General features: G+C 37.1%; 5 protein-coding genes across 10 annotated transcripts; 4 read left to right on the top strand and 1 right to left on the bottom strand.

Moving 5' to 3' along the window:
* The first annotated feature begins 46610 nt into the window (after positions 1 to 46610).
* Positions 46611 to 50267, top strand: LOC107772423 (UDP-D-apiose/UDP-D-xylose synthase 2). 2 transcript variants are annotated; one of them, XM_016591924.2, is made up of 10 exons: positions 46612 to 47085; positions 47805 to 47897; positions 48030 to 48137; positions 48752 to 48866; positions 48946 to 49079; positions 49174 to 49275; positions 49356 to 49448; positions 49579 to 49714; positions 49799 to 49932; positions 50087 to 50267. In XM_016591924.2, the coding sequence occupies exons 1-9, from the start codon at positions 46819 to 46821 to the stop codon at positions 49909 to 49911; spliced, it is 1161 nt and encodes a 386-aa protein (XP_016447410.1). In that variant the 5' UTR covers positions 46612 to 46818; the 3' UTR covers positions 49912 to 49932; positions 50087 to 50267. The 2 variants fall into 2 exon arrangements, with proteins under 2 accessions (XP_016447409.1, XP_016447410.1); XM_016591923.2 differs by having other exon boundaries at positions 46611 to 47085; positions 49799 to 50267.
* A 23651-nt stretch (positions 50268 to 73918) lies between these two features.
* Positions 73919 to 80309, top strand: LOC107831560 (BTB/POZ domain-containing protein At3g44820). Its single transcript, XM_016659340.2, has 4 exons — positions 73919 to 74890; positions 75634 to 75703; positions 77516 to 78727; positions 79206 to 80309. Exons 1-4 carry the CDS (start codon positions 74841 to 74843, stop codon positions 79770 to 79772), a joined length of 1899 nt encoding a protein of 632 aa, XP_016514826.2. The 5' UTR covers positions 73919 to 74840; the 3' UTR covers positions 79773 to 80309.
* A 331-nt stretch (positions 80310 to 80640) lies between these two features.
* Positions 80641 to 87321, top strand: LOC107831559 (protein RETICULATA-RELATED 1, chloroplastic). Its single transcript, XM_016659339.2, has 7 exons — positions 80641 to 81239; positions 81622 to 81720; positions 82502 to 82722; positions 84757 to 84826; positions 85051 to 85130; positions 85824 to 85888; positions 86854 to 87321. The coding sequence occupies exons 1-7, from the start codon at positions 80823 to 80825 to the stop codon at positions 87045 to 87047; spliced, it is 1146 nt and encodes a 381-aa protein (XP_016514825.1). The 5' UTR covers positions 80641 to 80822; the 3' UTR covers positions 87048 to 87321.
* A 3932-nt stretch (positions 87322 to 91253) lies between these two features.
* LOC107768030 (AP-2 complex subunit alpha-1-like) lies at positions 91254 to 113651 on the top strand. Of its 4 annotated transcripts, none has more exons than XM_075221979.1 (27): positions 91254 to 91684; positions 101490 to 101621; positions 102095 to 102220; positions 102322 to 102384; positions 102490 to 102587; positions 102668 to 102875; positions 103133 to 103204; positions 103339 to 103431; positions 103854 to 103955; positions 106191 to 106288; positions 106668 to 106749; positions 106880 to 106968; positions 107446 to 107551; positions 107636 to 107701; positions 108643 to 108749; positions 108898 to 109002; positions 109123 to 109243; positions 109439 to 109618; positions 109715 to 109951; positions 110405 to 110485; positions 110572 to 110736; positions 110826 to 110912; positions 111141 to 111266; positions 111446 to 111526; positions 111623 to 111694; positions 112911 to 112990; positions 113083 to 113651. In XM_075221979.1, exons 1-27 carry the CDS (start codon positions 91553 to 91555, stop codon positions 113231 to 113233), a joined length of 3060 nt encoding a protein of 1019 aa, XP_075078080.1. In that variant the 5' UTR covers positions 91254 to 91552; the 3' UTR covers positions 113234 to 113651. The 4 variants fall into 4 exon arrangements, with proteins under 4 accessions (XP_075078080.1, XP_075078081.1, XP_075078079.1 ...); XM_075221980.1 differs by having other exon boundaries at positions 91322 to 91684; positions 102095 to 102233; XM_075221978.1 differs by lacking the exon at positions 91254 to 91684 and adding an exon at positions 94477 to 94934.
* Positions 113652 to 115664: 2013 nt separating this feature from the next.
* Positions 115665 to 127063, bottom strand: LOC107768037 (DDT domain-containing protein PTM-like). 2 transcript variants are annotated; one of them, XM_016587145.2, is made up of 10 exons: positions 126811 to 127063; positions 125646 to 126550; positions 124664 to 125347; positions 123312 to 124500; positions 118833 to 119124; positions 118520 to 118644; positions 117937 to 118394; positions 117827 to 117855; positions 117254 to 117724; positions 115665 to 117149 (listed from the first exon to the last, which is right to left on the bottom strand). In XM_016587145.2, the coding sequence occupies exons 2-10, from the start codon at positions 126455 to 126457 to the stop codon at positions 116113 to 116115; spliced, it is 5097 nt and encodes a 1698-aa protein (XP_016442631.2). In that variant the 5' UTR covers positions 126458 to 126550; positions 126811 to 127063; the 3' UTR covers positions 115665 to 116112. The 2 variants fall into 2 exon arrangements, with proteins under 2 accessions (XP_016442631.2, XP_016442639.2); XM_016587153.2 differs by having other exon boundaries at positions 125646 to 126514; positions 126811 to 126935.
* Positions 127064 to 144179: the final 17116 nt, after the last annotated feature.

Raw genomic sequence — 144179 nt, 5'->3', positions numbered from 1 at the left:
GCTATAACCCCGTATTTTAGTCATTTATTGCACTCTAATTCACTGTACTTTACTTGTGTTGAGCTTTAATTTGTAGTATTTTTGTACTTATTGTGTGTTTTATGTCTTGTAGGAGTGATTTCGAGTTTTGTAGATATTTCGGAGCTAATGCGAGCAATTTAGAGCATTGAAGTCTAAGTAGAAGCCCAAGCAATTAAGCCGGGATCACGTTCGGGGGTCGAAAACCAAGTTTGGATGTCAAACAATGAGAAAACGAATTCAATCTGAGAAAATTGCACTACCGGGGCGCTAGTGCAAAAAGTGGTCAGAAATGATTTTTTGGCACGTTCTGAAATTTTCTACATGCGCGCCACATGGGGCGGCGCGGGGTGCGGTGCGGTAGCACAAATATGTTAGAGTGACTTCTTATTTCGGCTAAGAAAGGGTAGTTTCATCCGGGATTATTTTGGGGACGGCTTAAATATACCAAAAAATACTATTTTCGGGACTTTTGACACATTTTCGACCTAAGGAGGCTAAGGAGGCTTGGGAAAACACACAAGCACAAGGATTTCATCATTCCTTCCTCACTCAAGATCCGAGTTTGGATTGAATTTATATTTTCCTATACTTTAGTTATATTTGTGAAGAACTTCTCCATGTCTATGGAATAGTTCCTTTTGGGTTATGATGGATTTGGTGTATTGATGATTGTTTGTGGATTATAACTCTATTTTTATGTATTTGAATCGTTTTGGAAGATTTAATTGTTGCATCTATATTTATTAGTTCATGTAATCGAGAGAGGCATAACTTGTTATACCTTTGCATTATATTGTTGGTTGAGTTCATAGATTCTTCAAAGTAATCGAAAGAGGCTAGTTGAATCATTGATTAAATCTAGTTAGGAGAATAATCGAAAGAGGTTTTCCTAAAGACCAATCCACTATGCATTCTTGCATATTTTCATAGTCCTTAGGTTGGTTCATCTCGTGAGGTTAAGACTTAATCGAGAGAGGAGTTTCTGCTGAACGTTTGAACTAATAATAGAGTGAATTCGAGAGACTCGCTTGAACATTGAAAGTGAATTACCTAGAGTTAGATCCCAAATAATTATCTTGCACTTATCCTGTCAAGACCCTATCTTCTCCCACTGATAACCTTAATTGCTTACTCCTTGTCTCGATAGTCATTAATCAATAGCACTGTTTTAAAAGGCATTTTCGGGGTGAGCCCTGGGGCGAGGCGTACCAAAAATGCCCCAGAGCGAAGGTGTAGGACGAAAATCTCAAGAGGCGTACGCCCGGGCGTTCGGGGTGTTTGAGGCACGTTTTTTTAGTAAGGAGTAAGCCCCTGAGACCTTTTCAAATTAAAACAAAATTTGTTGAATAAGTCATTCATATAATACCCAAATTCTCAAAAGTCAGTTTGGTAATTACTCAAAAGGTTTAAAAGCAACTCAAAAGTATTAAATGTAAAAATCAAGACCTTTTTTATTGATTGAAACCCTAATTCAAGGTCTTTCCCAATTCTTTATCTTGTTCGCTAGTCTGGTAATATCTCCCGAAAGCAACGAATATTTAATTTTTTTACAAATACAAAGAGAACTTCATTCTCCTTCATAGAATGTAAGTTCAAAGTTCAAATTGCAGGTTAATCATCCTTTTTGTTTCTCCATGTAGAAAACTTTATTCTTTTAGACTTAAGTTACTTGTGCTTAGAAGTAGCGTATAACACACACTCACACACACACACACACACACACACACACACACACACACACACACACACACACACACACACACACACACACACACACACACACACACACACACACACACACACACACACACACACACACACACATATATATATATATATATATATATATATATATATATATATATATATATATATATATATATATATATTTTTCTTTAATTTTTATGCAATTTTACCTGTTTATGAATATTTATTGTAATTATATTATTTTATAAAATATTAAAAATTAAATACCTATGGGGCTTACGCCCCGTGCCTCAGGGCTTACGCCTCGCTGAGGCATATATAAAACGCCTCGCCTTATGCCCACGCCTTTTAAAACACTGGTCAATAGCCTTAGATTCTTAGTTATGTTTTGCGCTCGTCAATCGCCGGAGCACCTCTCTCGGGACTTTGTCATATGCTTTCTCTAGGTCAATAAACACCATGTGCAAGTCCTTCTTCATCTCGCTATACCGCTCCACCAATCTCCTCACAATGTAAATGGCTTCCATAGTTGAATGCTCCAGCATGAAAGCGAATTGGTTCTCAGAAATGGACACACTGATCCTCACCCTCATTTCAACCACCCTCTCCTAAACTTTCATAGTTTGGCTTAGCAACTTAACCCCTCTATAATTATTGCAACTTTGGATATCGCCCTTGTTTTTATACAGAGGAATCATCGTACTTCACCTTCATCCATCGGGCATCTTCTTCGTCCTAAAAATGACATTGAACATCTTAGTGAGCCACTCCAAACATGCCCTACTCGCATTCTTCCAACATTCCACAGGTATTTTATCTGGCCTAGTAGCTCTACCCCTGTGCATCTTACGCATAGCCCCCTCGACCTCCTCTACTCTTATGCGCCTACAATACTCGAAATTCCGGCGCATCTCAGAGTGCTCTAAGTCGCCCATCACAATGTCCCTATCACTCTCTTCGTTCAGGAGTTTATGAAAATATGTCTGCCACCTTCGTCTAATCTGAGCCTCTTCCAACAAAACTCTACCTTCTTCCTCTCTAATACACTTAACTTGATCCATATCACGGGCCTTCCTCTCTCTATCTCAATGAAAATATTAAGAATGGAGAGTTTTTATATATTAGTATCATACATTGGATAAGCACGAGCTTAGTCAATTAAAATCAGACTGTGCTACTAGATGCTATGATCGAAAACAAATTAGGGGCTATAGAATAATATCGTAAGTCGTAATAACATACATTTCAGTGGTCAATCTTTGTGAAATGGACTTAAAAGGAATGTCATATAAGATAAAATTGAGTACCAATTTATATGTACACATGTCGACGTAGTACATTCTAATTAGTTAATTAGAATTAGGATTGTGTTGCTTGCTCCTATTGAAAACAAAGGAATTAATAACACCAATACGATTAAATTTGCGTTAGAAAGGTTGATCCCTCTCTAATGACACCATAAAGGCCGGACCAAACTTCCGTTTGCTTTTATAGAATAATAATAGGTGAATGACATAGTTACCCACAAAAATAAAACTATTTATTTTTATCTTCTTTTTTTTTCTACTCATTAAATTAATTATATTTTCTACCCATAGTAGTTTTTGTGGGGAATTTTCTCTTTTTTCTCCAATTTTTTATTTATTTCTATGCTCCTTTTCTTTTCTCCTTTTCTTTTTTTTCGTTTTCTTCTTATTTTTTTCTTTTTTCTCTTTTATTCATTTATTTTTGCCCAAATCGTATTATTGTTATTTTTACCAAAACTTATTTCACACTCAAATTTGACTCCTTCTTTATTTTTTTTCTTTTTATTTTTCCTTTTACAATTTCACGTGATTGCCATGCAATTCTTGATCTCCTTCCCTACAAATATCAGTACACACTCTACCATTAGCATTAACACAACCAGTTATGGAGTCAAGAAAACATAATCTACGGCCACCAAATCTCCATATATACTAGTTAGAATAGAAATGATAATAAAATATTGGAAAATGCAATAAAAATATAAGTAGCAAAAAAGATTTGTAGTACCATATGATACCAATATGGTATACATGTATACCAATAGAGTATATGATTGCTCTAGAATATTGCTACAACTATCTGCAACTATACTACTGTACCAAAACATTAAAGGATGCAATAAAAGTATGAGAAAATTACATGCACACATTGCAAGCTAAATATTCTCAAAGCAACTTGCTTATTCTGTATACTAACATGGTATATAGTTGTATGGGGCCGTTCTAACAATTGCCTATAGCTATAAAAATTATTACATAATACACATAATCTATGTCCATCGACACAAAAAAAAGCACTGCAAATCATGTTCATATAAATAACTTCATAATAGAATTTACTTTAAAATGCAGCTAAAACAACCAAAAAATATTCAAACTACCATATGATACCAATATGGCACATAACTATACCAACATGGTATATAATTTTACTTGTTAATTCCCGGCAATTATATGACTATACTACTATTACATAACACACATGCATATAGAGAAAAATAAAAAATAGTGTACCACATATTAATATAATAAAGTATTTCAAGATATTGTACTATATTACTATTATTAAAAGAAAATCAAATAGTATACCAATTAAATGCAGCTAATACAACCAAAAAAGGATTCAACTAGCATATGATACCAATATAGTATATAGCTATACTAATAGAGTATATAGTTGTACGGGGTCGTTCTAACAACTGCATATAACTATAAAAACTATTACATAATACACAAAATCTATGTCCATAGGTACAAGAAAATCCTACACAGCAAAACATGATCATATAAATTATTTCAGAATAAAATTCACTTAAAAATGCAGCCAAAACAATCAAAAAATATTCCAACTACCATATGATACCAATATGACATATAATTATACCAATAGGATATACAGTTCTACCAATTAATTCCAGACAACTATATATGACTATACTACTATTACATAATACATATGCATAAAGAGAAAAATCAAAAAATAGTGTATCACATATTAATATAAACTTGTATGATACCAAACTGGTATATATGTATACCATTTTGGTATATAGTATAAATTCGTCTCCTTCGCTAGTTCAACTTAATTTCAACCAAAATTTCACTAACTCTACTACAAAATCTCCATCAAATTGTCCCAAGTTTTAGCGATAACCTCTAATCAACATTTCAAAGAAACCCCAAGCAAATCATATCTGAACAACTACAAACTCAACAAACTCATTATATGAGTTTCAAGTTTCAAAGTCCTTCAATAATGAATTTGATTTTTTTTCTAATAATAGATCTCCAAATATCCAACTTTACCCAAATCTTTCGATCAACTCTCTTAAACAAACCTCAATAAAAACTGTATCAAATATTAATAAATTATCGAAAACCCATTTGTGCTCTTCAAGTTTTCGCAACCCCCAATAACATTGTTTTGAACTCTCTTCTTTTATATCTTCTTAAATCAGTATGTAACTTTAGCTTTTAAATTTTCAGATTACAACTTTTAGATCTATTCAGATAATAAATTAATTAATCCAAAATATTATAGCAAATAGCAGCAACAAAGAAAAGGAGAAGTTGATAAAACAAGCGGCTTTTAGAGTAATGTAAGAAATAACACGTAGAAGAACAAAATATCATCTAACTTAATCATGCTAACCTGAGTTAAATTAGTAGAATCTCCTTTCTCATGTGACATCTTTAGCACATTGGTAAGTAGTTTGAAGTTCAGATTAGGAGGAACGAACCAAGAGGTTTCATAGATAATCGGGTAATTATTTTTAAAAAAATGGGTATAAATAAAAATAACTTTACTATGGGTAGGAAACGGGTAATAATTTTGGTTTTTTTTGAGCATTTAGCACAGTTTTCTCAATAATAATATCGTCAAAATGTGAATTTAAGTGGTCAATCTTTACGAAATGGACTTAAAAATTGCGTCATGTCAAATAAGTGGTTCGAAAAAAGTGAAATTATTTTCCTAGCGAAAATGGTATTTAAAAATTAGATTTGTGTTTGGACATGAATATAATTTTAGGTTGTTTTTGAATTTTTGTGAGTAATCTGAGTGAGAATTTTGAAAAACAGCTTTATGGAATTTTTTGAATTTTTAAAAAATTTCAAAATTCATCTTCAAGTGAAAATTGAAAATTTTCTGGCCAAATACTGATTTCGGAAAAAGGCCAAAATTTTTCATGACCAAACGGACTCTAAAATGTATCAATTTATATGTACACATGTAGACATAATACCTTCTAAGTTCTAACTTAGTTAATAGGTCCTGCACCCCCACCCCCCACCCCCTCATAGCCCAGCTACCCACAAGTTGGGGTTGTAGGGGGCACGGGGTTTAAGGAGATGGAGATAGCATGATGACAATTCTTGGTTTTGTGCTCTTTGCAAAAAAATATAGCAGGGATTTTCTGATTTCAGCAGAGGACTGTGGTAGAAAAAATGGTGGTCATCACTGAGATAAGGTATGAACAGTGCATTTGTGACCAAAATGAGATTTGGAAGCTAACGGTCGGAATAAGACTAAAGCTTTTACTGTATACAGTTTCAGTTTAAGACTCTGAAAGTGGCAAATCAAAGCACCATGTGTTAAATTTATGGAGAGAATACTGCTACTCCATGTCATTCGTTAGACATCTTTAATTTTCTTATCTTGTTTTTCACATTTTCTTGTTTTAAGTAGAGAGCTTTGGATTCTCAGTAGTCTGTCATCGAATCAATAGCTTATTTTAGCTACTCTGTTCGTACATAAATATTTATACATATTTAAGAAATTTTTTAATAAATATAAAATTTAAGTAAAAATTATTGAATTCATGTAAACTCGCAAGCAACGCTCTAGCTAGCTCCTCTGCGTCCAAGCTTACAACAGCAAGTGTTAAATTCCTCTTTTCTTTCCCACTACAAGAAATGACTCCTCTAAATATCACAAAAATAGAGTGATTTTGTGGAGATTCAAAAAGATTCCGCAAAAATTGATAGTTTTGATGGCGATTCAGTTACCAAGATAACATCTGTAGTAGTTAAGGGCGGTAAAAGCTTACTAGCACCTGGTGTTTATACCAAAATTATATCAATTTATTTTGGCTAACTTATTTAATTAAGTGAAAATATATACTCACTAATTAGCTAATTATGTAAAGTTAAAGAAATCTATGTGCAACCACATATGGTGAACATATTAATTTGATATAAATATCGAGTGCGGATAATTTTTATCGGCTATACGTAACCCACTTTAAATTCTACCTTGTACCATGCTGCCCTTGCCAAATCACTCCCCGTCAACAAATGTTGGAGACTTTCAACTTGAGGTTGTATACAACAATTAATAGCACCAAATGTTGGAGACTTTCACTTCCCATAAACTTCTTTAGTTCTCTTTGTCAAGTTTTCCTAAACTTTTCATGATATGCCCGTCTTTTCAGTTTTGCTTTTCCGTTTTCCTTATCACTTGATGCAGCCCCCCTTGCCTATAACGAACAGAGTTGCAACGAAATGGTTATTCAAATTAGGAAAAAGGTCCAAATATATAGCTAACATTTGCGATTAGTTTTACATTTATCCTTCGCTTATCTATCCATTTCATTAAGGCTTTCACTGTTATTTTTCATCTCAAATATACCCTTCTCATTAATGGTTTTCCACCTTGAAAAATTGATCTGATTTAGTTGATATAATGAAAGTCGCATGAGGTTATATTTTGACCTTTTCAATTGTTCATGAATCATGAGTAGACAAGAGGAAGTTGTTTAGATGGTCAGTACCTCCCCCTACAATCCAAGAGTCATGGGTTCGAGTCACTAAAGAAGTAAATAACTCCAACAAAGGGGAGAGGATTAAAAAAAATCATGAGATATGCACTTTTTCAATTGTTTTATGGCATGTTTCAAATTATTACAAATATTATATATATAAACCAATTTGATAGTTGCGTAGGGTAAAATATGCTATGCTACGTGGCCGCCCAAAAGAGGAAAACGTGGAACCTAGGACGGGGGATAGCCAAAACCGAAGGCAACGGTTTCGTCTATCACCGGAAAGAATAACGCTCATAAGGAAGCAATAAATACTCTTCACCCGGTAGCATTTAATTGAGAATATTTCACAATATTAAGTATGTTGCCCGTTATAAGGAATTTGACATTTATGCTCACTGTTACATCTTCGTCAATAGACCTCATAATTGACATTAAAGAAAGGCACGGTCCTAAGACCTCCTTTCCTAGACGTAGCTAGAAATAGTGAGCTATGTTATCATTGTAAGGACACGAATTTTCTGCCAAACTAATACTACAATCTACTCAAAGCTCTAATCAATTTTACCTTCTTATTTTCTGCTATTGTTTTTATTACTATTGTGCCCGGAAGCTTCACTATCAGAGTCTTTATTTCTGTCATTCCGTCTTTCTATCAAGGCTAAGTGTTATATATTTCTTCAATTATCATATTATTTCAAGATCGAATTAATTCACTTGTCTAGATATCACGTATTAATTTAATTGTACCATTTTACGGGTAAACAGTTTGGCGCCCACCGTGGGGCTTAGACAGTCGTGCAATTAAGTTTATCCTTGCCTTTTTTTACTAACGTGTTTTGATTATTTTGTCTTAGAAGAAATCATAAAAAATAGCAGATAACGGTGTTAACAACACGCACAATCCCGAGGTTCAAGGGATCAACATCATTTCGAGGACTCAATCAGTGGCACCCATGACGAGGGGAATGACGCCACGCCGGTGCATGACAGGCAATATCCTCTACATGTTCGGGAGACAACCCCTGATGATGCTGAGGAAGAACATGTCGTTGACGCGGTAATGGTCCTACAAGAACGACAGGCGATCATTCTAGGCCACCTCACGCGACAGGATAAGATTATGATGGAGTTGAAGCAGGCGCTGTAGGGAGCTTCGAATAATGCGAATAGATGAGATCCGGTTCCTCCCGGCGCTCCCGCGAATCAAACAACGCAAAAGGTCGACAACAACACCCCGAGAGGCGAAGTCGGTTCTGATGGGGCTGGGGGAGCGGATCCGGTCCCAAAAACGAAAACAATCCCTTCAAGAATGAACTCATACGATTTATGAGGGAAGTGAACGCCCGCATGGACCAAATCTCGGGTGCATCACCGGTGCTGAAAGATCCGGACTCAAAGAAGTATACTCATTGCCATACAAGCCAAGTGCGACACCAGAATTAATCCCGAAGCAATTTAAAATGCCTGATATGCCAAAGTATGACGGAACTTCAGACCCTTAGGAGCATATTACCACTTATACAACGGCGGTGAAGGGAAATGATTTAGCTCCTCATGAAATTGAATCAGTTTTGCTGAAGAAATGTCGAGAGACTCGCACGATGGGAGCCTTGACATGGTATTCACCGTTACCCAAGCATTCCATAGACTCCTTTGAGATGCTCGCGGACTCTTTCATCAAGGCTCATGCCGGGACCAGAAAAGTACAGGCCTGAAAGGCCGACATATTCAGGATTGCACAAGAAGAGTCCGAGTTGCTACGGGAGCTCGTTATCCAATTCTAGAAGGAGAGAATGTTGCTCCCGGCTGTCCCGAAAGAATGGGTGGATGAAGCATTCACCAAGGTACTGAATTCGATAAGTTCAGATGCTTCCCGGAAATTGAAGGAATTCCTACTTGAATTTCAAGCAACGACTTGGGCGGATGTCCACAACCGGTATGAATCAAATATAAGGATCGAAGATGATCAGGTTGGCTTTCCATCGTCAACAAAAGGACGGGAAAAGAATAGAGAAAAATCAAAAGATGATTTCAACACGGACGGACGGTCTTCAAGGGGCCAGTTTTTGCCTTACGAACGGACCGAAGGCCGCGGTAGAGGCTTCCGGTCAGCGGACAGGTTTTCCATCGACAAAATGACTGATCACGGTCAGAACAATAGATTTTTGTTGGACAAAGAAGCATTAGGTACGAGGGATGCTTCCTACCCTCGGCTATCCGAATACAATTTCAATGTCAATGTAGTAGAGTTGGTATTAGCTATGAAAAACATCAAAGAAGCACGGTTTTCGAAGCCGATGAGATTTGATCCCAGCTAGAGGGATCCCAACTTATGGTGTGAATACCACGGGACGAATGGCCACCGGACAGGGGACTGCCGACACCTCCGGGAAGAAGTGGCAACACTATTAAAGAATGGTTATCTAAGAGAATTCTTGAGTGACCGAGCTAAGAACAATTATGTTCGTAACTGGGACAACGCGGAACCCTCAAAAGCAAGAGAAGATCCCCCAAGCTAAACGATCAACATGATCTTCGGGGGGAACGAGATCAATGGGGTCACCTTTTCTGCAGCAAAAAAAGACAAAAGTATTAATAACCCATAGCAAAAGGCTCCGGGAAGTTGCCGAAGACGATATAACTTTCACAGAGGAGGACGCAGACGGATTGTTGCTGCCGCACAATGACGCACTGGTAATTTCTTTAAATGTGCTAGATTTTAAGAATAAATGTGTTCTAGTGGATCCAGGAAGTTCGGCCAATATCATACAATGGAGAGTATTGGAGCAAGCTAAACTTACCGAAAGAATCATTCCAGCCACAAAACCCCTCGCCGGATTCAACCTCGCGAGCGTGACAACCCGAGAAGAGATTTTGTTACCCACAAACGCCGAAGGAGTAATGAAAACAATTCTTTTTGAAGTGGTAGATAGTGATATAGGATATAAAATTATTCTGGGAAGGTTGTGGTTGTATGAAATGAAAGTTGTATCATTAACATATCATCAATTGCTGAAGTTTCCACCGCCCGAAGGCGTTAAACAGATACGGGGTGACCAACCGGCGGCAAGGGAGATGAATGCAATTTTGATCTCCAGTAGCAAAGGAAAGGAACACACGACATAACAATTACAGGAACTGGCGCCCGCTCCCGAACTAGATGAAGCTAGCGCGGGAGCAGAAATGTCGGAATTTTATCAGGTGCCGAGATATTTCCAGGTTCCAGAAGAGACGGATGTAACAAAATCCACAGCGGAGGAGCTTGAGCAAGTTTCGTTGTTCGAAGAATTCTTAGAAAGGAAATTCCACTTGGGGACAGGACTGCATCCCGAGCTTAGGTTTGGCTTTATTAAATTTCTTAAATCCAATGCCGATTATTTTGCATGGTCGCATACGGATATGACAGGTATCCCGACGGAGGTAGCCGTACACAAATTAAGTTTGGATCCCAGCGTACCTCCGGTAAGACAAAAGAAGCCCCATATTGCCTAAGCCAGGAATAAATTCATCAAGGAAGAGGTAACTTGCTTACTTAATATCGGTTTGATCCGAGAGGTAAAGTATCCATACTGGCTAGCTAATGTAGTAGTAGTTTCTAAGACGAACAATAAATTTTGCATGTGTGTAGATTATAAAAATTTGAATAAGGCGTACCCGAAAGACCCGTTCCCACTGCCAAACATCGATCAAATGATTGATGTTACAACCGAGCACGAGTTAATGAGTTTTCTCGATGCTTATTCCGGGTACAATCAAATTAATATAAACTCGGAGGATCAGGAAAAGACTTCGTTTTTAATAAATTTCGGTACATATTGCTAAAATGTGATGCCCTTCGGGTTGGAAAACGTCGGAGCCATTTATGAACGGCTCGTGAATAAGATGTTTGAAAAACAAATAGGAAAAACTATGGAAGTTTATATAGATGATATGCTCGTTAAGTCTTTTAATGCAGGTGATCACCTTAAACATCTGCAAGAAATTTTTGACATCCAAAGGAAACATAATATGAAACTTAAACCCGAGAAATGCGCGTTCGGGGTCAGCTTTGGTAAGTTTCTGGATTTCTGGTATCGTAAAGGGGAATTGAGATAAACCCCAATAAGATCAAGGCCATCGAAGACATCCCGGACCAACTGTCAAGTGTGAAGGAAGTCCAAAGGCTCACGAGGAGATTGGCAGCTTTGAGCAGGTTCATTTTCCGGTCATCAGAAAAATGTCACCATTTCTTCACGATGCTCAAAAAGAAAAATAATTTCGAATGGACCCCGAAGTGCCAGCAGGCTTTGAGAGATTTGAAAAAACACTTGTCAAGCCCTGTGTTGCTTTCGAAACCTAAAGAAGGTGAAACATTGTTAGTCTACCTCGCGGTCTCAGAAGTCGCAGTAAGTGCCGTTTTAGTCCGTGAGGACGAAGGTACGCAATCTTCTATTTATTACGTTAGCAAAATTTTAATGGGAGCGGAAACTCGCCCCCATTTAGAGAAACTGGCCTTAGATCTCGTAGTCGCCGCTCGGAAGCTAAGGCCCTACTTTTAATGTCACCCTATAGCCGTGGTGACCACTTTCCTTTTGCGGAACATCTTTCACAAACCCGAGCTCTCGGGTAGATTGGCCAAATGGGCATGGAAATGAGTGAGTTCAACATAGAATATAAACTAAGGATTGCAATTAAGTCACAAGTCTTGGCTGACTTTGTGGCCGATTTCAGTCCGGGATTACTGTCTCTGGAAACCAAAGAGGCGGAAATGGTGTCGGAATCGACATCGGGGGTTTGGAACTTATTTATGGACGGAGCTTCCAACGTAAAAGGGTCTGGGCTTGGTATAGTATTAATCACGCCTTCGGGGGAAACCCTAAGGCAAGCCATTAGAACGGTCCCTTTAACTAACAATGAAGTAGAGTATGAGGCTTTGATTGCAGGGCTCAAATTGGCCCGGGGACTTGATTCCGAGGTCATTGAAATCAAATGTGACTCACAGATGGTGGTAAATCATGTCTACGGGATCTTCGAAACCAAAGGTGAGCGCATGCAACAATATGTGGTAAAGGTCCAAGCTCTGTTGGCGCGATTTCGGGGGTGGTCTATTACTCATATCCCGAGGGAAGATAACACAGAAGCGGACGCATTGGCTAACCTTGGATCATCGACAGAAATAAAGGGATCGGAGTCTGGGACGGTAGTACAACTGATGAACTCGGTCCTAGATACAGATAGCTATTATAAGGTAAATGCGGCTAATTTAGTCTGGGACTGGAGGAAATGAAATCAACGATTATCTCGAGCACGGGAAGTTGCCCGAAGAATCCAAAACGTCCCGGGCTCTGCACGCCAAAGCAGCGCGATATAGCTTCAAGAGAGGCCAACTGTATAGAAATCTTTCCAAGGCCCACTGGCCCGATGCTTGGGGGCATCCGAAGCTAACTATGTTATGTGAGAAGTCCACGAAAGGATATGCGGAAATCATTCTGGCGCAGATTCCTTAGTGCTAATATTGGTAAAGGTAGGATATTATTGGCCCCGCATGAAACAAGATGCCAATGACTTCGTACGAAAGTGTGATAAGTGCCAACGCTACACACCACTGGCATATCAACCGGTAGAACTGTTGCATTCGGTTATGTCCCCATAGTCGTTCATGAAATGGTGGATGGACACCGTCGGACCTTTACCGCCGGCCCCCCAAAAGGTAAGATTTCTTTTGATTTTTAATGACTATTTTTCTAAGTGGGTGGAAGCATGTCCTTATTAGAAGATCGGAGAACGCAAAGTGGTGGATTTCTTGTAGAAAAATATAATTTGAAGGTTCAGAATACCAAAAAAGATAGCATGTGATAATGGGCCACAATTTATCGGTGCAAAAATCACAAAGTTCCTCAAAGATTTAAAAATAAAGAGGATCGCATCTTCACCCTGTCATCCGAGTGCAAATGGTCAAGCGGAGTCAACGAACAAAGTGATTATACAAAGCCTCAAGAAAAGGTTGGAAGCGGCTAAAGGTAATTGGCCCGCGGAATATCCCGATATTTTATGGGCATACTGAACAACGGCCAAATCGAGCATAGGAGAAACTCCCTTTTCCTTTGCGTACGGGGCAGAAGCATTAATCCCGGTAGAAGTAGGGGAACCCACAATGAGATATTTCCAAGCAGATGAAGAATCAAACAATGAAGCAATGTTAGTCAACTTGGAGCTACTCGATGAGCGCAGGGACTTGGCGCATATAAGAATGGCAGTCCAAAAGCAGAGAATGGAGCGGTATTATAATCGAAGAGCCAACCTCTATTATTTCAAAGTCGAAGACTTAGTGCTAAGGAAAGTATCTCAAAGCACCCGGGAGCTAAACGCAGAGAAGCTAGGTCCAACATGGGAAGGCCCCTTCCGGGGTTCAGCTGTCACCGAAAAAGGATCATATGAATTAGAAAACCAAGATGGAGAAAATTTGCCCAACAACTGGAACGTGGCAAACCTCAAAAGATATTATCGCTAATGAACATTACCTGAACTGAAAGTATGTGCTGCACTTTTTTTTCCTTCGTCCAGTTTTTGTCTTAATTGGATTTTTCTGGCAAGGTTTTTAACGAGGCAACAACAGAAATCATACTACGAAGAAAGCTCCAATAGCAACAATAAAAGCTTTAATATAAAGGCACACAAGAAAAGATCCACTCCGGGACGGTTAGATAATATTTAGCTTTATAGCAAAATTCCCATTGGGAAGCTAAGTTTGTTATCAAGCAAAGGTTACCCAACCGTTCACAAGTATAAACCACTAGAGGTTTGTTAGATAGTCCTTCGCTCGATAGTATGAATTTCTGAGAGGAAGTAAAAGTGTGTTACCGAGTTAAGGATTATCTAGCAATTCATTAGTGGGATCCTCGAAGATACAAGGCTTCCAGTGTTCCATTTCGCATTCTTCGCATTTGAACACTTGGGGAAATAATATGAGGATACGGCAACAATGACTTACACATCGACCGGGAAGCGAAAACCAGAAACATAGTTGTATCATCGGAACCGGGGACTGCGCGACCAGCCCTATAGAAACAAGTTGTACAAGTTAGCCACAAGTAATGGCAATTTCTTTTTTTAGCATAACAAATGCTTATGTACTTTTTAAAAATAGAAGGAATAAAATAAAATCCTTTTGTTTTTATCTTGTTTCTTATCTGAACGATGAATTAACTTTGTCATTTGAAAGTTAAACAAGTACTTCAAATGCTAGTGCCGTAATGAACAGGAGACGTCCTCTTCAAGAGCACTGTAAACATAAGAGGGCCCTCTCTTATAAAAACACTCACGTTAAAGGGTTGATTTAGGAAGAACTCATGTCTGGAATCAAAATACTTTCGGAAAAAATACACCCAAGGCTTCACATAATAAGACGCAAATAGTAAAACTTACGCAAAACTCTTATGCAAAAGGAAGAGAATACAAAGATTAAAACTTGCATAAATATTAAAACGAAGGAAAGACTCAAACAATACTTGAGCAAAAAGATGTTTTTATGTATAATAACATGCCAAAATGGCACAGATACAAGAATTAGAAAAATAAAAGAAAAGCTAAACTGCAACATCTCCGGAACCCGGAGGAAGAGAAGTGTTCGCGCCCACAGGCGAAGTGGATAGATCCACCGATGGCTCAACATTTTAGCCCTCGCCAGTTCGGCCTTCAACATCTTCATCTTCCGCTTCCTCTTCAATTCCCGAAGTTTCGGAACCGGAACTGGAAGAACCGGAAGCAGCAGGCTCTGCCGGGAGACCGTTTTTAGTAGCCAACTCAAGCTCACGGGCCTTAACAATTTCAGCATCAAAGTCAATGATACCAGCTTTGGCAATCTCTTGGCTAAGGGTCTCCACTTCTTGCTCGCTTTGCTGCAAATGCGCCTCCAATATAACGGCCTCAGCGGCTTTGGCTTCTAGTTTTGAGAGGTGAGCGACACTTTGCTCTCGCTTTGCCAAAAGCTAATCCCATGCGGAGGTAATTGCTTCCTTCTCACGAATCAACCTCTGAAGACACTCGGAAGCAAGAAAGTTGGCCTACAAAGCAAGAAAGGAAAAATTCAGAATATGTTCAGGAAAAAATAGAAGAAATAACAAAGAAGAAAGGAATGTACCACTGCGGCGTTGTGCATGTCGTTGTTCAACAAACACTCTCCCGAGAGTGCCTGAATCTTTTCCTAATCTTTCTCTGAAGCCAAAGGCTTTAGATAATTAGCAAGCTCCATCGGTCGGGATAGCAAGTTGCATCCGGTAGAGACCGAAAAAGTAACATTCCTCCTTTTTTGTGGATCTTCAGAGGAGGCAGCATAATTTTGCCCCAAATTCCCATAAACTGGAGACTTGGGAAAAGGAACACCTTCTTCGTGGTCAGGTGCGACCACTGGAGATGATGTAGCAGTTGCTGGTGTTGGTGAAGATAGAGATGAAGCTGATGGAGTTGAAGAGTGAGAAGCAATTGCGGCAAACACAGTGTTAGTTGTTGGTTGCTCACCAGCCGAGGACGGTAGGGACCCGATACTCGGCCCCAAAATACCAGAAGTAGAAGTTGGCATTTTCCACCATATCATATTCCCCATAGCACCGAGACATCATCCTCGAATAGTGTAACTAACTCGAAAGGTTGAGCATTCTATTGAGTTGATGAGGATCGTCACCTTTTATGTAGAGAAGCTCCCCCATCACTAGTTTCTCCATCATCGTCGATCATCACATTGTCTATGACCGGCCCAGGAGGAGTACTAGTCACCACAACTACCAAAGACGACTCGGGGGAAACAGTCTTTACCCGCTTATTCTTTTCCCAGGCCGCAGAGGAGCATCTTATTTTTAGTTATTTGTCCTCCGACGGGGGACTCCGTAAAGAAACACTTGTGCCTGAAGTAGGCCCCAAGACACATGTTCGAGTAAGCGCCTCCTGAAGCAGCCTCGACGTATCCACAGGATCAGCCAAAACATCCTCCTTGGGGACAACAACAGAGCCCGCGGGTAGACATGATTTCAGAGAAAATATAGAAGGGGTCAATCAATTTCTTCACATAAAAAACTAAAACAAGGTGAGTTTGAGTTACCATGATTTTTGGCCTTCCACCCGTATTTAATGGCATGTTCTTTCCACGTACGGGTTTCAGGCGTAGTGGCATCCAAGATCTTCTGGACCCACTGGTCCAAGCCTTCAACCATCGATGAGACCCATCGAGTTGTTGAAACAGGCAAAAGATGGAGGATTAATTCAGGTATAGATTAATACCTAATAAAAGAAATATTAAACAAGGAGCTTACGAGTGCGGTTCCATGCTTTTAAAAAGGATAAAGTCGTTGCTGGAATGATGTCATTGGTGGTAACTGCAACAAACCGTTCCATCCACCCACAGTCATTGTCATCATCCACACTAAATAACAGAGCATGGTGGCCACGTTTTCTGAAATTTATCATTCTCCCATGGAAGATTTTGGGGGAATAAAGATTCATCACATGAGCTAAAGATAGCTCCTCTCCCGTCTCTTTGCACAAGCGCCGAAGGCAGGCAATCGTCCTCCACACAGAAGGACTTACTTGTACCAAACATACCTGATAGCGGAGGCAGAACTCTGCAATAACGAAGTCAAGCTCTCCACTCAAAGAGAACGCACCCAAAGTAGATGGATACGTGTAAAAATATGCAAAACCCGCCTTGGGAAGGGTAACTCGCTTCGATAGATCAAGAACAACAATATCCAAATCATGGCAATGGCAGTCTTCCTTCACAACTAGAATACTGGAGGAACGGATAGAAGAAGGATATCTGCCGACAACCCATGTGCGAGGGACAGCCGAAGGGAATTTCTCTTCGAAGTCTTTTGTTGTAACAAAACTTCTAGGAACGATGCAATCCACCATTGGAGGAGCAGCATCCTCAGCTTTGTTCTTGCCCTTTGAAGAGCTAACGTTCTTTGAAGAAGCCATTTGGATGAAAGAAAAGTTTTTTTGTTGAAGGGAGTTAAAGAAAGGTTTTAAAAAATTTGAAAAATTATGGAGTATAAGGGGAGAAGGTTGATGCGTATAAGTAAACGTTTTGGAGGCTAAATTCATGGCCATGATTACCTCGATAATCCGAAAAAGCTGTGTTGAATCGTGGGATGACGCGTGTTCAGGGCATTAAATGCAGAGAGACGTGCGTCTAATCAACCGTCAGAAGCCTTCAGAGGGGATCATAGTAATTCCCGCCAAAAGAGTGTTTCTACCAACTTTCGGTGACACAAAGTTATGTCACCGGAAAGAATAGGGACTATTTGTATAGGGTAAAATATGCTATGCTACGTGGCCGCCCAAAAGAGGGACACGTGGAACCTAAGACGGGGGATAGCCAAAACCGAAGGCAACAACCCTGTCTGTCACCGAAAATAATAACGCTCATAAGGATGCAATAAATACTCTTCGTCCGGTAGTATTTTAATGGAGAATATTCCACAGCATTAAGTACGTTGCATGTTACAGGGAATTTGGTATTTATGTTCACCGTTACATCTTCATCAATAGCCTTCATAATTGACAGTAAAGAAGGGCACGATCCTAGGACCTCCTTTCCTAGATGTAGCTATAAATAGTGAGTTATGTTATCATTGTAAGGACACGAATTTTCTGGCAAACTAATACAACAATCTACTCAAAGTTCTAATTAATTTTACCTTCTTATTTTCTGTTCTTGTTCTTATTACTATTGTGTCCGGAGGCTTCACTACCAGAGTCTTTATTTCTGTCATTTTGTCTTCCTATCAAGGCTAAGTGTTATATATTTCTTCAATTATCTTATTATTTTAGGATAGAATTAATTCACTTGTCTAGAAACCACGTATAAATCCAACTATACCGTTTTACGGGTAAACAATAGTTTAGGAGTAACTTTGGATCTTTTGAAGGATTTTCATGGATCAATGAATAAAAGATGACAAATATAAATAAGATAAATCTAATAATTTTAGGAGTAAAGTTAAACCTTCTCTCTTAAAGAATTAAGAATTTTAAGGATAAATTACATAGGCTCGTTCATTCTTGTTTTTGATATGTGTTTTGTTGTGCGTCACCACTGTTGTCTTACCTGACACTATCAAGTTTGAGTTCAATGGTTTACCATTGAGAAGAAAAGCTTGAACTAAAGAGTAAAGAACGTCATCGTTCCAATTTTCCTATTTTTCTATTTTCCAACATGTAGTAGGCTTCCTCAAAAAGAAGAAAAAGACAGTACAGTTTCAAGAAAATAGGTCATTAGATGACACCCCTCCCTTTATTCTGTTCATTGTTAGGTTACGTGGTTGTGTTTACTTGATATTACTTTTATTTTCGTCCTTCGTACATAAGACAACTTACCCAAGAGAGAGAGAGTAGAAAATTTTGGGTCCACCCTTATTGCTTTAAGGTTCAATAAAGTTATTACTTAACCCTAATATTTTCTATATAAATATATTTACAGTGTACAATAAAACAGATTCGCTGCATTATTTTTCTACGCTTAGTCTTCTCCTAAAGTCAAACTAGGGTTTAGACTGTGGAATAGAGGGTTGCTCCAACACACTGTGATAACTATCACCTACCCGTGATTTCATCCGCGGTTCATCCGCTTCCACTAAGAGTTCTCTATTTATGATTTACGCGTCATCTAACATGTTTAGTTTATCGTGTTTTCCTTCCGAAAGAAACGAGAAAAAAAAATTATACAATGCAAATAAGGTCAAAGACAACAACCGCCCCCAACCCCAAAAGGTTCCTTTGGAAAAAGCACTTTCTCCCTCCTAATTATGGTAATTGTGGTTGATTTGAGGATCTTATGCGGCAGAGCGAACTCTTCTATCGTGTTGTATTTTCTCTAGCGAATCCCCCTGGTCCATGTACTGGAGTGATTCGAGAAGAATAATTAGGCTCATGTTCTACCTTTCTACAATATTTATAGACGAAGTGATTCGTTTCAGATCATTTGTGTATGTAAATTATTGAATTTATTTTGAGTATAGCGACAAAATGACTCAAGATTATTTTAGATTGCATGTTTAATTCTCATGCGTGAACTATAGAGCAACTTATTTCTATAACCATTGTGCACAGGGGCGGAGCTACAGTAGTGAGTGCGGGTTCGGGCGAACCCAGTACCTTTTTCTTGAACCCTGTATTTATATTAAAAGATGTAGTGTCCCTATATAAATATAATATGTCGAACCTATTTCAGAGCCAAAAGATATAGGTTCAATTCTTCGTGAAAGCAACTTAACTATTTTACAATTTTTCCTTTTTAAAAAAGAAAATCCACAAACTTAATTAAGACATACATGCTTCAAAGTCCAAAACGAAGAAGCCCATCAAGACTTAGTAACAAAGAAGCCCATTAGGACTTGGTACTTTGTTTTATTTGTAAGAAATTAAAACATAAATTAAATTGAACCAAAAAAAAATTGCTCCTCTAAATAAAAAAAGACATCAGAGATCACACTAAAATCAAAAATCCAAAGAAATTGTCCGTCCAACTCTGCTCCCTTCTTCTTCCTTCTGGTGAGTGGTGACCTCTGTATATATTATTTCTCCTTTCTTTCTCCTTCTTTTCTGTTTTTTTTTGTCATTGTCACGGTTTCCCTCTTATATTTCATATTTTTGTTAACAATTTATTCAAAAATTTGATTTTTAATCTTTGATTTTAGGGTTGTCCCATATTTTGACCTTTATTCTCTTTGTCAATTTATACTTTTGTGCTTCCCAAAATTTCAAAAGTCGAGTTCCCTACAAGGTGTGTGGTCCTACTTTCTTGTTTTTAGTTTCTTACTTTCTTAGTGAGACCAATATACTTAATAAAATTAGTGACTTTAGAAGTTTTCAGATTAAACTATTGTGTTTGATCGATTGTAGACCTCTTCTTTTATTTTTTTTAAATAAAGTAATTTGTCTAGTGCAATTGAAATAAAGTAATTGGTACTTTTTAAATATGTATTAAATTTCGATACCCGTTCTTTAGTCTGCTTGTTATTGTATATTAGTTTTAGGTCACGATTCTATCTTAAATTTAGAACCCATATACTTCAAATCCTTGCTATGTCTCTGATTGTGCACCCCTACAACAAAAAAATAATTTCACCAAAAAATAAAAAGATAAAGAGAAGAAAACAATCTTGATAATATTTTCCATTTTCTAGTGTGTGTGTGTTTGCTGCAACGTAAAAAAAAATTCCTTTACTAATTTGGAAACCTATTACTAATTCATATTTCGGTGTTTGTTTAGGTACTAAAGTAGCTTAAGTATAGTACTAGACTAGTAGTACAATGCGGCAGGGATATGCGATAGTGCTTGAGTTATGGTTGTGTATAAATGAGCATAGTGTTTGACTTGACGCAGTAATAGCGCATGCTAGCTCTTTTCAATCCTTTTCAATCCTTTATTGGAAAATTGTCATTATGAAGTTTCAAATTTTACGGTTAAAACTTTAGGATATTAAGTTTGACTTATGAAATTTTGAAACTTCATGATAATGAAATACAAAAGCTGAAAAGTGGCTAGGTGGACGGATACCTTATGTTAATACTTCTTGAATGCAATTATATTTTGCTCTAAGGTACAGTTTCGAAGAAAAATTATAGTGTGCAATGTTGTTTAATGTTTTCATTTATGCGATTATTTTACAATGTTTTATTGGCTTACATTGATAAAAACATGAAAATATATACCTAAGAAATATATTTTACACAATGAGATGGACATATTCACTTTTTGTCTATTAAGTACTATTTTCGCTCTTGCTCGTGTCAGTTACTTCATAAAATTCATAAAAAATAGTCGGTAGATGTATAAGATATGTATAATTTATATATATTATGTATATAACTGTGTATAATCAGTATATAATCTATGTGTACCGGCTTAAAAAAATAAACAGTAAATCCAACAGGCTATTTATGTAACGGTTCCTATTCAAATTCAAAGGTCCAATTTGCAAAGCTCAAGGTCCAAGACAATACTATTGGGTATTGGGCCAAAGCCCAACGTAGGCCCACGCCTCTCCTCCTCCCACAAAGATTTTTGCCAAAAATGGAGAAACTGGTAGACTTGACGGGAAAAGAATTGCAAGCACTCGAAAAAATCTTCTCCAAGTAGATCTCATCTCTATTTATGCACTATTCTAATCAAATATAACAATTCCACATTTCAAAAGATTGTACGTGATTGACAATGCACAGCAACTACATAGTTGTATACGGGTAAAACCGAGCCCGCTGCATAACTCGACTTCCCGGTGAGTCAAGCGGAGCATGAACGTGACCATAATGAATTGGAGTCAGAACGAAGAACCCCTCATATCAGGGCTCGGGAAAACACCTACCCTCGGAGATATCAGGGCCATATCCTCGAGGTCCGATTTAACGATTGCGACTTCGGAAAGCATTACCAAGCATTTGCACACAACTAACAAAGGAATGTGATATCCGTGCCTAACCGGATATCACGGTGTGAATCTCCGCTCGTATCAGCAGAAAATCAGCGATCGTCGAAACAGAAGATCTTTATCTTTTTTAGAATTGTACTTAGGGTAAAAAACCCTACTATATAAAGGGGAAAGCTTATTATTCATAGAGGCATTGTAACACGCATATCAAGACAATATACTCTTATTTTCTCTACTATTCAAAGTTCTTATTTTTGTTCATCAGTTCTTTATTAGTGTGAACCCGGGATCGAAGGCAGGCATTTCATTAAGTTCTTACTGAGTCCGGAGTCACTCCCCTTAATTGGTTTGAAAATTTATTACGTCATTTATTTGTTTATCTAACACAATTTATCATTTGTATCGAATTAATCCGCATATCCTTAAAATCACTTATAAATTCAATTGTTATCCGTTTTTAGGGTAAACAGTTTGGCGCTCACTATGGGGCCAAGGATAATAGTAGCAATTTGATACAAATTTCCATAACGTATTATATTTTGCACTTGTTCTTTGAGCTTCTAATTTCAGGTCAAATTAAAAATGTCCAACTCCCAATCTGCCCATTTGAACATTGATGCTGAGTCTGGCAACCACAGCGAGAACAAGAACGTGGTGCCCAACAACGAGGTGCCCCATGTTGACCCCAACGGAATCCCAGTCGCGAATCCGATCGATGCTAACTCACACGTGGCTATCGAAGTAAACTTTCCTATTGATCTCGAAAACAACATTCGCGGGGAAGACCGATCGATAGCCTGGAGTACACATGACGGCGAAGGTGATGGGATCAACTTGCGAGTTATCTTCGAAATGTTACAAGCTCAACAAGCAGCAATAGCCCAGTTACAAAACCAAAGATATGCCCCTAGCAGAGTTAAGCCTAAATCATCCTGGGAAAACGCCCGCAGAAATGAACCGGGCATAGAAAGGCCGGGTGAAGCTGAATCTGGGACCAACCGCGAGATAATAAAGATGCTTGAGGAACTGACAAAATGGATGGAATCGGGAGAAAAGAAAATCGAAGCCAACGACAAAAACATGGAGACCAATAACTCCAGGATCGATCAAATCCCAGGAGCACCACCGATATTGAAGGGCCTAGATTCAAAGAACTTTTTGCAAAAGCCTTTCCCTCCGAGCGCATTTCCGAAGCCGATCCCAAAGAAGTTTCGTATGCCCAAAATTTTGAAGTATAATGGAAAAACTGATCCAAATGAACATGTGACCTCCTACACGTGCGCCATCAAGGGGAAGAACTTGGAAGATGACGAAATTAAATATGTTCTGCTGAAAACATTCGAAGAGACCTTGTCAAAAGGAGCTATGATATGGTATCACAACTTACCCCCTAATTCTATTGAATTATTTGTTACGCTTGCAGATGCCTTTGTAAAAGCGCACGCCATGGCCATCAAGGTCGAGACCAGGAAGTCAGACCTTTTCAAAGTAAAGCAAAGAGATAACGAGATGCTCAGGGAATTCATGTAGAGGTTTCAAATAGAACGGATGGATCTGCCTCCGGTTGCGGACGATTGGGCCGTTAAGGCATTCATCCAAGGACTCAACCCCCAAAGCTCATTGGCTTCGTAGAAGTTGAAACAAAATTTGATAGAATACCCGGCGTTAACTTGGAACCGACATCATGTACCAATCAAAAATTAGGGTCGAAGACGATCAGCTCAGGGCCCCTTCCAGATCCGTTTATCCCGTCATAACTAGTGACAGATCCAAAAGAGTCATCGATTATGAACCAAGATCAAATAAATATCGGTATCAATAATACAATGGAGATCGAATAGGCAATGGGTCCGGACGCAACCCTGCGAGAAGTGAAAGAAGGAATGATCGAGGCCACAATAGTCGGGGAGTCATTAGTAAGAATTGTTTCAACAGGCCACTCGGGGCCCGGGAGGCACCGAAACTATCGGAATATAACTTCAGTGTCGATGTTGCTAGCATCGTATCTGCTATCGAACGCATCAAAGAAACCAAATGGCATTGACCACTGCAATCTGATCCTGCCCAAAGGGACCCCAACCTAATGTGTAAGTATCATTTCACTCACGGCCACAGAACCGAAGACTGCCGATAATTAAGAGAAGAAGTAGCCCGGTTATTCAATAATGGACACCTCCGAGAATTTCTTAGTGATCGAGCCAAAATTCACTTCAGGAATAGGGTCTTCAAGAAGCAAACTGGACAGGAGGAACCTCAATGCATCATTAACATGATTATTGGTAGAGTTGACATCCCCCAAGGGCTAATGCTAAAGCGCACAAAGGTGTCCATTACAAGGGAAAAACGAACTCGAGATTATGTACTGGAGGGAACCGTATCTTTCAACTTCGAGGATGCTGAAGGAATCATGCAACCACATAATGATGCACTGGTAATATCAGTACTTATAAATAAATCTCGAGTTAAGCGTGTGTTAATCGATCCAAGTAGATCGGCCAATATCATCAGATCGAGGGTCTTATTCTCGAGTTCAGATCGGCCAATATCAAGCAGAACTTTCATCGGGGACAAGTCTTGTTCGGACCTACAAAAAATGACTTATTACTACGTTTGCTTTTGTGTTGAGGCATTTGAAATCTTTGCAATTGTAAAAAGGATGCTAAAGATAATAGTGTCATGACCCGCCACATCGTAATGTCATGTATGTGTCATTTGTCATATATTAATGCCATGTGGAAGCTTACATATGAAATAGACTAGCACATGTGGGAAGGTTCTAGAGAAATATGGAGATTTCTCATGGAATATCTTAAAACCCTATGGAATTGCTAGGAAAGTCCTTAGAATATTCTAGAGAAGGGACTTACTTGTAAATAATAAGGGTCTTGTGTATAATTATTATTTACTCACTAGCCCCTATGGAACTAGTATATAAAGAGGGTTATTCATTTGTAACTCATCAAACAAACAATTCAAGTTCTCTCTAATACAAAGCATTATTTAACAATTCTCTTATGTCATTTCTACCATTCTCTCAGTGATCTTGAGTAGTGTAAGGTTGACTTGGCATTGCAAGAACGTGAGCAAGTTGTGCAATATCGTGAGCAAATTGTCAAGTGTCACACGTGTACTTAGTTAACGACTAAGGAAGTGACAACGTGGTATTAGAGCAAGGTTATGACTAAGTGATTGTTAGAAAGAACACACGATATTGTTAGAAGGAAGCTTTGTAGGGGACCATAGTCGGGATTACCAAGGGCGCGGTACTTGCAAAAGGGACAAATGTGAAAGTGTGATGACCCAAAAGGTCATCTTATATTTTAGAACTCGAACTGCACTCTTAAACCTTAAAAATCTCATTTTAGCCTCCTCGATTTATGTGCGCAGTCCGGCAGGTTTTCGAAAAGCTTTTATTTTGAAAACTAATGAAAATAAGAATTTTTGCTTTAAAAGTTGATTTTAGTTGACTTCAGTCAACATTTTTGATAAACTGGTCTGGATCCGTACTTTGATGGTCCTTGTAGGTCTGTATCAAATTATGGGACCTGGGCGTATGCCCGAAATCAAATTCGGTGGTCCCTAGCTTGAGTTATGAATTTTTGATGAAAATTAAAAGTTTGGAAATTATTTGTTTTTAAGAATTGATTGATATTTGGCATTGTTAGTATCGGGTCCGTATTTTAGTTCTGGAACCCGGTACAGGTTCGTTATGATATTTAAGACCTGCCTGTGAAATTTGGTGAGAAATGGAGTTGATTTGACATGATTCGGACGTCCAGTTGAGAGAATAGAAATTTTAAAGTGTTCTTGAGAATTTCATTTGATTTGGCACTAAATTCGTAGTTCTATGTGTTATTTTGGCGATTTGATCACGCGAGCAAGTTCGTATGATATTTTTAGACTTGTGTGCATGTTTGGTTTGGAGCCCAGATATCACGACCCAAAATTCCCACCTTCTGATAACGTCTAACATTTCACTTGCTAGGCAAGCCAACGTTAGAATAATATTAACCATTTTTAAAACAATTTTAAATTTATTACTAACAAGGAAACAAATGCGGAAGTAAAGTTTGAAATATAGTAAAATAATTCATCAAAATAACGGTGTCTAAATACCATCCCAGAATTGGTGTCACACGTGTACGAGCTTCTAGAATAAATACAAATAAAGGTCTGAATAAAATAAAGCGGTCTGAAAATAAACACACAGCTAAAGTACAATAGACGGTGACTTCAAAACTGCGGACGCCATTCAGTTATACCTCAAGTCTCCTCTGAATAGCTGAAATCCGAACAAGTCTACGGTACGCCGTTGGGACCAACTCCAAAATCTGCACAAGAAGTGGAGAGTGTAGTATCAGTACAACCGACCCCATGTACTGGTAAGTGCTGAGCCTAACCTCGACGAAGTAGTTACGAGGCTAAGGCGGTTCACTTACATTAACATGTACGCAGTATTAATAACAACCACAAATAATAGAAATAAATCAGGTAACTCATTTATTATAATTGAAGCCAACGCAACAGTCATAATCAATTATCATTTCCATCAATTCCGTTGCAGTGTGCAACCCGCTCTTACCATATATTCACATTCAATTCTGTTGCAGCGTGCAACCCGCTCTCACAACCTATTCACATTCGGTTCTGTTGCGGCGTGCAACCCGCTCCTCCAATATATTCATTTTAATCAAGTCTGTTATATATTTATTTCAATCAAGTATATATATAGACTTTTTAATAAGTCTGTTGCGGCATGCAACCCGATCTGTTGCGACGTGCAACCCGATCCTCCAATATTCACTTTTCATAAGTCTGTTGCGGTGTACAACCCGATCCTCCAATATTAACTTTTTAATAAGTCTATTGCGGCGTGCAACCCGATCCTCCAATATTAACTTTTTAATAAGTTTGTTGCGGCGTGCAACCCGATCCTCCAATATTTCCATTTCAATCAATGCTTATAGAAAATATTTCCCCAATAAATGCAACAATTAATATAAAATCATAAGACAACAAGCATACAATAATTATAATTTAATCATGAAACAAACAATGACAAATAGCAAATTATTTAAGAGATCAGGGACAAAATAGGCAGTTTAATATTTAATATGTTAAATGTAAAATAACAATTAAAACACATAATTCAAATAACATGTAACAATTAATGCAGGAATTTAAGAATTAATATTTGACAAAGAATAAGATAGAAATAATTATTATAATAATTAATTTATGATTAAAAACAATTTATGATTTTTTTCAAGTAGGCAGGCAAACAATTAATTTGACGATGTATAGACACTCGTCACCTCGCCTATACATCGTTCACATGCAATTCACATAACAAATAATTTAAGGGTTCTATTCACTCAAGTCAAGGTTAACCCCGACACTTACCTCACTTTGTAAATTCCAAATTAATTATTGAACCACAGCTTTGCCTTTTAAATTTGCCTCCGAAAGCTTCAAATCTATTCACAAACAATTCAATATATTCAATACTAATCATAGGAATTAATTCCATATGAATTTATAAATTTTCCGGATAAAAATTCGAAATTCATTAAAATATTCGGCAGTGGGACCCACGTCTCAAATTCCGGAAAACTCGCGAAATCCGAACACCCGTTCCGATACGAGTTCAACCATACCAAATTTGTCCAATTCCGATATCAAATAGACCTTCAAATCTAAATTTCTCGTTTTTGGAAGATTTTAGAAAAATCTGATTTTTCTTCTATAAATTCACGGATTCATTATATAAATGAGTATGAAATCATGAAATATAATCAATATAGGATAAGGAACACTTACCCCAATATTTTTCGTGAAAATCGCCCAAATATTCGCATTAACCGAGCTCAAAATGACCAAAATGAGTAAAAATGTTAGACTCTTTGATATATACACTGCCTAGGTATTTTCGCACCTGCGGTACTTGGGCTCGCACATGCGAGCTCGCTTCTGCGAGAAAAATCTTGCATCTGCGGAAAAGGGCTGCCAGTGTATGTCCGCATCTGCGAACGAATGCTCGCTTCTGCGAGCTCGCACCTGCGGTCAAAAATTCGCAGGTGCGATTATAACAGAAGGCAAAAATACAGATTTTGCTTAAGTCCAATTCTTGATCCGATTTCAATTCGTTTCACTCTCGGGATACTCTGGACCCCGTACGAATATACCAACAAGTCCAATAACATAATACGGACTTACTCGGGGTCTCGTATTACATCAAACAACGCTGAAATTACAATTCACACCCCGATTCAAAACTTTGAGTTTTAAACCATTAAATTTACAAATCTCGTGCCAAAACATATTAAATAAATCCGGAATGACTTCGAATTTGGCACACAAGTTATAAATGACATAACGGAGCTTTTCAAATTTCCATAATCGGATTCCGGCTCCGATATCAAAAAGTCAACCCCACGGTCAAACTTGGAATATTTAACATTTAAATTACTAGATCCGTTAAATGGTCATAACTTGAGCTAGGGACCTCCAAATTAAATTTCGGACATACGCCCAAGTCCCAAATCACAATACGGATCTATCGGAACTGTCAAAATACTAATCCAGGTCTGTTTGCTAAAATTGTTGACCAGAGTCAACTCACTTGAATTTTAAAGCTCTATTTCACATTTTAATTTATTTTTCAGATGAAAACTTTTCGAAAATTTTTACAAAATATGCACGCAAGTCGAGGAATGATAAATGATGCTTTTCGAGGTCATAAAACACAGAATTACTTATTAAATTTAAAGATGACATTTTGGGTCATCACACCCGAGGGCTCGGGTGCGTTTCGGATAGGCCACAGGATGTTTTGGACTTTGAAAATCTGGTATTTTGCTGCATCAGGTGTTCTGGCATGTCCTTCTTCGCATTCGTGAAAGTACTCTCGCGAACGCGAAGAGTAAACTGGGCAGCTGAAGATTTCTTCTTCGTAAACGCGAAGGCTTGGTCGCGAACGCGAAGCGATGGGGGCGTTACCCTTCGCGAACGCGTAGTGTTAGGCATTGGGGAGAGGGAGTTAGCCATTCCTTCATCACGAACGCGAGCAATGCCTCGCGAACACGAAGGCCAGGGGGAGTAACCATCACGAACGTGAGCTGGGTCTCGCGAACGCGAAGGCTTGGCAGCCAGTACCCTTCGCAAATGCGACAGTGCTCTCGCGAACGCGATGATCACTGTCGCCCAGCACTTAACAGAATCCAAAAACGGGATTTTAGCTAAAAAGTCATTTTTCTCAAAAACCTAACTGTGAGAGGCGATTTTTCAAGAGCCATTTCTTCCCCAAAGTGTTGGTAAGTGATTTTAAATCATTTTCTTTCAATTACCCATTACATTGTTTTTGAATTATCAACCTAAAATCTAGAGTTTTCATGGTAGAATTAGGGGTTAGGGTATAAACTAGGGATTTCAGGAAATTTGGGGATTTAGACCTCGATTTGAGGTCGGATTCCAAAACTAATTACATATTCGGGCTCGGGGGTGAATAGATAAATGGATTTTGGTTCGAACCTCGGGTTTTGACCAAGCGGGTCCGGGGTCGATTTTCGACTTTTGGGAGGAAAAATTTGGGAAATCTGTAATTATTCATTAAACTTAATTCCTTTAGCAATGTTTGATATTATTGAGTCATTTTTGAATAGATACGAGTGATTTGGAGGTGAATTCCAAAGAAAAAGTTGTGATTGAGAATTAAGTGGCATTCGGAGCGAGGTAAGTATCGTGTCTAAATTTGGCTTGAGGGAATATGTATTATGTGTTTATTTGCTTCGTGTTTAGTTGTTAAATACGATGTATAGGTGAGGTGACGAGCATATATGCGTCGTTGTCGAGTCATAGCATGCGAGCGAAGTTCTATTCTTGTCTATTTAGTAGCCTCAAATTCTACTATCCATGCTTAGCGGGTTATTTGAAATGTTGGGTGACTTATATCTGGTTTCACTAAGATTTGATAACTTTCGAATATTTATTCAAGGTTGAGGTTACATTATGCTATTGATTATGGGTAAAATACCGGTTTCTTTGTGATACTCATGTATATCCGTTGTTATTGATGTCGTGCATGCATTATTTATATTGTGAGGAAGAGTGTAAAGCACGAAGGGTGATGTCGTGCCGTTCTATTATTTATTTGGTGATGTTGAGAGTAAAAGCACGAAGGGTGATAGCGTGCCATTCTATTTATTTATTTGGTGAGGTTGAGAATAAAAGCACGAAGGGTGATGCTGTGCAGTTTTCCTTGCTTTTTTTATTTGCTCAATTTGTTTAAGGATTTTCGATTTAATTCTGTCTTTTCATTATTCTCACTCTTTATATTGTATTCCCCCCACTGTATATCCCCTTCCTATTATTTTTGCGTTATTTCTTTATTTATTATTGTTGCAACTATCATGATTATACTGTTTAGGTTATATGTGGGTGTCTTGTCCTAGCCTCGCCACTACTTCGCCGAGGTTAGGCTCGACACTTACCAGTATATAGTATCGGTTGTACTGATGGTGCACTCTGCACTTTCTGTGCAGATTTTGATACCGACTCAGGTTGATCGAGATTTTGCTATTGGTCCGCTGTCCGGAGACTCAAGGTAGATCTGTCGGCGTTCACAAACCTTGAAGTCCACATCTACTTTTTATGTCACTGTTATTTTTTTTTCATTCAGACAGTTGTATTTCTTCCAGACTATTACTTGTAGTAAATTCTAGAATGCTCGTGAATTGTGACTCCAGATCCGGGTGGTAGTAATTAATACAGTTTTATAAAATTCCGCACCTCTTATATTTCATCTTAGTTAATTATTGTTATTTACTGAATTGAAATAAGGAATTGGTTTAACGATTTTCTAACGTTGGCTTGTCTAGCAAGTGAAATGTTAGGCGTCATCACGGTCCCGTCGGTGGGAAATTTTGGGTCGTGACAGTTGGTATCATAGCACTAGGTTACATAGGTCTCACGAGTCACGAGCAAACTTAGTAGAGTCTGAAGGATCGGTACGGAGACGTCATTACTTATCTCTCAGAGGCTATGTAGTTTAGGAACAATATCACTTTTTTCATTCCTTATCTGCGGCATTGATTTTTGCTTGAAACCTATATCTCGTATTCCTTTGTATCCACTCGTGTATGACATTGCGCACTTGGTATCAGTTGTGCATCGACGGTTAGTGATGCCGCAGATGAACTACGAGGGAGCCAGAGATGCTCAAACATTGCCTCAACGTGTGATTCCGACTGAAGATGCGGACGTATTAAGAGATCGCCCAGTGAATCACATGGGGGATGCAACGGACCTTGGCATCTGGTTGATAAATACAAGATGTGAAGGTTAATATTGTGGACCATCGGACTTATCGATTTTGTCCAGAAAAATATATATGTGGTACTGAAAGGTTCCCAAAAAATTTACACATGTTTAAGGCCTGAGATTTTGTAGAGGATAAGGTTGGTACTTGCGGTATGTCCGCCTACTTAATAATCTTATACTTCAGTACCAAAGGAGTTAGAGAAACAACTTTAAATTTACAGAAGATCTACTCAGCGTGGACGTCATGGTTGTGGATTTTAGGATGCTTCGGAGGAAGTACAGTGGTTGACGAGATTCTAGACTATGTGGTTTGTGCCAAGATTTTTCTGTATGGAGCTATACTTTTGTGATCGTTGTATATAAATAGGGGTAAGGGTTACCTCTGAGAAGAAACGAAGAGTATGTTAGGAAATGGATCAGCTGAACAGTGTTGAGTCAGCATAACAAAAGAAGAAATTGGCCTTGGGAGAGATAATTCTCCACAGGTATCCGTGGCAAGCCTATAAAGAGGGTAGACCAGCCAATGCAACACCGCCCACCTGGCTCAGTTCTCATAAATGCTTTTGAAAGAGTTTGTTCCCAGACTTTCCGTAATGCGTGGCGCATAGTGTTTGAACGGTAGCGTCAGGTCACCAAGACGGTATCATAATATACCATCAGATTCAATAAGTTAGCCCGTTATATTCCTACTTTGTTTCCTACAGTCAGAGAGCGAGTCCACAGACTCATTGAATGACCCAATTATAATTGTAAATTTTGGTACGACTCGGGAGCTACAAGCTAATACTTTATTTCCGTTAGTAGTAGAAATTGCCAAGATATTAGAACGTGTTCGGGGTGAGGAAAAAGGAAACTAAGGAGACCAAGACGTCTCGAGGTTCTGGGGGATTCAGTGGATTCTACTCTGCGAGTATAAATCATTATAGCGGGGGCTCGGGTAGTCGGCCAACCCAGTCCGCACATCGGATTACCCGAGGTGCTACAGTAAGTTATTTTAATGCGCCACTGACATGAGTTCCTACAAATGGTTATTCCAGTTATCTCGCACAGACTCAATATGAGCAACCAAACCCGCAAATGGGTTGTTATGAATACGGTGATACCAGGCACATCATGAGAAAATTGTTCCAAACTTGGGAGAGAGATATTTCATCAAAGAACTCAGGCTGCGTGACCCATTGCAGTTACCACACCACCCACACGATCAGTTAGGGGTGGAGAACATGCGGGTAGAAAGCATCTTAGAGGTAGAGACCCAACCGTTGTTATAAATATTTTGTGGTATGGTGGAGGTCGTTACATCAGATGGTGTTGTTATAGGTACGACCTCGATTTAAAATAAAGGAATAATTTCCTTAACTTGATTCGGTTCTGAGTATCAAGACGAGTCCTCCTATTGTGCTCCACTTATAAGTGAGCTTCGTAATTCTATAATCTACTTATGTGTCTACTTCTGTGGGGAGGTTTTATGGAGATAACTACACCTATCATTCCATGATGGACTCTAATAAGATCTGTGAGGCTAATAGTGCCTTTCTGATACTTATTTCGGTATATTTTGATGTATTTTTGGATAATTAATTACAAATTATGAATTATATGCCCTACCGGTGTGAAGTTCATTATGTGTTGTGATTTTGTTTAACGAAAGTTATTTAAAAGGAGAAAATAGAAAGTTTCGATTGGCAAGATGTGCATATTACTTGTGATTCAGAACTGAGGCTGAGGTCCTCACATTTTAAAATAAATTGATATATTTAAACTGGGCTATGAGCTGTGGTGGAAGTTATATAAGGACGAGATCCTTGTGATAAAAATTCTTGTGTTTAAATTCTCCCTTGTGAAATTAAATTTGTATGATAGTACTAATAGGGAGTCATGCCTGCTAGGCTTATTTAAAAATATTTGTATAAAATTCTCCGTGCATACTTGCCAAATTCGTGTTGTAATATTGAGTTGTAACCTATGAGATAGGTGCCCGCCCAGGTGGCGTTAGATATGACTAGTTAATTCGGATAAATAATTATGAGGTCTTCATGCCTCGCATCTCGTTATTAGTATCGTGAAGGTTTGAAACGTGATTTTTGTTAACATGAAGTTAATTAATGATTCTGTAATTGATTATGAACAACTATTAAGACCAGATTGACCTAGAAGGGTGCCCCATTTAGATGGTCAAACGAGTGTGAGTTGAGCTTTCAGAAGCTCAAGACTGCTTTGACTACGATGCCAGTGTTGGTATTACCCACATGTTCAGGATCTTATACGGTGTATTGTGATCCATCTCACATTGGGCTTGGTGCGGTATTAATGCAAGATGGCAAGGTAATTGCATATGCATCGCGGCAATTGAAAGTTCACGAGAAGAATTATCTTGTTCATGACTTAGAATTGGCAGCCATTGTTCATGCGCTGAAGATTTGGAGGCATTACCTCTACGGTGTCTCGTGTGAGGTATTTACTGATCATCATAGCCTACAGTATCTGTTAAGACAAAAGGATCTTAATTTGAGGCAGAGAAGATGGTTGGAGTTATTGAACGACTATGATATCACCATTTTGTATCTCCCAGAAAGGCCAATATGGTGGCCGATGCTTTGAGTAGTAATGCTGTGAGTATGGGCAGTCTTGCATATATTCCGGTTGGTGAGAGGCCACTAGCTGCATATGTTGATACTTTGGCTAACCAATTCATGAGGTTAGATGTTTCAGAACCCAGTCGAGTTCTAGCTTGCACAGTCGCTCAGTCTTCTTTATATGAGCGCATCAGAGAGAGGCAGTATGATGATCCTCGTTTACTTGTCCTTAAGGACACGGTGTAGCACGGTGATGCCAAACAGGTTGCTGTAGGGGAAGATAGAGTTCTGCGAATGCATGGTCGTATTTGTGTGCCTAATGTGGATGGGCTTCGTGAATTAATTATTGAAGAGTCACACATTTCCAGGTATTCTATTCATCCAGGTATCGCCAAAATGTATCAAGATTTGCGGCAACATTATTGGTGGAGGAGAATGAAAAAGGATATAGTTGCATATGTAGTTAGGTGTCTGAATTGTCAGCAAGTTAAGTACGAGCATCAGAGACTTGGTAGGTTGCTTCAGAAGTTAGAAATTCCTGAATGGAAATGAGAGCGTATCACTATGGATTTTGTTGTTGGACTCCCACGGACTCAGAGAAAATTTGATACAGTTTGGGGTCATTGTGGATAGGTTGACCAAGTCAGCACATTTCATTCCAGTGGTAGCTACATATTCTTCAGAAAGGTTAGCTGAAATTTACATTAGTGAGATTGTCCGCCTTCACAGGGTGTCCGTGTCTATTATTTCAGATCGAGGTACGCAATTTACCTCACACTTTTGAAGGGCAGTACAACGTGAGTTGGGTACGCGGGTTGAGTTGAGCACATCATTCCATCCTCAGACGGACGGGCAGTTCGAGGGTACTATTCAGATCTTAGAGTATATGCTTTGCGCCTGTGTTATTGACTTTGAAGGTTCTTGGGATCAGTTATTACTGTTAGCGGAGTTTGCCTACAATGATAGCTACCAGTCGAGCATTCAGATGGCTCCATATGAGGCGTTATACGGAAGGCGATGCCATTCGCCAGTTGGCTGGTTTGAACCGGGAGAGGCTCGGTTATTGGGTACCTATTTGGTACAAGATGCATTGGATAAGGTCAAGATTATTCAGGATCGACTTCGCACAGCTCAGTCTAGGCAAAAGAGTTATGCCGACCGTAAAGTTCGTGATATTGTATTCATGGTTGGAGAAAGAATATTGCTTCGGGTATCGCCAATGAAGGGTGTTATGAGATTTGGGAAGAAGGGCAAGTTGAACCCTAAGTATATCAGGCCATTTGAGATCCTCGAGAAAGTGGGGGAGGTAGCTTATAGACTTGCGTTGCCTCCAGGGTTATCCTCAGTTCATCCAGTATTCCATGTGTCTATGTTCCGGAAATATCATGGTGACCCGTCCCACATGTTAGATTTCAGATCTGTCCAGTTGGACAAGGATTTGACTTACGAGGAGGAGCCGGTGGCAATTCTAGCCTGGCAAGTTTGCCAGTTGAGATCAAAAAGTTACCCTTCAGTTCGAGTGCAATGGAGAGGTCAGCCTATTGAGGCAGCTACTTGGGAGTTCGAGTCCGATATGCGGAGTAGATAACCCCACATTTTCACCAGCCCAGGTACTTTTCTATGTCCGTTCGAGGACGAACGGTTATTTTAGAAGTAGAGAATGTAATGACCCAAAAGGTCATCTTATGTTTTAGAACTCGAATCTGCGCTCTTAAGCCTTAAAATCTCATTTCTACCCTCCTCGATTTGCGTGCGCAGTCCGGACAGATTTTCGGAAAGCTTTTATGTTGAAAACTAATGAAAATAAGAATATTTGCCTTAAAAGTTGATTTTAGTTGACTTCGGTCAAAATTTTTGGTAAACGGGACCGGATCCGTGCTTTGACGATCCCGGTAGGTCCGTATCGAATTATGGGACCTGGGTGTATGTCCGGAATCAAATTCGGAGGTCCCTAGCTTGAGTTATGAATTTTTGATGAAAATTAAAAGTTTGAAATTTTTTTTTTTAAGAATTGATTGATATTTGGCATTGTTAGTATCGGGTCCGTATTTTGGTTTCGGAACCCGATACAGGTTCGTTATGATATTTAAGACTTGTCTGTGAAATTTGGTGAGAAACGGAGTTGATTTGACGTGATTCGGACGTCCAGTTGAGAAAATAGAAATTTTAAAGTGTTCTTGAGAATTTTATTTGATTTGGTGCTAAATTCGTAGTTCTATGTGTTATTTTGGCGATATGATCGTGCGAGCAAGTTCGTATGATATTTTTAGACTTGTGTGCATGTTTGGTTTGGAGCCCCGAGGGCTCGGGTGTGTTTTGGATAGGCCACAGGATGTTTTGGACTTTGAAAATCTGGTATTTTGCTGCAGCATATGTTCTGGCATGTCCTTCTTTGCGTTCGCGAAGGTACTCTCGCGAACGCGAAGAGTAAACTGGGCACCTGAAGATTTCTTCTTCGCGAAGCGACTGTGGCGTTACCAATCGCGAACGCGACAAGCCCATCGCGAACGCGTAGTGTTAGGCATTGGGGAGGGGGAGTCAGCCATTCCTTCATCGCGAACGCGAGCAATGCCTCGCGAACGCGAAGGCCAGGGGGGAGTAAACATCACGAACGCGAGCTGGGTCTCACGAACGCGAAGGCTTGGTAGCCAGTACCCTTCGCGAATGCAACAGTTCTCTCGCGAACGCGATGAACACTGTCGCTCAGCACCTAACAGAATCCAAAAACGGGATTTTAGCCAAAAATTTATTTTTCTCAAAAACCAAACTGTGAGAGGCGATTTTTCAAGAGCCATTTCTTCCCCAAAGTGTTGGTAAGTGATTCTAAACCATTTTCTTTCAATTACCCATTACATTTTTTTTGAATTATCAACCTAAAATCTAGAGTTTTCATGGTAGAAATAGGGGTTAGGATAGAAACTAGGGATTTCGGAAAATTTGGGGATTTAGACCTCGATTTGAGGTCGGATTCCAAAACCAATTACATATTCGGGCTCGGGGGTGAATGAGTAAATGGAATTTGGTCCAAACCTCGGGTTTTGACCAAGCGGGCTCGGTCGATTTTTGACTTTTTGGAAGAAAAATTTGGGAAATCTGTAATTATTCATTAAACGTAATTCTTTTAGCAATTTTTGATATTATTAAGTCATTTTTGAATAGATACGAGTGATTTGGAGGTGAATTCCAAAGGAAAAGTTGTGATTGAGAATTAAGTGGCCTTCGGAATGAGGTAAGTGTCGTGTCTAACTTTGGCTTGAGGGAATAGGTATTATGTGTTTATTTGCTTCGTGTTTGGTTGTTAAATACGATATATATAGGTGAGGTGATGAGCATCTATGCGTCGTTGTTGAGTCCTAGCATGCGAGTAAAGTTCTATTCTTGTCTATTTGGTGGCCTTAAATTCTACTATCCATGCTTAGTGGGTTATTTGAAATGTTGGGTGACTTATATCTGGTTTCACTGAGATTTGGTAACTTTCGAATATTTATTCAAGGTTGAGGTTACATTGTGCTATTGATTATGGGTAAAATACTGGTTTCTTTGTGATACTCCTGTCTATCCGTTGTTATTGATGCCGTGCATGCATTATTTATATTGTGAGGAAGAGTGTAAAGTACGAAGGGTGATGTCGTGCATGCATTATTTATATTGTGAGGAAGAGTGTAATGCACGAAGGGTGATGTCGTGCATGGATTATTTATATTGTGAGGAAGAGTGTAAAGCACGAAGGGTGATGCCGTGTCGTTCTATTATTTATTTGGTGATGTTGAGAGTAAAAGCACGAAGGGTGATAGCGTGCCGTTTTATTTATTTATTTGGTGAGGTTGAGAGTAAAAGCACGAAGGGTGATGCTGTGCAGTTTTCCTTGCTTTTTTTATTTGCTCAATTTGTTTAAGTATTTTCGGTTTAATTCTGTCTTTTCATTATTCTCACTATTTATATTGTATTCCCCCCACTGTATGTCCCCTTCCCATTATTTCTGCGTTATTTCTTTATTTACTGTTATTGCCACTAGCATAATTATACTGTTCAGGTTATATGTGAGTGTCTTGTCCTAGCCTCGTCACTACTTCGCCGAGGTTAGGCTCGACACTTACCAGTACATGGGGCCGGTTGTACCTATGCTGCACTCGATACTTTCTGTGCTGATTTTGATATCGGGTCATATTGATCGAAATTTTGCTATTGGTCCGCTGTCCGGAGACTCAAGGTATATCTGCCGGCGTTCACATACCTTGAACTCCCCGTCTACTTTTTATGTCACTATTGTATTCTTTCATTCAGACAGTTGTATTTCTTCGAGACTATTACTTGTAGTAAATTCTAGAATGCTCGTGAATTGTGACTCTAGATCCGGGTGGTAGTAATTAATACATTTTTATAAAATTTTGTACCTCTTATATTTCATCTTAGTTAATTATTGTTATTTACTTAATGGAAATAAGGAATTGGTTTAACGATTTTCTAACGTTGGCTTGCCTAGCAAGTGAAATGTTAGGCGCCATCACGGTCCCGTCGGTGGGAAATTTCGGGTCTTGACAGAAGGTCCCTAACAAAATGAGTATGGCGGAACACGGGACGCACGCGATATGGGTGACTTACTTTGGAAGGACAAGTACTTTGAGGTAGTCAAGGACGATGACAAAGTTGTTAAGCTACGTAACACCTCAATGTACTTGACCGAGGTTGTCGCGTTATGGTGGCGTCGAAAGTATGTTGACCTGTAGAAAAGGGTTATTCAAGATTGAGACGTGTGAGTAGTTCAAGAAAGAGTTGAAGAAGCAATTCTACCCGGTGAATATGGTGTATGAAGCTAGGCGGAAGCTAAAGGAACACTACCTAAATGATGCAAATCTCGTCGTTGTCCGAGGAAGATTCCCTCTTCTACTTCATGGATGGGTTGCAATTGGGCAAAGTAAGAGTTAAGAGGACATCAAGTAGCCAGCATGGATGAGGCCATAGGGGTAGCCGAGTTGCTCGTTGACTTCAAGATGGAGCCTGCCAAGTCCAAAGAAGGCAACGCCGAGAGATGTGGGGGAGATCATGACAAGGACAATGGGAAAGGCATAGCCGGGGTATACAAGAGCAATGGCAATGGGCCATCCCATAATGGGTTGGGGTCCAAGCGAAATGGCAAGGGGCCAGAAAACGGAAGCGAGTACGTGCCTAAGGAAGGGTGCTACTTCTGTAAAGGATCACATCAGGCAAGTGAATGCCCAGATTTGGGGAGGCTTGCAGCAATGATCGGGATTTTTTCTCAAGCACACAAGGGTGACACAAGAGGGACCACCAGTATAGGGGGGATGTGCTTGGAATCTAAGCAGAAAGTAGGGGATTCCAAAGCCAATCTTGGCGCCAAACAAATAGAACATTGTGGTAACAAGAAACGTTGGGTGGACATAGTTGAAAAGGATGGCCAGTTACAAAGTGATGGCATACTATCGGACTTAGGCAAAGCACGAAGCAGAGGGGTCAAGTTTGTCAATAAAGTTGTGACCACGGAGGACAGCCAAATAGGGAGTGGAAGCATGTACCTGATGCTTGAGAAGCTGCTAGACTTGGTCGAGTCATAGGGAGATCCAGGCCAAGTGTAAGGAGAGGCATACGATGGGCGGAGGATCGAGGCCATCGTTGCTAGCCGTCCAAAGTACAAACAGGGCAAGAAGAAAGGTGACCAGTACCTTGTCAAATTGTTCCATAGAGCATCATGGCTAATGGACAAAGATCTCCGGCGACACCAAGGCGAGGTGCATGTGTACGTGTCGATACTTTGTGACGAGGGCGGCACAAAATTGGGTGGGGGAGAGTGTCATGACCCACCGCATCATCATGTCACATAGGTGCCATTTGGCGTATATTAATGCCATGTGGAAGCTTACATATGAAATAGACTAGCACATGTGGGAAGATTCTAGAGAAATATGAAGATTTCTCATGGAAGACCTTAGAACCCTATGGAATTGCTAGAAAAGTCCTTAGAAGATTCTAGCTATGTAGAATATTCAAGAGAAGGGACTTACTTATAAATAATAAGGGTCTTGTGTATAATTATTATTTACTCACTAGCCCCTATGAAACTAGTATATAAAGAGGGTTATTCATTTATAACTCAACAAGCAAACAATACAAGTTCTCTCTAATACAAAGCATTCTTTAACAATTATCTTATGTTCTTTCTACTATTCTCTTAGTGATCTTGAGTGTAGTAAGACTGACTTGGCATAGAAAGACCGTGAGCAAAATGTGTAAGATCGTGAGCAAATTGTAAAGTGCCGCACGTGTACTTAGTTAACGACTAAGGACATGACAATAGACTTGAAAATTGCCAAAAGGGAAAAAACTTTATATACATTCCGGAATGTCTTTACAAATCCAATGAAAACGGTCTCAACAAAATAAATGTACAAGATACAAACACAAATACAAAACATCCTAAGGCATCTACGTCTTCACCAGAACCCACTTCGTCACCAGAGCCGTCAGGGCTTTCGGGTTCTTCGGATCCCTCAGAACTTCCTTCATCTTCAGGTTCAGCTAGCTTCTTGGTCTCGACCTCAAGTCTCTCCGCCTCCTCAATCTCGGCCGACAGGTCAAAGCCTCAGGCATGGATCTCTTCGAGGGTCTCCCTTCAGGATAGCCGTCTCACGTACTCAGCAATAGTCTTCAGGCGAGCCTCAGCTGCTTCGACATTTGCCCTATACTGGGCCACCATCTTTTCAGCATTGGCGGAGGTTATGCGTAGCTCAGACTTTATAGCTTCACATTCTTTACCAAGGGTGTCCAGCTCTGCCAGAGCCGAACTCAATTGCGATCGGAGTTCATCATTCAATTGAGATCGCTTGTCGGCTTTTTCTTTCGCCACCCAGAGTTGAACCTCTACCGATGCAAGTTGTGCCTGGGCGGTTACCTTATCCGAAGTTAGCCAGTCTATTTTGCTCTTCCAACCATCGGCCATGGCTTGGACCTCATTCATTTCAGCTCAGAGTTGGTCGATCCGGTCAATCTTCGGTTGAACCTACGAAGGTTGGCCATGGCTTGGAACTTATTCATTTCAGCACGGAGTTGGTTGATCCTTGTCAATCTTCTGCTGAACCTGCGAGGGTTGGTCGTTAGTCGCCATGGCTAAGTCTTAATTGCTAACTTCAAAAACCTTTACCTTTTTTACCAGATCGGCATGTTCCCGCCTCCGGTTCGAAGCTTTCCTCCGAGCCTCATCCAGCCTGGCCTAAAGGTCCTTGATGGCCCTTTCCTGTTACTCGCTGAGAAGCTGATACATATCTCTTTTCTCGGCAAGCTCATTGACCTCGAGCTCAAGATGGTTAACCTCAGTCTAGTACCAAAGAAAGCTTTCATGATGAAGTACCGAGGCCTGCAAAAGGGTAAAACAAAAAAGACATGAGAAATATTAAGAACTAAGTCAAAGTTCGGAAGAGCGTAATGATGCCTTACCTGATTCAGCGTCTGCTATGCCTCGTTGACAGGCACAACATGTCCACCCCATTTATTTTTGCCTGGTCTTCTTCGGTCACCAGACATCGAAGGTAGCTTGCTACTCCCACGGGAGCAGAATGAATTCGGGCATCCTCCGGGGCAGTGATGATTATCGACCTCTTACAGTTGGGATCCGCACTTGGGGCAGGGAACTAGTTGATTTACTTTGGGCTCGAGTTTATCCCGCCGACTTCTGAAGACGGATCCTTTTTCGGTACTTCTAGGTCTCTCAGCCCGTAAAATTCTTCCAAGACGGACGAGTCCACGCCGTCGAAAAAGGAATAAAGGGGATCGTCCACGCCATGAGTCCATTCGTTAGATTTCTCCTTCCTCGCTTGGGCCTCCTCGAGCATAGACTCGGTGTAAGAGGGTGTCCCCAAGATCTCAATTACACCAGGGACTTCCTTTGGTACAGAGCCGTCATCCTGGGAAGTTTCACCCCGAGGATCCGCGTCGGCTTTCTAAGTTGGAGGGGGGTTGGTCTCGCGATTCTCCCCCTCGGATGCATCCCAATCCCCGGAATAAGTGGTCTCCCTATGAGTTACGAAGACAAATTCATCCTCCGGATCGTCCCTAAGCTGAAGGAGGGAGTCGGAGGCATGCACACGGGAACTGGAGCCCCTTCTGGGCTTACGGAGCACCCACTTCTTCGGTTTCTTCACCTTGGAGCTCGGGGTTTTTCTTTTCCTCATCTTTTTTCCCTCCGTGTCAGGAACAGAGGGATCAACGGGCGAGGGCACATCTTCGTCCCCATCCAAAGGCCAAAGTTCGGTGGTCTTAGGCAAACCTACAATGAATAAGAAAAAGGATTAGTATAATATAAAGCGGAGATGTAATGTTGGCTAATCGTAAAGAGACCTTACCATGAGAACGGGCTTCCCATCGCCCTTTTGAGAGTCCGCGCCATGTGCGCTCGAAGTAGGACATCTGAGTACAGATGCCCATGATCCACTCCTTTGACCGGGGACTGCATTCGGAACCTGGGCAACAATTGCACAGTCACAAACATAAATGAGAATATCGGTTAAAAGAAGAAGAAATTTTGATGAAGGAGTTGCACTTACGAGACACATTCCATTTCTCAAGAAATAGCATGTATTCTAGGGGGATCAAATCCTCGGTCTTCACTCAGACGAAGCGTCCCTGCCAGCCACAGTCTCAGTCTTCGTCGATACTGGAGAAAGGGGTGTCTTGCTGGCCTGGCGTGTGAGCTTGATCAGTCCCCCTTGGAACATCCGGGGATTGTATAATCGAAGCAAGTGGTCGATCTTGAACCGACAAGATTCGGTCTTGTTCACGAAGTAACGGAGGAGGATCACGATCCTCCACATTGACGGATGTATTTTCCCGAGGCACACTTCATACCTCTTGCAAAAATCCAGGACGATCGGGTCCACCGGGCCCAACATGAAGGAATAAGTGTAAACACTTAAGTACCCCTTCATATGGGTAGTAACTTATTAGAGTTATGCTCAATCTTCATATTTCTATCGATGAATAGAACTTTTATCATTAATTTGTTAAAGAATTTTGAAGGTCAACGATATTAATTAGGAAATTCGACACGTGATTTGTATTAGAACTGTTAGGCGAGCCCCGAGCGTTGGGCGTTAGGAGTGTTTAGGGCGCACAGTGGGGCGCTTGGGGTGTAAGCCTCACAGAACTAAACCCCATAAATAAACCCCAGGATGTTTTGCAAGTGCCTCGCCTAGGGGCGAGCCCCGAGCGAATCCGAGAAATGCCTTTTAAAACACTGATTGGTATTAAGAACTTAACTTATTCGATTAATCACAATTTGCGTTGAGTATGTCCATTAAAAAGAGAAATGCTCTCGGCCAGACGTTTAATGCCAACATTATCGAATAAAGACAACTTCAAAATTTAAAAAAGAAAAATGTATATTTACCTCGTCATCGAAATAATTTCATTAAGTATGTGTTTCTTACTATTAGTAGTGAACTGATTAATAGCAGGTATCAAATGTACAGGACCCGCCGGGTTGTCGGTGCTTGGATCATACCTTGCGTAGTGAATCGTGCGAAAGACGCGCTCAATGGTGAGAGTGGGAAACACCAGCTTGCTTGTACTAACTATTTTTGTACATTTTTGGCGTGCACTTTTTGGGTGAAGACTTCGGCGTGATGTGTGTCGGTGCTTCTTACCTCAAAACTTTGTAGCAGTACTTTTCTTTCTTCTTCTTCTTCTTCAGAGCATGTGCGTTATATTTTTACTATTCTCATGCTTTTATTATAAAAATCGAGATTTGTTGCGGTTTATTTTTATATTATATTATAATATATATTATTTTTAACATTACTTCATTACAACAATAAAAAATATTCGAAAAAATAAGACCGATATAAAAAAGATTGACTGTACTAAATTCATTTCATGTTTTGATGTTTTTCTTGTATTCCTCCTCTCTACTTGTTGACGGCACTATAGTTTGTTTTCCTTTTCCTTTTAAAAAATGAGCTAATCAAAACAGACAGATGAAAACAGTTGGAAAAGAAAAAAGAAACTTGGAGTTAAGATCGTGAAAAGCGCGTGTATATGATGAGTGGAACAAAGACGGAGCAAAAAATTGAAATTAATGGATTCAAATTTTATTTATTCTAAGTTATTAAATTTTAAATTAATAATTTATATATACTTAATAAATTTTAAAAATAAATATAAATTTGGATCAAATCTATTTGGTTCGGCCAAAGCTCCGGCTCCGCCCATGATTTGATAGATGTATATTTTTAAGATATGAGCCACGTGATCATGAAAGAGCTGAAGGACAGCTCATGCAATGATAGCTACTCGCATTGCACGGTAAAGAAGAGCGCGTGGGAGAATGAAGCACGTTAAGCTGCTCTTTTTATCTTAAAAACTTCCTCAGTGACCAAAGAAGTAGTCTCTTTCTCGGATCTACTGCTATTACAGGGCAGTAGTAGTTTAGTACTTCGTCCGTTCATTTTTACTTTGTATTATACTAAAAATAAATTTTTATTTTAAATTTTCGTTTTACGCATATTAAAAAAGATAATTTTTTTCATGTTATACTCACCGTATTTATTACATATTTCAAATTATTTTCTCAAATATAATAAAATATACATTAATTAATATGAGTATCATGATAAATTATACACTTCATTTATTATTTCTTAAGGACGTTGAAAAGTCAAAACGTGTAAAGTAAAAGTGAACGGAGGGAGTACTTAATAAATTCTTGATTTATAGCCTGTTTGGACAAGCTGAAAAAATTAATTTATTTTGAGAAGTAGTATTTTTTTCAAAAGAATTTTTTTTAAAAGTATTTTTGGTGAAAAAAAGTTTGTGTTTGACTGATTAATTTGAAAAGCACCTCTAAGCATCAATTTGTGTTTGATCAAACTTTTAAAAAGTGTTTCTATGTGTATTTTTCTCAAAAGTGTTTCTCAAAAAAATGTTTCTAGGAAGAAACTATTTTTTTCTGCTTATACTCAAAAGTATTTTTTTTTTCTTCTAAAAGATTGGCCAAGCATTTCAACTTTAATAAAAAAAAAATTTAACTTAGAAGAATCTTGGCCAATCATGCTATTAGTACTACCTAGTAATATATAACGTGTAACATGAATTGCCAGCACAGAGAAAGTGATTTGCAACAATTAATGCTTTTTATATAACGTGTAAAATAATGCCAACAGAAAATAATACTTTCTGTCGTAGCAAAATCTATAATAATGATGTCAGGGGTCGTTTGGTAGAGTGTAGAAGAATAATGATGAATATGATGTATTAGTAATGCTGATATTAGTTATGCTTGCGTTAGTTATGCTGGTATTAGTTATGCTGACATATTTTTTATTCATTGTTTGGTTTGATGTATTAAAGCATTGCACAATTTCTAAAAAAATTATTCGTTTACAAAATACCCTCATAACCAGTCCATCACTTTATCACTTTAAAAGAAACATACATCGAGGAATGTCTGTATATGAAAAAGGTTTAAAAAAATTATTTGATTTGTCTACCTATATCGTAATATAAAACTTAATATTTATTTATCAAAAATAAAATATGCTAAGCATTTATTTATTTACTAGGGATATAATTTTATTTCTCACTTTCTTGAATTATTTCAAACTTGCATTATATAATAGCATATTTTAATTAAGTATAAATTTTGAAGGACATTTTTGTCTTTGGCTAAGTTAATGCATGTATTAAAACTCATTGCATTGTTAATACCATGATTTCTTATGCATTAGTTACGCATAGGATAACACCAAATATGATGTATAACTAATGAAGGGGTTCAAAAAGTGTACCAAACAAAGTATTACTAATACACAAAGCTAATGCATGTATTATTTTACCTATTGCATCCTACCAAACGATCCCTTAGTGTTTAAGTTATAGACATCATAAAAGGTTTACATTACTAATGTAATTTAATTTGTTTTAATGGTTTAGTTATTATTTATTCTTAGTTACTAATTATTACAATCTACATATGAAATTATATATAATTATAAGTTTTTGAAAATATTTAAAAACATTTAGTGACACGACCTAAGAGAATGTATTTCGTTCTAATGCTCTAAAATAACAGGAATATTTCAAAAGTTTTCATTTATTCTCCATTACTTATGTGGATTAAAATATTATAAATTTTGATAGTAGGAGTCAATGTCCAGTCACAAAACTTCAATGAACAACTTAAAAATAATTAGTCTTAATTGATTTTTTTAGATAATGTTCTGAAATGGGAGGTATAAGTTCATTATTTATTTTTTCCTGAAAGGTATGAGTTCATTGTTACTTCCCTTTTAAAAACTAGACACCATTTTGTTCCATAGGATCATAACTTCAATTGCTACTTTCATTTTTTCATTTTCCTTCCTTTTTAGTGTAGTATAAATTTTAAGAAAATGGAATTTTTTATTATATATAATTTATAATTCAAACTCGTATATCTATTTAACTAAAAGGATAGTTTGATGTATAAAATATTCCGTATTTATATAGGGTCGGAAGAAGGGTTATACCCTTACGTGTATGACGTAGAGAGTTACTCTAAATTGACAATTCGATACATAAAATATTTCTATTTATATGGTCCGAAGAGGGATTACACCTTTAAGTGTATGAGGTAGACAGTTACTCTTTTTCAACTAACTAACCAGTCCCATAATAATCATTCAGAGAGCAAAATCCAATCAGCCTTATCCCCCAAAATAGTATCTTTTACATTGTCCAATCGTGTAGCGCGTAAAGTAAACGTGATGTTCTCGAGCGTAGAAATAACACTGTTTAGAAAATAAATACAGTCGGGCCACAGCCAGAGACTCTGAGAAAGCTCTCCTCCCTCCTTTTTCTTGCTTTAAATATATACCTTTCTTCTCCACCGTCAAAAACCCCATTCATTTCCCCCCAATCCTCCATATCCATTCACGTCAATACAGAGAGAGAAACTGAAAGAACAATCAAAGAATAACTTCAAAAAATTATAGAGAGAGAAATTGAAGTTTTTATAAAAATGGCAGGGAGAGTAGATCTGGACGGTAATCCAATAAAGCCAATTACAATATGTATGATTGGTGCCGGTGGATTTATTGGGTCCCACTTATGCGAGAAACTCATGTCGGAAACTCCTCACAAGGTACTCGCCGTCGACGTTTACAGTGACAAAATTAAGCATTTGCTTGAACCGGCAACTCTCCCTTGGGCCGATCGTATTCAGTTCCACCGTATCAATATTAAGAATGATTCTCGCCTTGAAGGCCTCATCAAGATGGCAGATCTGGTAATTTTCTCGCATTTTCTGATATTTATCTGCGCGTGGTGAATTGTGCCTTAGTGTCAACACTAGGATCTGGTTTTCATCGTTATTGCGAAATTGCCACTGGTAGAAAGTTCATTTATGAAAATAAATGCTGAATCTTGCGTTATTTTGAGGAATCTTATCATTTTTCAGCTTGTTATTTCTATGAGTTGATCTCATTCTCTTTTTGTTTATTGCGCCATTATGACGAGCTTTAAATTCTTATTATAGGTTTTTGGAAATTCCAATTTTACTACGCATTTTTTGGGCTCTATATTGTGAATTGAGACTAGTATTGGATCAAGAGGCGGATGTAGTGCTTTAGTTACATTTCGCTAAATAAGTACAAATAATAGATTTCGAACACAGTAAATCAAATAGTTTGTGGTAGAATTTTGAATTCGAACCCATAACATTCATATCCCAAATCCACTTCTGATTGGATCAGAGTTTGATCATTTGTCGTGATATTGTAGAGAGAATATACAGACATTTCTACCGCAGAACACTTCTTTTTCTACCGAATGCATTTGTTATTATTATTTGGATTTATTTTATTTAACAGCTTTGTCTAATTTTCTGTGGATATTGGTTAATTTATGCAACTGCACATTTTCAGATACTTTTTTCCTGGGATTTTAATGTTGATCTGTGCGAGTGTTTTACTATAACTGACTTTTTTTGCTTTTATTGTGACGTAGACGATAAATCTTGCTGCAATCTGTACTCCAGCAGATTACAACACTCGTCCACTTGATACGATTTACAGCAATTTCATCGATGCTTTGCCAGTGGTATGAATATTGGACTATTTTTAACTTTATTGGGAGATGAAATTGATAGTTTTGATTTTGATGATTGTCAATTGTCGGAAACATTTCACTTTTTTTCAGTTGAAGTTGATAGATGTGAATTGATTAATGCAGGTTAAGTACTGCTCAGAAAATGGAAAGCGTCTCATTCACTTTTCAACTTGTGAAATATATGGGAAAACCATAGGTGCCTTTTTACCAAAAGACAGCCCATTGCGGCAGGTGAGAGTTTGCTTTCACTGTGTTATATTTTCAGTTTATTAATGCAAAACTGATGCTAAACCTTGATCTGTTATTTTCTTTGCGTTTCATGTGTCATATCATGGAAGTTCTTGTTATATTCTTTAAATATCAAATATTTGTGTATGCTGAATTTGGTCTTAATATTGTAAGTAATGTTGTCAGATATAAATAATCTCAATTTACTTTATGTGATTTTTCTTTTCTGGTAAACATGTTTCAATCTAGATGGCAACCTGTAGATATCCTAAAATGTTCTAAACATGGCCTTGTTGCTGTTGTTTCTACATCTTCCTCTCTTCTCCTTTGGTAATTCGAGTTGAAGTCTAGTATAACCAGGATGAAGCCAGCCAACTTTATCCAGTGTAGCACGTCTGACTTTATGTAACTGAAGTAGTCTTGGGCATTTTGTTGTTTGAAGTTACATGGGTTACCTCGTAATTTGAATGGTAATGTAGGAAACTGGATTAGAAATCAATGAATTTTGTTTAATCCACAATGTGTTTAGCTGTGGAATCATGGAGAATTGTCATTATTTACCATTTACTTTTCCATTGTTTGTTGTGGAAATGTTCTAACTCTTTGGCGTTTTGTAGGATCCTTCTTACTATGTGCTTAAGGAAGATGCCTCCCCTTGCATCTTTGGACCAATTGAGAAGCAGAGGTGGTCCTATGCATGTGCAAAGCAATTGATTGAGAGGCTGGTCTATGGTATGTGACATTATGCATTGATGTGGCAGTTTCACAGTTGAATCTCTTATCGTATATATCTCACGTGTTATATTTACAGCTGAGGGTGCTGAGAATGGCTTAGAGTTCACCATTGTGAGGCCCTTTAACTGGATTGGTCCTAGGATGGATTTCATTCCTGGCATTGATGGTCCTAGTGAAGGTGTTCCAAGAGTATTGGCTTGCTTTAGTAATGTATGTATACTTTCCTTTTGGTTGGCCTTAAACCTGTCTCTGATGTTCACTTGTGACCCTTATGATTTCATCATCTCATGTTTCCTATTCTCAGAACCTTTTAAGACGTGAACCTTTGAAACTTGTGGATGGGGGAGAATCACAAAGAACGTTCATTTATATAAAAGATGCTATTGAAGCTGTTCTTCTAATGATCGTAAGTTTGACCTCCTTATCCCTTTCTTTTGTTTACTGAAATACATTAAGATCTATCTTGATTCAAGTATATATCCTCAGGAAAATCCTGCAAGGGCCAATGGTCATATCTTTAACGTTGGTAATCCGAACAATGAAGTTACTGTCAGGCAGCTGGCTGAAATGATGACTCAGGTGAAATAAATGTTCATTTTGTCTTTTCGCTACCCTCTTGTGGTGGCAACTGCTTTGGTCCTAAATCTGATTCAGCATATTGTCCAAATCATGCTGATTTTTCTCAGCTCTTTTCTCTGAATAATACCAGGTCTACTCAAAGGTGAGTGGTGAGTCTTCTATTGAAACACCCACCATTGATGTAAGTTCTAAAGAATTTTATGGCGAGGGGTATGATGACAGTGACAAGAGAATTCCAGACATGACCATAATCAACAGGCAGCTTGGTATTGACCTGTTTCTTCACCCACTGACAATTTAATACTTGTAAAAGTCAAGAATAATCTAACTGTTAAATGTGTGATGACCAGGTTGGAACCCGAAGACATCCCTATGGGACTTGCTTGAATCCACACTCACATACCAACACAGGACATATGCTGAGGCTGTCAAGCAGGCCATGTCTAAAACAACTGCCAATTGATGGTTTGCTACTTGTTGGCAGGTCTTTTTCTCCTCAGTAAAAATCTACATAGTTTGTCTCTCATACACGTAATTTTTTCGTTATTCACGTGTTGCAACATCTAAAGTACCTCTCTTCTGTAAGCAATCATTATTCTATTTTGTGACATCAGATTCATTACAAAATTGTGTCATAGGTTGGTGTATGCCGCTAGAGCCTTGTCTACGACAGTTATTGGGTATTAGACGAAGGAAAAGCTGTCCTGTTCTTTTAATAATTGTTGTCAATTCATATTATTCACTCCTGTGTATGGAAGCATCTTGTATAATTTTGATTGACCTGCTGTTGGGGCTATAAAATTTTCCAATTTATTGCTATTTGTTCATTTGATGTCCCTTCTCTTACGGGCTAAGAACATATGTAACTTGCCAGGAAATTAGATCGAATAGGTGCTATAGATGTTTTGTCATTTGTGTTTGGTTTCAAGTAGTTAATGAAGCGAGAAGCTTATGGTTTCTGGGCTTTCTCCTATTGGACGTGACTATTATTCTAGAATTTAACCTGTTTTTGCACTTTATTACTATGCTCCTGAATTATCGAATACATTAACTATGAACATGCTCCTAGAAACATCCATTTGTAAAATTGCTGAGTCAACCCCTGAGGATGCAGAATTTTACAGATAACTTGGGCAAATGCAGAGTCTCCAAATGAATACATTCGAGGGCGAGTCTTGCTGCAAATGTGTAATGACTTTTGAGGGACAGGGTCGGTGGTTCGAGTAAATATAGCTGCTTTGAAGGTAAGAACTCATAAGAAGGAAGTTGGCGTGGTTGAATAGTTGAGGTGCGTCCAAATTGATCCGGACGTCACCATTGGAAGAAAAAAAAGAGGTTAGGGGTGTACATAGGTCGGGTTGGTTCGGATTTTTTAATTATTAAAGCAAACCAATGGTGTCGGGTTTTTAAATTTATAAACCAAACCAAACCAACAAAGTCGGCTTTTTCGGGTTTTCGGGTTTTTTCCGGTAAAGTCTTAATAGCATAAAATATGTAACTTGTGCACCAAATTTCTTAAGTCCTACTAAAATACAACTATATAATGTATTTTTCAAGAAACTAATACAATAATATGAGATAAGTCATAGCATTATACTAAAATATTCAATAACAAAGATAAAATAATAAAATTACATAAAACAAATATTGCTAATTAATAAGCCATAACGAAAATTAACATAATCTAAAAGTACTATATAGCTCATGCTAAAATAAGGATAGCTAATAAGTGTAAGCACGTAATTTTTGACCCGCGCAACTTTTAAAAGTAGTATTTCAAAAGTATTTACTTATTTTTTATTTTTATAGGATTTTCCAGTAACTTTTAATTTTTATTTTAAAACATAAGTTTAAAAACACAAAAATAGTTTATTCTTATTAACTAAGATTAATTAAATTATTTTGGTAGTATTTTTATTTTTGTTCAACGAGAAAGAATTGAATTTGGACCAAAACAATTTATTGGTGAAGCCCAGTTTCGAACTTGAGCTCACTCCTCCCCTCGGCCCATTTACCCATTCCCTAAACCACAACCCTTTTATAATCCCTAAATTAAACCTAATTCCTCTACTCTTCAACACCACCAAACAGACACACATATCAGAGGAGACCCTCCCCATTTCCAAAAAAACCAGCAGCCACCTCCCTTCTCCATCTTCGCCGCCTGCTGGCGAGCTTAGCCGAAAAACACCCCAAACCACCTCCGAAACTACTCGAGCTTGGTCGATTTTCTTGAGTCGGGTTCGAGTTCGGTGCGACAAATGGGTCTCGCTAGAGCTTTGGTTGATCGCCTGAGGTTTCCGCGATTCGAAAGGCTCCGTCTGAAAGTTATCCGATAATTGAGCTGCTGTAATTTAAAGTTCACAGTCATCAATAAAGGTCCAATTATTTCATGCTCTATCTCTTTAGTATGCTCTTATCTAATGCTTAAATGAAGTTGGAACACTGTTTCATATTTAGTGATAGTGTGTGGATTTTTTTTAATTTTTTTTTTCACGGGGCTCATAATTTATTTTTCGCATCTTTGCTGCTGCTTTAACGTCTAAAAGCTATAAACTTTTCTGTTTCGGCAATCCAACTTAGGTTGTATTTATGTTGATAAGAAGTGCATTACTTCGTTTGGATGAATAATTGTGTGCTTAAGATGGATGTTGTTTAACGCTGAGATTTGCATCATGCACAGAAGTTTAATGTTGTTTGCTAATGATGTGGGAATCAGATTTGAGCAATGTACAAAATGAAGATGTGAATGGGATTTGGTCCTGATTTTTTTTCTCAATTAAATTTTATAGATTTGGTGCTCAATTAAGTTGAACCATGTCAGGCCCAATTGATAATAGCTATAGGTAGCCCAATCCTAGTAAGCGCATTTTGCTGGCCCATTTATACCGTTCTCCACGAATTCATTCCATAACTCCTGAGCCTCACAACAATCTCAAATTTAGAGAATAATTCATAAACATCGTAATTTGCTTTAGACGCGATTAATAAATCATCGTGACTATGGGTACGGTCTCGTGGCATAGTCATGATACATAATCCCAATTTGAGTGTGCGTTTCACGTGACTCGACCATAATTTCAAATAATAATAAAAATAGGCATGTTGTAAATCGCGGGTGCATTTCATGTGGCGCGGTTTGCGACGTGTGTCAAAACGACAAGCGCACGACATCGTGACTTGTTTCAAATAAATTCCATAAATATTAAAAGCGGTTTAGAAGATAAAAATGCACACTAGGTTTTAAAAACATGTATTAAATCAGATAATTAGGCCAATTATTAATAGTTGAGCGACCGTGCTAAAACCACGGAACTCGGGAGTGCCTCACACCTTCTCCCGGGTTAACAAAATTCCTTACCCGGTCTTCTGTGTTCGCAGACCATAAATAAAGTCAAACTTCCTCGATTTGGGATGTAAAATAAACCGGTGACTTGGGACACCATAACTTATTTCAAGTGGCGACTCTGAATTTAATAAATAATCCCATTTAGATTAATGTCACTTTAATTGAAAAAACTCCCTTATCCTTATCCCCCTAGGAAAAAAGGAGGTGTGACAGCTCTGGCGACTCTGCTGGGGATCGAACCCAGAATCTCTGGTTCAGGGTTCAGAATTCGAGCTTAGAATAGCTGTTATGATTGGCTTTCACGATTGTCTGATTTTTACGTGTTTGAGCCTAATGTGCTAAATGCCGCTTTTTTTTTTAACCGCTTTGATATTGTGTGAATTGTATATAAACTGCTACGAAACCTTTCCTCTCTCTGAGTCTTCTAAATCTTCTGGGAAGTGCACGCTGGCGTGACTTCTTTTCTGTTAGTGTCATACCCTAATTTAGAACGAGGATCGGATCAGTTACAAAGCCGGATGGCCTTTTGGTTACCGGTACGTTGCCCCCCTCGGCTCGAGTTGTCCGCTCGGGTAAGCCAGGTCTAGAACAATACACCCAGGATTTAAACTTAGAATAACACAGCCTCATGCCGGATCCCTAGTAGGTACGTTTGCTTGCATCACGTGCATTTGGCTTAGGGGACTCAACACAGGGGTTGGGTCCGTCTAGGACAGGTGTACCCAAAATTAAAGGACCATCCTGATGCATTCTTTACGTGCTACTTGTGCATTAATTTGCTTGGCTTGTATGTTGACCGGCTTCGTGAGTAAGAAAAAAATCCAAAAAAAAAAACCAAGAGTGAGGTAAGACAGAAAAATACCTGGTTTTGATAATTCCGGTATTCAAAAATCCCGTTACTCTGTCGAAATTTCAAAAACAAAGAGAGAATCATTTCAAAACAAATCATATTTTTCTGTGCATCAAAATGACAGAACTACGCGGGTCTGATTCTCACCGGAAGTGAGATACGTAGGCAAACCTCATCGGTTCCGGCCCCCAATTTTCAAAAATCTAAAAATATTTTCCTTTATTTCCTTCTTTAGAAAGTCTTTCTTTGAGACCCCATTTTTAAAAATCCAAAAATATTTCCTTTAATTCCTTCTTTTAGGAGTCTTTTTTTTAAAAGAAAATCCCAAACAAATAAAAGATTAAAAAATAATTTTAAACCAAAAAAAATATTTTATTTGTAGGAGTCTTTCATTAGAAAAGGAAAACAAATAAAATTAAAATCCAAAAAAAAAATATTTTCTACCTTTTTTTTTTAGAAAGTCTTTCTCCCAAAAAAATCCAAAAAAAAAAACAAAAACATCAAAAGCCAAAAAATATTTTTCTTTCTTATATAGAAGTCCTTCTATCGGAAAAAATTAGAAAAAAATAATCAAATTCCAAAAATATTTTCTTTCTTCTTTATAAGTCTTTCTTTCGGAAATTAAAAAGAAAAAAATTAAAATCCAAAAAGAGTTAGTTTATTTACCTTATTTCTGATCCTCCCGAACTACGCACGATCTGATTCATATTCCCACATGATACGTAGGCAACCCACATCAGGTTCGATCGACAAAAAAAATAAATAAATGAAAAAATAAAATAAAAATGATGATGATAATGAGGACCGACTGAGTCCATTCTAACGTGTCTCTTATTTTGAATCATAGAAAAAGTTTGAGGTGGTCGGTTTGTGGTAAGTTGGCAACACAATATCCAAGGGAAAAATGCCATTGACAACTGGCATCGAAGCTGTTACAAGTGCTCAAGAGACTCAGGGTCAGAGGGTTCTACATGAGTCTACTGTGGTTGAGGAAAATAGAGTACTGAAGCAACAAATGACTGAAATGTGTCAAGCATGGGCCAATGGCCAAGGACCGCCTTTTTCTATTCATGGTTTCCCAGAGTTCACATCCATTTCGACTACTACCATTCCGGTCTCATTGCATGATCAATCTTATCCACCTGGGTTGAGTCTTTATCCCAACTGTATGACTACAGCTGGAACTTCTGTTGCGCGCTCCCAAAGTGTGCCATTGACAACCAATCAGACAACCACTACTGTTATGCCCGTCTTCACCTTCCCACAGCCGACAGTGGTACAAAAGAAAACTCATGAGTCACAATTTGCTACCCAGCAAGAACAGTACCATTCTCCTGAGTACCACTCATACCTATTCGATCTTCCTGCAAAGATTGAGAATCCTGCCCGTAAGATGGCACAGGAAGAAATGACCCAAAGAATGAAAAGCTTAGAACAGCAGTTGAAAAATATGCAAGGGTTGGCAGGTAAGAAGAGTGTTGCCTTCAAGGATCTATGTATGTTCCCCGATGTTCGTTTGCCACTTGGTTTCAAGATCCCCAAATTTGAAAAGTATGATGGACACGGCGACCCCATAGCTCACTTGAAAAGGTATTGCAATCAGCTAAGAGGTCCGGGAAGAAATGAAGAATTGCTAATGGCTTATTTTGGGGAAAGCTTGACAGGGGTAGCCTCTAAATGGTTTATTGATCAAGACACCTCTCACTGGCATGTCTGGGATGACATGGCCCGGGCCTTCGTCAAACAATTCCAGTACAATATCGACATCGCCCCAGCCCGCAATTCCCTTTCTAACTTGAAGAAGAAATCGACTAAAAGCTTCAGGGAATATGCCATTAAATGGAGAGAGCAAGCAGCTAGAGTTAAGCCACCCATGGATGACCACTAGCTAATCACTGTCTTCCTTCAGGCTCAAGAGCCAGATTATTTTCAAAACATGATGTCCGCAGTTGGCAAATCCTTCTTGGAAGCAATCAAAATTGGGGAAATGGTTGAGAATGGCCTTAAGACAGGCAAAATTATAAGTCAAGCAGTTCTCAAAGCTGCAACTCAGGCTGTAAAGATTGAATCTGATAATTTTAGTGACACGAATGAGAAGGATGAAGAAACCATGATGACAATAAGGTCGAGAAGAGGTCCTAGGAGAACATCTCGAAGGTATGAGCAGCCTCATCAGGTTTCCGATGATTCCCCTGAGCACTACTATCCACCTCAGAACCCACAATACTCTATTGCTCCATTTCAGTATGTTGTCCAGCCACCAAGACACCCCAGAAGGCGAGCACCAGCACCACAAAATTTTCACCAGCTTTCACAAAATTTTCAAGTGCCCTATAACCCACATCCAAGCAGGGGTATAAAGGGGAACAAAGGTTGAAAGATAATTTTACACCAATAGGAGAGTCCTATGCAAGTATGTTTGAGAAATTAAAGCATTATGACATGATTGCACCTATTCCTCCAAATTATGTGGACCCACGTGCAAGAAGCTTTGATCATTCTAAAAAGTGTGAATACCATTCCAATGCCCAGGGGCACAATGTTGAAAGTTGTTGGGATTTGAAAAGAGAAATAGAAAGGATGATCCAGGAAAAACTGATTGTGATCCAAGATAATGACACCCAGAATATCACGCAGAATCCTTTACATGCACATAATGATGCACACTTTGTGGGGATGATGTGTGGTGATATGGAATATGAGAATCCTCTCGGGAACTTGCCGACTGAAATTGGAGAAGGCCATGGTAATTCTGATGAGCAAATTTGTGGCTAAATGTCAAGCTTAGCAATTGAAAAGTCATTCCCTCCTCACTAGGAAGGAATCTTGGTAGCTTGTTTTGATATTTTTTCTATTATCTGGGTTATTTCAGGGTTGTGATCCAGATTTTTATGTTTTATTGAGTCAAACCCTTCCATCCCTCTATTCTGTTTGTGTGAGTCTTGTCTGTCTGTTCTGTTGTTATTTTCATTATCCGGTTTATTTTAGGGTTGTAACTCGGATTTTAGGTTGTTTGTCTTGTTGTTAAACCCTTCCATCCTTTACTCAATGAAATATAGTTTGTCCTTTATGTCATTCCATGCTTAATTCTTTCGCCGCTAGTTCTAGTGACATGACATACATGCGGACTTTTTGGCTAAATCTTAGAAAATTAATTTAAGCTTGAATTGGATAATTCAGAAAAAGATACTTTTGAGGATGAAAAAGAGTTGAAATACCTTGGAATTAAGCTCGAGCAAAATTCACGTGGAACTAGAATAGTCATACCCATGGAGGTTAATGATCTTTGCCTTCAAATCATTGTGAAGGTCGGGTTTGTTGGAAAGTTTGACATTAATGGATGGAAAGTGTCTTTTGATCGCGACACACCAAGAAGATAGACATGTTCATCAATGCTATGATCGCGAAAAGATAATATGTTTGGCGTTCTCGAGGCTTGGAGGCCCTTTTTCTGCTATCCAAATACTCTATATCCTTCGCTACCCCTTTTGAGCCTGTGTTATTTTCTTTGACCACCCTCTTTTGGAATCAAGTTTCAAATTAAAAGTCCAAAAAAGACAATGAAATGAAAAAAATGAAAAGAAAAGTCCATGTCCCAAGAGTACAAACTAGGGCAACTCTTAGAAAGTTCAAGTGAAAAAAAAAAAGAAAAAAAAAGAAAAGAAAGAACAGTCAAAGGTCCATGCCCCCAGAAAATAAAAGATGAGGCAACTTGTTTTGGAAACTAAAAAAAAAACACAAGACAAAGAAAAAAAAAAGATGAAAAACATATATAGTTAGGTCAGATGTTTGAACTACGTTAGACATGATTCCTTTAAAAAAGGGATACGTAGGCAGCCTTACACGGTTCGGTCCAACCAAATAAGAATTCAAAAAAAATCCAAAAATCTCCAATATCTGAAACTGGGGCAAAGATTTTATTTCACTTTTGAAAGAGTCGATTCCAAGAGTTGTAAGTCTACAACCCCTTATTTTGAGTCTACTTTGAGCCTTCATGACGTCCCTCTTTTCCAACCCTATCCAAAATCCTTCCAAATAAAGACATCCCGATATGCCTTCAAGAATGTCAAGAGAAGCATGCAATGAGCAACAGTTGTCACGCGTCATAGAACACTATCAAGTTGCTCACACAAGAAAGCAAAAGAAAAAGAAAAAGAGAAGAAAAATAAGAGAGTCTTACTAGTGAAAACCCTCACAGGCACTGTAAGGCGATGGTAAGAAGAGATACATAAATGAGAGAGACTTGTTGGTGAAAATCCCTCGGGGCACCGCTAGTCGAAAGTGAGTCATGAAGTTGATGCAAAGGATTGGTACGAACAAGCCCGACTTCAGAATCATAAGAATGGTAAAAGGGAAGATTTGGTCAGTTTGATAGATCAGACCGTTAAGTCCAAAATGCATGTCATGATCATTAAGGCTAGTTACCGCAAAATAAAAAGAAAAAAAAAAAAAGAAAAAATAACTCTTCCTTCCGTCCTTCCGACAGGGGCATTTCTTGTCAATACTTGTTTCTTTGCATCATTGTGTCTTTCACTCTAAGTCAGTCCTTGTCAAAACAAGTAGAAAAGATTTCAAAATCTGCTACCAGCTTTTCAGTTGCACAAGATAAATTTGGCCAGCACACTCGGATTTTACAGTCGACATGCATTGAGGATTCATGCAAAGGCTTCCCCCCAAAAGACTCTTGTTAACCTATTCGGGTAAAGCAAGCAAAGATAACCTCAAGGTTAATCAGAGATTCTCTGAAGTACCGAACAATGACTACGAAGTGTGCACATCGTGCAAAAGGCTCTTACCAGTTGTGATTCTCTCTGACAGACAAATTGCTCCAAAAGCAAAGCCATTCAAGACATCAGAAAGGTTATCCAAGAAAAGAAATCTCTTTTTTGAGATAAGGCTGACTGAGCCACAAATACAAATGGTACTGGGTGTGAAACGATCAGGGTTGATGTAAAGCAAAAAGTCTCTTGAAACTGACTCAAGCTTATTGAGCAAAAGCCAAGCTGCCCAAGACTCAAGGCCACAGACCGACCACCACTTTTAAAACTGACAAAATTTTCTTTGTTTGAAACAGGAACAAAGCAGTGCAAGGAATTTGGGTTTCTAAAAAAAAAAGAAAAGAGAAGAGCCGACAAAGTGTAAACTGGGGCAGAAAAAGTTTCTTTTGTTGGCTCCGTTTTGTTGTAGTTGCAGGCGCCCACCTGGAGAACGAGAGAATTAATTTCAAGTTTTAAAGTCATCAGGCACCCACCTGGAGAATGAGGGAATTTGTTTTAATTTTCAAGTCATTATCAGGCGCCCACCTGGAGAATGAGGGAGTTTATTTCAAGTTTTTAAGTAAGCAGGCACCCACCTGGAGAATGAGGGAATTTATTTTAAGTTCCAGTCAGTCATCAGGCACCCACCTGGAAAACAAGGGAATTCATTTCTATTTTAAGTCAGCACAGGCGCCCACCTGGAGAATGAGGGAGTTTATTTCAAGTTTTTAAGTAAGCAGGCACCCACCTGGAGAATGAGGGAATTTATTTTAAGTTCAAGTCAGTCATCAGGCACCCACCTGGAAAATGAGGGAATTCATTTCTGTTTTAAGTCAGCACAAGCGCCCACCTGGAGAATGAGGGAGTTTATTTTAAGTTTTTAAGTAAGCAGGCGCCCACCTGGAGAATGAGGAATTTATTTTAAGCTCAAGTCAGTCATCAAGCACCCACCTGGAAAACGAGGGAATTCATTTCTGTTTTAAGTCAGTACAAGCGCCCACCTGGAGAATGAGGGAGTTTATTTCAAGTTTTTAAGTAAGCAGGCACCCACCTGGAGAATGAGGAAATTTATTTTAAGTTCAATCAGTCATCAGGCGCCCACCTGGAGAATGAGGGAATTCATTTCTGTTTTAAGTCAGCACAGGCGCCCACCTGGAGAACGAGGGAATTAATTTCAAGTTTTAAGTCAGCAGACGCTCACCTGAAAAAGAGGGAATTCATTTCAAGTTTTAAGTCAACAGCAGGCGCCCACCTGAAAAATGAGGGAATTAATTTCAAATGTTAAGTCAACATCAGACACCCACCTAGAAAACGAGGGAATTCATTTCTGTTTTAAGTCAGCACAGGCGCCCACCTGGAGAACGAGGAAATTTATTTTAAGTTTTTAAGTCATCAGGCGCCCACCTGGAAAACGAGGGAATTTATTTCAGTTTTAAGTCATCAGGCGCCCACCTGGAAAACGAGGGAATTCATTTCAGTTTTAAGTCAGTAGGCGCCCACCTGGAAAATGAGGGAATTCATTTCAAGTTTTAAGTCAACATCAGGCGCCCACCTGGAGAACGAGGGAATTTATTTCAAGTTTTTAAGTTAACAGGCGCCCACCTGGAGAATGAGAGAATTCATTTCACATTTCAAGTCAAATGCAGGCGCCCACCTGAAGAACGAGGGAAGTCATTTCAGAATTCAATTCAAGTTAGAAGTACAGAAGCTCGCCTCAAGAATGCAAGTTGACAGTACGGGATGACCAAAAGAAGAAGTCTCAATCCAGAATAAAAGAAAAAAAAAATTCAATTCAAAATATAGAAGCGGATGAAAAGATATGGGCGGCTCAAGACATGACTGAAGTCGTAAGCTTTGCATGCCCCGTCTTGATCCGAAGAAGCTGAAGAGATGAATCTGCACCTGCAGCTAGCAAGCATCAAGGTTCAAATCAAAAGTCTGCATGAAGAACCATTCAAGACTCAAGATCAAGCTTCAAAAGACTTATAGATAGGAATCTTGTAACTCATAGCTGATAGGCTTAGTTAGTCTTTTTCATTTTTGATTTTGATGTAATAACAGGATCGCGGACCGGAACCTCGACGGAACGGTATCTCACTCGACTCTCTCATCCTCTCCACACACTCCATCACTTCTGAACTACACGTGGCCTGATTCCTTTATAACCAAGGATATGTAGGCAGCTCAAATACCAGGGCTTGGTCACAATCTTTTGTCCATCTTTGTTTTCTTTTGAATAATTGACGGGTCAGAAGTCAATTACGTTTCTTAATTTTTTGCTCAAAAACACTTTGTGTTTTCAAGCAAAGAGGGGCAGCTGTAAGCACGTAATTTTTGACCCGCGCAACTTTTAAAAGTAGTATTTCAAAAATATTTACTTATTTTTCATTTTTATAGGATTTTCCATTAACTTTTAATTTTTATTTTAAAACATAAGTTTAAAAACATAAAAATAGTTTATTCTTATTAACTAAGATTAATTAAATTATTTTGGTAGTATTTTTATTTTTGTTCAACGAGAAAGAATTGAATTTGGACCAAAACAATTTATTGGTGAAGCCCATTTTCGAACCTGAGCTCACTCCTCCCCTCGGCCCATTTACCCATTCCCTAAACCACAACCCTTTTATAATCCCTAAATTAAACCTAATTCCTCTGCTCTTCAACACCACCAAACAGACACACATATCAGAGGAGACCCTCCCCATTTCCAAAAAAAACCAGCAGCCACCTCCCTTCTCCATCTTCGTCGCCTGCTGGCGAGCTTAGCCGAAAAACACCCCAAACCACCTCCGAAACTACTCGAGCTTGGTCGATTTTCTTGAGTCGGGTTCGAGTTCGGCGCGACAAATGGGTCTCGCTAGAGCTTTGGTTGATCGCCTGAGGTTTCCGCGATTCGAAAGGCTCCGTCTGAAAGTTATCCGATAATTGAGCTGCTGTAATTTAAAGTTCACAGTCATCAATAAAGGTCCAATTATTTCATGCTCTATCTCTTTAGTATGCTCTTATCTAATGCTTAAATGAAGTTGGAACACTGTTTCATATTTAGTGATAATGTGTGGATTTTTTTTAATTTTTTTTTTCATGGGGCTCATAATTTATTTTTCGCATCTTTGCTGCTGCTTTAACGTCTAAAAGCTATAAACTTTTCTGTTTCGGCAATCCAACTTAGGTTGTATTTATGTTGATAAGAAGTGCATTACTTCGTTTGGATGAATAATTGTGTGCTTAAGATGGATGTTGTTTAACGCTGAGATTTGCATCATGCACAGAAGTTTAATGTTGTTTGCTAATGATGTGGGAATCAGATTTGAGCAATGTACAAAATGAAGATGTGAATGGGATTTGGTCCTGATTTTTTTTCTCAATTAAATTTTATAGATTTGGTGCTCAATTAAGTTGAACCATGTCAGGCCCAATTGATAATAGCTATAGGTAGCCCAATCCTAGTAAGCGCATTTTGCTGGCCCATTTATACCGTTCTCCACGAATTCATTCCATAACTCCTGAGCCTCACAACAATCTCAAATTTAGAGAATAATTCATAAACATCGTAATTTGCTTTAGACGCGATTAATAAATCATCGTGACTATGGGTACGGTCTCGTGGCATAGTCATGATACATAATCCCAATTTGAGTGTGCGTTTCACGTGACTCGACCATAATTTTAAATAATAATAAAAATAGGCATGTTGTAAATCGCGGGTGCATTTCATGTGGCGCGATTTGCGACGTGTGTCAAAACGACAAGCGCACGACATCGTGACTTGTTTCAAATAAATTTCATAAATATTAAAAGCGGTTTAGAAGATAAAAATGCACACTAGGTTTTAAAAACATGTATTAAATCAGATAATTAGGCCAATTATTAATAGTTGAGCGATCGTGCTAAAATTACGGAACTCGGGAGTGCCTCACACCTTCTCCCGGGTTAACAGAATTCCTTACCCGGTCTTCTGTGTTCGCAGACCATAAATAAAGTCAAACTTCCTCGATTTGGGATTTAAAATAAACCGGTGACTTGGGACACCATAACTTATTCCAAGTGGCGACTCTGAAATAAATAAATAATCCCATTTCGATTAATGTTACCTTAATTGGAAAAACTCTCATATCCCCCTCGGGAAAAAGGAGGTGTGACAATAAGTACTAATATTAATTACATAACTGAGCACTAAAGAAAAAGATAAACTAAGTTATGCATTTTCATTATAAACTAATGTAAAACTAAAATAATTATCCAACACTATTGCTATTCCTAGTATTGAATTGAATTTCTTTTATTAGCATTAGTATTGATTTGAACTTTATTTGAGTTACTACATTTATAGGCTTTAAAATTTATTTACCATTTAAGAATATTAAATCTAAACTTGAAATAATACGTTAAAAGATAAAACTGTGAAAAAGTTTAAGAAATATTTATAAATTACTTTACAATAAATATTTATATGTATAAAATATTTTTAAAATTATATAAATGTACTATCGAGTTGGTTTGGTTTCGGTTCAACTTTTTTTAGTTAAAACCAAACCAAACCAATTATGGTCTGGTTTTATTTTTCAATACCAAACTAAATCAAACCGAACCATATCGGATTTTTTTCTGGTTTGACTCGGATTATCGGTTTGATGCGGTTTATCGATTTTCTTTGTACACCCCTAACTGCGGTTAAAAACTTAGATATCCTAGCTACAATGCCATACAATATTTTCGAAAGCAACACTTAAATAGTAGAAAGCTCCTAGAGGTTCAAGCAATAAACGACTTGAGATCCTTTTTGCTAAATGGATAATAGAGATTATGATATCAAGTATCGTTGGTATACTTGGAGTGTTATGTAGGGGATTAGTGATAGGATATGAAAAATAATATCGCAAATGCGTTACCATTAACCGACATATCTCAATCATTTAAAAAGAATTACTCATTTGGTATTAATTGTTAAAAATATTAATAGTTCTTTGATGAAAGCATGTGATTTCATTTCAACACTTATTATGAGCCTATTTTATTTGATGAATGTTATTTTTATTTTCGGTTGAGAGATTAATTTCGCCAAAATCGATTATTTATAATTTATAATAAAGCGTCAATTTTGATCCTGGCTTTATTTAAGATAAAAGATAATCAAGATAACTGCAGATCAGCGGTGTCTACCTCTCATTGCATTTAGCTAAATTAAGACTAAAGCAAATTCGGTTAATTTCTATGTTGATTTTAGGTTTGAATTCAATTCACCAAATAGCCTTGAAATTCTATTCTGTCTTGCTTGGATGAAGTACGCAACATAAATTTAAATTTAACAAGTGTTGTCCCTCAACACTTTTAACTTTTGACCTTAAAGTTCTGCTCACGAGACAAGCCAAGTCAAAAATTAAATGACCACCCCCAAAAAGTCATATTTCTGCAATTTTTTGGTCTTGTTTCATGGGTTGATACATATGCGGCTATATGAAATGCTGTTAATGATCTCATTCACTTCAAGGTGACTTAATCGATCAAATACTCGCACTTTTTGCAACTTAATTGCAAAAAGCTAGTATCAATTTTAGCAAAGACAAACTGGAATTTGGAAAATACAATGAATAATAATAATATATATATCGAAAAAATAGTTTTGTTTCTTCTCAATCAAGCTCTGCTTACATTTTAAATGACCGGGACATTAATAGCTTATCTGTTTTGATTTGGTCTAGTTTGCCCTACTGTTGGTTGAAAGTCGTCAAATCCGAAGTCTTGGGCTGGATTGGAAGGTTCTGAATTTAATTCTTAAAGTTATATTGGACTTGCTCCAAATTTAAAACATAGAAGCACGAATATATTGTTAACAAATTACTCTCCTTACGTGGAATGGCCAAAATATTACTTATTTGTCAAATCGAACTTCATCTACAAATAAAACATAGAAATAATTAATGTTCACTTTACAAATTTTACGTCTAACAGATGAAGGAAAATGTTATATAGAAGTTTATGTTAGGATCGGGAACTCTGTTAGTGCGGAATTTAGTCAAGCAATGTTATAATGATAATAACAAAGACAATGCAAGTTGATAACAACGATAATTAAAGCATATAAAGAAGACACCAATTTAACGTGGTTCGGTCACTATAACCTACGTCCACAAGCGGAGAGGAGCAAATTCACTATAGCAACAAGAGTATAAAAGAGCGTACAAAATTAGAGTAAATACTCTAATTAATCCCAAATACCCCCGAGAGAATAACCTCACAAGATCACTCCAAAGAAAGGGGATCACACAAGTGTTTCCCAACACTCAACTCTCTTACAAAATACTCTCAATTACTGAAGGAGGATAAGAAATAAGAAATGAAGACTCAAGTCTTATTGGTGTGTTTAAAATGAACTAATGGCCTTTCCTTTTATAGGCAAAAAAGCATTGGCCTCTTAGTTGTAAGAGAAAATATACAACTTGTGTAAATGATATCCACCACACAATGCAATATTTTTGGGTTCCAACGAATATTGTCAACAAAGTCTACTTTGCAAATAGACTTATGATTATGTGAGATGGACTCCACTAGCCAAAATATTAGTCATAATTACAAATCTCCACCTTGGCTTATTTTGGCTGATATAATAAATTTGCTTCACCTTCTTTGCAAAAGCCCCAATGGGCATATGTCAAAATTTAATGCCATCAAAATCAGACAAGTTGTCTGATACCGAAACTGTAGTAGGACCTATAACAATGGATCCCAATAAAGTATACACCAAACCAGATCTGTGCGCTTTCATGATCACAAGATCACCTTGAAATATTTTTAGAACTCCATCTTCACCAGTGAATTTGCACCCAATAGATTCTAAAGTGCCCAAAGAGATGAGATTTTTCTTCAACTCAGAAACATATTTAACATCGGTAAGAGTTCTCACCACCATCGTGCATTCTGATCCAAATTGTACCTTTGCCAATAACGTTACAAGTAACATTGTTACCAGTTGGACAACTCCACCTTCAACTGAATCATATGTAGAAAATAAGCCCCTGCTATGACACATATGATATGAACAATCGAAATCTAAAATTCACTCATTGTCTCATATGAAACTAGTTTCAGTTGCTAAAAATATAGTTCCCTCAATCTCATCAGTTGCTACACTAGCTTCAGCGGTGTCAATATTTTTTTGCTCATTTTTTCTTTCTTTATGCTTTTCTTTATTTTCCAGTTTATAGCATTCAGAGATAATGTGACATTTCTTATGACAATAGCGACACTCTAAATTATTGTATCTGGATATGGAGTCGGATTTGCCCCAAACAAACAAGTCAACTTCCGCTTGAGTTCCACTAGCTTCCCCAGTAACATCACTATCTTTCTATTCTTTTGATTTTAATATAGATTTAATATCCGTATAAGAGATATTATCCTTTGCATAAAGCATAGTATCTCTTATATGCTTAAAAGATGAGGGTAGAGAACAAAGCAGTAACACTGCTTGATCCTCATCTTTAACGCCAACATCTATATTACTCAAATCCATAAAATTGGAATCAAAGGTGTCAAGATGTGAGAGAATAGAGGTACCTTCACCCATACGAATTGTATAAAGCTTATGCTTCAGGTAAAGTCTATTTTCCATTGTCATCTTTATATATAAGGCTTTTAATTTTTTCCACGTGCCTTTGGCTGTGGTTTCTACAGAAACTTCACGTAAAACCTCATTTGAGAGATTTAAGATGATACCTGATTTTTTTCTTTTTACCTATGACGGTAAATTCCTCGTCCATCATTTTATCCGGCTTCTTCTATTTCCTTGCAACGCTAAGTCTAAGCCATTCTGAATTAGGATAGCTTCCATCTTTAATTTTCACATTGCGAAGTTTGCACTTTGGTCAAATTTCTCGACATAGATTTTTGTTAGAGTCATTTTGGCTATTGAAACTAACTCGGTTAGATCCGGCTCTGATACCAATTTGTTAGGATCGGAAACTCGGGTAGTGCAGAATTTAGCCAAACAATGTTATAATGATAATAACAAAGACAATGCAAGTTGATAACAAAGATAATTAAAGCATATAAAAAAGACACTAATTTAACGTAGTTCGGTCAGTGTGACCTACGTCCACAAACGGAGATGAGCAAATTCACTATAGCAATAATAGTACAAAAGAGCATACAAAATTAGAGTAAATACTCTAATTAATCTCAAATACCCCGGAGAGAATAACCTCACTAGATCATGATAGTAGCAAACTTGTTGTTGTATGTGAAAGAAAGAAAAGTAAACAAAACAAAAGAAAAAAAATCAAAAAGAGATGAACTTATGATGTAAGCGCTTACATCAACATTCGTATGATGTAAGCGCTTACATCGACATTTCTATGATGTAAGTGCTTACCTTGACATGACATTCAAATGACTATAAAAGGGGTATGCATTGCCATTTGCATATCATCCCTCAACTTCTTCTTTCTCTCTTCAATTAATAAAAAACTATTCTTTGTGTGGTCATGGAGTAGGCAAAAATTGCCGAACCACGTAAATCTTCTCTTGTCTTATCTTGTGCAATTTATTTCTTTTTTCTTTCAAATATTTTTTCCCTTTTATTAACCTGGCACGTTTCCCAATAACTGATATCAGAGCACAGACAGTGTAATTCTGGTAGAAAAGTACGATATCGGTGCAAGTACTATTCACAAAAATAGTGCGACATTATTGATCATCATTACTATTCACAAGCACTATTCACATAAATTATTTTTGTGAAAAATGGCATTGGAAGAAGGGAAGGTTAAGATTGACAAGTTCAATGGCAAAGATTTTGGATTCTGGAAAATACAAATAGAGAATTATTTGTACCAGAAAAAATTACTCTTACCTCTGACCAAGGTAAAATTAGAGACTATGGCCAAAACGGATTGGGATCTATTAGATTGACAAGTTCAATGGCAAAGATTTTGGATTCTGAAAAATTAAAATAGATGATTATTTGTACCAAAAAAATTACACTTACCTCTAACCAAGGTAAAACTAAAGACTATGGCCAAAGCGGATTGGGATCTATTAGATCACCAAGCTCTTGGTGTGATTCGTTTGACACAAATACAAAATGTGGCATTTAACATCATTAACGAGAGGACCATTGCAGGCCTGATGAAGGCGTTATCAAATATGTACGAGAAGCCGTCTACTTCAAATAAAGTTTATTTAATGCGTCGATTGTTCAACTTAAAGATGACAAAAAGGTGGATATGTCACGGAACATATCAATGAGTTGAATGTAATATTAACTCAGTTGAGTTCTGTCAATATAACATTCGATGACGAAGTCAGGGTATTGATTATACTATCATCTCGACCGAAAAGTTGGTCTGCAACGGTAAGTGTAGTTAGCAGTTCATCAGGAAGTACCAAACTCAAATTGGATGATATTAGAGACTTGGTTCTAAGCAAAGATATTCGCCAGAGAGAATCAAGTGATTTTCCAGGATCTGCTTTGAATATCGAAAGCAGGGGGATAAACAGCCAAAGAGGACAAAGTCATGGTCGTGGCAGATCAAAGTCAATGAGAAGATGACAATTTAAAAATCGCAAAGACATTATGTGTTGGAATTACGACAAAAATGGTCACTATAGTAGTTAGTGTAGAGAGCCAAAGAAGAAGAAGAACAAGCAATACAAGGACGATAATTCAGCAAATGCAATTGATGAACAAGTCGGTGAAGTACTAATTTGTTGTGCAGACAGTCCAGTCGAATTTTGGATTCTCTACTCAGGTGCATCCTTTCACTCTACATCATGCAAAGAATTATTGCATAATTATATTGCTGGAAAATTTGAGAAGGTTTATCTAGCAGACGGCGAATCTCTGGACATTGTCGGAAAATGTGAAGTTCATATAAAGACTTCACAAGGCACACTATGGAAATTGCAAAATGTCTGATATGTTCTTGGCCTCAAGAAAAATCTGATATCTATGGGTCAAATTGATAGTGAAGGATATACAACAACATTCGGTAACGGATCGTGGAAGATAACCAAAGGAAACTTGGTTGTGGCACGAGGCTTCAAGAAGGGAACACTGTATGCAACTGCAATACAGAGAGATACTATAGCAACGGTTGATCATGGTTGTGATACAACATTATGGCACCGGAGGCTCGGGCATATGAGGGAGAAAGGAATGAGGTTGTTGGCATCTAAAAAAAAGTTGCCAAACCTAAAGCATGTTGACTTAGATTTGTGCGAAGATTGCATTTACGGGAAACAAAAGAGAGTTAGTTTCTCAAAGGTGGGAAGGACGCCAAAGAAAGAGAAGTTGGAACTAGTGCATACAGATGTGTGGGGACCAGCAACTGTAACTTCTCTGGGAGGCTCACGCTATTATGTCACCTTCATTGATGATTCCACAAGAAAGGTATGGGTTTATTTTCTGAAAAATAAATCTGATGTGTTTGTTACCTTTAAAAGATGGAAAGCTGAAGTTGAAAATCAGACAAGTCTAAAGTTAAAATATCTGAAGTCTGACAATGGAGGAGAGTATGATAATCAAGAGTTTAAAGCATTCTGCTATGAGAATGGGATCAGAATGATCAAGACAGTTCCTGGAACACCGGAACAAAATGGCGTTGCTGAGAGGATGAACAAAACCTTGAATGAACGAGCCAGAAGTATGAGAATACATTCTGGATTGCCGAAGTATTTTTGAGCTGAGGCTATTAACACGGAAGCTTACCTCATAAACAGAGGACCCTCTGTACCGTTGGATTTTGAAATTTTCGAGGAGGTATGGACAGGAAATGAGGTAACTCTCTCACATCTGAAAATTTTTGGTTGTGCTGCTTATGTGCATGTAAACTCTAATGATAGAGATAAGCTTGATCCTAAAGCCAAGAAATATTTCTTTATTGGCTATGGTGATGATAATTTTGGTTATTGATTTTGGGATGATCATAATAGAAAGATCCTAAGACACAAGAATGTCACATTTAATGAAAATGTGATGCACAAAGACAAGCTTGAAGTAGAACCAACCAATACCAGTAGACAGACATTTGAAATAGTTGAGTTAGAAGAAATCTCAGAAAATGAAGTGGCTAGAGAGACTACAGCTGGATCTAAAATTGAAGATGCCGAACCAGAAGCTGAATCTGGATCAAAATCAGAACCAGAACCGGAGATAGAATTAGATGGAGAACCATATCTGGAGTCAGGACTTGAATCAAATTCGGGATTAGTTAATCCTGAACCTACATTAAGGAGATCTAAAAGAGTCACGAATGCTCCAGATATTTTAACTCTCTCTCTCTCTCTCTCTCTCTCTCTCTCTCTCTCTCTCTCTCTCTCTTTCTCTCTCTCTCTCTCTCTCTCTCTCTCTCTCTCTCTGTCTCTCCACTATTTACTTGACTGATGCTGGAGAACCAGAGCATTTTGTTGAAGCAATTCAGGTGATAAGCTCTGATAAGTGGAAGCTAGCCATGAAAGAAGAGATGAATTCTCTTCAAAAGAATAAAACCTTGGAGCAGCTAAGTATCGTAGCTGTAGAAAATTTGTATTTGGAGAAGCTAGATGTTAAAACTGCTTTCTTGCCTGATGACCTTGAAGAAGACATCTACATGAAGCAACCTGAAGGTTTTCAAGTTTTTGGTAAAGAAAACCTTGTGGGTAAGTTGAAGAAGAGTTTGTATGGTTTGAAACAAGTACCCCGACAATGGTACAAGAAATTTGATGGATTCATGTATAATAATGGTTTCACACGATGTGAGATGGACCATTGCTGTTATATCAAAAATCTTGATAAATCCTATATCATTTTACTGTTGTACGTTGATGATATGGTAATTGCAGGATATAGCATAAATGAGATCAACAGGGTTAAGCAACAACTGGCGGAGGAGTTTGAAATGAAAGACTTAGGACCAGCTAAGCAAATGCTTGGGATGATGATTAGCAGAAACATGTCTAAAGGAACCTTAAAATTGTCTCAAGAAAAGTACATACAGAAGGTACTAAGCAGGTTTAGTCTTCATGATGCAAAGACCAGAAGCACTCCACTCGGAAGCCATCTTAATCGGTCGAAGGACTAATCACCTAAGATAGATGAAGAAAGGAAGTACATGTTCAAAGTTTCATATGCTTCAGCAGTAGGAAGTTTGATGTATGCTATGGTTTACACTAAATCTTACATAGCCCATGCAATTGGAGTTGTTTTAAAATGAGCAATATTATCTTACAAAGTTTTGCTGATGCAAATTTAGGCGGCGATCTGGATAGTCAAAAAAGTACCACAGGCTACGTATTCTCCTTGGGTGGTACTGCTGTTAGCTGGATGTCCAGACTTCAGAAAAGTGTTGCTCTATCTACCAATTAAGCATAATACATGACAATCTCAGAAGCTGAAAAAGAGATGATTTGGCTCAAGAATTTTCTTAAAGAACTAGGTAAAGAGTAGGACAATTGTGAGCTTTTTAGCGATAGTCAGAGTGCAATTCATCTTGCCAAGAATTCAGTGTTTCATGTAAGATCGAAGTATATCCAGTTAAGGTATCATCATATCCAAGAGTTGATAAGTGAAGAAACTCTTTCCCTGTAGAAGATACCGGGATCAAAGAACTCGTCAGATATATTGACCAAAGTTGTCAGTGTTGACAAACTAAGGTTGTGCACTGCCTCAGTTAGCCTTCAATACTGATAGCATGAAGGCGCCACCAGAGAATAGTAAATTTTTTTTTTAATTTCTTTCTTGATGTAACATAGGTTTGAGGGAGAGATTAATAGTAGCAAACCTGTTTGTTGTACGTGAAAGAAAGAAAAGTAGACAAAACAAAAGAAAGAAAAATAAAAAAGAAATGAACTTATGATGTAAGCGTTTACCTCGGCAAGGCATTCAAATGCCTATAAAAGGGGTATGCATTTTCATTTGCATATCATCCCTCAATTTCTTCTTTCTCTCTTCAATTAATAAAGAGCTATTCTTTGTGTGGCAGTGGAGTAGGCAAAAATTGCCGAACCACGTAAATCTTGTCTTTGTCTTATCTTGTGCAATTTATTGCTTTTTTCTTTCAAATATTTTTTCCCTTCTTTTAGCATGACACGTTTCCCAACAGATCACTCCAAAGAAAGAGGATCACACAAGTGTTAAACACTCAACTCTCTTACAAAATACTCTCAATTAGTAAAGGAGGAGAGGAAACAAGAAATGAAGACTCAAGTCTTGTTAGTGTGTTTAAAATAAACTTATGGCCTTTCCTTTTATAGGCAAAAAAGTTTTGGTCTCTTAGTTGTAAAAGAAAAGATACAATTTGTGCAGATGATATCCACCACACAATGCAATATTTTTGGGTCTCAAAGAATATTGCTAACAAAGTTTACTTTGCAAATAAACTTATGCTTATGTGAGATGGACTCCACTACCCAAAATATTAGCTACAATTACAATTTATTTTTTAACCATCATATAGTGAAATAAGCCTATATAGCACTGAAGGAGTACTATGTGTTCTTTTTTATTTAAAAAAAGCATTACATGAATTGTGTAATATTTAGTCACTAATGAATTTGGATAAAGATAATGTGGATTGCGTACTAGGCATCCAGAGAAGTACGCAAAACTTTTAATAAGCGGTGTCATAATTAATTGATAGCTAATGACCCAAGGGAGTTTAGGAAGATAGGCGAAAATGAAAAGCCGAGTAAAGTAACAACAAACCAACATAAATAAAAATTACAAATTCAAGGAGGGGGTTTCCTGAATATAGGGTAGGTCATAAGTTCGACTCCCCAAAAAATTTCAGCCCCTCTTTTTAGAGAAGCAGTCTCAAAAACAAAAAGTAACATACGCAAGGGGGTTCAAACCCCGAACCTTTGCTATCTAAATCAAAGGCTTGACCCTTGAGCTAATAACTGAATGTTGTTAAGCGATGTTACTTTAAATAATATGTAGTACTTATTTACTGTTCGCATATCATCTACAACAAAAATATTTAATTAAAATTACCGACAAAGCAGTGTCAATGTGACACTGCTTCGATCTACGTGCGTTTGCCCCTGTAGGCTATATGCATCGACTAATCAATTTTTAGTTATTCACTTTGATGCAGAAAAATAAAGGTATTAGTTAAAAAACATAATGTGATAACTAAAATTGATCTTGATTAATGAAAGTTATTTAATCAAAGAGTGTGATTAGAAAGATTAGGCGAAAATTTTGGAATCATACATGCAAATTATTCTTTAGATCAATATTTTCGAATGAAAGCTTCTGGATTGCTTTAACCAACCAAATATTCTCTCTTACCTAAACGATGCGAATATTTCCTTTACATGCACATCTTGAAGTTTCTCTTCTCTTCATGTACTATATTTCATATTTCATATTTCATATTTTAACAAACAAATAATTTTGATTATTACATGTTCCCTATGCTTGTTGACTCTTCTCAAATAATACACACATACTTATATGAAACCGAAAAGGGTGGAAAACGTGCTATAAGATAACTTCACTTATATAGGTGGTGGCTAAAATATTTCTTCTTGCGCAAAATAATGATGGGGAATTAACAATAGGAATAATTATTCGACAATAATACCAAAATTACCCAATCAATGGAAAGTGGCTACATATTAGCTCATTTTAAATTTAGCCTGTTTCAAACTAGATAGAAAACGAGAGATTGGGGAAAATAATCCTAACATAGATATAATTTTTGCACTTTTACTAAGAAATCTAGTGATAAATGGGTCAATTACACATATATTCCTTGTTACCTTTTAATATGTAATAAAATCTCCCCCCTTTGATCTATGAAATATTGCATAAATCTTCCGTTTTTCTTTTTTGTTTTTCCCGTAATTTGTCTATAAAAATCAAGTTTATTTTCTTTCTTCCATTTTGTGTTGACAAAGCTACTCTTGCCGTTTCTCAATTAGTTGGATGCATGCAATTTAATGCTTTCAAGTTATTCAATTTCTCTAAATACTATTGCGGTAATGCCTCTACCTTTTTTGAATAAGATCGACAATCCTCCCGAGTAGAAATCCCAGTGAGTTTTAGAATTTTAAACAATTTTTTTTTTCCTTTTGCTTAAAATTTTAATAAATAAAGCATATGATTACTTGGCTGAATTGAGTGAATGCATACAAAATAGTATACTTCATAAGAGAGAGATTTGATATGAATGCAAAACCACGTATAACACAAGAATGCAACAAACAACAGTTTTTTCTTGCAATAGTTTAGAGAAAAAATGTTCTTGACACTAAACCATTAAATACATAGTGTAGCATTTCTTTTTGATTAGTTAATACATAAATGTATCATAGCCTATAGGAGTATTAAATTTATTGAATTTGGAGTAAAAAGAAGTTATAATCCTAGATTCTCTTACTCCTTTTATTAATGTACTTTAGTAATCAATGACTTAATTTAATGTCCTAAATTCTCTTGTCTCTTATCTTGTACACAAAGCAAAGCACCAAGTAATAAAAGGCACGAAACGCATTTGAAAAATAAATGATTGTAGTAACGCTATTTTCACGTGTCACCCAATTAAGCGGACCACAAAAAAGAGCCATCACAGAACCCAAAGCCACATTCTCATTGGATCCATGCTGTTTTCTCGATAAAAACCAATTCGCACTCCACCTGTTCGACAAAAAGCGTGAACCAAAAACCCAACCATCATATTCCCCTTCTCTCTCATCATTTACCATGTCTTCTTGTCTCCATTTCCCTTCTTCGCCGGCCTATAGAACCCCTTAGGGGTGGAGGAGGGTGGGGGTTGTACATGTAGAAGTTAACATGTAGTGAGTGAGGGGTTATGTAAATACAAATCTAAGTAAATAAAATAGCTAGCTACTAGTCAAAAATCCAACTGAATATTGTAATTGGTCTTTGCAGAAAGGAAGAATCTTTGTGTTGCTGGTTTTGGTTTTGTGGGTTCTCTTTACACATAGGCCACAAGTATATAAACATATAGTATACAGTATATATAAAAGTAAAGTGTATTGTATATTATGGACCATACTTGTGTTTGCTGTGCTGTTTTCTTTGTTAGGGTTGTTGTGACTTGTGAGCAGTGAATTTGAGCCTCTTTTTTAGAAACATAACAAGAGCGAAGGGTAACTTTATTGGGGGGGTGTTGGGGGGAGGGGGAAGAAGCTTAGCTGTAAGAGAAGGGGGACCAATGATTATGATTGCTTTTTATGCGTGTAATTAATTGAGTAGATTCTTGTGAGACCACTTAAGGTTTGACTCATTGGAATTCTCTTATATGGTTCCCATGTTTGGTGGTTTGCTTTTTTCCGTTGATGGGGTTTGTTTAATTTTGGTAATTAAATGCTAAGATCATATGGGTATCATATGTTTTTTTCAATTGAATTCAGGAGAATTTGGGTTGGAGAAAGTAGAAACTGAGTGAGGGTGTATAAGGAGAGGTGTGTTGTAGAGTTTGGATCTTGTGATGGCACCTGCTGGGAAGGTTACTGGGTTCTACCGTGAGGGAAATGACTGGTATGTTACTCTGCATCAACATTTCTCTCTGTGGTATAAAAAAACCTATTTTAGTTGTAATTTTTTTTCTTTTACCTTTCTTTAGATTAAAAAATACCTGAGTTTTCGTTTTTATGGGCTACGATGAAGAATTTTGCATCCAGCGCTCAAGGGTGTGACCTAGTGGTCCATGAAGTGGTAGGAGAACCATGAGGTTTTAAGTTTAAATTCCAACGGAGTAAAAAACACTAGGTGATTTCGTCCTATCTGCCTAAGGTTTGGTGGGATGAGTTATACCCGATGCCTGTGCTGGTGGGAGGTAAAAGGTACCTTGTAGAATAGTCGAGGTGTGCAAGCTGGCCCGGATACTACCATCATAAAAAATGAATAATTATGCATTCGGCATAGATATTATTGAAGAGTTGAACTTTATTAGGCTCTTGCTTTTAGGTTAACCAGTTTGATGATGTGCTTTAGATTTTTAGAGGCAATATCAATCTTGATGGTAATATTGTGAGAGGTCGCGGGGGGGGGGGGGGGGATCTATTTTATGACAAGGAGGATATGTATGTTTTTGGCTAATCTATTTGGTTAATGCAAGTTAAAATATTATTTCAGTACCAGGAGATTCCTTGGGCTGGGTTATAGTTCTGATTGGAGTCTCATTCACCTTTCCGAATAAAAAACATGATAATAGCTTTGGATATGTTAGAATTATTTAGCTGTGTTTTTTCTTTTGATTCATAGTTTGATGCTTGTGACAGGTTTTGCAATGCAAGTTTGGTCAGTGATGTTACCTTGGTAGTAGATGGAGTAAACTTCCACCTTCACAAGGTAGTCATTCTTCTTTAAATCTTTAAAATTGAGGATGTGCAACTTAGCCTGTGACTAAAAAGATTGTCTTATTTTACCTTTTGAATTGTCCCTAACTTTGTATGTAATCTCTAATTTGAAACTCTCAAGGAAAAACTAGCAATTACATCTGGTAGTCCATGCTACTATGAAAGTTATAGGAGATGCGCTTTTATACTGTTTATGTTATAAACTAATTTAAACGAACTTCCTTTAAAATATTCGCCTACCGAATCCTCATTTGATCTGGACCATCACTTTTTGAACCATAACGAACTATGTTGGTATATTTAATATGGAATAGCCATCATCAAATGAGTTTTGAATATTATGTATTGGGTAAGGTTTGATGAACATGATAGCAAGACTTGATGGGTTGCCTGATTAATTCTTGTTTAGTAATAATAATCCTAGCACTGTCATATGATTTAACGGATATGCTCTTTTTAGAATTATGATGTACTGGATACGTTGGGAAGATATAATGGGGCGTGAGAGTAATTCTTGTATAGTAATGATAATCTGTCTAGTGTCATAATCGTCATGGATTATATATTAGTATTTTATTTCGAACAGGTTGGCATACGGTTTGAATGGTGAAAATATATTTAGATTAGTCATAACAATTAATACTGTTTGGAAATAATCATTTCCAGCATCTGAAAATATCTGAATTCTCTGATAATTCCTTTTGATATCTGTTAATTGAGAGAAAGAGATACATGAATTGGTTAATTATCTCCTTTTTTTTTAAATAGCTGAGAAATTTTTCATCTATGAAACTCGGTGAATAATGGGCCCGCCTCTCTATCCTTATCCACTTAAATACCCGACTTGGTTCACTTGTGTAACCTCAGTCCCAAATTAGATAGGTTCAGTTATATGAATCCTCTCTATTCATTCACACTTCAGAAAAAAAGAAGAAAAACAAAAAGAAAAGCATTGAGGGGGATGAATCTTTGTTGGATGAATACAGACGAGTTTTTCTCATGTGAATCATTTCCTTAGACTATTTATGCTTGAAGGGAGGGCGCTCAATTACAGCAGAGACTGATTATGCTTGTGCAGATCATATCCTGAAACGGTGTTTTGCTTCGGAAATACCACTAAGTAATAAAATAGAGAATTTTTTTAAGTTGGAAAAGAAGAGTAGTTTTTATTTTTTAATACCTTAGTCATTCCATTCTATTCCTATTTTTCCGCCCTTTTCAATTCTTGCCTTCTTTTTGCCGAGTACTCAAAATTCTATGTATCTAGTGACTCCCCGATGGCTTATTCTAATTGAATTTGAGGAAATCTTCCTTCCTAATTCTTGCCTCTCCCAAGCAGTGGATGTTCGACTGACAAAGTCACTAACGAGCTTCACTTTTTCTCACCAATCAGCTAGTTTTTGTTGCAATGATTCAGAAAATGATGGAACTTTGGAGCCGAAATAAACTGGAATGCTAATGTTTGTGGCAACTTTGTTTCATCTAATAGGATTTTTCAGTTTTCACAAAGTGATGCAAGCCCTAGTTTAGAACTGATGTGTGTGCAATCAGTGATCTGAAGAAGATGACTATAGTGTCAAGTCTACAAAGTAACTGCACTCTTCTCAAGGGTGATTTTCAATATACTTGCTTTGATTTTTCCTCCCAATCATTACTAGTTTGTCTTAATGCTGTTTCTTATTCTGTATCCTACCATGATCAAGTATTGCTGAATTTACATGGACTCCCCAACTCACCTTTTAAAATAAAATTTAACTTCTCTACGCCAAGTCGTGCCTAACAGCTGAAAATGCTCTGTCTACAGTTTCCACTTGTGTCAAGATGTGGGAGGATTGCCAAAATACTAGAAGCAGCTCAAGGTCCGCATGAAGGGACTTTGCTGACAACTTTAGAAGACTTCCCTGGTGGGAGTGACATATTTCTGGTCGCAGTTAAATTCTGCTACAGTATTCGAGTTGAATATACCCCAAGGAACATAGTAATAATTTATTGTGCAGCAGACTACTTGGAGATGACGGAGGAGTATGGAGAAGATAATTTACTGTTGAAGGCGGATGCTTACTTTCATAAGAATACTATAAGGAATTGGAAAGATTGCATATTGGCTCTCCAAACTTGTGATCCTGTCATTCCAAGAGCAGATAAGCTAGAGATCATTAGTAAATGCTTGAATGCGCTCTCTGTGATGGTCTGCACAGATCCTAGTTTATTTGGATGGCCTATGTTGATGTATGGCAGCTTACAGAGCCCTGGAGGTAGTATATTGTGGAATGGAATTAACACTGGTGCTAGAATCCAAACCATTGAATCTGACTGGTGGTTCGAAGATATCTCATATCTTGCTGTACCTTTATTTCAGAGACTAATTCAAACAATGGAAGCCAGGGGTATTAGACATGAAAATTTAGCAGGTGCTATGATGTACTACTGTAGAAAGTACCTTCCGGGACTTGGCCGGTGGCAGAGTGGGCAAAGTGGCAAAACTAGAACAGTTGCTAGTTTCAGTATGACACCTGCTGCCGTTGATCAGAAAGTTCTCCTAGAAAGTGTTGTGAACCTGCTTCCTGAATTGAAGGGAAAATCTTTTTGCCGTTTCTTGTTGGGACTTCTGCGAGTTGCGCTGATTCTTGGTGTGAACCACACGTGCCAGGACTCGCTGGAGAGGAGAATAGGAATGCAATTGGACCTAGCATCCCTTGATGGTTTGCTGATACCTTCCTACTCAGATTCTGATACATTATATCACACTGACTGTGTTGAACGAATGATTCTTCATTTTATATCTTCTGAACCTGGGGTCGCCACAACACCTGCTCCATCTTCATTTGAGATAGGAACATCACCATCGTCTGACCCTTTAAGGAGAGTGGCGAAGCTGGTAGACAGCTATATTGCAGAAGTTGCATCTGATGTGAACCTAAAGCCTGGAAAAATTCGTTCACTTGCTGAAGCTCTCCCAGAATCTTCAAGATCTCTGCATGATGGGCTATACAGAGCTATAGATATATACTTTAAGGTTTGATTCAGTCGCTGTCTCACTTTGTGCTAATGATGATATATCTGATTGTTTGTGATTAGTTTATTTACCTGCTAATTTACTGCCACATAATGGTTAGTCCTTTCACTCTATTCCATGGATGGCTGTGTTTTAGTATTTCATTGAGTGTCACTACCATACATATTGTCTGAAAATGCACTGTTCCAATTAAACAGTCTTTCATATCTGAGGACAGACCTCTAGTCAAAAGCAACTTGCATCAAGTAAAGCTTAATTTTTTTTATGCTGGCTGATTTTCTAGCTTAGTTTTCTACTCTCTTTTATGCTGTTTGTGTAATAGTCTTAACACGTATATCTTTTCACTGTGCTTGTTATTTACTTCATTGATGATCTAGGGCTAAATTGATTTCAACTCTGCACTGTGAAACCTTGTAATATTCAAACCTTTTGGAAGTTCTGAACGAGACTCTTAATGGATTAAAATGAAATTGTATAGGCGCATCCTTGGCTCTCGGATAAAGAAAAGGAGCAGCTTTGCAACATGATCGACTTTCAGAAGCTCTCTATTGATGCTTGTGCACATGCATCCCAGAATGACAGGTTGCCTCTTCGAGTAGTTCTCCAAGTCCTGTTCTTCGAGCAATTGCAGCTGAGAACAGCTCTAGCTGGCTGCCTCCATGTCTTGGACACAGAAAGTGCCCCTGCTGCTCCTGTCGCTGTCACTGGCCCCACTGACATGGCAGGTCAAATTGTACAGAGAGATGGATGGGTCACAGTTGTGCGTGAGAACCAGGGTCTAAAGGTGGACTTGGAAAGGATGAAGTCCAGAGTTGGCGAACTTGAAGAAGAATTCAGCAAAATCAAACAAGAGATGAGAAAGGTCACAAAGTCACATAGTTACCTCAGTTCTCCACGATTTCTTGCCCGAAGAATTGGATGCAAGCTGCTTCCCCAATCGTCAGACACTCAACCAGATGTGGTTGAAAGCACAGGTCCAACCCCAAGATCATCCATAGAGCAACCGAGAAGCTCAAGACACCGTAAAAGTTCCTCTTTGTTTTGATTTTATGATGAAAAGACTCAGGTTGGACATCCTTAACCTGAAGAGAATGGCCTTTAGAAATATTTATCCACTGCCCCAAAAAATTTTGGGTTACATGTTTGGAAAAGATTCATCCCATGATAATTGGAGGCACATGCACCTTATATTTCCCTCAGAGAGACCAAATTGAGTTTGTTACATAACATACAACCCTCACGCTTGGACCAAAGAACTACTTTTGTCCAATTTTGGAATGGTGAAAGCCTGATCGCAGAACATTATGAATCTTATACAAACATAGAACTCAGCTGATACTTGGTAAATATTTGTTTCTTCCCCTGGAACAATACAATAGGATTCAAAGTCCAAGTTCTCCCTTATACATGTACAGCTTCATGAAGCGTTCTGTAAAGTGACATGATGAAGGTATTCATGTTTTGTTTTTCAAAAGTATACAAGTGTATGTGCTAATTGTGGCTATAAAATCGAGGTCCAAACACTTTATTTCGATGGGACCAATTATTTCCTAAAAGGAGTATATATAGTGCTTTACGTTCGTTATTTTCAATTTGTGGGAACTCTTAAGCTTGTTTGTACTTTGTACTAACTGGTTACTTTTCAAATTTTATAAGGGCATATTAAATTTTGCTAATTTGAATTCACTTGTTAGATAACATTTTCTTAAAATTTCCAAAGAATATTGAAAAATAAATTAAACAAAAGATTATATTTGTAATAACAAACTAGTGGTATCGCATAGTTATTTTTTTTGTGGAAAATTCTCAAGGAGCTGGGTTGACGTGCAATAATAGTTCGCAAACCAATCTGAGATTAAATAATTTATTATAATTTTTCTATTACTATAATTCATGCAACACGTCATGCAGAGAAGGTCGACATTGGCCAACCCCATTAATTAGTTCCCCGCGCAATCCGATAACAAAGGTCAATCTCGAACTTAGGGTTGCAACCTGCAATCACCTATGTTAATGCCATTTCCTCGTACACTGTTCTATTCCTACTCTGTACTATTACAAAACACTCCATTCATTCCTCTGAAACTTCAAGACAATGGCCCTGCTTCAATCATCACTTTTCCATATATCAAATCTTTCGATACCTCCAAACGATTCCAACTCAAACAACACACTTTTAAGACACTCAAATTCATCAAAGTTTGTATCTTTAAATCATTCGATTGGGAAAACTGATCAAATTTTCAGAATCAAATGTACCGGACAAGAGTCCATCATCAGAACAGCTGATGGAGGTGACGCTGGTAACGGAAAAGGAGGATATCCACCTGACAACGGCGGCGGTGGAGATGATGGTGATTACGATGAGGAAGAGTTTGGGCCGATTGTGAAGTTCGATGAGGTGATCAAAGAGGCTGAAAAGCGAGGGGCGAGTTTGCCTTGTGATATGTTGGAAGCAGCTAAGACCACAGGGCTTCGGAGTTTGATTCTTAGTCGTTACTTGGATTTGCAGGTGCGAAAAATGTAATCTTTGATGCTAATTTTCATTTTTTATATACTCCTTCCATCCCAATTTATAACACATTGTTTGACTGGACTCCGAATTTTTTTTTTTTTAAAAAAAGGAAAAACTTTTGAAGCTAGTGATCTAAATGCTATAATAATCTCATTAAAGTTAAAATGACAAGTTTAAAGTTAAATTATTTCTAATTATACAAAGCTATCACTCTTTTTAGGACAGACTAAAAAGGAAAGATTATCACATAAATTGGGACGAAGGGAGTATATGTGTAGATATATTCATTGCATTTTGAAATGGTATTTGACATTCAAGGTTCAGCCGACCCCAACTTGTTTGGGACTGAGGCATTGTTGTTGTTGTATTTGACATTCAGGGTTCAGCTTGGCCGCTGGGATTTTTGATGAGACATTGCTCAATGCTGAGAAATCGAATGCTTGCGGATCCGTCGTTTTTGTTTAAAGTTGGAACAGAGGTTAGTTTGATAATTTGGTAGCTCTTGTTTCTTTTACTTTTCAAGAAATAAAAAAACATGGGATGCAGCTATATCCTCACAAGGTAGGGGTAAGGTCTGCGTACAGTTGCCATGCTTCCCAGACCCCACGGTGTGGGATAATACTGGGTATATTGTTGTTGTTGTTGGGATGCAGCTATACCTGTAGTTTGTTATGGCTAATCACTAATGTCATGAGGAGTTTCATGATTGGTATTATCAGATTGACAATCATGCCACGATTATTTCACTCTTTAAGCTCTGTGATTGTGATGTGTGCTTGACTTGCACTTGTATCGTATAGGGTACTGAGTAGCCACTGTGAGGTGACTCAAGTATAAAGCTTGTTTTTATGGAATAGGTTAATTTTTATTAAGTTGTGTGGACAATTATTTAACAATTTGAAGCAACTTTATGTAACTGCTAGTCCTCTGGGGACAATAATACATGAGGTGCGAACAAGCAAAAACAGTAAGAAATAAGGAAAAAAGGAAAAAGGAGGAACCGAAGGGCTACACATGCTTGAGGATAGTCAAAGAAAAAAATTTGAATCTAAGGAAACATATTGGGTTGTAACTTGGTAACGTAGGTTTTGCCAAATGGATTAATAAACAGTTTAATTGATGGATAAATTTTGTGCACCAGTTTCCTTCTCAAAAAATTTGTACACCAGTTTACGAACTGGTAGATAACTGCCTTGATTGTTCAAGTGTCTAAACCTGATCTTATAGTGGCAGTTTGTACCTAAACTGGTGTATTGCAGATTGTTATCGACTCCTGTTGTGCAACATTTGCAGAGGTTCAGAAAAGGGGAAAGGATTTCTGGGCAGAATTTGAGTTGTATGCTGCAGATCTTCTGGTTGGAATTGTTGTTGACGTCGCATTGGTAGGCATGTTGGCTCCTTATGTCCGAATAGGCAAGCAGTCCTTTTCAAGCAGTTCTTTTGGACGCTTTCGACATGCTTGTGGAGCTCTCCCTAGCAGGTGATCAATTTATTCTCTGTTTTCTTTGGCTTCCAACTCATGCAGATTTCCAACTTTTGTACTTTCTGTTCTCATGATTTTGCGGACGTAGCATAACATCTAGTGCCTACACTAATTGCGTCAGAGACTCAGAGTAACAGCTGCCACATTCTTCCGAGAGATAGTTCAGTAGGCTAGATACAGAAAGTAATTCTCTATTCATGAAATTGTTTCACCTCGTTTAATGATGAAAAACTCTCCTCTCATGCAGCTGCCACATTCTTTCGACAGAGAGTTCAATTCCTACTGAACTTGAAATTGTTTCACCTCGTCTAATGCTGAAAATCTCCTCCCATGCAGCTGCCATGCTCTTCCGAGCGATAGTTCAGTAGGCAAGACACAGAAAGTAATTCTCTGTTCATGAAATTGTTTCACCTTGTCAAAAGCTTAAAAAATCTCCTCTCATGCGGATGGACCTTGGTCATAACCTATATAAACCTTATCCATATCCTGTGAATTATCTGGAGTTCCTTTTTGTGTTCTCGCACATGGGTTCAAATGGAAAAGCAACGATTACAAACTAATGGACACTTTAAGTAAGATGAAATGGACAATCAATACAAGGGTAAAAGCATTCTTGAATCAACCAGTTAAGTTTAGAATGTATATATCTCCTTGTTGTATCCGATTGATCGCTTCTGGTTTATTTTCACCCTTTCCTGTATAAACTTAATTGAAAGGTTTCAAAATTTTCGGAATGCATTTTGCCATTGGAACATTGAAATTGAGACCGAAGAAGCATACACTGGAGTCAATGCAATATAGAAATGCATGCACCTGCGGAGATTTAAAGCATATGTTTATCTCTTCAGAGCCGATCAATTATAACACTATCTGTTCAGCAGAGACTTTAATATGTAGGATCTCAACAAGAGTAAAACAACGAAATATTTTCTCTACTTTGGATTCTGACAGTATGTGGCTACTAGGAAATCAGATGAAGAAAGTTTTGAACTTGATTCAACTACCTACTGTTGGAAAAAGTAATCTGGTTTGAGAATCTCCGGTTGAATTTTGTGTCGTTTATAGGCCCTTTAAGATCTGGTGGATGTAAGAGAGTGGTGATTGATTTGGATAGCTTGTAATAGAATTATTATGCCTCTTCTCTCGTAGATCCAATGTGTGAGCTGTGACAAGATTGAAGATTATAATGTAGCAGACGCAGACTACCAACATGATGGGATATAAGACTTTCATTCTAGTTGACTAAAAGGTGAAATCAGTATATTGTTATCCAGATATTCTGTCGTCATCAGTGAAGAAGCGTCGACTAAAACTTTACCTTTTCAAGATAGTTTTTGAAAACCTATATTTTTAACACTACTAGTTTCTCATACTTCTGTCAGAGATTTTGAGATTGTGTAGCTATTTTTATGTGCCTAAACATTAAAACGTTGCGGGTTAGATACTCAGGCACGAGCACATATGTTTATTTGCACAGCAACCTCGGTCAAAGGCCAATGTCTCTTCTTGGTTAGCCAGGGCTGTGTCTAATCACCCTTATATTCTCAAGGTTTTCTCTTCTCCTTTTTAAGAACATGTATGCTGTTGACCTTCAGAAACTGAATTCCTTCTTTTGAGTAAAGTAACTTCTGCTGACCAATTAAGATTACTTGGCAAGCTTCACCATTTTAGGACTAAACATGTACGAAAGTAACCAAGTTTCTTGTGGAAATGGACCTGGCTATGGGTATTACGGCATTCTCCATAAAAGGTATTGGCTGCCTTAAGTGCATGCTAGAACTTTGATTTGTGGAAGTTTTCTTGTTCACTAACTCAAGACAAATGACTTAATGCTTCCAGAAGGGCACGAGATCCTATGTGAAAACTGGGAATAACACAATCAGTGATCCTCAGTTCTTTGGTTGGTTAGATTTGATGGTCTATCTTCACAATGTTATGACAGTTACTTATCAAAAAAAAAAACACAATGTTATGACAGCTGATAATAGCAGTGTTGCTGGTTCTGATTTCTGAATATCCATTTTTGTGCAGCGTTTTTGAAGCTGAGAGGCCAGGGTGTAAATTCACATTACAGCAGCGCATTGCAACATACTTTTACAAGGTATAACTTATGATTGAACTTCTTTGCTATCTTTTAGACTACTTTCAGGATATACAGATGATAGATTTTGGATAAGATAATTTGTTTCGACGTGAGTCCTTTTCAAAGTCCTGGTTCAAAATCTGTTAGTTTGGTTCTACTCGTTTCGTTGTCGTCCAAGTGTTCAGCCATTCTGCAATGTTAAATTTTAGTGTTATAACCTATTTCCCTTTCATGGCTGTCAGGGATTCTTGTATGGCTCGGTTGGATTTGGGTGTGGCCTCATTGGGCAGGGCATTGCAAATTTGATAATGACTGCTAAGAGGTATGTTTGTGAACCACTCTCCACAGTCTAGTTCACTTGAACTGCCAATGCACCCTCAACTTTTGGCTAGTCCATTTTCAATCTACAGTTAGTGTTTCTTTGTTTTTGTTTTTTTTCTGTGGCAGCTGCAAGCTACCTAGCAAGAGTTTTTTCTCCTGGCTGTTTTATATCTCTTCTCTTTCCTTCTATTTTTCAGTTACTTTCTGTATGCAATTTAGCAAGAGACAATTGCAGGCTGCTTTGTAGCTATAGTCTACATTCTTTTCCTTTCCTTCTTTTTTTTTGGCTACATTTTATGTGTTCTTTTTTAGATGGATCTCCAATATATTCGAAGTTGGATTTCTTGCTGTGAGATCTGCATTTAGTTTCTTTTCATATTGTTTTTAACATGGATGTTATTGGAACTTTGTGGACTCTCTGTCAAGATGTCATGCTATATTCTCACTAAAGAACATTATACAGAATGATATCAATAAAAATGGAGCTCTTGTGTGTGCACAACTTCTCAAAATATAGCTATTGGGATGTGTACATGTTTATTCTCTCCAATGCATTTAAATTTTCTCCTGTACTTCTGTTGTGATACTTAGTTTCTTTTTCTGATTGCCATGAAATCAGCTGCCTTCTATTCAGCTAATGTGCTTTGCATTCTTATAACGGGTTGACATCTGATATCCTTTTTGTGTGTAACAGGAGCATCAAGAAGTCAGAAGAGGATATACCTGTCCCTCCTTTACTAAAAAGTGCTGCACTCTGGGGTATGTTGAACTGCTTTTTGATTGTACTTTGAATATGTGCAGCCAAACATCATAACACAAGCGGCAAACTCCAGATAGCAAAATCTGATGTGTGCCTCACTGTTCCTATATAGAACAGGGAGTTTCTAGGACCATCACTATTTTTCTGTTTAGAGATCTATCCTGTCATCCTGTGGGCTTTTCTGATTACTATTGATTCTCAAATGCCTGCTGCATGAAGCATTTTCCCCGTTCTCCCTCATTTTTATGATTCTCTTCTTTATGCTAATTGCAAATTTATCTGGTATTACTTGGCTATTACGTAATAGTTCTAAGAACAAGTACTGATCTTTATTACTAGCCAAAGTAGACTAATGCTGAGACTTTGGATTGAATTGTGAATTTGTTACATGCCTTTTCGAAAGCATCTCTACGTTCCATACAAAATACTGAACTATGTCATTACCCATTTAAAGCAAGTAAGCTTTAGAGGATTATTTAAAAGAATTAATATTTAGAAGGAACGTGTATCAAAATAACAAGTAGACCTGTACTCTATATAAAGAATTAAAATTAAAAAATAATTATTATATTCTATGTGGTGTTATTCGTTAGTTGAGTTCTTTAATTGATAACCATTGTGCTTATGAAGATTTGAGGCTCTAGTTTCTGTGTAGTTGTCCATTATTGTAAAGAATACATGACCAACTAATAGATAAATTTTGGAGTGAGACTTGAAAATTTTACCTCCATCATATAGTTTGAAAGAGAAAAATTTAAAAGGTTTAAAATGGACCACAGGATGCAATTTTGAATTTTGACATAATATCTCTGCTTATTAACTTCAATACCTTGAATTTGGTTGATACGATAGTATTACAATTATTCCAAAGTGCTTTTTGCGGTCAAGTCTGCATGTCTTGTAGCCTTTCTCTATCTTTTGCTTGAATTGACTCTTTTCCTTTTCCTTTTCCATTTTCATTCAGGATTCTTTCTGGCAGTTTCTTCAAATACTCGGTACCAAATTATTAACGGGTTGGAGCGCTTAGTTGAAGCATCACCTGCGGCAAAACGTGCCCCACCTGTTGCGATGGCATTCACAGTGGGTGTTCGCTTTGCTAACAATATTTATGGTGGGATGCAGTTTGTGGAGTGGGCTAAGGTGAGTGGAGTGCAATAGGAGAATGTGTTGTAAAGAATAAATTTTTTTCTTTCAGATATTCCATTGTTCAATTTTATAGGATCGTTCAATTAGATAGTTTTTTAATTAAATTCTCACCCAACACCTCTATTCCTTCTTCTTCCTAGAACAGAAAAAATAGTTTGGTATGCAATGCTTTCCTAGCAGACACTGATATTATAGTATCAAAATCAGGTTCATTTCTTGAATAGAAAGCACCAAATGTCAGCCTGTTAAGATCCACTAGTGGCAAGCTAGAAGCCTGTTGAGAATATTGCATTCTACCCTGGATATTTCTTACTGTATGTTGCTAGTTTTCCCTTAATAACTTTGAATGGTATTATGAGCTTTTAGAAGGGGAGCTTGTGTGACCTATAGTTCATGGGTTCGAGCCGTGGGATTAGCCACTGATGCTTGCATCAGGGTAGGCTGCCTACATCATACCGCCTTGAGGTGTGGCCCTTTCACGGACCCTGCATGAACGTAGGATGCTTGGTGCAGCGGGCTGTCCTTTTTTATGAGCTTTTGCTATAAATGTAAATTCATAATGAGATTTCAAGTTTAATGTTCTGTGTTGAACTGGAACTGCATTTGCTTAGATGGCTAGGCAAATGCCTAATGGCCTCAAAGTAAGATCAGTTGTTATGGTCTATTTATCTATGAATTCGTGTTAGTAGTGTTTTTGGCAAGTCCTTCCCCGAACCTCGCGCATAGCGGGAGTTTAGTACACCGGGTTGTCCTCTTCAGTGTCTTTGGAAAGCTCAGCTACTAACATGGCTTTGGAACTACTGCAATTGCAAGCTCAGCTACTTATATGGACAGAATTTTCTTTCTTGTAAAGAACCCATTTTGGTACCCGGGAGAACCACCAGTAGGGCTCATCACTTCGGAAATTGACGTCAGAACTTGAGTCAATCATGATTCATGGTCATTATCATGGAAGAAATCTTTTAGTTTGAGCAAGTGCAACAATCACGTTGGAAACATAGAAAGAGTTAGGTGACTCCGAATTAGTCGAGGTACGAGCAAGCTGGATCAGACAAAAAAATGACGTTTGTGGTATGGTACTTCTGAGCATGCATGATAAGTAATCTACGGGAAATCACGAATGCTCCAACTTTTGCTAGTGGAAATGAGCCAAAGAGGTACTAGCTAAAGTAGTAGTCCCATTATAAGGGATTTATTGGATGAATTTGTGTAACTAGGGGCGGATCCACCCTTAAAGGGTGGGATGGTATGGCACCCGCTCGGTTGGTAAAATTATCATATATTTATGTAGAATTTTTTTTAAACTAGGTTAAATATATGATTCTGACATCCCCATTCGCAAACTAGACAAAGGTGTCATGACTGGGAGACCTTTTTGAAAGTTTTTCTAGTGTATAAAATTCAAGTTCGAATTTATCTTGAACTTTGTCTGACTTTCCCTTTTCGTTGTGTCATTTACCTTTTTGGCTACCTCACAATTTCCTATTTGTCGTTTATTATTTTTATATTTTTTCCTCTATTCTATTACTTTATATGTGATCTTTTGCAAGAACACTCAAAAAAGAGCCTCCAAAATTTAAAATTTTCATAATATAAGCATTTCTCTTAATCTCAAATCTTTTAGTTTTCTTCTTTCAAAATCAAAAAACTTGGGTCTTGATATTTAGATTGAGATCAAAATTAATTTATAATTTCTTTTTTTATTATAACATAAAAATTTGTGTTATTCCATGATTGTTACATACAATTTAAATCTTTTTACTATTAAATTATGATGAATATTTCGCAAGCATTAGATCTATGATTGTAAGTTTTGAGATCTTGTAGTTTATCTAATTCTACATTTACTTTGGGGTATAATTTATCTATTGAAGATATTTTTTTTATATTTCTTATTCTGATCGGTGGAGTTCCCTTATTAAAGATTTTATTTTACTTGTGCAAATATATTTTTAGCATACAAAAAAAAAATTGTAGTTCCCTAGTGAAAATATTGATTTTACTTGTATTATTAATAATAAAGGTGTGATTCCTTCTTTAAAATGCTAATTATATTTGCTTTTTGATGTCTGAGATGTAATTTTCATATGACAATAATAACATATATACCCAATGAAATTCCATAAGTAGGGTATGAAAATGATGTAATTCTTATATTTGCAAATAAAGTGCTTATTAAATTGCTCGAATAAACTAGAAAAATGAATCGGACAAATGTTCTGAACAAACTATATATTAGTTATTATAAGGTATTTTGGCACCCGCCACCTTTAAATCCTATATTGCCTCCGTGTGTAACTGCAATTGATTTGCGATTTATCAAATTTGCTTGAAATAATTCCAGTTTACAATTAAATGCTTATTGGTTATGATTTTACTAGGCAGGCTAGTTGGAGACAAGTCGTGTCAAATCCTCCTCTTTTTTCCTATACATAGTACAAAAAATAATTTAAAATTTGTGAACTCCCAATACTGTTTTAAATCTTGCTTTATGTGAACTTAATTCAATACCTTTTGCAAAGAAATACAAGATTCAAAATTTCTTACTGTTTACCTTAAATGGAGGCATCATCCTCTCCTCCACTACATACCAACCAGAAAACAACAGACAAAAGGGAAAGAAAATACTCCAGTTGTTACTACATCTAAAAAGGGTGTCTTTTAGGATAATAGAAAATTACAGCCTGTCCACATCCAAATCATACATGCATCAATTTATTTTCAGGCCATCGCCCAAAAACTCACTCACAAAAATCAATCTGATTTAATTTCACTGTCATACTGTAATGGAATTTATTTTATTAATGAATTATATTTTAATATATTGTAGTAAATAACTTGTCTTATTTTTTATGAATAATTATATAACAACAACAACATACCCAATATTTTCTCACATCGTGGTGTCTGGGTAGGGTAGTGTGTATGCAGACCTTATCCCTACCTTGTAAAGATAGAAAGACTATTTTCAATAGACCCCCGGCTCAGGAAAGCATAAGTACCACATTAATAAAAAGATAGACAAGAAGGGACAACACCAAAAAGTCATGTAAAAGCAGCATAAAAAAACAACATGATAATAAGATGATTAAAATGAAAGAAAATGACGGGTAGCCATAGATACCTACTACCAACAGAATGCGAGAGTGTGTACTAATACTGTCGGTATGAACAATCTAGACCTATTAATTTAATTCTCGACTTCCAAACCTTTTTATCAAGGGTCGTGTCCTCAATCAGCTGAAGTTGCGCCATGTCTTACCCAATCACCTCTCCCCACTTCTTCTTCGGCCCACATCTACCTCTCTGTAGGCCCTGCATTGTCAATCTCTTACACCTCCTTACCGGGGCATCTGTGCTCCTCCTCTTCACATGTCCAAACCACTTAAGTCTCGCTTCCCGCATCTTGTCCTCAATATAGGCCACACCCATCTTGTCGCGAATAACCTCATTCCTAATCATATCTAACCTGGTGTGTCCGCACATCCATCTCAACATTCTCATCTCTGCTACATTCATCTCCTGGACATGGGCGATCTTGACTGGGCAATACTCAGCCCATACAACATAGTCGGTCTCACCACCACTCTGTAGAACTTATCTTTAAGTTTTGGTAGAGCCTTCTTGTCACACAAAACACATCCATCCTGCCCCAATACGATGTGTGACATTTTCATTAATCTTCCCACCCCCTGTATAATAGACCCAAGGTACTTAAAACTTACTCTCATATGGATGACTTGTGAGTCTAGCCTCACCTCCACTTCTCCTCCCTGAGTCTCACCAATATACTTACACTCCAAGTATTTTGTCTTGCCCTTGCTCAACTTGAAACCTTTAGACTCGAGGGTCTAACTCCACACCTCTAACCTCGCGTTCACACCACCTCGCGTCTCGTCAATAAATTGTCGACCCTTGGATGTGGCTCTTCAGTACGTCCATCGCCAGGGCAAACAAAAAAGTTGTCGACCCCTGGTGCAACCCCATCATGACCAGAAAATGGTCTGAATCCCCTCCTACCGTCCTCACTCGAGTCTTTGCTCCGCCATACATATCCTTTATGAATAATTATATATGTAATAATCTTTTAATAATGTAACAATATTAAACTATTTAATACTCTGAGGCTCCACTGTCACAAAACAATAATGATCAATTTATTCTCATTTGCCAGAAATAAAATAAAATATAGAAACTCCAAAGAAGTGATGTTTTTCTGTAGGTAACTGTATTGAGTCAAAAAAATCACTAAAATAAAATTAAGAGTCGTCTTCCTACGCAGGCAGTGACCGACGGCTTTTCCAAATTTCTTCAGTCCGCATTCTCTCCCTTCCCCCATATTCTTCTCTCTAGATCGAACCCCATTTCTCTCTCTCTCTCTCTCTACCTATACATACACATCCCTATATATCTATATATTTTCTCGAATCACGATTATGATAATCAGAGAACACGTAGAACGACGTCGGATCAAATTAGGAAATCGGAGGTGCTGAGAAGGATCTGAGTTGAGATCAATGGCGTTATCTGGTATGAGAGGTTTATCTGTGTTCATAAGCAATATCCGTAATTGCCAAAACAAAGAACAGGAACGCCTTTGCGTTGACAAAGAACTCGGCAGTCTTCGTACTCGCTTTAAAAACGAAAAGGTCTCTTCTTTTTCAATTCCCTTTTACTCTCTTAAGTCTTAACAATTTCAGTGTTTCATCTTTTCTTAGCTTAGAACTTTTGAAGATCTAGCATATACAAATAATCATATCGGTTTAAATTTTTAAATGAAGTTGTTCACATAATTCAAGTAAGCTATTTGTTGTTATTTTTTATTGTAGGATTTGTGTTTTATACACTGATATTTAGCATGTTACGACTTATTATAGCATAGGACTCCTTACTTACCATTTATATTTATTTATTAATTAATGCATATTAATAGAATTATTTCATATGAAAATATTTTACGGTTTCACACCATACCTCTGAAATAGAATCCAAGAGTGCTGCAATTTCAAACCAGATGTTTCTTCACTCTTCACTCTTTCCTCAATTATTGCCAAAACATAGAAAAAAGCTTGAAATTGCATTCTATTTTAGGATACGGTGGTTAGGATAATTTTTTGGGAAAAAGAAAGACCAAAGAATAGACTTAATAGACATGTTTTGACATCAATTGTCATCTGTGTCAATTTTTTTTTTTCTGGAAATAAATTGACATATATTTAAAATTAAAGGTTGAAATAATTTTGTAATTCTACAGCAAAGAGAGAAGTTCACATGGAGGGCATAATGACTCGAAGTAAATTAATTATGATTTTCTTTAATTTGTTTTAATTTCTGTTTTGTTTAAACTTTAACATAATACCTTTTTGACACTTTTGGAAAGTATTACTATGACCAAAGTAAAAAGTTTACAACTCCAAGCTCCCAACAATCATTAATCTGTCTGTCTATAACTTTTAAGCCTAATTTGTGGGATAGTAACATTTTGGTTCCCTCAGTTATTAGTAAATTTTAATTTATCTTTGTGATATATGCGTATGTACATTATCTTCAATGTATTAAGATGTGGGGTTTGGCCCCTTTATATATATAGCAAATAATAATATGTTACATCTAGACTATTTTTATAACTATATTACCCTCAAATATGAAGTAATAGTACAAATTTTGACATTACATGTAATAGTATATAATTCATTAAATTTGTGAAGATTTACAAGCAAAGAATTAAAAGTATATATTCTTTAATTAAAAGTTAAAAGTTTTACTGTTAATTAGTGTCTAATTCTTTAATTAAATATACAATGTCTAATTCTAGAATTATATAGTTAAACTATTAGATCTTGTACCATAATGTACAACTTTTAGTTTTCATTGTCATTCTTTTTCTTGGAAGATAACTTTTCTTACCTTAGGTCAATTCTTTACTTCTCACGGGTGTCTGGATCTTTAAAAATCGACTAAACCAGCCGAATATCAAACTGATTATTAGATTTCTTTTAATAAAATCGTAGGTTTTTATATAAACTTATAACCGTATCGAATAATAGGGTAGGTTTTTAATTTTATAAAAATAAACCAAAAAATACTGAACCATACCGAATAAATTTATATATGAAAAATATATTTTATATACTAAGTTTAAAACTAATAAAGCATTACGTTTTTTTTCTTGGATCTTGAGATTATAGAAATGGCGCAAGTGGCCAAATAATCAATATCCAAAATACCAACTTCTAAACTTATTCTATACTAGGTATTCCACTAGCAAGCCAATGTCTTTAGATTAGTTCCAATATCTTGAGTAGCAAGCACTAGGTATTCCACCTATAGCAAGTCACAAGGTATTGGATATCCTTCCCCTCGTACGATTTAGAATTCTCTTGTTGGATACTAATCTTCTAATAAGCTCTATTTTTGAGTCCCAACTTGATTATTATTTTTCTACTCGTATGGTTTATATTTCTCTTGTCTTTGCTTAATTTGTTTTACATTACCATAAAATAGTGGGATGAATCTCTATTCTAGATATCTTTCATGTTCCTTTGATCATCACTTTAAAAAAAGTAAAAATGTTTAGAGAGTTCTGCCAAAGTTCTATGTAAGCATACATGTGTTGCATTCTAACTTCGACTAGCGACTCTTGCATGACGTTTTTAAAAAAATACCGAAAAATAAACTGAACTGTATCGATACCAAAGAGAAACTGAGATGATCAGGACATTTTCGAAAAGTCTACTTTTGGTTTAACAAAATGGAATAACCAAAAAAAATTAATATGATACAAATTTTATAAAATAACCGGTCGAACTGAACCATTGACACCCTTACATCCACTACTACTCCCCTTACATAAGCCAGAAGAACAAAAATTATATACATTGAATATAGTTAAATCCTAAATAGAATTTCTTTAGGATGTTAAATATTAAGCCGCACTCGATATTTATATCAAAATTTAATAATTTAATTTTAGTAGCTAAAGATTAAAGTAAAAAAAAATATATATTAACGTGTAATGAAACAATAAAGAAGAATATTGCAAAGAAAGAGAGAGAATTATATTGGATTTGAGATGAATTACAATAGAATAAAATTCTTCTATTTATAGGGAGAAAGTGTGTTAACCACCAAGTAACAAATACTAAGATCTCTCTAAAATATAAACATTTATCTTAAATATAATTTTATTTATAATAATTATTTAATTACGATTAAGTAATATGTGAGGATTCATATTATTTAATATGTTTGTTGTTGTTGATTAAGTAGAAAATGTGTGCCTGTCTATCCCAATCGAATCGCTAGGCCCAAATGTATTAATTTGGGTCATAATACAAGAAAACCACCCACAAAATTCAAAAATCCAGTATCAAACAGTCAATTAATTCTCTTAAACTAAAAGAATCACAAATAAAAAAAGCAATTTTAAACTCAAAGAAATGATGCTTTTCTGTGTTATGTCATATCGTCAATAAAAATTAATTAAACTAAAATTAAAAGTCGTCGTCTTCTTCCAACTGGCCGACGGCTTTTCCAAATTTTCTCAGTCCACTTTCTCTCTCTAGATCAGCCTTCTCTCTCTCTCTAGATCAGCCTTCTTTCTCTCTCTACCTATACATACACATCTATATATCTATACATTTCGTGCGCAAAACACGTAGAGCCGCCATTACCGTTCGTAATCTGAACCTCGATCTTTCTTTGTGGACCGTCGGATCAAAGAAAAAGACAGAGTGAGCGGACCTTATCGGCTGGATCTGAACGGAAATGGCGTTATCTGGAATGAGAGGATTGTCGGTGTTCATAAGCGACATTCGTAATTGCCAGAACAAAGAACAGGAACGCCTTCGTGTCGATAAAGAGCTCGGCAATATTCGTACTCGCTTTAAAAACGAAAAGGTTTCCACTTTTTTTGCAATTACAACTCTGTTAGCTAATGTCTGTGATATGGTTTATTAGGAAATGCAAAATTTCAACTCTGAATTTTACGTCAGTGAAGAGTAATTGAGTTTCTGCTTTTTCTGCATTATGCTAGGGTTATGTTGGACGTGCTATAATGACGGCTTTAACAGTTAGTTAAGTAAACACCAGGTCTTCCCACATGTGTAAGCCTTGGCGGACAAAGTTAGGTACCCTGTGTAATTAGTCGAGTTGTATGCAAGTTGGCCATAAGGAAAAAAAGAGTAACTTGCAGTAATTAATTTCATTCTTGTCTTTGAAAGGGTATCTTACCACACAGTTTAATATATTGTGAGAAACTGATAGGGTAACTCAGTTTGGAAACCAATTAGATTTGCACCCAATAAAAGAAAAAAAAGAGAAACCAATTAGATGCTTATGCTACTCTCTTGGTTCATTTTTATGTGATGTATTTAACTGAGTATAGAGTTTAAGATATTAATTTGACATATATATTTATTAGTGATAGTAGAATGGAATACTAAAGTAATGGTTGATTAGTTAATTCAATAGAGAAAACATCAAATCAAAGTTTAATATTTGAATAGTTTAATGACAGTGTCAAATTAGCAATAAAAAAATATAGTGTCAAACATTTGTGACATTTCGAAAAGGAAAGAATGCCATAGAAATTGGGACAGAAGTACGTTTTTAGACAAACAATGTGGAGTTCTGGTTACTAAAGGAAAGATAGCAGTTTGAAGGTGGCACATATTTCAAGGTCTGTTAGCTACTGTACGGGGACCTGTCAAATAAGGGGTTTTCACTTGATCATTAAGTTGAATAGTAGTCAATAACAGCAAGTTGTCGATGGTGTATGCCAAAAATTAAGCCTGTGAAAAAGCAGTTAGTGGCAGTTAGTGCAACTCATACCTAGAGTGCTGAAGGGAGGAGGACCTTTTGGCTATGCTAATCTAACTGATATCCATTTATATACCTGATATCACATTTGAAATGGCTGTCACAAGTGTTGTGGAAGCTCTCCCCAAGGAAGTGTACCTGAACTATTACTTTGCCCAAGGCTGGAAAGACAGATATACTTTCTTACATAAGCTATTGTGAAATCTGAATTCTTTATGTGCTGTATCAGGTAATACCTAGAAATGAGGTAAATATAGTAGATATGGTATTCCAAAGAGATGCTCAGTAGTTGATTTGAAGTATGATCGAATATGATTTGTGGTTGCTGATGGTATGACTGGTTTTAAAAATATTAAGCTTTTGGTAGGATATTCTGAAAATTAATTTGGAAGCATATACGCCTTACAACCAGGATTATATCAACATCTTTTTCTACAATCCCTTTGATGCAGGGTGATGCTCTTGTTAGGTGTAATTAGCATGTTAATATTCAGGATAGGTTGCCTTTGTTTCTTTGCTTCATTTTTTATCCTGAAAGTTATTAGATCAAAAAACAAAGACGCCCCCAAGGCTTTGGTTCAGTGGTAAGAGTGCGCTCTTGATGTGTGTTAGGTGCATGTCAAGCGTTCGGAACCGCTGCAAACAAAAACCTGGTACTTAATTGGGGAAGGGTAGAGGGCGAGCCCATTATCCACTGAGTTTCCGACCATGCGCCAATTGGCCCTCAGAGATTTCTCGGTTATTAAAAATAAGAAGACCAATAAACAAAGAAAGATGTAGAATGGTCAGAAATTGGTTGTCTTGTGAAGCTTTGTCCATGTCATTTTCCTTAAGTTGCTTTTAATTGGGGTGAGGTGAAAGGGGGAAGGAGTCATTTGAATGGAGTTGTTTTTAGGTATTGGACTATCCTTCAATGGCAGCTGGTGATAAAGTGATAATAAATCTCAGTTATTTCTTCTCTTGTTCAAAAGGGGATTTGGTAAGAGGGGGAAGGTCTTTCTTCTCCAGACTATCAATGGTAACGCGAGTTTTATAGTGATCTATTATAAAAGGGAGGAGCAGAAATTATATTTATAGTAGTTTAGACGCATTATAAACTGACAGGTACTTGATGCTCTTCCCTAAGCTGCTCAGTTATAGCAAGGCTAAAACATTAACATATTTATAATAATTAACTCAATCAATTGTAAGTAGTATAACATTCAATTTCCTTAGGGGTAAATGTCAAAATGTATTCCTGATACAGATGTTATTAATTTTTTATTTTTTATTTTTATCCTTAAAATGCCTGATAACCAGGCTGCAATCCTTATAATGACGTCTTCTCTGACCCCGTCATCCCCAAAATAACAGGATTTGAAGAATATACTGGAAGCTCCCTCTTGCTGGCCACCTAAATTCACTATGCTTGTCTCATTTTTTTGTCTCAGTATTTTGCTGGAGTTTTTTATCGTGAACCATGAAATAAAACTAGTATTACTACCGTTGCAAACAAAATTCCTTTTCAAGCAAGAAGAGACTAGGGCCACTTCTTTCCATCCTATCCAGAACATCTCCATTGGGGGGAATATGTTTCTCAAATGAATATGACAATCATTTCTTTCTCACCAGCTACATTCATATTCAAAACAAACAAAATATTTTTCTATGAAAAGATAAAAAGTTTCTATGATGAAATCAAGAGTATACTATTCGAGACTGAAGCGGTTGTGATTGTCATGAGATGTGGAGCATGTGGGAAACGGAGACGTTTTATTGATGTTCTGGGGGGGGGGGACCCTGTATACTGCTATTTGAGTGATGTTGTCCTAAATTTTGTGTAGTCAAACGTGAAGCTTCCCTAATAAATGTTTCCACTTTGTATGCAAATTGGAAAAGTTGAGTTAAAAAATATTCTAAGTCAAGTGATGATCTTCAACATTCTGATATGGCAAACTATCCAAATACACACATAGAATTGGCAGATACACCACCCCCTCTAATCTTGAAATCCCTGAAATTTGTAAAAAGCTGGACTATCCAGAGTCATTGTTAGACCTGAATCTTTCTAAAGATAGCATGCAAAAGAAACTGCACAAGGATAGTGTATCATCAATTTCGTTCTAATTCCCAGAAATCTGGTATTAAGACCATGCAAAGAATAAAAATTAAAAAAGAGACCAAGCAAAGATAAATGAAGAATGGTTTCAGTGCAACTCATGCAAGTAATGCTTGGATTCAAAAGAAGAGTTTTTCTGGGAGACCGTGGTTGCTAGAGCTTATCAGTTATCACCTTCTCTTGTGAAAGACTGCAGGGAGACTTTATTTAACAAATCTAATGAAACATGAACTCTTTTTCATGGATTATCAAAACAAGTCAAGTTCATACGAGCCTTTGTCTTCATTGAACCTAGAACTATTGGGAGGTACTTGTTTAGCAAAGATGCATAGGAGCTAATGAAGTGTCAACGTCTTTCTCCTGAAATGTTTTACTTATAGAAATATCTATGATTGAGTAGTCTCTCTGTCCTGTCTAGCCATCTATAATAGCCTGATTTCTATCATTTACCAACTTCCGTTGCTAACAACTATCATTGACATCAGTGCTAGTTCTCTCTAACCGATTAGTTGTCACCACCATAACTATTTCCTTGATGGAACTTTGAAACAGCTTTTAGTGTGTTCTAAGCTTCTCGGATGGTTATGAAAGTAGCTCATGTCATTTTTGGATTTCTCGCGTGCTGTCTACTTGGCAGTTTGCCAGCCTTTCCATGTTTTAAGAAAGAATGAACTTGAGGTAGAAGTGTTGCAGAAATAGGTGCACTTGTTTTTTTGGCATCAATTTTTTTCTGTAATAGGGGCAATTTATATTCAATATTTGCATTAACATTGTATCATTTCCGCATAAGTTGAATGTGTTGCACTTTAAATGCATTCAGACTACACTTAAAAAGTTTCGGAATATAGATCATTTTTCTTCAGAGCGGGGTATGGCCAACCGAAGATTAAGTGGGGAGCGTTGACTAAGGTTAATGCTCAGGAGTTGGGGGAGAAGTTGTTGGCCATGGGGGCCTGGATGAGTAGTGGGGACGCGAGTAACATGTGGACTACGACAGTAAACTGCATTAGAGAGGTGCTAGGGGTGACGAAGGGTTATTTGGGAGGCCACAAAGGAGACTGGTGATGGAATGCGGAGGTCCAAGGAAAAATAGAAGCTAAGAAAGCAGCATATCTGAAGTCAGTGAAGAGCACATACGAGGAGGAGAAGAAGACGTGTAGGGAGTGTTACAAGAAGGCAAGGAAAGAGGCAAAATTGGCAGTCACGGCGGCTAAGACTGCAGCTTTCGAGCGATTGTACGAGGATCTTGGGGGCAAAGGAGGCGACAAGAAGTTGTTCAGGTTAGCCAAGATTAGGGAGAGGAAGGCTCGGGACCTGGACCAAGTACGGTGCATCAAGGACGAATATGGTAAGGTTCTGGTGGAAGAGGCGTGTATCAGGCATAGATGGTAGGAGTACTTCCATAGGCTATTGAACAAGGGAGGGGACAGGAACATTGTGCTAGGTGAGTTGGAGGATTCAGGGAGTCAGAGGGATTTTGGGTTTTGTAGGCGTATTAGGAGCGTAGGGGTGGAGGGGGCGATGCGGAAGATGAGCAGGGGTAAGGCTACCGGGCCAAATGAGATCCCAGTGGTATTTTGGAAGGTAGTGGGTCGGGCGGGTTTGGAGTGGCTTTCTAGTTTGTTAAATGTCATTTTCAGGACGAAAAAGATGCTAGAAGATTGGCAGCGGAGTTTGATGATCCTGTTGTATAAAAACAAAGGTGATATCCAGGATTGTAACAACTATAGGGGTATCAAGCTGCTGAGTCATACTATGAAAGTATGGGAGAGGGTGGTAGAGATGAGGGTGCGACGTAGTGTTACTATTTTCGAGAACCAGTTCAGATTTATGATGGGACGGTCGACGACAAAAGCCATTCACCCTGTGAGGAGATTGGTAGAGCAGTACAAAGAGAGGAAGAAAGACTTGCATTTGGTATTCATCGACCTAGAGAAGGCCTATGATAAAGTCCCGTGAGAGGTCCTATGGAGATGTTTGGAGGCTAGTGGTGTCCCGGTGGCATACATTAGGGCGATTAAGGACATGTACGAGGGAGCGAAGCCTCGGGTGAGCACTGCGGGAGGAGACTCTGATTAATTCCCAGTGGAGATGGGGTTATACCAGGGATCAGCTTTTAGCCCGTTTTTGTTAGCTTTAGCGTTAGATACGCTGCCGCGTAACATACAAGAGGAGGTGCCATTGTATGCTATTTGCTGATGACATAGTCCTGATTGACGAGACGCGAGGCGAAATTAATGCTAAATTGGAAGTTTGGAGACAAACGCTGGAGTCTAAAGGTTTCAAGTTGAGTAGGTCGAAAACTGAGTACTTGGAGTGCAAGTTCAGTGAGGGGATGCATGAAGAAGAAGTGGAAGTGAGGATTGGTACTCAGGTCATCCCTAGAAGAGACAGTTTCAAATATCTTGGGTCTATTATTCAAGGCAACGGGGAGATTGACGAGGATGTTACTCATCGTATTGGAGCGGGGTGGATGAGATAGAGGCTCGCATCGGGGGTTTTGTGTGATAAGAATGTGCCACATGGACTAAAGGGCAAGTTCTATAGAGTGGTGGTTAGACCGACTATGTTGTATGGAGCTGAGTGTTGGCCCATCAAGAAGTCCCATGTCCAAAAGATGAAAGTAGCTGAAATGAGGATGTTGAGATGGATGTGTAGGCATACTAGGAAAGACAGGATTAGGAATGAAGTTATTAGGGACTAGGTAGGTGTGGCATCTGTGGAGGACAAGTTGCGGGAATCAAGACTGAGGTAGTTCGGGCATGTGAGGAGGAGAGACATGGGTGCTCCGGTGAGGAAGTGTGAGAGGTTGTCCATGGTGGGTCTGAGGAAGGGAAGGGGTAGGCCTAAGAAGTATTGGGGAGAGGTAATTAGGCAGGACATGTCATTGCTTCAGCTTACCGAGGACATGACCCATGATAGGAAGGTGTGGACGTCGAGGATTAGGGTTGTAGGTTGACAGATAGTAGTGTGTTCCTCCTAGGCCATTCAATAGTACTAGGACTATTTTTGTAATTTTCTATTTACGGTTCTTTATTACGCATGTTGTGGCATTCGCACACGTTACTATGTTACATTGTTGCTAACATTCTTTGCTACTTGGTACTTTATTTTCATTGTTTCTTGAGCCGAGGGTCTATCGGAAACAACCTCTCTATCTCTATGAGTTAGGGGTAAGGTCTGCGTATACACCACCCTCCCCAGACCCCATTTATGGGATCAAACTGGGTTTTTTCTTGTTGTTGTATCTCTCCCCCCCCCCCCCCCTATCTTTCTATCTTTCTCTCATTTTCTTTGTTTCCCCCTTTCTTGTTCTTTCTGTTGACTTTTTCAGTTCACCATAAGTCTTGCAAACTATGCTTTGTCATCAGGGACCAGAACCTGCCATATTTGTTCACTGCTTTCCCATGTTTGCTTATAAAAAAAAATCATCTTTTTTTTCCTCCTAAAATCATCACCCATAGACCTGCCTCATTGTGTGTTAAATTAACATATATGTTGCCCCTGAATATTGAATTATATTTTGCGTTATACAGGGTTTGACACCATATGAAAAGAAGAAATATGTCTGGAAAATGCTGTATATTTATATGCTTGGTTATGATGTGGACTTTGGTCACATGGAAGCTGTATCTCTGATATCTGCTCCAAAGTATCCTGAGAAGCAGGTACCTTCTTTTTTCCTTTTTCATTTCTAGACATGGATAACTCATCAAAATTGGTTTAGGTAAGTTTAAAGTCTTTCATCTGTTTGATTGAATTGATGTATATGCCTAGTAAATTGAGAATGTATGGAAAACACAATTTGTTTTGTCACATCTTGCTTTTTATACTAGTATCTTGGTGACCTTATTCATGTTGAATGCAACACTCTTTTCTGTTTAGTCTATTCATAATGAGCGTGAACCTTCCAGAGGTTGATATTTCTCATAAAACCGTTTTTATCACGGTTTAACATTTGATTAAATTGGAGAATGTTTTGGGTTCTCAATGTCTTGTTTTACTTGGTAATGTCCATGCATTCATATTGATAGGTGAGCTAGCATATGCCACTCTTCCTTGTGTTGCACCTTCCGTTTTTTGTGTAATTTTTTTGAAGCAAAGGCTTAAAAGTTCAACTGATTTTTTTGGTATTTTGTAGGTTGGGTATATAGTGACATCGTGTTTGCTCAATGAGAATCATGATTTTTTAAGATTAGCCATTAATACAGTACGCAATGACATAGTCGGCCGCAATGAGACTTTCCAGTGTCTAGCATTGACGTTGGTACGAATTTCAGGTCTTTTTTTTTAATTCCTTCCTAGAAGCAGATCCGTTGTTCTTTGTTAGTTCGTTACAAGTTTCAACTGTTTGATATATCTGTATAGGTTGGAAATATTGGGGGAAGGGACTTTGCAGAATCTCTAGCTCCTGATGTTCAAAAGTTACTTGTAAGTGATTTTTGCAGTAAGTGATTTTTGCAGTAGCCAGTCAGTATCCCAAGTCTATGACTGACGTGGGCTTTCTATTCTTTTTTCCTTTTTTTGTTGATTCAGATATCAAGCAGTTGCAGACCACTGGTGAGGAAGAAGGCTGCATTATGTCTCCTACGTCTTTTCAGGAAAAATCCTGATGTCATGAATGTAGATGGCTGGTAAGTGTAATAACTTATGTGGATGTTTATGAATTGACTTCATTTATGTCCCAACAATTGGAGTTTTCCTCATAATCCAGGTCAGATCGGATGGCACAACTGCTAGATGAACGGGATTTAGGTGTCTTGACATCTTCCATGAGCCTTCTAGTTGCATTGGTGTCATATAACCACGAAGAATATTGGAGTTGTCTTCCAAAATGTGTTAAAGTATTGGAAAGGCTTGCAAGGAGCCAAGATGTACCACAAGAATATACCTACTATGGGATCCCATCTCCCTGGCTTCAGGTTTGTTTACTTTTCCTGTGCAATCTGCAATAGCCATTACTTGCTTAAGAAAAAAAACTCAATACGTTCTCCTGAACTTTATATATACTAATATGCTTTGCAATTGGATGAGTGATCAATTTATGCACATTGAATGCATGAAATAGAGCTGGGCGCACAGATAGGATGTCAAATTTGATGCATCAATGTGAAAGAATATGTCAGAGTCTGGCATCTCTGCTTAAGCATGGTCTCAATTTTGATGATTCTCGTTTCAGGTAAAGACTATGAGGGCTCTTCAGTATTTTCCTACTATTGAGGATCCAAATACTAGAAGATCACTGTTTGAGGTATGCTCGCCTGCTAAGCAGAAATAATCTTCTTTTACTGAGAGCATATCACCTTTTCTATTTGATCTTTATTTGTCCAAAAGGAATCTGCAGTAAAATCTCAAAAGTGTTCTGGATTCATTATAATCAATCAGGTTTTGCAAAGGATATTGATGGGAACCGATGTGGTGAAAAATGTGAACAAGAACAATGCATCGCATGCTGTCCTCTTTGAAGCCCTTGCTCTTGTAAGTTTCTAAATGTATCAACCATTATCCTTTCCCTTTAAATCTGTGCTCTGTATGAAGATTTCTTGTTCATATGCTAATGGCAGTGACATCTTACATTAAGTTAGTTCTCTATGAATAATGATATTCCTGAAGTGGAAAGCCTGGTGATTAGTTATTCAAAACTGCTATGTGGTGCTTCTGTTCTCTTTTTCTTGGACATTTGTGATGATGTCAACTTCAAACTTATGCATCTTCTATTTCTTCCAGTTTCCTGACAAATTCAGGATTTATAGCTACGTGACAAGATCTCTGTTCTTTTTTTGGTACATAAGATGGACTTGTTGCATTATCTGAATTTTCAAAGCCTGGCTGCTGTTTTAAGTTGTCCCTTGCTTTCTTGGAATTCTTACTAAGTTTGACTTCTAATTGATTTGCTGTAGGTCATGCATCTTGATGCTGAAAAAGAGATGATGTCTCAATGTGTTGCACTGCTTGGGAAATTCATTGCTGTCCGTGAACCAAATATTCGTTATCTCGGTTTGGTAAGTTTTAGCCGCATACAAACTATTCCCTCGGTCCATTTTTACTTGTCCCTTATTATTAAGTACTACTAATCATTTTTGATTCGTTTCCCAACATTTTGGATTTATAATAGTTAAAGTTAGTTTTCCAATAGTTAATAAACACATCAGATAATGTCCCTCCATTACCACAACTAACCTATATGTTGTATGGAGTACTTATGCTTTTTGTTAAACTTAATTAGTGCATTAGGCAACATCCCTCTATCACCCTTGTTTCTTAGCAGAAATTCTTCAGAGTGAAGCATACATACCTTCGGAATATTTTGGTGAATTTGTCTTGTAGCCATACCTTTGTGATCTCTCAACAGAGTGAAACATTTTTAAAAGGGATATTTTCTGTGGAAAAATTTTAAAAAAATGTATAAGATGAAAAAAGGATAAAATGTTTTGCTCCAATTTTTTTTTTTGGAGATGCGTGAAAGTGTTAAAACCAATATTTAATTATTGGGTTGGAAACTTGAACGAACTATTAGTTGGCTGCACTAGGGGTGGCAAACAGGCAGGTCGGGTCGGATATGGACGGGTCGAAAACGGGTAACGCAAAAAACCGTTAAATTATCCGACTCGACCCATAGTTAATACGGATAAAAAATGGGTTAACCGGCGGATAATATGGATATCCATATTATCCATGGCTTCTTGAATATAATCACTTTTGGGAGAATTCCTAGTCTCCCAAACCGGAACTCCCTATTTGAAGATTTACAAATGTAAAAGTTAAATCCATTAGTTATCCATTTAAGTAGATAATATGGTTTTTATCCATATTTAACCCGTTTTTAAAAAGCTCATTATCCAACCCATTTCTCAATGGATAATATGGGTGAATAATTATTTTCTTTTAACCATTTTGCCACCACTAGCTGCAACTTCTATGTATGATTGATTTCAATTATTTAGATAGTTATTTATAACTAGGGTGATAGAGTGAAATTATCATTTTATTAATTGCTTCTTAAGGGATGTGCCTAGTCAAACATGGACGAGCAAAAATGGTCGTCCATTGTTACTTGTTCGTGTTTTGACTAGGCACACCCCTTAAGAAGTAATTAATAAAGTGATAATTTTACTATACCACCCCTAATTATAATAAGTCATCTAAATAATTGAAATCAATCAAACATAACAGTTGCAGCCAACTAACAGTTTGTTCGAGTTTCCAACCCAATAATTGAATATTGTTTTTAACACATTCACGTAGTCCTTATAAAAAAATTGGAGCGAAAGTTCTACCCTTTTTTCACCTTATACAATTTTTTAAATTTTCCCACCAAAATAACCCTTTTAAAATATTCATTCTATTGAGAGAGTTCACGAAGGTATGGCTACAAGATAAATTCACCAACTTACTCTGGAGAATTTTTGTAAGTGTAATGGAGGGACGTTGCCTGATGCACTTATTAAGCTTAACAAGAAACCAGTGTTATCAAAGGCGAAAAGCACAAAAAAGCTCTACGGTCTATTGGGCTTTAGGCGCAAATAAAGTGTGGGCTTTAATGGAGAAAAAATACAAATATGCATGTGTAGTCCAAGATCAATATTATAAGCATGAATAACAATTATATGGACAAAGAAATTTAAAAATATATATATGATAAAATGAAATATCAATTGTTTAGTGTCGTCCCTTCAACATTGCACTCATTGACAAGGAAAAGTATGTCTAAGAGCCTTGACGATGACATTGAAGCGTCCACTGGGCGAGGCAAGACGCTCAACATGTTTTGCCCTTCGCTTTAGGGCTTAAACGCGCTTTACGCGCTCCTTTGACAACAACGCAAGAAGCATAAGTAGTTTATACAATATATAGATTAGTTGGGATAGTTGAGGGACGTTACCTGATGCATTTATTAACTATTGGAAAATTAAATATGATTATTATAGATCCAAATGTTCGGAAATGAATTGAAAATGATTAGTAGTACTTAATAATAAAGGTAAAATGGTTTATCTCTTGGTTTACCAAACTGGACAAGTAAAAGTGTACATCTTTTTTTAGTGTAGTGGACAAGTAAAAATGGACAGAGAGGTATCTTATTGTTGTGCATGTAAGAGGTCTTCATTTCAGCAGCTGCACTTTCACACTTGTAGTTCCTGATATGCTATTCTCACAAACTGTTGGAACTTGCAAAAAAGATCCAATTACCCTGTATAAACCACTGTCTGATTTCCACATCTCTGTATTCCGTGCAGGAAAATATGACTCGGATGTTGATGGTCACAGATGTACAGGACATCATAAAAAGACATCAAGCCCAGATTATTACCTCACTGAAGGATCCTGATATCAGGTTATTTGGAGCTTTTCCGTTTTCCTTATCATCTATTCCCTGCTTTTGTTTTTCAACAGAGGTACAATAAGTAAACTATGCTGCTGCAGCGACTAAGTTTTAAAAGCTCAAATTTGTCTGCTCAAACACTTTCTGTTTGTGACATGTGCATTGTTACTTCTTAAAGAGAGATTTGCTTATCAAGACATCAAAGCAGTACATTCGGTATCTCTGCTGTTTTATTTAGATATCCTAATCTTTTCTGGTGAAATGATGGAAAAGATGTTAGTAATAGTCTCTTGTGTGTGTGTGTGTCTATTTTTTTAAGCTTAGCCTATGTCAGTTCAACTTTGAAACTATCAAATTGCTTTCTTTTACTGACATTAAGCACTACAAACAGTATAAGGAGGCGTGCCCTGGATTTACTATATGGAATGTGTGATGTTTCCAATGCCAAGGACATAGTGGAGGAATTATTGCAGGTATCAGGATTCTGCATTGTTACTTTCTGAATTTTTCTTTTCATGGTTATTTAATTTATATAATATGTAGAACAAAAGTTTTGAATGGGCAAGGTAAAAAAATACGCAACTGATCTGTTTTGTTTGTCAGTATCTTAATACAGCAGAGTTTGTGATGCGTGAAGAACTGTCACTCAAAATTGCAATTCTTGCAGAGAAATTTGCTCCTGATTTGTCATGGTATGAAATAGATATTGACATAATGAAACTTCACTTTTCTTGAGCAGTTTAGCAATATATGGTTGCCTTTGGGAATTTGGAGTTTAAAAAACTTTGCATATATGTTCTTTATCCGAAAAAACATGTTGCATACATATTCTGACTACACTGTGAATCAAGGATATAGCGAAATATCGTTTCTCCTGCTTTTGAAGTTGACGAAATTCAAATATCTTGTCTTCTCGAAGTCCTTCGGTTTGGTTGTTGAAGCCTTTTCAGGGGATTTATTCAGTCAATTGTTATAAAAGGGACCATCATGAGAAATATATCATACAAAGATTGTATTGCTCTCTTTGTGCATATTAACTCCAAATCTTGTGCTTTTAGTAGCTATCAAGCACTCAGACTTAGATGAATGTGGCTGAAACTGTCTAATCTTGCTTTACGGATCTACAATGTGATAACAGCTAAGAGTGTCCCTCGTGGTTTGGCATGCAGGTATGTTGATGTCATCCTTCAATTAATTGACAAGGCTGGTGATTTCGTCAGTGATGACATTTGGTTCCGTGTTGTGCAGTTTGTTACAAATAACGAAGATCTACAGGTAACTCTAGCTGCTCTTTTGTATATGCTACTTGAGTTTGGTGTCTCTTTAGACGGAGCTAACTACTTTCAATCCCTTCCTCAGCCTTATGCAGCTTTGAAAGCCAGAGAATATCTTGATAAGCCTGCCATTCATGAAACAATGGTCAAGGTGAGCACATTCTCTTTCAATACTAATAACCTGTTACACACACACACACACACACACACACACACACACACACACATATATATATATATATATATATATATATATATATATATATATATATATATATATATATATATATATATATGTATGTATCCTAATGGATTATCTCTGCTTACTTAGCATGCTAGACTCATTGGTAGCTGGTAATATGAATGGGTAGTCCAACCTAAGTCATTTTGACATATAATAGTTACATGAACTTTGAGCTACAAGTCTCTATGCAGCATACCTTTATTTGTTATTTTGGAATATAAATTAAACTAGAGGAATGTCCTTGGAAGTCGGGAATTCATTTGAAACCGTGTGCATGAGAAGGGAAAACCAAGTCTTGGATATGTACCGCCATGTGGAAGAATGAATGGAGTTACCTTCTGAGACAAGTTTGGAAGAGATGTTAGGTTGAGCTGTTCCTGAGATAGAAATAGCTTGCACCTTGATTTAATCATGCCCTTATACCAAGAACAGGCTTGAGTCAAGGATCAAAATTTAAGGCATGTATTGTCAACAATTTGAGACCTGGTTTGACGCCTCCATTTTACATGGATGCCTGCTGTTAATCCAAGGCATTCGAAACTCATATATAGCTCATTTATATTGTTTAGGCTTCCATTGTGTTGACCTAACCTGGGTAGCACTAATTTATGTTCAAGCTAGATTTTCATCACCCTATTGTTAGAACTTTTTTGTTGTTTCATTTGCTCTTCAAGTTTTATGTTAGTTGCCTCACAGCCAGAGATAAGCACCTAAGAGCAAAATAATCGTCTTCGTGATTTATATTTTGAATTCCGATGCATCTGCTGTCCTTTTCTGGTCAGTTTGAAAAAGAAAATACATTGGAAAGCTAATTGAAAATGTATTTTGGATGTTATGTGATGGAGTAGGTCAGTGCATATATCCTTGGAGAATACAGCCATCTTCTGGCTAGAAGGCCTGGATGTAGTCCAAAGGAAATCTTTAACATCATTCATGAGAAGCTTCCTACTGTTACGTAAGTACATTCAGTGTTTGATCTCATTTTGTCATTGTTTTTTATTATCCTATCTGATATTTTACACAAACTATGTTATTCAGGACTTCAACAATTCCCATTCTTCTGGTTATCCTATCTGATATTTTACACAAACTATGTTATTCAGGACTTCAACAATTCCCATTCTTCTGTCAACTTATGCAAAGATATTGATGCACACACAACCACCAGATCCAGAGCTACAGAATCAGATTTGGGCAATATTCAGGAAGTAAGATAGTACTATTAATTTATGGTGTTGTAATTTCTGTTTATCCTGTACGGTCGTTTTTTCTTCTGTGTATATTTCCTAAGGTATTGCGATAATTTATTGAGCTACGCAATATCCCAGATATGAAAGCTGCATCGAAGTTGAAATACAGCAACGGGCTGTGGAATACTTTGAGTTGAGTAAGAAAGGTGCAGCTTTAATGGATATCTTAGCCGAAATGCCAAAGTTCCCTGAGCGACAGGTATGCATGCAGGACTTCTCGACTTTGATTATTTATTTTCTGCAGTATTCTGCATAATTGATGTATTAGTTCGACGGGAGTCCTCCTTTTGCATCATGTAATGTAATCTTTCAATTTTTGCAGTATGACATTGCCCTTTTATTATTGTTATTGTTATTATTGGTGTTAAGCGACAATGTTCTCTTTACGATGTAGTCTTCACTGATAAGAAAAGCTGAGGATACTGAGGCTGATACCGCTGACCAAAGTGCAATCAAGTTGCGTGCACAACAGCAAACTTCTAATGCTTTAGTAATGACAGACCAACGCCCTGCTAATGGAACTCCACCAGTCAGCCAGCTAGGTTTAGTAAAAGTTCCAAGCATGAGCAATGTGGTAATGTGTCTCTCTGACCATTTATGCAAAAATTGAGGATATAATTGTCTATGTTTTTAGTATTAGATGGTAACCAACAATTTACTTTATGGACAGGATCGTGATTCAGCAGATCAAGGGGAGACTCAGTCAAATGGAACTTTGACTGTTGTGGATCCTCAACCCCCTTCGCCTGATCTCCTGGGTGATCTTTTAAGTCCTCTGGCTATTGAGGGCCCTCAGCCTGATGCTAACCAATCTGACCATAATTTGGGTGCTGGTGTTAAAGGTGCTCCAACTGCAGAGGATGCACTAGCACTTGCACCTGTTGAAGAACAGATGAACACCATCCAGGTACTGCTTTCTTTTACGTTTGTTAATATATGCTTTACCCACTAGCTTTCTTGTTATGACTCCTAATTTAGTGATAGGAAGATGCTGCCATTTCTTTTCAGTTTCTGGTTCCCGTGATTGCTTTATCAGATTCAGGTCTCTCAGTTCATCATATTTTCCTATTCTTTGAAAGTTGTAAAAGATTTCTGTTATTAATTTTGCTGAAAGCTGCTGGGATAAGCTTTAAAAGTGTTTGGCTAGTAAAGGCACTTGCTTGGATGACCGCAAATACATTTTCATTACCATTTTCCAGTAGAAGCACATTCGTTTCATTCTCTGCAAAATCAACTAATAATTATTGCCTTTTCCAAATGAAGGGAGATTTTTGCTGCACTTAAAGATTTTTATTAGGGTGCAGTCACCTGTTCGGAAATTAGATATTCTGACAGACTGTTTTACCTTTCCTGGTTGTAGCCAATAGGAAACATTGCAGAAAGGTTTCATGCCTTGTGTCTTAAAGATAGTGGTGTATTATATGAGGATCCATATATTCAGGTAGATGATCGATCCAGAGTTTATTGTTTTAACTGTCAAGTGATGGACTTCTATGGACTTAGTGCTTTTGGTTGGCATAATTCCAGATTGGTATAAAAGCAGATTGGCGGGCACATCATGGACGACTTGTCCTCTTCTTAGGAAATAAAAATACCTCTCCACTGGCTTCAGTACAGGCTCAAATATTGCCTCCATCTCATTTGAGGGTGGAACTATCATTAGTACCTGAGACTATTCCACCACGTGCACAGGTCAGATAGTTATTTACTTGTTTCATGAGTTGAGTTTTTGTTATTTGATAGTCACATCTTCTAATCTCCAACTAAATGAATTTCTCCAGGTTCAATGTCCGCTTGAAGTTGTTAACCTTCGTCCAAGTAGGGATGTTGCTGTTCTTGACTTCTCATATAAGTTTGGAACCCATCTGGTACTAATTCTTTATGAATTGTGTTTTTCATATGGTTTGAGTCAGTGATATCCTAGTGGTAAGGACTCACCACTTCAATCATGAGGTTGGGGGTTCAAGTCACCTAGGGAATAGAGTGAAAACAGCCTCTTTCCTGGGTAGAGGGTTTAGAGCTTGGGTGTTTAATGATCTGTCATTGTTAAGTCAGCTCTTGTATTTATTATTTTTACTTTGTTGTGCATTTTACAGGTTAATGTTAAACTTCGTCTTCCTGCTCTCTTGAATAAGTTTCTTCAGCCTATCTCAGTATCTCCAGAAGAATTTTTCCCACAATGGAGATCACTATCTGGGCCACCATTGAAGCTCCAAGAAGTGGTATGTCCATTCTCTTTGTTGAACTTTAGCAATATACTTGCATATGGAAATTTGCTCTTACGTGTGCATTACTAAGTACATCACAATTCACGGACGAATACCTAGATTTCCATCTCAAACTTACGTGCGCACATCAATATCTGACATATGGCCTCGAACTTATTTTCTATTTTGACCAGGTTAGAGGTGTAAGACCATTGCCACTTCTTGAAATGGCAAACTTGTTCAACAGTCTCCGGTTGATGGTGTGTCCAGGACTTGTGAGTTTCTGATCTTTCGTCTATTTTGGCTTGTTCCCTTCAGGATTTTTTACCTTCACATTAACATTATGTTGCAACTCTTGATTTCTTATGCAGGATCCAAATACAAATAATTTGATTGCTAGCACAACTTTCTATTCTGAGAGTACGCGAGCCATGTTGTGTTTGGTAAGCTAGTGATCTTGTGATACTGCTGCCTTAGAGCCCGTTTGGCCAAACTGTCAAAAATTGCTTATTTTTAAAAGTACTTTTGTTCAAAAAATGCTTATTTTTAAAAGTACTTTTGTTCAAAAAATGCTTATTTTTAAAAGTACTTTTTTCAAAAGTGCTTTTCGAAAAAGTACTTTTGCAAAGTAGCAGTTTATGTTTAGCCAATTCATTGAGTAGTGCTTTTGCAAGCAAATTGTGTTTGGCCAATCATTCCAAAAAGAACTTTGAGTATTAAATTATGAAAAAGGACCGTAAAGGTTCAGTTTGCAATTAGTATTATTTAAAAAAGATAAATAAATTTAAATATCTATTATAATAAAAATATAATTTAAATGATAATTTGAGGTATCTAGTATCATTTATTGTTTACATGATGATTTAAATATATCAAAATACATCACTCAATATAAATTAAAAATCTACTCTTATAGATCACTATATAAAAGAAGATAGATTAGGACAAAGAGAATTAAAATATGATAGAATAGAAAAGAGAAGAAATGTATGGTAAAATGAGAAGAAAAAAAAGTTAAATTAATGAGGGATAATTTGATAAATATAAATTTAATGTAGGATATTTTTGTCTTGAATAAATTAATTATCTGCTTCTTGGAAGAAGCTAGAATTTGTAGCTTCTCTTCAAAAGCAGAAAAACTGTTTCTGTTGCTGCTCAAAAGTACTTTTTTATTTTGGTCAAACATCTCACATTTTCCAAAAAGCACTTTTTTAACAAAAAAAAAGGAGTTTTTGCTTCCTCTTAATGCTCTAAGAAAATACCATAAATTTTATTGGCTCGGTGGAGTTGAAGACGAGCATTTTCTGCTGCTTAGAGATATATTTTAATTTACTGAAACAAATTTTTTAAATATAATATGACTAAGTTTATAGCAGTATACGAGTTAGCTCACCGTATCAGTTTCTTCTTCTTTGGGGAATTTGCCTTCTACCTGGATTGAGTAGAGCAGTTTGTCCAAAAAACTTACATGACAGTTGACAGAAGTGGTCATTCCTTCATGAGAGAAGGTGGAAACTGTGGGTTTTTTTTTTTTGGAAGATGTCATTTTTTTATGGAAAACCTTTGACAAGAAGATGTTATCTTTATGGTTTATCATTTAGTTTAAAATAGAGAAGTGTTCTAGAAAAATTATCCAACTTCTTTAATTGTGTTGTTCAGGTAAGAATAGAAACGGATCCAGCGGATAGAACTCAACTGCGTATGACAGTTGCCTCTGGAGATCCTACACTGACATTCGAGTATGAGCTAAATGTGCTTTCTAATGTTAATCTTCTTAATGCTCATTACTGACGTATAAATCACCTATGGATTCTCTTCTAACTATATGTAGGTTGAAGGAGTTCATTAAGGAACAATTGGTTAGTCTCCCTACAGCTCCTGGGGCGCCTGAACCACCCATGCCTCTACAGCCACAACCACAACCAACAAGTCCACCACCAGCTGTATCAGATCCTGGAGCGTTGCTTGCTGGTTTGCTTTAAGTGGCTTTAAATATGTTGGGAATTGCATCCACAATCAACAGTTGTAAAATTTGTTTATACTGCAAACTGAAACGTCGCCAAAGGCAAGATTGGCACCTAACAACATGATGCAAGGGCTGGCGGAAGTGAGGGTGGCACTGATTTACATAGCTCAAGATTGGGATCTCGGAAGGGTTGGGTTGAAATTTTGAGATTCTTTGCACAATATGTTGTGCTTTGGTGAGGTTTATAGGTTTAGATGATAGGGCCTATTTATTTTTTTAGTTCCCCTTCAAATTTCATGTTCAATTCGTCAGGTTTTAGACCATTGGTTTCTGAAGTGTCAATAGCTCAAGTCATTGTAATTGCTGCTTTGGTCTGTTCCTCCCTATGTATTCTACAAGAATTATAATGAGGAAAAAGAAGTATTTGGCTTTGATTGATCTTTTCTTAATTCTTCTACTAAGGTAGTGAAAACGTGTTATGATTTTTAAATTCTGTTGAAGCAACTGCAGCACACAAATCATTTCATATATAGAGAATAATTTCTCAATCTATTGTCAGTCTTCTATTTTTTGTCATATAGTGTCTTGCTAGTTGATTCAGCTGAGGGGTTAAATTCGATTGGCTACTTCTTCCTTCCTAGCTAAATGGTAGTGGCTATGCAAAAGGAAAGCTTTCCTCTGTCATTAAATGTAACTGGGAAAATGCAAACTAAAAGATTGTATAATTAGGTGTTATTTAAAGTTTCATTTTTGTTCGTAACTGATTGGTTGGTGAAATAAAATCCAATCGCTCTTATTAGCTTCCTCACATTAGTCTTAAGCAAATGAAATAAAAAACGCATATGAACGTATTCAACCCGTCCTCATTAAACCTTGGAGGCAAATCATATTTTCGTATCTAACTAGTCTCTATGCTCGTGCGTTGCACGAATATCTTAAGTCAAGTATCACATAATTTATACAAAAGATATTTATAAATATATATATATATATATATATATATATAGTAACCATTTGTTAGAGTAATATAATGAACTAATTAATGTATCTAATTAACTATCATCGTTAGTAAATTAATATATCAATTCAAAGCGTAATTGGCCATTGCTTTGTAATTTATATGTAACTTGAATGATCTTTCGAGTCAACTGAAGAGTCGTAACACCAACATCTTCAGCGGCTGATCATCCAACACACATTCGTTTGCAGTCAACTATCAACCTAAAATTGAGTTTTTTTTAATAAAGTAATTAAGATAGTGTACATCTTATTCAAACTTTATGAGAGAAAGTTCCACCAGATTTATAAATCCTTAGTGCAAATTAGTTTGAGTCAGTTAGTGGATAATTCACCATTGTTCAACAATATTTTGTGAAATTAGTATGAATTAGAGTTTCTGTTTAAAGAATTTAATGTTTAGCTAGTTTACTTCAAAATATTAAATATTAGAAAGTCCTAATGTATTACGATTTTATTCAATGTGAAATAATCTATGTGAAAAATAATTTAAGCCTAATCCCAATAAATTTCAATTTCTTTCAGTCCAATGTGATTTAGTCTTGATCGTGCATTGTAAATGTGACCCTATAGTCGTTCCTTTGATCTACAGTTATGCTAGCTTATAATTATTAATATAGCTATCTTATTAATAAAAAATAAAAAAGTATTAATGTCCGGAACTTGAAAAAGTGGGTCAAAATCAGATTTCTAAAACTATAAAATCAAAGACAAAATTGTTTAAGTACGTTGGATTTGTAATAATATACAATAAAAAATATACAAAATTCTTTTGAATAACAATGCGTTGTTAGTTTCGGGTAACAAACTCAAAATGTTTTAAGAAAATAAAATTAGTTGAACTTTGTTTTTCATGTCTTGGAATTCAAACGAAAACTAAAAAGTTTTCTTCAATTTTGTAAACTAATTATTTTTATTTTAATACTTTGAAAATATATGACTATATACAATTGAATTAACTTCCTTCAATTCTAATGTATTTGTTACGCGTTTAGCTAGAGGAAAGTTTAGAATATTTAGTTTTAGGATTTACTTTTTCTTATTCATTCATAACTCTACTTCTTCCACTATTAAGTCCCTATTCTACTACAACTCTTCATCCTAACGTGTCTATTTCTAGTTGTGTCCTTCCATTATAAGTTCCTGTCAAAATTAATATAAATAGTTAAGGGTATAAAAGTTTATTAATATTTTAGGAATATTTTAGTCACTCAATATTTAGCGCATAAATATAGATAGATAAAGGAATTTTAGTCTCTTTTTATATACCCAAACATATTAAATCTTTTAAGGCAAATTATTTCATAGAATAATTTCTTGACATCGCAATGTTCTATTTTCTCTTTAAATCACACAGTGGTGTTTAAAAACGCGGATAGCGGTCAGAGTTATTTCACAGTGATAAAAGAACTATACGAGGAAAAGAAATCCTAACTAATGGCCTCTTTATACAGTCAAAAATATCAGATAAGCACCAACAAAAAAGAGTTGCTTATCTGCCAAGGTTGGAGCAAATACCACAACCTCCCACTAATCATTTCTACACGTATATTGCGCACGATTGTTTTCCTATCATCCAGCTATAATCATTCAAAAAATAAGAGATGAAACCTCCCAAATTGGATGAGGGAAATTTTCCAGGTTGCAGAATTGGAAGGTGCTCTCGCGCCTGCTTAGCAGAATAATTACCTACTGGCATCAAAAGTGACTTCGATTTCCTTGTCTATTTGTGACAAAGCAACAAGTAGACTACCATCCAAAACTGCATCTTGTGTAGTTAACCAACTCTTAGATCGATGAAGTCAAAATACATCACATTCCCTCTAGCCGATGCACCTGACTCCAATCAGTAAGATCACAAAATGGTAAAAGCATCGACTATCTCCAGTCCCTACAGTTGCCACACCTCCAACCGGCTTCTCCAAATGACTCCTCAATCCAAGGTGAACAATGACTGTGGATCCATATGCCACACATTTGACAACAAAGATCAGGGCATGGTTCAGAATGGGAACACATCTTACAAGGAACAGTGACAGCAGCAGATTCTATGCTAAACTCAGGCTCGTGCTTAAAGTAAGACATATCAGAAAGTCCATCAGATGGAAACCCCAATGATGTGTCAACATTGTCTTTCAAATTAGCAGATCCATCCAATGGGCCGCAATCATCAGATGCAAGCAATTCATTGAAAGAGAAATAGGTCTGAGGTTCAAACTCCATATCCTCATAGTGGAGATCATCGTATTCAAACATCATGCCTTCCTCAAAACCATTTCTGGAAGTATCCCAGTCCACCCCATGAGGTGTTGATAATTCAACTTCCGTGGAGTTGTTGGCGAAATGAGTATCTGAATTCTTCTCCACTCCTCCATGTCTTCTTACTGGCAGTTTAGTACCCCGTTCAGCATTAGATGGTATTTCTTCCGTAGAAATCATTATGTTTCCTCCAAAAAAATCAGCATGGGAAGGATTGCTTGGAAAAGAAGAATCCAAATCATTCTCGTTCTTCACATGCCTCCTTACTGGCAACTTTTTAGGCCCTGGCACAGACATGGTTGCAGCATTCCATTCACAATCAGCTTCTGGGAATTGCTCATAGAATTCTTCCGGAGTAGAAACAAGAGAATTATCATCCTCTACATATATGTTTTCCTCTTTTGAGGGCACCACTTGAGTAGACATCTCATCCTCCATATGCCGCTCCGGAATGATCCCAGAGTGAAACTCCGTTCCAGGATTATCCATCTTTGAAGCCCTTGAGCGCATTCTCTTTTCTTCTAACTGTTTTTTGCTTTTTGGATCCAAATAAGGACAGATGGGTATTCTAGTCCTACGGCATCTAGAACATTTGAACCCCACAACTTCAGAAACCTTTGACTCCTCAAGTCCAACAGCATCAGCATGAAACCAATCTGCAAACTCACGGTGCATTAATTATTTCTCCAAACCTAAAAAGTAATGGAACATATATTCAAGATTACGAGGTTAAAAGAATTCCTCCCAGGAACAAACTTACTTGTACACGTTTCACAGCAGATGTACATCAAATCAGGATTGTATGGCTTGCGACAAAGGTAGCAAGTAAGTCTGGGAAAATCTCCGTCTGGATTGCCCTTAAGAAAAATGTTTCTTAATCTAAACTCAGTGCCAGTGTCCTCATTCTTCTTTCTCCAAACAACACCCAACTTGTGTTTTTTTTTCGTTGTGGAGTTCGAAGAATTACCATGCTTCCTATCAGAAGAATGCTTCAATGTGGCAACGGAGGCTGAAAGATGACTAGACTTACCAACATTTACTCCTTTCTTGGCTGATATTTGCTTTGGAAAGTATTGCCCTTGCAGGAGTAAAGGACTTGTTGGAGATTCATCACTACATTTAACTCCAGTAAGGGCTCTATTTTGGCAACACTTTTTGCAAGCGTTTGTGTACTCATCATCGTCGTTACCATCAACTGTTGAACTAACTGTACACAGCTCATGACAGAGACCTACAAAATAAGATAACATCAATGAACTCCGAGACCAACTAGCTAGCCCATATAACAACATGATAGTAACTGATACAAGGGAAATAGATGTTATTATAGTACCTTGGCATGTATTGCACTTCACCGCATTCCTGAGAAAATGAGATAGCATAAATAAACGAACATAAGAAAAAGCAGAAAAAGGAATTTCGATAAATGCATTAAATGGATACCTAAATGGCACATCCGCTTGACATGAAGCACAACAATACTTATCATTGCCATCTCTCTTCAGTACTAGATAAGTAAAGATATCTTTACAAGGAGTCCTGAAGGGGTTTTTCTTTGTAAATGCACTTCTGGGTTTGTTGGCTGAAGGCAGATCTTTTCCCACTTTTTCTTCATACTCTTTTATTAGATACAAAGGAATCCGCAATTCAGAAAACCAATATTTCTCCTTTCCATCCTGTGTTTGCTCTACTTCTACTATAATCTTCATCACGCGAGATGGGAGATGCTTCTGATTTCCAAAAGCAACACCATACCTAATCTCATTTTCAACAACTCTTTTGTCGCATATGTAAGCATTTCTGAAAGCAGAAGCTTCTGTTTCTGGACCTTTTCCATCTTGGACGCTCTGTTCAGGGCGAACAAGGTCACCCCACCTCACATGCATGTCTAGGTACCTCACCTGTAGCAAAAGAAAACAACTTTATTCACTAGGATTGAACATCAGAAGAAACACTCAATCCAGACTTGCAACAAAAGCTTGCCACAAAAGAGGAGCTCAAATCTTTATCGATATATCTCAATCACCTGAAGCGCGAGCTGTGATGTCGTCTTACACATATCAACTGCAGCCCGCCAAACAAGCTGCCTATTTCTTTTGGCGGTCTCAGACCCTTCAGCATAATAAATACCAGGTATCTTTCTTATGCCACCTGCAAGAGAATAAGCTGTTAGTGAACTCTTTTTTTTTTGAGAAGGTAAGCTGTTAGTGAACTCTCATGGCATTTATATATGTACGCCACCAAATTTATAGTAAGACAAAATGAAATATTCTTTCTTTTTGACAACTGAAAAACTGAAGACGTTTTGCATAACAAAAAAATGCGGGTATCAAAGACACCTTGACGTGCTGCTTTCTTCACCATCCTTCGGGGTAGAGTCCCTTTCTGGAATATAAACTTTGAAATCAAGCCACCTCGCCACCAAGTGAAGTCAGCCAGTATATCCCGGGACTCATCGGCAGTGGCTTCAACAACAGCCATTGGTTTCCTACCACGTCTCCCTGGTTTACGCTTATGAGTTGATCCAGCAGCACCAGCAGCTGAATGAGTGGGAGAAGATTCAGATGACCCACCATCAACAAGCTTGGTCCACTCCACACAAAATGCAACTAAGCGGATATTCTCCTCAAGCTACAAACATAAAACCAAATCACTTAACACAAAAAAAGCAGACACAAACATAAATTCATACTACGTTTTTTCGGCACAAATTAACAAAGGACATAATTATCTATAGATAAAATCATATGTAGAAAGTTCCCACAGCAAGGCCAGAATTGCCTAATCCTTCCATGTTCTATAGCATCTAATAAATTGGAATATTCTGCTGCAGTTCAAAATAAACCTGCAACTAAGAAATCAAGACTGCAACTTAAGCGAAGTGGAATTTGCCATTAGTAATGCTGGATTTCATACTTTCTTATTACTTCATCAAAAAAATGCTGGATTTCATACTTCAGGTTCACGATTAATGAACCACAAGCATAATTAAAGCACAGGACCTAAGCACTTGATCCACTTGCAGCAAAAAGAATATTCACTAAGCAAACACAACGGTAGGACGGAAATTACATGTGCAGATATCCTGTATCCTGCAGACCTGCACCACATTACTTGAAAGTGGTTCACTGCTGCTCCCCGATGGCAATATTCTCTTTGCCGTGCAAAACTCTCTCATTATTTTTAACCACAATTACATTTGTCTTAAAGATAAAAGGCCAAATAAAAACAACGGAAAAGGTTCAAATATGCCCTTATACTATACGAAATTGAGCACATTTGCCCTTCGTTAATACTTTAGCTCAAATATGCCCTTACCGTCACATAGTTGGTCCATATATGCCCTTAGAGTTACACAGTTGGCCCATATATGCCCTTTTCGAAACGAAATTCACCCAAACTAATTAGCTCTTTCGTTAATTGTATTAAAGTGTATTACAAATACTATTTTCTTTTTATTAGTACTTTTTTCCTTTACATTTCTCTTTTCTTTCTTTTTTTTTCTTTCTTCTCTTTTTTTTCCTTTTTCTTTCTCCCTTATCCGATTTCCTCCATTAATGATGTCTTCTCCATTTTCATCACCAATTTCACTTGACAAAACTCATGAATTCCAATTACTAAGAAAATTCTCCCATAAGAATATTTTTATAGATCATATGTTTGTCAATTTTTTAAAAAATTTAACAAAGTAAGATTGAAATAATATTTATGTAACAAAAAATCCGAAAATCCAACAAAACCGAATAATCCAAACCGATATAATTGGTTTGGTTTGATTTTGATAAAAATCGAACCAACCCGTTCCATGTACACCCCTAATCTACATAGTTAATTAAAAAAATAGAAAATGTCCAGCTGAAAAAAGACTAACAACTCAAATTTATAACACTATAACTTGAACTCTAGGCTTTTAATCATTAAATTATCTTTCTAGAAACAATTTAAATATTTTGGCCTTTTGAGTATTGTTAAAGGTTGAGATATTTTTATTATTTTAAAGTTTAAACCATAATTTTTGGAACAATTTAATTTCGTTTACTTAGATGGCCAGTGAAATTGGAACTTTATTACCTTATGGGAGAATTTTCTTAGTAATTGGAATTCATGAGTTTTGTCAAGTGAAATTGGTGATGAAAATGGAGAAGACATCATTAATGGAGGAAATCGGATAAGGGAGAAAGAAAAAGGAAAAAAAAAGAGAAGAAAAGAAAAAAGAAGAAAAAAAAGAGAAAGGTAAAGAAAAAAAGTAAATAAAAAGGAAATAGTGTTTGTAATACACTTTAATACAATTAAAGAAAGAGTTAATTAGTTTGGGTGAATTCCGTTTCGAAAAGGGCATATATGGGCCAACTGTGTAACTCTAAGGGCATATATGAACCAACTATGTGACGGTAGGGGCATATTTGAGCTAAAGTATTAACGAAGGGCAAATGTGCTCAATTTCGTATAGTACAAGGGCATATTTGGACCTTTGCCCTAAAAACAATTGGTTTTCCAGTAGTATCGTGATTTAACTAGACTTTCCTCATATTCTTAAAAGGACCGTGTATTAACCATGGCATCTAAGGTACAAGCTTCTACACCATTAAAATATTTATCATAATTTATTCAATTGCTTCACATTATTGCTTTAACTTAGACAATGACTGGTTGGGGTGAAAAGAGGAGAAGTAGGATACTTAGAATGTAAAAGACAATAAATAAGGGCTAGGTTGGACATGATATGTGGGTTAGGGGCACGTTGTTGGCTCGAACCTTGCCGCAGACAAAAGTCTGGTATTTAAGTGGAGAAGCGTAGAGGGGCGAGCCAATTATCCATTGAGTTTCAAATCGTGCACCACGGGCCCTTGGGGTTTCTCGGTTATTAAAAAAAGACAAGAAATAAGGGTTATTTCCCATGGTGCTTACAACGTAAAAAAGGAAACGAAGTAAATATGGATGAATCTGCACCCCTCCAAGTTGGCATTTTCAAACCTCTCAGATGTAGCAAGGAGAAAATGATATTGGAATACACTCCATTTATAATAAACAACATAAGCAAAATGACAAATGCGGAACCAAAGAGAAAAGTCAGCTGACTTATGCCTCCTGCTTAGCCATCACATCACCCCCACCTTTTTTATTGGATAAGTACAGCTTTTGGATCTTCTCACCACAACCAAATATAATGTGGAAAATCGTTCACTCAGGAGTCAAAACTTTAAGACTAAGGGACTGCTTAATAATAACTTTAATTTGAAGACGAGCATCTAATAAATCTTCTAATCAAATTTAATCATATTATTTTCTATTTAAAATATTTATTGAATTAGGACAAAACGGAGCATATGGCTGAAGATTTGTCATTACCATGAATTTCAAATGTATAAAAGTCAAAATCAAAGAAATCCTTGAGAATAAGGGAGATCCTCCTATGCCTAGTTTTGTGTGATTTCATGTCTCATTTAGTGGTATAATCCTCTATAAGTATTCTCTCAACTTGCCCTATAAATTCCATAGCAGACATATGACAATACCTCGGCTAGTTTATACAGCTCAGCAGAGACCTCAACAACTGGGAACTTGACTAATGCATGCTCTCAACATCTCTTCTGAATGGGGCACCACCACAGAAACACTGTCTACCAAAAATGATTACTCTTTCTGGAATCCTAATACCAAAGGTGATTTCTCTGTTAGGAGCTGAGTATTCCTCTTTGACTGGCTCTGCCTCTTCAGTTTCCTTGGAAATCTATTTAGAAGAACAAGGCACCTTATAAGGTCAAATGCTTCACCTGGCATGCAGCAGAGCTAAGTGTCTTATTCTGAACAATCTCTAGAAAAGAGGCATTCCATTGTGCACTAGATGCTCTCTTTGTAAAGAGGGCACAGAGGAGATCAATCATGTTTTTCTTCAATGTAATTTTACAGGTCAATTTTGGCATTTTTTCTTTAAAACCCTGGGCATCAGGTAGCTTCACCTAGAGCTCCCTTGAATTTCTTCCTAGCTTGGCGAAAGAGGGGCATGACAAAGTTTTCCCCCAAAATCTGGAACACTATCCCAGCTATTATATGGTAGTCATTCGGGAGAAAGATATTCTGGAGTCTTTAAAGACAAGAGGGTCAATATTTTTTCTTTATTTTGATAATTGTAGTGTCCGGGCCAGCTTACACGCACCTCGACTAATTCCAAGGGGTAACTACTACCAGCACAGATACCGTGTAACTCTGTCCACCAAGGCTTGGACAAACAAGAGGGTCAATATCGTGAACCTTAAAACACAAATGACTGTGTTCACTCAACTTTCTTTAACATGGCCACTACCAATGTTTTTAGAGTTGGTTGCCATGACAGATTTTCTTAGCTCTTTACATTCTCGGTAAAGTTCTCTTTGGATGTACTTACTCCGACATTTTGCCAACATACATCAAATCAATAAAATACTCACATTACCTATAAAAAATGTATTCTCACACGAGGAAACAAGATCCATACATTTTGAAATATATATACAAATATATATGATAAGACACAAGTTTTACACGTGTTGGCTATCCAACATGAGGTTTTCTTATAAGTATTGACTTTCCAACATGAATTTGTAACTTACTAAAGACATAGTTACTTTACATAAATGGTTGCCCATTTACCAAGTAACCCCTAATACTACTAAAACAAATTACTATTCAATGATCAAAAACGATAAACAAAATACAAGATTACCAAGTAATCTAGTCGATCAAGAAGTGGTAACAAACATTTTAAGAGAGATGATGGAAATGAAAGCGGGCATTATGCTAACTAACATTAACATAAACAAATTTCTGCAAGAACTTACTTCAAGCAAAAGAGATTTTATCACACTGCAACTAGTAGCTTGTTCTGCCTGTTTACGCCATTGCTTTCTGAAAGCTGCACTCCGGAAATTGCCAGATATCAAACCAGTTAAGCTCTCCTCCATCAATACAATATATGTAGCAATACCGGGAAGACTTCCATCACCACCCTTAGCAGGACGTAGACCACTAAGTATCTTCACAGCCCCCTTAATGGCATTTGATGCTGCAGCATTCAACAAGCATCCTCTCTTACTAACCACAGGAGCCTTACAACTAAGACACCAACTACATCTTTCCCTTGGTACTTCCACGAGTCTCTTTTCAGTATTTGGCCAGAAAAAACGCATTGCTACTGATGAGAAAGCTTTAGCTTGAAGTAGGAAATTTGCAGACATATGTTTCCGCCTATTGTCTGAAACACGAGTCTCAGAACCCTGGTTTTCTTCAGAAGAAAGGACAGCTAGACTAGCAGCAGCAGATGCAGCAAAATCTCCATGCAGATAACTATTTATATATCCTTGAGGTTTAAAAGATGAACCCATGTATAAACAACCTCTTCCATGAGACACCGTGACACCAGAATAAGTACCACTAATTTGTTCCAAGTAGTTATTGCGGCTTCTTGAAGTACATATAGCAGCCTTTGCCAAATTTGGGCCATCTCGTTCAGTCCATTCAGAAGGAATAAGATGCTGATCAAGTGAACCAGTGCATACAATGGGCCTCACTTTAATTTGTTCAGATGGCAACGAGTCTAAAGGAGTGTTACTCTGTCTTGCTATTGACTCAATATTTGCCAGACAAAGACCGTCAGGTTGGGAAACTGCATCTAATTTCTCATTCTGCATAGGTTCTGTCGAGAAGTTGCCTAGAAGATCATTTCCTGGACCAAATTCAGTGACACAACTTACAGTATTCTCTTCCCCAAGACTTTCCTTAACCAAAGAATTGAGTGATGGCATAAGGCGACCACCTGTTGTGTCTTCTCCTCGCCCACTAATTTCAAATAGTTCACCATTAGGGAATATGGCATTGACTGGAATTTCCCAGTACTGCATAATTCCTTTGCATATTTCCAAATATAAGGCATAATGTTGCACATTGGCATTAAGTACTTGCAGGACCTTGGGTATGTCTTTGTTATAGTAGTATCTGACATTAGACTCTATACCAGCTAAAGCCTTCAACCTATAATAGAAGATTAAAAATGCATTTAGAAAAACATAACCAGAGGAAGATTTCAGCATGAACTACATAAGATTAAGGGCATTACAAATCTCCACATAGAATATCCCACAATCAAATACTGCAACTTAACAGAGTCAATCAATATAAAAGTTAAGAGACATACACAAGTAGATGATTGCAAGTACCCATAAAGATCTGTCCATAGGGATCAACACCAAAAAACTCTGATCCTCTCAGATTTGTTCCCCTCATAATTTTAGGCTCGAGCTCATTGACTGCACACTCAGGGCAATACCATGCTCCTTCTGGTATATACATCTTGCAAACACCAATGCACCTAGCATGGTAAGATGAGGGACAGCCGTCACAGCAAAGTAAAGTCCCATCCATACCGCAGAGACGACATTCATCACCATTACCATCTTGATCAACATCACGGAAAGCATCTTGTCCACTAACTTTGGAACCCAAAGAATTAGTATTAGTTTCTTTGCTAAGCTTGATGGCTTCTCGGTCCTTGCAGGCAGGAGTTTTAGAGTACCGTGGATGCACTCTGCGTGGTCCAATTACAGGGGCTAAAACTGTACCCGTATCTGAATCGATACCTACCTCTGATTCTTCGCGCATGTCGATTTCTGCTCTTAGCTCTTCAGAATCTAGGGCATTGTCACACAAGATCTGCAGAACTATGAGTTTCCTGCCAGCAGATAGTGAGTAGTATTCCTTCTCCAAAGTATGGGGATAAAAACCTTCCCAACCATCTTCATCTGTGTATCCCATTCCCGTCAGATAATGAACTAGATAAGCAGGCCAAGTCATTGTATCAAGCAAGCTCCAATCAATGTTCCTATGAACAAGCAGAAATAGATAAGTTTCCAAAATGCACCTCACTAGATTTTATAATTGTTAACTTTCCAGTCATTTGTATTCTTCTTCTGACGAATTATCTAGCTTTTAGTTTATTTTACATACCATAATCAAGAAATTTTCAAGTTCAGTGGTGTATTTTTTGGAAGGACGGCATAACAGGAAGTACCTCCCAAAGGATTCAGAACCAAGACAGCACTAAAGTAAACCAACTGACTAGAACTCAGTCCAACAGTTTTTTGAAAAATATCCTCCGTAAAATAGGCAAATGTACTCACCTTAGGCATTTTGATGCAAGCCCAGAACCATCAGATGACAGATTTTCAAGATGACGCTTCAAAACACGCATAAGAGCGACATGAATAGAGTCCAACAATGAGTTTGGAGCAGAACAGTTGAGTGCACCCACAAAATCATCAAGTCCAAAGGGACTCAGAAACAACGTGGTACTAAACATCCGTAAAAAGCTATAAACAGACAAAAGGTGTGATACATACTCCTCCGGAATACCAATATTTCCAGAAGAGGGGGGCAGTTCAGGTGCAGGAACAAGAAGCTTTTCCACCTCCGAACTTGATTCCTGCTCCTCATCATCATCAGACGAATCGCTCAGTGAATGAGCATCAACATCTACTTGCATCTTCTCAACCTCAACAGGACAATCATTTCCCAAATCACTCGCAACTGGCACTTCTTCAATCTTATCAGCTACAGCACTTATCGGCTCAGCCACAATCTTTACCTCCCTACTAGCTACCAATTCATTTAACTTTTCCTTCCTATCCAACCACTCACCAACCAACTCATCGTCTTCAACCAAAACCTCTTTCACTTCGGCAGTATCCAAATCTTCACAATCTCCATCGTCGTATTCAACCCTATACAACCCCGAGTCATAAAACATAATCTTTCCCAAAAATAACCCGTTCCCCTCAAAATCCTTCCTCACATACCTACCCACCAATGCTTTGGGTCTCAATCCAACAGCAGCCCTTTTCTTCCCATCTTGATCAACCTCCACATTTTGCACATCCTTTCTTCGCCTTTTCCTCCCTCGCTTTTCTGATCTAACCACACCACCACCCTCCATTCCACGAAAACCCCCACCTCAATACCCGATCCAATTTACACCATAAACCTAAATTTCCTGCAAATTCAAAATCGCTGGTCTTGACAATCGAACCTATTCAAAAAATCAATCAGATTTTAGGGCTCTTTCCTTCAGATCGCAAGAACCCAACAACAATTAAATCTAACAAACAAAACAAAAATCAGCAGAATCTCAAGTATTTTCACAAATTATACATCATTAAGGTTCAAACCCTTGCGTCTATGTACAAATCTATGAGTAAGATAGCATATAATATATAAATAGGATATGTATAAAAATATACATATATATTGGTATGTGTGCGTGTATACAATGAATGTGAAAAAACTCACCTTGTTAAGGAAAAGGCACCGCCATAGAAGACATAAATGAAAGAAGGGAATAGAGATAAGGGAGAGAAATGAATGAAAAAAAGACTGATAGCCCTAAAACCAAAAGGCAAAAACCAGGTCCAGATTCTTCAGTAGCCAAAGAGTTTAATGGTGTGGGCTTTCTGGATATTATTTTCTTTACCCCATCGCAAAACTCAGTGAGTTTGTGTCCGAGTTTACAACTCATTGACTCCGACGATTGGCGGTTCTGAGTTCCTCAATAGTTTGTAAACAATTCAATTTATTAAGAAAAAGATTATGTCAAACAATTAAAGTTAAGTTTATTTATTTTGATTTGAAACTTTTTCCACACTACTTTTGATGGGGGAAAAAAACTATTTTTCTAAATGGGAATATGACTTACTTCACTTCACTATTGTAATAATTACAGATATCATTATCAATCTTTAATATTAAAAAATTTCATAAAAAATACTACTACTATTTAATTTACTAATATTATCATTAATATTTAATAAATGCTTCTTTTTTAAAAATTTCCAAGAGAAAATATTAAATTTATATAGGTTAATTTTCACAAAATGGAAACAAAAAAAATCTCTTACATTATCAAATATTTCGAAAATGAAAATTTTAAAGGAAAAATTTACATATTATGTGTGTATTCCTTCTTTAAAGTATAAAAACGTTTCAATCTTTGATAAAATTACTTATAATATTTATAAATAAAGTATCGTCGACTAATGTAGTTGTAGTTGTGATGTTTCTTTGAAAATTTCAAACTTAATTGAAAAAGTTCAATACCTGACTTTAAAAATATCATAAAATATAATAACGATTCTCCGTTTTACAAACAAAATATTTTAACAAATTGTGTTATCTCGTCACATCAATAATAACATATATTAACCATCAAATTTTTTTACTTGAAAAAAACAATAACCAGCAACTATAAATACTTGTTAGCAAAGTTTGTAAGTGGAATGTTTATATATGAGAAAGAAAGATTAAAGGAAAAAAGGAACAAAATGGAAGCATAATTGATCACCGATTGGTGAGTCAACTCGGTCTCGTTTTTATTTCCATTAAACTTGTTCTTTTTTTTTTGGGACTTCACAATTAAACAAACCAAATAACAGGAAACCTATTGGCGGGAACAAAAGCTTTAGTGATTTTGTGTTCCCCGCCAAACATCTTTATAACTTCAAAAGGATACTCTAAAATATTTTGCAACAAAATATTTTGTTTTCAACGGTCGTGTTTTCAATATTCATTTGGATTTTTACATCGTATTTTACTAAATATTATCCCATGCCAAGTAGCAAATACTCAATTAAATACCATCTTTTAATATCATCATAAATACTTATCATAGAATAACCATATAAAATCGTTCTATCTATGCTATTGCGGTTGACAATCTTATTCCATTACAATACCAATCATGAATCAACCCTTAATTTGAGAAATATCTAAAATCATGTTTCGGAGATCTCATTATTTCTTAATATGATCGGGGTATATGTATATACTTTACTTGTATGTGTGTGCATTTTTTTTTTTGCATGTTTTAGTGATATACATTTTTGTCACGATCCAAACTGAAGGGCCGGGACGGGCACCCTGTGCCTAATTCAATCGAGTACCAACGTACCGTATCCTTCTTATTATACTATCAAGGGTAAATGAGCCTAAAAGGCCGTCATGAGATAATCAGAATTAAACATAAGATAATACTCGACATAGGCCGTCATGAGATAATCAGAATCAATTCAGGTTTCTCGGCACTAGAATCACGTTAGAAGACTTGAAATCACCTAGGGTTGTTATGAAAACCTTGGGAGAGTATTTTATAGAACTTAAACCACTTTAAACAACTCCCCGCATGAGTTGGAACCACACCAAAATCAGCAACCACAAGAAGAACAAGAAACTCACTAGCATCACGGTTTTTGTGTTGTTCGCCCTTGGTTTGGGTCTTGAATCATGGGAGAACTTTGAGAGAAATTTTTTAGGTATCTAGGATATGAAGAGAGTAAAAAATAATGAGTTAAAACGGGCTTTGGGCGTCACATATATATCAAGATGTCTCAATTGCCAAAGTGGATCCCATAGGGAGCTGCTTGCGCAATCTGGCGAAAACACGAATATCTCTCTACTCCGATGTCGTATCGATAAATGGTTTAATGCGTTGGAAACTAGACTCATAGATATTCAATTTGGTAGGTAGATTATCCCGTAATTCTAACAATATTTAGAGAAAAGCTCAGCTTCATTTGACCTAATTTTTGGCACATTTATGAATATAACTTGTGATGACCTTTGCCAACTTTTGTTCCACAACTCGCTTGATTTCAAAACGTAATACACGACTATCATACAACTAAAATAACTCATAACATAACCTCCTTATCATGTTAAGTACCATAGTATCATCCCAAATGTACATGTTATAACATTCCCAACTTGTCGACATTCGATGAAACTTATTTTCTTCAATTTGTTTAGCTTCTAAGCCTTTCAACCCTCTTGGTACTTGCTATCAGTGATCTTAAAGATCTGTAACCTCCAAGGTAACATGATCAACTTACTTTTTGTACTTTTAAAGACTATCTCATTTTCGAGCTTACATCAATTGACTTACAACGTACTCTTACGTACGAGAACATGAGGTGTAATAATTTTTCACTAAACTGCCCGATAAATTATTGGGATAAGATGCTGCAGATTCATCCTTAGGAGTTGTCCAGTTGGATATCCTATATAGTTTAAGTTACTTATTGATTCGGTGAATTCTTATTTTTTGACTTCTTCAAAGGACACTCATAAATGAACATCTAGATTGGGTGGAAAATTTAAAATTAGAGAACATCAGGAACTAAGCACACTCCTAACAGAAGACAACGAAAATCAAGTTCCAAAAAATGAGCCACTGAGGATGCTGACGAGGGAGGAATTGAAGGTGCTAACGAGAAAGAAATACTAGAAAAATGTTGAACATGTTGTGATGGATGCAAAGGACCCAAACGTCCAAGATGTAGAGATGGTTTCTAACAGGGTCTCACCATTAATGGAGATAAAAAAGAAGCCAACGAGGAGAAAATTTATAGCAATAAAATTATCCCGGAGAAAGAAACTAATCATAAACCTTCTACATTGGATGCAAAGGACTTTTATATTTAGAGTGTAAGGATGCTATCTAAAAGATTTCTTACCAATAAAGATAATAAGAAGGGTGATTAGAGAAAGCAAATGGCAAATCACCACCTAAATTTTAAATATTTAAGTGTACTTATAATTTTATTTCGTAAGAACTCTATTCTCAAAAGGTAAAAAATTGCTCAACATTTTACTTTTGAATTTTTGTATTTGTAGAAGTGTTAATATTATTAACTTTTGTCGGCCACTATCATTTCTCCCTCCTTTTATCTTTATATTCTTAAATAGTTCCAATTGTTGAGTATAGTTTTCAAGCACTATACAAAAAATCAATGAAGTGATCAATATTATTTACATAAGAATGAGTTCAAATATATTATGAAATTATATTATAGTCCGTGATGTGGCACTTCCTTTTTACCAATATTCATAATTATATTTTTTTTTCTCCTTCTAATTTGTAAGCCAAATGATATTCTTATGAAGTGTCTTTTTCCAAGTGATTGGCTTTTCCTTCTTTAAGCATTCACATTTATTCTTGTTTTTTTTAAAACTTATTCTTAAAAAATAGAAGTGGCTAAATAATTATATATATTTTTGTTTTTCTTCCCTTTTTAATTCAATTTTTGTGTTTTCCAAGTGATCATGTGTTTCTCTATGCTTAATCATTCATTCTTTTTATTCACTTCACTAATGGCAGTGTCTTGGGCCAGAATTTCGTTGGGGCTCAACGGAGAGCCTCCACTGGAACTGATCTGTCCTTTTTTCCGTCACACTAACCTCGTCCCCTTTTGGGCATTAGTCATATTAGTTATGCGTCTCTTACTACGGCCTCTTCTCTTGCTGGGCCGCTATTACATCAAGCATCACCATTAATGTAGAGCGTATGGGGCTCATTTCTTCTGTGATTGTCACCATTATATCTATAGGACGTAATATTTCGGCAGTACTCATTTCTACTACAAGTTTTATATCTTTTGTGGCTTAGACTTATTCTATAATTCTCATAATTGCTACGGGCTCTTCTCCTGCAGGGGCCACTGTTTTAGTAGGCATCGCTATTGATGAAGGGCACATTTTTCCCACCGCTATATTTGCGGGACATGATATTTTGGTGGGCTTTATTTCTACTACAATTCCCATAATTTTTTGCGATTTCAACTGTTTCAACAACTTTCGCAACTATGGGTAAAGGTAAAATCAATTGAATTTTGTTCTTTAGATAAAAATCGAGTAACATGGACATCAAATTTATGTACTTGTTTATAACAACGGAAGTTTTGTAGAACTTGTTACGATCAATTGCTCTAATCCGACTTCGTCTATCTTGGAAATAAAATTTTTGTTCACGAACTAAACCTTATTTTTTTAGTTTTACAGTGTGTCTCTGGTTCTAGGGAGAATCCTTCACCCCAATTCTCTATCGAATAGGAAAATATATAAAGAAGAAGAGAGGTTTCAAGAAAAAATTGTCGCTCTCATAAACTAATCTCACGTCTCCATTTTTTTTTAAACATGCAGCATGTTTCTTTTATTTATATGTATTTTAACTTCCCTAGATAACCTCTTTAAGGTTTATCTCCTCTAAATGGGTAGGGTCAGTCCACATGGGTGATCCGTGATCCTAACCCAATATCCAACATCATTCAATTTGCACATGATGGGCTAGATCCAAATCAGTGACATGACAATAACACACGTAATTCATACTAGTAAATAGTTCTTGCGACATGCGAGCATCGGGAGTTATAATATTTTTAATCCTTTAAGTTCATTTAATATAGCTCCATGTAAAAATTTAATAACATTCGGAAAAGTTTCACTACTAACATGAGGATCTTATTACTCGTTATACCTCATACATCGTTGGCTACTCCAATAGCTAGTTATCCGACCCCTCATCTTCGAAAGAAGTGAACATGAGTTCATATCTAACTTCGCATCCATAATTACACTTCATACCCTTAGGTAAGTATAATGGTCGATCTATGAATACAAGTTAAATTATTAACTTTTAGTTGTCTTATCTTTCTACTTGAATCTATCCATTACATATCAACTACTTTCATGGACATGCGCTGCATTACCGAATCACTCATGGTTATTGGTGACATGCTAAAGTAGCAACATCGATTGTCACTTCAATATAGAGTTAAAGGTCAAACAGTATTATAATAAAAGTCAATATAACTTTTTGGGGATCTCGCACAATAAGGAAATCGGGATCCATTCTTCTGTTATCTCATTGGTTGCTAGCACACGTGATATGAAACATATGCTATGATGTTCTCACCTTACATTGGTATGTGTCTCGTTCTTTTACTTATTCAATACCGTGCAGATCTTAGTCTAGACACCTCCAAATGTCTAACATGAGTTGCTCACTTCAATAATCCTGCAATACATTTTATTAGAGAAACTCGCATAGGGCTTACAAAACAAGTCATAATCGAATGGTGGAATTCGTATGTTTGACTAGCTATCAAGATCGACCTTCATAAGTAAATGTGACCTCGTACTGACCAATGTTTTATAAGGTTTCATCTCTTCGTGTTTCTCATTATAAGAGGCGATTGCTCATGTGAGAAAGTCAACATAGCAACTTGTTCGACACGCTTTATTAACAAAAATTATCATCACATGCATACGAGATATGAACATAAATTCAAGAGTTAAATATTAATGAACATACTATAATAATGAATTCATTTTACAATACAAAAATATGGTTATATCCTTCACAAACCTAGAGCCATAACATGTTTATCAAACTTTCTAGATAACGTTTTTGTAAAGGGATCAACTATCATACTTAGCGTAGGGATATATTGTAAAATCATTTCTCCACTTGCTACTATGTCTCTCATGAAGTTATACTTGATGTCAATATATTTGGTCTTGTTGTGATACTTACGATCCTTTGTGTATGCAATAACCGCTTGACTATTACAATATAGAGTCGTAGGACCCTGAGAGTTCTTTGTAATATCCAAATGCTCAAAGAATCTCTTCAACCAAACAACTTATTGTGCCGCAGATGCACAAGCCACGAGCTAAGCTTCCGTCGTTGAAAGGGTTGTCCAAGTTTGTTTATTACTTTTCCATGAAATAGCACCACCATTAAGTAAGAAAGCATAACCAAATGTTAATTTTCTATCATTCCGGTCACCAGCTCTATCAACAACTCTATATCCTCTCAAATATAAAGTATTTCCATTATAACTTAGTGAATAATCTGTAGTTTCCTTTATGTATTTAAAAAATCTCTTCACATCTTTTCAATAATTTTGTAATGACCCGACCAGTCGTTTTACTTTGTAGATCCCTGTTTCCTTAATAAGACTCCTTGTATGTACTTTTATTATTTTATTACTTGAGAGAATGGTTAGTTCGGGATTTGGAAGGGTTCAGGTTGATATCAGAACACTTATTTTGTAAGGATAGCAAAAAGAGCTAAGTTTAACTTTGGCCAACGTTTTGAATAAACAACCTCGAAACCGGGATCTAACGGTCCCAATAAGTTTGTATGATGATTTTAGACTTGGGCGTATGTTCGGATCGGGTTTTGGATGAACCGGGAGCATTTCGGTACTTAATATGGAGAGTTAGCACCTTGAAGGTTTTAAAGTTCTTTAAATTTGGTTTGGAGTGGTTTTGGTGTTATCGAGGTCCGTTTGGGATTCCGAACTAGAGAATAGTTCCGCATGGTAATTTAAGACTTGCACGCAAAAAATGATGTCATTTTGAGTAGTTTAAGCATGTTTCGGCGCGTTCGGAGTAAGTTGGAAGAATTTAAAGTTTATAAGTTGATTCAATTTGGTTTGGGGTGTGATTCTTAGTTTTGATGTTGTTTTATGCGTTCTGAGGGCACGAGCGAGTTCGTTTTATGATTTTAGATTGGGTGGTATGTTTGGGCGGGGCCTGGGGGCTAGGGTGTTAAACGGACGAGGGGCAGACCAAGTTTTGGACTTAGAGGAAATGGCTGAAGCATTCAGCTTCTGGTGTAATCGCACATGCGGCAGGCCAGCCACAGGTGCGAGCTCGCAGAAGCGAGCCAGCAACCGCATAAGCGGCCCAACAAAGGCTGCCCAGGAAGCGCATAGGGGGGGGGGAACCAGCTGAGGGGAGGACTGCATCTGCGAGGCCTTTTCCGTAGATGCGGCCAAGGAGCCGCAGAAGCAGAAGTCCTGGAGGCAGTGAGCTTCATTTATTACTGGACTTAAGCCATTTCTAAACTATTTCTCTCACTTTTGGGTGATTTTGGAGCTTCATGAGAGATGTATTCACCTAGCAACTTGGAGGTAAGTAAATTCTATCTAATGTAAGTTAAATACATAGATTAAAGGTAGATTTTAGCATGTAAATCTGTGAAAATTATGGGTTTAAATGAAAAAACTAGGTTTTGATAAAAACGAGGTTTAACCACGAAAATGATTATGGAATTGAGTAAAAATTACATATTGGAGTTCGTGAGGTTATGGGTAACAAATTTCTTCAAAAATTTTCGGAATCCGAGCACGTGGGCCTGGGGATGAATTTTAGGAATCCTTCAATTGGGGTTGGGTAATCACTCAAATAGCTAGAATATGAACTTTTGAACATATATTGATTGATTTATACAACATTTGACTAGTTTCGGATTGTTCGGCACTGAGCTGAGACTTTAGAGTGATTTTGAGGCCGAAAAGTGAGCTTTGAGACGTGGTAAATCTCTTGTATAACCTTGCAAGAAGGAATTTACCCCTTAGGTGATTTAAATTAATATTTGCTTCTAATTGTGGGGGCTACATATGTACGAGGTGACGAGATTTTGTGCGTAGCTACTAATTGTGCTTATGTCCGTGTAGTTTTAGGACCCAAATCATGAATTACTTATAATACGTGTACCCTACTTGTTAATTTAAGTGCCAAAATTATATTAGAACTTGTTAGAGTAATTTTAAAAGACCGAATTTCACTTACTTGAATTTTTAGCGGATTACTTGGCCATTAATAGAAATTTTATTACATTGTGTATTAGCCTTGTTAGAACGTCTCTCTCTTCTTGTGGAGCGGGTCGAACGCCTCGGCAGTAGATAGATGCATCTATGGATCATGCCGCATGTTCCTCGGCAGTGTACACATTATTCTGGATTGGGTCGTACGACCTCGACATAAATCGTGCTTAATAATACTCGGAGCCTAATCATACTTGATATTATTTGGTGGCTTATGAGGTTACACTTATTAAATGACGGGAATTTATTTGGGATTTATTAAAATGTGAAAGAATTATTTGCTCCTGCTTGTTAATGAGTTACTATAATTATTTACATAACTCATGCTTATTTAGAATTTCTGTATTCATATTCTTAGCCCTTAGTAAGTGTCGAAGTCGACCCCTCGTCACTACTTCTTCGAGGTTAGACTAGATACTCACTGGGTACATGTTGTTTATGTACTCACGCTCGCTTCTGCACTAATCGTGCAAGATTTGAGGCATGTGCATCTGGTGGTCCTACCTGTTACACCCCATATTTTTGTACGTGAAAGTACATCGTAAGTCAATTGATGTAAGCTTGAAAATGAGATACTCTTTAAAAGTATATAAAGTGATTTAATGATGTTACGTACCATTTTCGCAAGCCTTTAAGAGTTATCATTTGGGGAAAATATTTCTAAGGGGACATGTTGTTACACTCCGTACTTCAGACGTCACTATCATTATAGGATTATCTAAAGTAAGCGCAAAACAGACGAAATCCTTCTACAAGGATAAGAAAGGTTTACCGAATTCTTAAGTAAGTTAAGATGAATATGAGACTTTATAATCATGATTTAAATGAGTTTAAAGTCATGATATGACTATATATGATGTTTGTATATGGAATATAAAGTTTGGAAAAAATCGGATTTAAGTTGCGGAAAAATCGAGTTAAGATTTGCCTTGTAACGAGCCGTTTTGAGAAATTAATTCGTAAGCTTTATGATGTCATTTTGGTACATATATCATACTAAAATGAAGGTATATGAACCTAGTTTTCAACAGTCTAAACCATTTATTCATACGATATCAGAGTAAAGAAATATGGATTTTTAAAGTAGGGTTGCCAAGTTACGTCGCCGCACTTCGGAGAAACTGGCAGGTTTATAGGCCAGGTTATGAGACAATTTTCTCCCAATATATTGAGATTTACAAGTAGATATTTATATTTAATTAACGCCCCATGTGTCTAGTTTCTAACGCTTCAAACCGTTCATTAATACGATATCATTGTAGAGAGATATTTGCGTTTTCGCGAGACTGCACATGAGGACCCTATGGGACCCACTTGGTCGGGGCCCAATCTTCACTTATTCTTATCTCGTTTTTGGGATGAGATTTGCTCATTTTTTTCGTTCTCCTTCCAGACTCACACTCTCCAAACCCTCCCAAACAGCTCCCCAAAGGCTCCAAACTAATTCCAAAGGAATACACCATAATCAAACATCAAAAGTTAGCCTAAGTGATGAAGAGAGTCTCTATGGTATCGTGATGTGATTAAGGGTGGTTGTAAGATAAGGGAATCTTTGGTTCGAGTTTTTTCAGATTCTTTAAGGTATGTATAACACCCTATTTCTTGGGATTAATCTTGTCTATGTGTTGGTTAAGTTATTGGATGAAGATTACAAGATAACACTTGAAAGGGGAAAGAGTTGTTGTTATCTTTTGTTGGGTTGTTTTAAGGCTATATATATATGTTGTTATGGCTGAAATTTCAAGTTGTATCTACTGCCTAAGGTATGTAAATCATGTTCTTGGTTGTGCTTAAGGTTAATCATGTATTGTTTGAGTTGTTTGAGTTAAAATCTTCAAGATAGTAATTGACATGGCATAAGGAATCATTATCTTTTTTGTGGGCTGTGTTGAGGCTATATATATGGTTGGTCGTGGCTGGAAATTATTATAAATAGTTTGATTAAGTTGTGGCTATTGGTGTTAAGCTTATCTATGTGCTAATTCAGTGGATTAAAGAAGATACCATGAAAAGCAAGAGGTTGACGATAAAGGTTAAAGTGTTAGGCGTGTGGACTATTTTTGAAGATTATTATTATGATGTTTTGGGATGAAAATGACATGGTAAGCATAAGTATGATGTTATACAAGTTGTAGGCATATTCATGGAAAAAGGATTGGATTAAATTATATTTTGTTAATTGTAAATCGAGCTTGCCGCTCAAAATAGTTGTTGAAGTAATCAGAGAGTTTATTGTGAATTATATTGTTGTTGTTTGGACTGTTTGTTGACTTTTAGTAACTTATGGGATGTAGTAAAAACAAATGAGGTGCTGTCCATTTTCTTTTTAGAATATTGGTTTAGAAATATGAGAGATACAATGCTTATATGATGACGACAAAGTCGGGTTACTCATTGTAGACGTACTAAGATCATATTGAGCTTGGTTGACAATTGGAGAGAAGGTTGCAAAGGTATGTTAAGGCTAAGCCCTTCCTTTATTTTGGCTTGATCTCGTAACTACATGTGTTTGATAACGAGGCAAAAAGAGAAGTTCATACTCCCGAATTTATATACATTATCCTAGTCTCATAAATTACAGTATTCTCCTTATCGGGACTTCATATTTAATTGTCTCTCTCTCTCTCTCTCTCTCTCTCTCTCTCTCTCTCTCTCTCTCTCTCTCTCTCTCTCTCTCTCTCTCTCTCTCTCTCTCTATATATATATATATATATATATATATATATATATATATATATATATATATATATATATATATATATATATATATATATATATATATATATATATATATATATATATATATATATATATATATATATGCCCCTATTGGGCAACCTTTGATCAGATGGTAAGTTATATACCAAGCCTACTGTGGCCGAGCGCCTATGAGCGAGCCAAGAATGGCCGAGATACAAAGCCTAGTATGGTCGAGCGCATATGGGCGAGCCTACTACGGTAGAGCAGTTACACATACCGAGCCTTATATTGCCGGACAACTATTTTACTTACTATATTGAGAAAGATGAGTCAGTATCAGCAGGTAAGCATATCTTCAAATTATATTTGACTCCCCAGGTACTTTCAGTTATTATATTATCAGTTCAGTTTCAGATTTCAGTTATCTTATTGCCTTACATGCACGGTACATTATTTCGTACTAACGACCCTTTTGCTCGGGATGCTACATTTCATGCATGCAGGCACTAATAGACAGCTAGATATACCTTCTCAGTAGACAAAGTCAATCATCAGCTTGGTTGGTAAGATCCACTTCCTCAGAGTTACCAGGTTGATACCTAGGAGTCCATTTTATATATACAGGTTTGATGGGTAGGTCGAGGCCATGTCCTGACCATGATACAATTCAGTTATTCTTAGAGGCTTGTAGACGAGTTCTGTACTTTTTTATATCAGTATTGTGGCTTGACCAACTCTATGTAGATGTTTAGTTTGTTATTGCTGGTTGTAGACGTTATTTTTAGAGGATTCAGAATATGGCCTCATCGGCCTAAGTTGAGGGTTACCCTCCAGAGTTCACAGTTATGGAGTGGTACGCTCGGACCGTGTATGGCATCGGGTGCCGGCCATGCCTCTTCAGTTTTGGGGCGTGACACTACCGACGCGCATCCCAGATATCCCAAGGCCTAGTGGTGAGATGCTTTTATGAGCCATTCTGCAGCACCTAGAGTCTCTCCTTTGCATTTATTTATGTCTATTTCCATTTCAGACAATAGCTAGAGTTTTGTATAATCTATTAGTGCTCATACACTTGTGACACTAGGTCTTGGCACACACACTAGCAGTCAAATAGTTTTGGATTATTCTATTGTTATGATTGCACTCAACTGCTTTTATTTTTTTATTTAAATTTGTTGTTTCTTAACTTTTTAATTAATGGAATTTAATTATTTAAAAACTTATTAAAAGAGAAATAACATGGTTTGATTTATTGTTGGCTTGCCTAGCGGTAGCGTTGGGCGTCATCACGGCCTATAAGAGAATTGGGTCGTGACAGATTTCTTCCTGGATTGGATTGATACTTGTTAATCAGATCTACAGCATAACAAATGCCCGAACAAGTACACATCATAGCATACATCAAGCTCCTAAAAACACTCGAATATAGAACTCGAGATATGTTTTCTTATTTATTTTCAGTCTTTCGATATATTTCAAGGCTTAAAGTTTTACCTTTCGCTAGTATCCATGGGTTTGTAACTATTCATACGGAAGCATTCCAAAATTTTATTTATATATGTTTCTTGAGATAGACTCAATAACTTTTTGGAATCATCCCTTCGGATTTTAACTCCAAGGATATAATTTGTTTCACTCATATCTTTCATGTCAAATGACTTTGATAGCCAAAGCTTGATAGTTTTGAGATACTCCAAATTATTTTTGGCCAATAAAATATCATCCATGTAAAGATAGAGAATTATAAATATTTCATTGGACTTCTTTATATATATATATATGGAATGATATTCGTTTGTCATGGTAAAATCATACGAGATCACCTCCTTGTAAAATCTCAAAGAGCATTACCTTGAAGACTGCTTCAGGCCATAAATAAATCTTTTCAATTCATAAACCTTCTTTTCTTGGCCTTTAACGATGAAACTTATAGGTTATTCCATGTTGATTTTCTTGTTTAGTTCTCCATTGAGAAAAGCTATCTCCACGTCCATTTGGTGTAATTCCAAATAAACGTGTAACAATAGCCAAAAATAAGTAAATTGATGTAAACTTCGCAACCTTTGAAAGTGTTTTCTCAAAACATATTTCAGCTTCTTCAGTAAGGCCTTTTGCCACAAATCGTGTCTTTTATCTCTCTATTGACCTATATGCTTTGTGTTTAACTTTAAAAATCCATTTGTTCCCAATATCTTTATACCAGGTGGAAGGTCAACTAAATCCCGGACTTAGTTGATTTTCATGGACTCTAATTCTTCTTTTATTGCTTTCATCCACTCATTTTTTTCAAGGCTCGATAAAGCCTCAGTCACAGAATTTGGCTCATCAATTGTTGTGGGAGATACCAAGAAAACGTAATCTTCAGTCTCATAAGTATGTCTAGGTATATTTTTTCTGGTACCCTTTCGTAGTTGAATTTTAGATTCGTTAAAAGGATTATGGGATTGAGAACTCCCACTTGGACCGAGAATGTGATTTTTGTCGATTTGATCATTAAACGTGTCAAAATACACTTGCTCATTATCTGAGTTCAACATTTCATAAAGAAACGCTCCATTCTTTACCTCGCCCTTCTTTGAAAAATTATTTTTTTAGAAATGTGACGTCTCGTGATTCAATTTTAGTAACACTTTCATCCTCTAATTCACTTATGAACACATACCCTTTGGAATGTTCTAAGTAACTTATAAAGATACATTTCTTGCCTTTTGGATCAAGTTTTTCGAACTTACTAAAAGAATCTTTTACATATGTAGCACAACCCCAATGTTGTAAATCATCTAAATTTGATTTATGACAACTCCAAAGCTCATAAGGAGCAGAAGAAATTGATTTAGAAGACACTTTATTCAATATGTAGACTGCAACCAATAACGCATATCCTCAAAAGGATATAGGTAAATTTGCTTGCGCTAGCGTGGATCTTATCATGTACAATAGTGTTATATTCCTCTTTCCTGCTATACTATTTTTTTTAGGTGTGTAAGGGATAGTGTTTAGTGATGCTTTTTTTATTACATAATTCTATAAATTATTTTGATAGATATTCACGCCCTCTATCGGTTATTAAGGTCTTAATCCTTTTGTTTAATTGATTTTCAACTTCATCAAATATCTCTTAAAGCATTCAAGTGCTTCAGATTTATGGGAAATCAAATAAACATAACCAAAACGCGTGAAATTCTCAGTAAACTAAATAAAATATAAAGCATCATACCTAGCCCTCACATTCACTGAACCACAGATATTGGAATTGATTAATTGCAATGGAAAATTAGCTCTCTTAGCCTTTTCAAATAATTTACATATAATCTTTCCGGCAAGATAATTTTCATATATTAGCATTTCAATTTTAGAGAAAGAACATGTCCTTCCTTATCCAATCTATTTATTCGATCTTGCCCTATGTGACTTAATCTTGCATGCCATATAACAATATTAATATTATTATTGCTAGAATAACATATCATAACACAACGGCCAACATGATAATTATATGTAGAAGAATTAAAATCTAACACAATAAAACCATCATAACGATGTCTAAAACCATAAAATAAATATTGTCTAGAGTGATTATAATACCATTGTGACTAAAGTTCAAATTGAAACATAAACAAAGAAGAACAAATACAGAGACTAACTATCATCGAATCTCCGGAACATAGGACGTCACATAACATCAAAGATCGGCCACCACGCATGTCCAATCTGCAAGTGCCTATTCCATTAACTTCAAGCTTTGCATTATTTTCCACATATACATGCCTTGATCGAGGTGAAACTCGACGAAACTCTATAAACGCTTCTCTATCACGGGTCATATGGTCGGTGGCCTTTGAGTCTATAGTCCACATATGATAAGAATCAGTTAGTAAAATGGTGCTAAAAACATATATAGCACTTAGAAATGCGTTTTGAAATGCTATATTTTTTGGCTCAATGCACTCACGAGCAAAATGCCTTGGAACTTAGAAATTGTAGCACTTTATCTTGCTCTTGTTTTTTTTCTTGTAGCCATTTTCCCTTCTTGGAATTTGGCTTGTTTATTTTCTTGGAGGATCATCCTCTGGTCTCCTTTCTCTTTCCGTTATATTTTCAGTTTCTCTTACACTTGAAGCTTGAACTATTTGTACCACCTTATTCTGCCACAAAGACACTAGGTATAGCTTTAGCAACACCAAGTTGCTCATCTTCAAGATCCACATAACGGGTAACTGTAACAACCCGATCGGTCGTTTTTGAGAAATTTCACTTCGCTCAACAGTTTGAGGGCATGCATAGCTCCGTATGATGTATTATGACTTGTGTGAATCGTCGGTTTTGAAGAGGTTTGGAAGAACGAATTTCATTGTTGAAGCTTTAAGTTTGAAGAGGTAATTATGTTTGACTTTTGTGAATTTGACCTAGAAACTGAGTTCTGATAGTTCCGTTAGGTCCGGTGGTGATTTTGGACTCGGGCGTATATACGGATTTGTATTTGGATGTTTCTAGAAAGATTCGACACCAATTGGAATTTTGAAATCTTGGAAAGTTCATAAGTTTGACCGAGAGTTGCCTTTGATGATATCGGGTTTGAATTGTAGTTCCGAAAATTGGAATAGCTTCTTTATATCAATTGGGACTTATGTACAAAATTTGAGTTCATTTCAGGTTGACTTGATATGTTTCGGCGCGAGTTTGGGAAGTTGAAAGTTCAAAGTTCATGTAAGTTTAAATTGAGGTGCGATTCATCGTTTTGATGTTGGTATGTATGATTTGAGGCATCGAGTATGTCTGTATTATATTATGATACTTGGTGGTATATTCAGACGGGGACCCGAGGGGCCCGAGTGAGTTCCGGGCGAGGTTCAGATCATTTCTCATTCTCATTTGGTTGCTAGTAGCTGTTAGTGCTGGTATTGCGCACCTGTAGTTAAATTTGCACATGTGCGATGGTCGCAGAAGTGACAAAGGAGTCACAAGAGCGGATGTGAAGCTGGGGCAGGGTTCCGCAGATGCGAGAGTTGGGACGCACATACGGAAGCACAAAAGCGGTGCGTTGAGTTGCATGGGCGAGAAAGTTTGCAGGTGCGATGGCAGTGTCGCATCTGCGGTCGAGCAGATGTGAAGTGTTATTCTGTAGATGCGGTGCCAACTAGGTTATGGGGTTCTCATAGAAGCGAGGTTGATACTGCATAGGCGGTGGTAGCAGATGCGACAATGTGACCGCATATGCGGAAATGCTGGGTAGAACTATATTTTCGAAATCTTGGTTCTTAATTAACATTTTTGGGAATTTGGAGCTCGGTTTGGGAGATTTTGGAGAGGAAGTTCACTATGTGACTTGCGGTAAGCATTCTTTACTCACTTGTGATTATATTTCATGATTTTATCCTCGTTTTTGATAATTGGATTATGAATTTTAAAGAGAAATTGGGGGTTTTAGCATAAAGTTTCATAGAGAGAGTTTCTGAGTTTTGAACATCGATTCGGAGTCGGATTTGGGTAAAACTAGTATGGTTGGACTCGTAATTGAATAGGTTATCAGATTTTATAAGCTTTGTCGAGTTCCAAGGTGCGGGCCCGGGTTGGACTTTTGGGTTGATTTTGGGCTTTTGACTAAAGATTCGACTTTTATCGATTGAGTTTGTTTCCTTTGGCATTATTTGATGTATTTTAGTTTATTTTGGCTATTTTCGAGTCGTCCGGAGGTCGGTACATGCGGGATGGCATTTTTGAAGCATTGTTTGGCTTGCTCGGCGTTGAGTTTGGCTTGTTCGAGGTAAGTAATACTTCTAAACTTGAAGCTGAGGGTATGAACCCTAATTATACGTGTTATGTGATTTGTTTGAAATAGACACACATGCTAGGTGACAGGCGTGTGGGCGTGCACGGTAAAAATTGAGACTCGGTCGATTCCGTAGAGATGTGTAGTTAATTGACTTGTATTTTCCGTGTATTTTTCCTGTGTTAGAGAAACTGAGATGTGACTCGTATTAGAAATCATGCTTAGGCAAATGCTGGTATTATTGGGACCAATGAGGTTATTTCTGCTATCGAATTATATATTTAAATTGTAATTTCGTACTCAGTCATATTCATTCATTGCATATCCTATCTTAGTCTCTGTTGTTATTTATTGATACATCATATCATTATTTTGGGCTAGTTTCATGACATTGTGAGCCCGAGAGACTGGAGAGATTGATGATTGAGTGAGGCTGGGGGCCTGATTTGTGAGTGATATTTTTGGGATCGGTCTGCACGCCACAACATGTTTTTATTTATTTATACCTGGACCTGGCTTATTATAACGCTTGGGTTGAAGGAGCCCCTCCGGAATCTACACACCCACAATGAGCGCAGTGTATATTATATTTGGGATGGAGTTCCCTGGGCATGGAGTTGCCCTATATATTCATATTTGGGATGGAATTCCCTTGGCATGGAGTTACCCTATATATTCATATTTGAGATGGAGTTCCCTGGGCATGGAGTTGTCATATACATTTATATTAAGGGATGGATCTT

Source organism: Nicotiana tabacum, chromosome 9 (genome assembly GCF_000715075.1).
Source record: "Nicotiana tabacum cultivar K326 chromosome 9, ASM71507v2, whole genome shotgun sequence".
In the NCBI taxonomy this organism is placed as follows: Eukaryota; Viridiplantae; Streptophyta; class Magnoliopsida; order Solanales; family Solanaceae; genus Nicotiana; species Nicotiana tabacum.
The sequence above is the reverse complement of the archived record's forward strand: the minus strand, read 5'-3'. Positions and strand labels throughout refer to the sequence as shown.

Excerpts from the sequence above, each read along its gene's own strand:
- LOC107772423 (XM_016591923.2), top strand. The coding sequence starts at position 46,819 with ATGGCAGGGAGAGTAGATCTGGACGGTAATCCAATAAAGCCAATTACA. Across the intron at positions 47,898-48,029 it reads TCATCGATGCTTTGCCAGTG|GTTAAGTACTGCTCAGAAAA; the intron begins GTATGAATATTG and ends TGATTAATGCAG. Across the intron at positions 49,449-49,578 it reads TGGCTGAAATGATGACTCAG|GTCTACTCAAAGGTGAGTGG; the intron begins GTGAAATAAATG and ends GAATAATACCAG.
- LOC107831560 (XM_016659340.2), top strand. The coding sequence starts at position 74,841 with ATGGCACCTGCTGGGAAGGTTACTGGGTTCTACCGTGAGGGAAATGAC. Across the intron at positions 75,704-77,515 it reads TAAACTTCCACCTTCACAAG|TTTCCACTTGTGTCAAGATG; the intron begins GTAGTCATTCTT and ends CTCTGTCTACAG. Across the intron at positions 78,728-79,205 it reads CTATAGATATATACTTTAAG|GCGCATCCTTGGCTCTCGGA; the intron begins GTTTGATTCAGT and ends GAAATTGTATAG.
- LOC107831559 (XM_016659339.2), top strand. The coding sequence starts at position 80,823 with ATGGCCCTGCTTCAATCATCACTTTTCCATATATCAAATCTTTCGATA. Across the intron at positions 82,723-84,756 it reads TGTGGAGCTCTCCCTAGCAG|CGTTTTTGAAGCTGAGAGGC; the intron begins GTGATCAATTTA and ends ATTTTTGTGCAG. Across the intron at positions 85,131-85,823 it reads TTGATAATGACTGCTAAGAG|GAGCATCAAGAAGTCAGAAG; the intron begins GTATGTTTGTGA and ends TGTGTGTAACAG.
- LOC107768030 (XM_075221977.1), top strand. The coding sequence starts at position 94,803 with ATGGCGTTATCTGGAATGAGAGGATTGTCGGTGTTCATAAGCGACATT. Across the intron at positions 94,935-101,489 it reads CTCGCTTTAAAAACGAAAAG|GGTTTGACACCATATGAAAA; the intron begins GTTTCCACTTTT and ends TGCGTTATACAG. Across the intron at positions 109,952-110,404 it reads AACAGATGAACACCATCCAG|CCAATAGGAAACATTGCAGA; the intron begins GTACTGCTTTCT and ends TCCTGGTTGTAG.
- LOC107768037 (XM_016587145.2), bottom strand. The coding sequence starts at position 126,457 with ATGGAGGGTGGTGGTGTGGTTAGATCAGAAAAGCGAGGGAGGAAAAGG. Across the intron at positions 125,348-125,645 it reads CTTGCATCAAAATGCCTAAG|GAACATTGATTGGAGCTTGC; the intron begins GTGAGTACATTT and ends GCTTGTTCATAG. Across the intron at positions 124,501-124,663 it reads ACTTGCAATCATCTACTTGT|GTTGAAGGCTTTAGCTGGTA; the intron begins GTATGTCTCTTA and ends CTTCTATTATAG.